A 121,896-nucleotide genomic window follows, 5' to 3' on the forward strand; every position below is an offset into this window, starting at 1 on the left:
TATAAATGGTCATATAACATGTCCCTATCATAAAACTCCCCCTTACACAAATAGAATTAAGATCTACAAAAAAATCAAACATTAAAATACAGAAATACCTTTGTTCCATATTGAAAATCCAATGAAACCAATGCAAACTTGCAATGATAATAAGTCAGGCATCCGTCTAGAGGGCACAGTGGACAGGTCATCATATCACCTACTTCAGACTTCTTCCTGACCCATTTAAAGTAATTATGAGGGTATTAGAGAACTCTTAAAATAAGGCAGACTATGAAGCCTTGTAACCATGTCCATATCAGAAGGAAACTGCCAAAGTTTTCAGTCCCAAATATCTCAAAAAAGGCTTTCAAGTCACTTTAAAATAGTCAACCATCACCTTAGAACATATTCAGCTAAGGGGACCTGAAAACACTGAAGCATTAGCCTACTTTGAATTCAATGGTGATGATCTGCTCTTTGATAAAGTTCTCACCCTAGGTTCTAGTTATAAGGACCCTTCAAAAGGCTGTGAAGTGTTTGCCTTGACTTCTTATTGCTTGTGCAGCACTCTCCAACTTTCTGATCTCTTCACATGTATAGCCTATCAAACAGCAATCCCCTGGCCAGGCCCTGAGCTGACAGACACACTTACATATGAACAAAAGCAGTTCAAAAAGACTTATTGAGGAATTCAGTCAAAAAATTCATATCAAAACAAATTAGTAACAGGTAATAATCATAATAATAGCAATAACAATAATGATAACAGCAAAATGTCTTCTTGCTGTCTCTGGGCACAGATTTGTGTATTTCCTTAGTGTATCCTGTAGAAATATTTAATTGGGATACACACAGGGGACTGTTTTTCTACAACTTCTTGTCTCCTCCCAGTGTAAGTGAATTCAATTTCAAGGCATTTTTGTGGATCATGATTAGAACTCATACAGAATAAATCAAGCACTACAAAGGTATCTTACACTCCAGTCTGAAACATGTGGTTATTTAAGCATATTTTAGTGTGCACAGCATAGGGCAGGCTGTGACCCAAGACAGTCCAAAGCCCAAAGGACAGTCTGTTCTCTCATGCTTGGTCCTTTTCCTCTGATCCTGTGGGACTCTAGGGTCCCCAGAACACTGGCCTCTAAGGTCACATCTGCCAGCATGTACGTCTCATCACTACTGTATCAGAAAAATAAATCATTTAACATCTTTCTTGACTGATTTTCCTTTGCATAGAAAAGGCAGTGGTACTGCTTTCTCTTTCAGAATAATGAAAAAACTCCCACTTTATGCAAAACCAGAAATTAGTTCTGTGGCAAAATGAAAAATATTCTGGAGAAAAGGAATTCTTGTTATATAAGTTTATTGTTAGTGACAATTACAGATTTTTTTTTCTCTGAAGGCAGCCAAAAATTACATGAGCCTAGTGGCAAAGGCCTGAAACAGAAAAGCCAAATATTTTCCTAGCAAGTAACAGTCTTAACAGTGACTTAGGGAAGGGTATTTATGGACCCATTATGATTCTCCATCACTCTATAAACCTAGCAGAGATAAGCATAGACTAACATATTAAATTCTTAGTAGGGATTGAATTGTTAATCTGGACACCAAGATATGACCATACCTTTTTTTCTCTGAGTTTGCTTTCAGCTGTTGGGTTGGGTTTCAGAGAGGAAGTGGATCTTTTTCATGCTCCACTGAGCTGGAGGCAAAGAAATTATAAATGAAGTTAGACCCTCCCAAAGGGTTACTTTCTTTAAAGCTGCAGATTGCTGTGAGGCAGCCTTTCATATGTGCAGTCCTCCCTGCTTCCTATGAATTTAAATATGGCTCTTACAAATAATGTGAGTTTAGGGGTGAGCAGATCTAACTAATCTTGCCCTGATGAAATTATTCACATGACATTAGTCCATTCCTGAGCCATTACACTAGCAAGCACTGTCCAAACACAGGGACTATCTATGTATGACATATTGACCTGAATGACAAATATCTGGGCCTTCTACATTAACGAAATGATGGGTACTATTGTAGTAATTATGTCAAATAAGCCAAAGCTGATTTTGAAGGTCTGCCTACAAAATGAGAGCCCAGAACATAACGATTGATTGAGTCTGCAGCTGTGCTGAAGCTTATTCTGCATTAAACCCCTCATATCGTTTTATATTGGTTTGGCTGGTAGGATATCTCCAATACCATAAACTTCTGTTTCTCCCATAACTCAGAGCACTCTTTTCTGGTAGAAAGGGGGAGGCAAGCAAGAGGGAAGCTCTGTCCTTGGCTGTGGTCTTCATGCTGATGTGCCTTCTGGCCCAGATTTCAGGGGTACACCATGACGACCCCATTTGCCAGCACCTGTCATTTGCAGGTCCCCACATCTACACAGTGAAGAGGTCCACAGAACTTTTTTGTATTTGCTGCCTCCTGGACTAACATGGGCTGGAAGACTTAGAAAGAGCATTTTCTGCCTCAGGAGAGGAAACAACTGCCTTGGCTTCTTGAGTTTCTTCACAAACAGACTGCCTGGGAAGCCAGCGCAGCCCTTGTACAAACTCCACGAGATGAAGCCTGAGAAGATGAAGAGATAATATGTGTGTGTGTGTGTGTGTGGCTTGGCTTTGCGAATGAAGATTTGGGAAGGGCTGTCCCCCCACGTGGGTGTGCCCTTCCAGCCCACGCAGTGGATTTTAGGTGAGGCTCAGCGTGCGCAGAACTGGCCCCACCGTTTAAGTCCTGAGGTTCATCTGCCACGGCCGAGCGAGCTTGGACAGTGACAGTGAAGTCCTCAGGACTAGAACCTACAGCACCCGGCATTTCCCAGGAGGTCTCCCATCCAAGCACTAATCCAGGTCTGACCCTGCTTAGCTTCCGAGAACTGATGGGATCGGATGTTGGGGAGGCATTTAACTGCCCTTTTTAGAGTTAATATACCTCTTGACCAGAATGGCTATATCTCTTTTATGTAGCTTTACCCACCAGATAACACTAACAGATTTTTCTGTCCCATATCTGATCCAGGCTGACTTACCAGAATAGATCTGACTCACACGTACCAGCCTGTGCTCTGGCAGCAGTGAGGGATAAAGACAAAGCTGCCCTCAAAAGCATGTTGGTGGGATTGGAGCAACTCACACAAAAAAACCTGGGGTACCAGAGACAGTCCATGTATTTTATCATCCTAAATGCAGTTGTATTTTAATTTTCTGCCAATTATTTAATCAAGTAACAGCAAGACAGCATATATACTCTATCCACAGAATTCAGTTTACCCATTAGGTGACTGCAACTATACAAACAAAGTCTGTCAATTAGAAATTATCCATTTAATCCCTTTTTTATTATTATTTTGCTTTCCAGATTGCAATACTGAAGGTCATGCTTGTGACATGTCAAGTGACATGAAGGCTGCATTGTTTTCTACATTACCTGTACACAGGAGAATGTGATACACAGAAATGTAATTTAAAATCAGGCAGGAGAAATTCTTGACTGATATTCAACCCTCCTCTTGTGTATGTTCACTGCTTCAATTGCAAGACCAGACACTGTCCCATGTCACCAGGATCCCTGCAGATTTTCTTTACACACTTATTTGGCAGAGACCAGATTCCAACAACAAAAAACAGCAGTATGTCATTTGTCACTCCACAAAGTGCTTTGGGAAAGCAAGAGATGTGACTATATTCCCTAATAATCCAGTAAGACTTCACGATCTGCAACTTTCTTTGTTTCCAACTCACTCCCTTCCATAAATTTCTCAACATCCATTAAGAAGGGCTTTGTGACACTTTATATGACAAGAGATACCACATGAAGAGCCCAACTGCATGTAACTAGTTTACATCTCCAGTTCTTTTTCCTTTTTTTTTTAAACTGGCTTTCCCTCACCTTTTCCCAATGGTAAAAGGAGTCAATATTAACACCACTGATGGTCAATGAACACAGAATGATCTGAGATGGTAATCTCATTCACACACACACAATCTTTCTCTTTTTGTATAGCAAAATCATTTTCAGCCTCCAGCCCACCTTTCCACAAACATCCCCAAATTACTCAAGTCCCTCAAAACCCAAGAGAGGTTTTAGAACATTTCCTAATGAGCTGAACTGTATTACTTGTTTTTGACAAGGTAAAAAACACCAATGAGATATCATCTGTTGCATATCACTTCTCCCCACATCCCACTAAACCATTTTTTCACATAGTTTGAGAAGTCTGTCCCAAGTAATAAATATCACAAAGCTTGCACAGAAGCATTAAATTGATTTTCCAGTGAAAATGATGGCTCTGTGACAACTTAGCTCAAGGTCTGCTGTGGTGTGTTTGCGCAGCAGTTTGGGTAGCAGAGATGTGACCTATTTTAATATCAGATAAAAAAAACAGGTAGCAAGATACAAAATGTTTCTTGGTTTCTACAAGTTTTCTAGTCTGGTAACATGCTATTACTACAAGAAACTCCTTTTCTTTCCGTTGGTTCCACATATCATATATATGATTATAGTACCAGTAATATTGATCGTAACACGGTTAGGAAGCAAAAAGAAGGTTGACATGATAAACATGAAAGAGAATTTGTCAAATGTCTCTTTGCTCCAAACTTGTTCACATCCTACTGTTCTCTCTGATTTCTTTATTACCTTCCCATGCTACATCCAAATTGATATTAAATTGAAGTTCCTTCAAGATAAAAAGCAAAACCTTTTGCTTTATTCCTGTGCTAATTACTTAGTACTATTGCTTTCCTATTCAAGGCAGCTCCAAGAAAAGGTCTTTCTTCACATTGCCTTGCCAACAGTCCCCTATCAGAAAAAGTCCTATCTGCACACTTTGATCAGCACTGAATGCCTCAGAAAAGGTAAAATTTCCATAATTGTGTATTAATTCACCTCTGGGAAGTTTGTTCCTAGTGACAGGATGCTAGTGGTCAGCTTAAGCATTCATGTACAGTGCTAATGGAATTAAAGACTATCTGCAGTGTTCAGGATGCAGCAGGCAATACAGTAAAGAAGGAAACAATGAGATGCTTGAAAAGCATCTTAGATCACAGACACATTTTCTTGTTTTTAAGCACTCATTCTGTTCATTTCAATAATTCATGCCAAGGTGATCAGGGTTCTCAGAATTTCTATGGCCAGGGACAAGAAGAGTTGTAATGTGTAAAATCTTAGCATCATGGTCCAAATACATATATTTTAGGCACCTATGACCCCTTAAAAGACCATGATTTTCCATTACTGAAGACAAAGTTGTGTTCTGGAAAGTGATTTTCATATTGCCAGCATGTACTTACCCAGATCTTCTGCCTGGGAAAATGCTCAGCCAGACCAGAACCAACCACTCCTTGGTCAAGAGGATGCCAGTGTGTTCAGGCGAAACAGAAGACAGCGAGACAAGTTATCTTCTAATGGTTCCTTCTTAAACCAGCAATATTTGATGAGATGGGGCCATAGTTGAGAGGATTGTATCTTTCAGCACATGGTGGAGGCTTGTCAGTAAGCCCTTAAAATGAGGTTAGCCTGGTGTCCTCTCCAAATACAAATCAAAGCTGCCATGTGCTGTCATCACGTGGGCTGACAGCTGAACTGGGTTGGAGAAATGGTCCACCTAATACAGCAGGCTGTCACCAACAACAGCCATATTTACCCAAAAACTTCCACAGCCTCTAATAGTTTGTGTCCTGAACTCGAGTTCATTTTCAGTCCCAATAACATCTTGCAGCATCAGTTCAACAGCAACACTTCCCTGACCTTCCTCACCTTTGCTTAAGGTGACTATGTGTAACTAAGCTAAGGCTTTCAAGAGAAGTTTGAAAGGCTCAAATTACACCCAAACTATAAAATCAGTAATATGTACTTATGCATCTTAATGGGACTTACAATGGCAAATTCAGTGCACTTTAGGCCTCTATTAATACCCAGATTTTCAGGCAGTTGAATAAAACACACTTTCCTGGAGTGATATAACAGCAAGAGAGGACTGAGCAAGGATAAATCCTCCTCACCTGACTTGATGAATATGTAAAAATAGCAATAATTGTTTCATCAGTTCCTTCTGAGTTTATCTGCTGCAGAAAAGGTTAAGCATAGCGACCAGGTGGAACCTTCTGTGATATGTGTACTTTACTAGTACATGTCCTTGAACTAACTCTGCATTTCCTATGTGCCTGCCTGATAAGTGACTGAAAGAACTTGGCATCTGGGACTGAAAAGTCAGGAGAGGGAGGGAGGATGGGAGGGAGTACATTTCAGTACAGATAAGGAGTTCCAATTATCCTGCTCATGAACAGGAATGGCTCACCTTGCAGAGGACGTATTTGCACACATTTTACTCTTCAAAATGGATCCTGAAGTACCAGGTTGGACACAAGTCCCATTTCAAAATCGCCTTGAGTTTTTCCCACTAATGGTGCCATCTGCTTCAGCCTGTGGGCTTTCTCTGTTAGGTGACACATTTGGGGATAAAAAGGCATACTGAGCTATCTCACAGCAGCTTATCCATAGCCCAAGACAGGCAGGTGGGTAAACCTGAGGAATTCCTGTCTGTGAACTGTCACTGATGGTACCAGCCACAGGCTGACTCTTACAGGCTAGTGGATGAGCCCCAGTGTGCCCTGCCCTGATGGCAATCACCATACCATGGCCATTTCCTAACATATACTGGTTTGTAGTCTGCACACACTACCTTATGTGGATTCATTACTTCCAGGAGAGCAGCAAGTCTTGGACTGATCTGGGCTTAGGCTTTTGCCTAACCAAGCGTAGAGACAAAAGTACTCTAGCATAGTGAAGGATTAATTAAGTTCTCAGCTGCCAAATTGAAGACTTAAAAAAGGAAACCGAGGTACATTGAAAAGCAAGTGCTTGGCACTGACTTCTCTGTCCTGTGGTCCCACTTTGACCACTGCTGCAAAGTGAACTCAGCATTCTCCAGCATGTGACAGGCCTTCAGGTTCAACCTAGCAGTCAAAGACCGAGTGAGCTGAGACTCACTCCAAGGGGCTCCCTCCAAGTCAGCTCTTCATCCTCTTGCTCAAGACAAACTGCTTCTCTTCCACTTTTGACTTCTCCTGGACCTTTCTTTCTTCAGGAAAAAAGCTCCAACTACATAAAACTATGGTTGCCTGCAGCTCCTCCAGTCCTCTTTTCCCTGTGTGTGTATTGCAAATGGAAGTGCAGCAAGGGAAACTTCCTGTGGTCTCTGGACTTACTTTGCTGCTTTTTTCCAGAAATATAAAATGCCTTTTTGTCAGGCACATATTTTAGAGGTTACTACAACACTTCACAGTTGTAAATTATTTCCTTTGCACGTGCATAATGTTAGCAAGCAGCGTGGTTTTCTTCATCATATCCCTGTAGCTGTCCACAGCTACTGGCCTCACCCAGATTCACTCCCACATTTATCTAAGGGCTTGGTTTCATAACCCTCCATCAGAAATTAAAATGGAGCTTGAGCAGAGCAGATCATTTGTGAACTTCAAGACTTCTGATTTTTTGTCAGCTTACTTCTGCTAGGTGGACATAGAGACCACTAACTCATTTCCTGTCTATCACTAAGTGTCTTAGTAGGAAAACAACATTCCCTAACAAGTTCTATAGAATGTGTTCTCAGCTCATCTGAATGCAGCTGGGGCTGAAGTTTGATGCTTTTTATAAACCGAGCACAGTCGTCAGGTCTGTGATCCTGCAGCATCAGTAACTCCTGAGCTTCTCTCTGGTTTTCTTTCTCTTTTCTCCTCCCGTGTCTCCACACTGTTTCTTCCTTTCCTTCCAATTTCTCAAACCATAAAAGACCTCCTGTTTTCAGTATTTCTGTGGACTTTGTTTTTCTTTATGAGGGATTTGCCCTCCCTCTCTCAATTCTCTTGGCTACTCTCCATCTTCCTCATGTGAACCAAGAAATTCCTGGCAGCTGCACTTCCCATCTTGTGTTTTGCCATCATTGTCATTCTGTTTGTCTGCATGCATGTGAGTGTGAGAGAAATCCAGCCAGCCTAGTGACATGGTTTGAATCCTACACTAATTGGATGTGGAGTCAAACACTCCATCTCTCCTTACAACAGCTGCTTCCCTGAAGACCTACGGCCATAGCTCAGTGACAAAGACCAAGTTCACAGCCCCAGGAGCACCTGGAAGAGCCCAGAGCTCTTGCTCTGACACACACATTTACCACCAGATTTGTTGAAACCATACAGCTGCACTTCTCCCTGCACGATTCTTCTGTTGATCTGCGCTGGCTTTTTACTTTTATAGCAGACAGCTGTGCTCCATGAAGAGACTGGGCAGGATTTAACCAGAAATGTTAAAAAAACTGTCCATTTTTTCCCCTTATTCATTCTCCAGACTCTCAACACAACCTTTTCTCCCATATGCACTGGCTGGTTTTCCTGCCTCTCTGTCTCTTGCCCTAAGACCTGCACCAGCAGCTGTACAACTAGTGCTGTTGCTGTGCCAGGGTCAGATGCTCTTCCACATTGACCAGAAATTATAACTGACAGTGATGTTGGACAAGCAAGAATCACTGTTGATGTAAATCAAATACTTTGAAGAATAATAAATACTGAATCCTGCAAACTCTATCCATAATCCATTACCTCTGAAACGTTTCTTTCTCTTTATGACTCAGCATCTGGTAGTCAGCTGAATCCAAACTTCTATACTATCCCATTAAAGCCATCTCCAGAATGATTTCTTCATGTCTTTCCCAGAATTGTACAAAACCACAAGAGCAGTTGAGTGAAAAATGCAATAATTCACAGCTATCATAGCAACAGTGATAAAATATGTGCTTCCTGCATATTTGTTTTGATTAAGAAAATTATTCACACAGCATCAGATGTTTGGAAAGAAATCCATCTTGTGGTTTGTTAATCAGAAGAACAATACACTCTAGACTATTGAGAGAGGTAACTTTTGAGGCTGAAAGGCACTGCCAGTTGTTTTCTATTGAAAGATGGTAAGACTCTACACACAATTTTTTTGCCTGAAATTTGATGCTGCCTATCAGTTAACACTTCCATCCTGAAAGCACTTAAGCATATAGTTAATTTTAAGCATATAAGAGGCACAAAATTCAAGATGAGTACTTGTGACCTTCAAATTGCATCCATTTTTAATACTTTTAATATTTGCAATTGCTGTGTTGGAAGACAGCTCAGAACAACCTTAACAGCAGAAGTGGGTTTGGTGCCTCTCCTCTCCCTACCACCTCCATGTCCTGTATCCCACTGTTTCCTATGGGACATTCCTTCCTCCCTTAGGCTCCTGCCATCCACTTTGTAGCCCTTTCCAAGATCCTGCCTTCCCATGTTGCAGTCTCCTCACAGAACTGAGTCCTTGGGCTTGCTCCTGGTATTGTTTCCTTAGTTCTAGACAATGGATGCGTGTAAAGCCCAAGTGAAAATGCCCATGTTAGCTGTTTATGTTTTACTCACGTAAGACTACTTGTCTTCTATCTTCTAACATTACACTGATACTTTGTCATTAGCACTGCATGTGACATTCCCAAGCATTACTGTGTCTCACTTGAGGAATGGCTGCATTTCATGCCTTTGCATAGCTTATCAATTTTGGTCTTACTCTGGGACTCCAGGTAAAGCTGTTACATAATGGTTTGATCTTGTAAATAATCAGTTTTAAGTTATTCTTTGCCTGCACACAGGTAAAAAAAAAAGTCTCACACCTTGTCGATGTGGTTAGCTGTGGTGAAAAATCACAAGTTAGTTGATGATTTTAGCAGAACAATCAGCAAAAAGTATCAAAAGGTGGCTGTGTCTCTGCCCTACCATGTGGCATCAACAGCTTGATGCAGATGCATTTTTTAGGTATGTTCTTTGTTTTGCAAAACCAGATAGTTCAGGATAGGATGCAATCCTAGAGACATGGTGAGCAGATCAAATCAAATCTGTCTTGTTCATCAGTTCTTCCAGCTTCTGGGAGATCCACTGGAACACAGTATCACCAGAAGGACACGTGTTTTATAAATAAGCGATGGCAGGCAAAAAGCAATTGAATTAGATCCCCAAAGCTTTACCAAGACAGATGATCCTTGAAAGCACAGCTAGGATATTAAATATAGTGAAAATATAATTCTTAATTTCTAGGCATCTGTGAGAATAATTACCATTCTTTTGGGAGTATTGTAGTGACTGTAGCTGGTAGATGTCTAAATGAGACAATATTTCCTTTTGATATTGCATCATTAAGATAACTGATTCCTATACCCAGACAAATGTTTCGTATAACTCTTTCCTCCCTTTTCTTAATATGTGCAATTGTGGAAAAGCAGCACTGTAGGGATTTAGTGGCTGTATCTCTTTATGAGTCTGAACTGTGACATGGAGGACTCAGTGAGTTTATTGATTTTAATTTCTTATATTTGGGATTTATCTTCTCAGCTTTTACTTAACAGCTGAGAATACTCACAGTATTGATATAGAAGACTGGCTACCCAAGGGCAAATTTCAGATCCTTGTTTCTCCACTGTTGTATTTATTTCTTTGCTTCTGGATGGATAGCAGCTGCTAGGCTTTGATCCAGGCTTTGATCAGGAGTGGCTAACGGGTACACTCTGTGAGAGAACATTCCTCTCTCTGAGCCTCCATAACCAGAGCTGAAAGGTGGGGGACCTTAAGTGGATTTCCATGATTATCAGATGGAAAGATCAGGTATTCTCTTTGAAGATCCTTTGTTACTGAAATCTCAATTATGACCTCTGATTTGGTCTGAAAACCCTAAACTACAAGGCACACAGTAGTGTCTTCTAGGGGGTAAAGAGATCTGAAAGATAGGGGTTGATAGCTGTGTGTGCCAAGATATTTATTTTTCCCAGGAAGACAGCCAGAGTGGTCCTGAAAGAATAAGTAGAGAAAACCTCTTTTCAGGCTGTTACATAAGAACCACTGTCCTGGTTTGCATCAGTGAGGAAAACAGAGAGAGGTTTGGGTTTAAATCAGACTCAGCACTTCCTGGGCTGTTTCAGCATATGAAGGAGCGTTGAGTCAGATTAATTTCCTTACTGGTGCATTTAAGGACTAAGCTAATAAGGAGCTTTATGACTGAGAATTCATGTGGCAACATAGGGAAAGTGAAGAGATGTGAATCAATAGATGGAGAGTGTCTGTCATCCTCAGAAGATGTGTTTTCTCCTGTGGATGCATCGCTGAACTTCGGTGCTAGGAGGAGCAATATCTGTCAATGATTTGTGGTTCACCTTTCTCACTTACCTGTTCTTTTCCCTATGGCACTGGTTTTATCTTCTTGTACTTCCTTAACATCTAAGAGGCAAGTATTTGTACCCTATTTAGTCTCTACATTCCAGCATGCAGAGCCACAGGCTGGATGTTGCTGCAACCTTAGGTATTGCTGCCACAGAGAATTTATGGCCATAGGTTGTTAGGGGTAATGAACTCCAATGAACTCACTTGACTGTCTTGGTTCAGTAACACATGGATTAATGTAAGTCTTTCTTTAAAAGGTATTCTACTTAGGCATTTTCTTGCCTCCTTTGGTGCCCCCACCCTCCCTTCCCTTACCTTTTTTCTTCCAGTACTGCCAAGCCTGGGTGGCCATTACTGCTTTCTCCATCTTCTGAGATAGAGTCAACACCAACCAGCCACAGAACAGGGCTATGTCCACAGCCATTTCCAGTTCTCCCCCATGTAAATGCCCAACATGCCTTCATGCCCATTATGGATGCTCATTCATGTACTCAGTTCTTTCTGCTGTGAGATTCCCTTGCCCTCGTGCTGTGTTTTCCTTGGCGCAATACGTGAGACACAAAGGAATTCTTGCGTCGAAATCTCTCCAGCTCTGGGAAACATTTCCCCATACACATGCCCTAGCAAGAGATCTACTGCATCCCTAATTGCACTCAGCACTTGGAATGTGGTGACGTCTCCACATTTCATGACCAAACATAGTCTTTGCCATTGCTCGAGAGTAGAACAGGCTCTAACCTATGATCCTTTATCACTGCTTTCGTTGTGCCGTCCATTTCAACCTATTTGGAGGAAGGTTGTGCTGTCTGCTACTCTTGATGCCACGCTGCCTGGCAAAGGAGATTTGCTGTATTTCTGGTATTTTTGTTCTCTTTTCAGCTTTTCAGGCAGCAGTGAGTCAGCTTTCTGCTTCATGGTTCTCTCCTTCATAACTCTTCTGGTCTCGTGCAAGACTTTCCTAAAATCAATGAATGCTTATTGCAAACTGATCCATAAGAGACTTAGTGCTTCAGCTTTGATTTCTTCTAGGGACCATTTAAGTAAGGAAAGCCACCGTTTTATCTGATGAGAGGATAATGTGCAGGGGTACAGTTCTACCATGTCACATTGAAGCTGAGACCAGAGTCTCAGTAAGCCTTTGTCAGAGGTACCAGAATAAACCCTTTGTACAGTAGCATCAGACTAATCCTGGTATTAGTGAGTCCTGAAAACAACCACAGCATGTTTTAATCAAACAAAGCACAAACAGTTCTCACTTAGACTGGGAGAGGAATTGATAAGGGTCATTTCATCCCTTCATGTCTATATGCAGACTATGACAGATGGAGGAACCATGGGGAATACTAATAAAATGGGATAGGAAGGAAACTCTTCACTGCAGGGAACACCTGACCCCTCAGTTATCCTTCATCCTAGGTACCTCTCAAGTGTTTGTTGTCATAAGCACTCACAGCTCATCCCACAACCCGGTCATGCACTGACTCCTGTCCAGCTCAGTGCTTCTCACACACCCAGGCCTTTCCTTGGGTAAAGATACTTCTGTTGTCCCCTCCTCTAAAAGTGAGATTCGCATTTCCAGTATCAGACTGGACACATCCAGTGCCAAGGGCTCTACTACAACTGTGTGCCCACCGCAAATAGCCCTACTAGTTAAAAACAGATGCAAAGTATCCTTTTCGCAGGGCAATTATTAGAATCAACATTATAAAACAAGAGCCTTCACATTTTTCCTTTATTCCCTACTCTGTGGATTTCTTCAGGATAGTTTTTTGGTTTCTTCTAGAAAGTGTAGCTCAGCTTGATTTTTTGATGAACATATTAATTGCACCTACTAGATAAAGATTTGTTTCTGTTGATCTTCTAGAGCAGGTAAATGAGCCCTTTAGTAGCTCCATGGCAGCTTGCCTGAACTTCTTACTGCGCTGACTAAATTAGTTATGGTTACTTTGATAGCAGTCCACTACGTCATGCAATATAGATGTAATTCAAGGCAACAGAGTATCACCAGCCTTTATGACTGCACTTGAATCACATCATAGGTGAGTTCATGAGTTGCACCCCAAAACAAGCAGTTTTCTCCAGGCATCTCTGCAGGGAGATGGAGGTTTAATATGGAAATAGAGACAAATTATTGTGAGACAGTTTTCAGAGAAGCTTCAGACAGAAGACAGAGAAAAATTTGGTAGCAGAGAAGATAAACAGCTGAGGGCTGAACAACATAAAAGCAACTAGTGTCAGGAAAATTTCCACAGCCCAGAAGTCAGGAGTCAGCATCAAGCCCCAGCCTCTTTTTCCATGCTCTCAAGACACTTAAAGGAAAATCTGTAGGAGCTGTACATGGACAGAGATGTTTCCCTGCTTGGGTTCTGCTTGAGCACATCAAGCCCTGATCCCTCCATGGGGACTAAGCTCTGCAACAAGGCTGGGTTAGCCTAGAGGCTGGAGTAGAGGATATGACCTACAGGGAAGGCTTTTCCTTGCATCACTAGACCAGACTAGCACTCATGCGGAAGGCATAATCAAAGCACAGTGCACTGACAAATAGCTGCTTGAAGAAAAATATTAGCTAACCAGCTCTGGAAGATACAAATCTAAATAAAAACAAACGACCCACTGGTGCCCAGCCTGACAGGCTATCAGATACCCAAAAAATAATTTCTTAATTGAACGACTGTTTTGCCCTTGCCAACATTTACTATGCTGTTCATTTCTTCCAGTTTGCAAGCTCCTTGCACCCCTGAAGCCCAGTTCCACATAGTTCTGGGGAGAAAATGTTTGGTCCTGGCTCCATCTTCGAGGACAAAAAACATGTTTCCAGGCAGAGGGGGGCAAAAGGTGTGTGTTTCTTTTTGCAGGTTACTTACCTGCACCAAAAGAAAATGATGCAGGAGATTATCTAAACTACTTCTTTTCTGCCGTACTACTTTTTCTGCCAGATTAGTGAGCTTTATCAGCACAGATAGAGTCCTACAGTTGCCAGAGCACAGATAAATGGCAGGATCTTAAATGGTGGACTGGAGAGGAAAGAAGCTTAATGACCAGTAGTCAGCAAGGAGACAATCTTACCCATCTGATGGTGCTCTTAGTTTGTAAAACTGATGAGACATGGATTGAACTTCAAGCACTCCTTGATCTGTACTTAGGTCTGCAGGAAACAGAATTTATAATACAGCTAGATTAAAGTATCACCTATAAGCCATGATGTACACAATACCATTTTTACACAGGAGTATAATATAACCTCTACGTATATTGGGTGGGTGGTGGGTGTGAAAAGTGGCAATCAAAAGTTATGTACAGGAGTTCCTGGTCCTGCAGGACCAATGACACTTGTTGTGGATTGTGTATAAATTCTCACAGAAGTCTGTTTAACTCCCAATGGATTGGCTCTGGTTGAAGTATAAGCCATTGTCATTTTCTGCTCCTTTGGTTATGGCCAAGTCTGCTCGACACAGAGCTCCTTCAGCCTTCACAGAGGATACATGGCCTCTCTGGGATCCACTTAGCAAAGCTGTGTTAAGCCTGATCTCCTGCCTGCCAGGAAGACTGGCTGTGGCAGAGTGCCCTGCAAACACTGTCCTGTACTCACTGTACCTATTGTCAGTAGGAGAGAGCTGCCTCAAAGATGCACATAGGAGAACCAACTGGCTCTTCAAAACCTGCTTGACACACTCACACTGCCAAGCAGTTCACTGGCAGCACCAGGCTGGTGTGGGGTAGACACCATGGTCACACAGCTGGTTGTATCTTGAAGCCCAGCCAAAAACTTCCTTGGTGCCCTGGACATTCAGGAATGAGTCACAGCCTTGACCATGGCTTTCCTGTATTCCAGAGAGACCCAGGATGCATATTTGTCACTTGCTGACCATATGCTTAGATTTTCTCTTTTTCCTTCCTTTTTTTTCTTTTACGAGATAGTGAAGCTTATGGTGCACCTCTGCCTGATTAGCTAACAGCCTCCTGGTGCCTGTGGGAATTACTGTATCCAATGTTTTTAGAGAAGGGATTTGTTCTGCTTTTACTTGCCACTCTCCATATTGATCAATTGCTGTTTTCAGGAACTTATTTCTACTGTATTTCAAATATTACCTTACTTTAAATCCACTCTGTCTCCTGGAGACATGTTAGCAAGAGAAGTATGGGTTGTGTTGCATTTTCTTTGACTATTATTTTATATTAAAAGAAGATTAATTAGAATGACTTTGCTTAATATGTCATGGTGCAGTGAGAGGACTTTGAGTTCCCTCAATTTAAGGTACTTAAGGCTATTCCTCCTGTAGTGTCCTGTGTTTGCATCATTTCTATTTTTTTCTTAAGTAATTTTTCCTTCTGGTGAAGTCTGCTGGGTAAGAGACCTGGAGCCTGCAGGCTCACATCTGCAGACCAGCTCTCCCTCACAAGTACTCTGAGAGTGTCCTCCAGGAAGGGTGACTGCCAAAGGGAGCAGCCCCTAGGAATAAGGGGAGGTGCTTCCTTCACATCCAGGACGGGCTCCCAACCCTGCCAAGCTTGGGCAAAGACACATGGGCAATTCAGCAGAGAGAGAAATTCAGAACGAGACCTCTGCCAGGTTACAAATTCTAAAAAAAAAAAAACAAGTAATAATCTGGTCTCAAATACAAGAGAATGAAGAATACTTGTGTATAATCTTGTCTGATACAGAAATTATATATACTGCATGATAAATAGGATATTTCAATGGGGTTTCCATTTCTGCAAACAAAACCTCAAAACAAGGACAGTTTTCTGGTACTTTCCTATGAGGCATATTCTTCCCTCACAACATCCTAAGACTTAATCAAAAAGGATGGTGACTTTAGTTCCAACCTTCTGCTTCTCAATACAGTCTCATACTAAAATTCATAAGTTTCTGTTCATCTTTTAAAACAAAAAAATATTAAAAATTTGAAAGTTACCTAAGCCCAACCATCATTGCTTGGCTGCTTGCCACTTTAGACAGAAAGCTGTTCAGAGGGGAAGACTTGAACATTGCAGTCACACTAACAGGAGATATTTGTCCACGGTGTAGACTTCCCTGAAGACAACAGCAATACATCATTGGTAAATTTAATCTATTGCATCACTAGTTTGACATTCGTAGCAGCCACTGGCAGAGAGTTCCCAGGGACTCGGCACTGACCCAGCTCGTCTCCTGTCTACATCAGTGGTAGCATGCCAATCAAGGATGAAGTGGGAAGGAAAGCTTTGGAAAATACCATCACATAAACAAAAAACAATGGAAAATTCCTAGTTTAGTTTAATTTCAGAAGTTGTCCAGTCTAGTGTCTAGTATCTGCAAGTTTTGAATGCAATGATGAAGCTAAAAAAAAAAAAAAGCAAAATGAAAACCAAAAAATATTCCTAGCTGATGGTAAGAAAAAAACAAACATATATATATGAAAATTCACAGAGATATATAGTAGCTTTCAAGTCAGTTACTGCCAATAAAGTGAGTGCTGTTGACCGCAGAGTATCCAGGATATGTTATTTGTTTATATTAATGAGGAAAAAAAAATTAAATCCAACAAATTGGGAGCATAGTGCAGAGAGAAGCTTCCTGGGTCATAAAGTCCAGACTATGAGTATCCCAGGCACCACATAATTGACTTCTTTTCATCTGAGTTATCTCTGGTCTTCTAGATTGATGTGGAAAATACGTAAAACAGGAGAAGCAATACCAGCAATAAGAAAGTAAAAAATTACTGTATCACAAACAAAGCCACATCAGTGCTGAGAGCAGCCACAAACATACCAATGTGTAAGGCTCAGACAGGTAAGGCAAAGACCAAAGTGTAGTGAAAGGTCTGATAATTTTTGAAGAAATGTGTGGTGATCTTAATACACCTGTATCACATCAGTGTCAGAAGGGCTCCTGGACAGAGGCATTGATGCAGAGAGTGTGCACTGGGGGGCTGTTTGGTGCCCCACTCTTGCTTTGCTCTGGTTTTTCTTTCCTCATGCTTGATGGTATGTGAATACTCACCATAGAATGATCTTGGGTTCAGCCCATGGTGACAAAACACTCAGCTTAATGTAACCAGAGATTGACAATTGACACAGATGGGAACACAGCTGTGTCCTGCAGGGTTAAACCATGCCTCCGGCAGAAGAGATTCAGAGATGCTGATTCACTGCTTTTACCAAGTGGTTTAACATCCACTGTAGCTGGCATCAGCATCCGTCCTCTCTTCCTTGTCTTGCAGCGTCCACTAAGCTGCAGGGTTGCATTTCTATTCAGTCTTTTTGCCTCCATCACCTTTAATTATTCTGTGAAAGCTGAAATTTGGGAGCTAAGTTCTCCTTGGGTAGAGGTGGAAATCAAAGTCTTTATCTTTTATCAAATCAAAGGCCAATGTCTTTTACAGGAAGAAGAGGGAAAAGCAATAGCAAAATACATGAGGCAGAGGGAATTGATTGCAACCAGCCATATGTAATTACATTGTGGAGGACATTTAATATTTCATCTTGATCTTTGCTGTATCAGGAGAGCAAAGAAAATCAACATATGAGGAAAAAAGAGGCTGTAACATCTCTTGATTTGAATTGTAAATTCCCACAAGCAAAACCATGAGGTACTTTCAGACAATCTGTGCTGCTGTTGCCTGAATGTATGTGACCCAAATTGCAAGGAGAACCAGAAAGCCCCTCCACCTGCTTGGAGACAATAGAGGCCCTGAGCCATCACGGCAAGTCCCCAGCACAGCAGGTATTTAATCCAATTTTAGTAATGAATTTCTCTCCTCCCTTCACTCCTGGGCAGCTACAGACATACTGGCAAAGTGGTCTCTGGTTAACAACGAGGAAAGAGCTTTGCATCCCAGTCTTAAATAACTCCATCCTCAAAGCCAGACCTTTTAAACAGTGCAACATGGGCTTCAGACATGACTGGTGTAAGCAATGTGCACATACATGGGAAGACACAACTATTGCTCAAGAAAGTTTACAGTTTTGAAAGGAAAAGATGGGAAGGTAAACAGAGACTCTGGACCAAGGCCAAACAGAAAAACCAGAGGTCAAGTAGAAGCAAGGATCCCTGCTACACTAGGGGCATATACATACTGAAGGCTTGCAAATCCTCCAAGAAAACACACCCAGTCAGTCCATCCACTCAGCCTCCACTGCCTCCTGCTTCTGATGTCTAGTTCTAAAACGATGGGCCATACATTTTCTGTGATGGGAGAATGTCGGAGGGAGCATCACTACACATCAAAATATATAACCTTAACTTTGTAACTCCAACTGGACCAACTTGTCTTTAGCAGTTTGGCCACGTACTACAGAATTGCAGCTCCCTGGGGTGGATCAGAGCTGGCTTGAGCCCCAGCTTACATCACAGAAGGAATAACTGCCCCAAGAGCTCCATGTGCTCATCCTTCCTGCAGCATAAAGCTGCCAAACACCTCTCTGCCTTGATCACTTCCACACTCTGCCAACTGCAATCCAGCTGTATATATTAATTATTGTAAAAGAGGGGGAGATTTACTCATTGCTCCACATGATTAACCAGCTAGTCAGGCATAACACCACCCATGCTATTGTAATTGCAGTCAAATAATAATGCTATATGCACTGCAATTAAAGCCATCATCAAACACTGGAGGAGCCTGATAATATAAGCAATGTCATCTGTTCATAGGCTCTACAACCCAAAATTATTACAATCTGGAATAAATTCTTAAAGACAGCTCATGAGATCACGGTCTCGGTACAGAGAAAAACTGGGAATAGGTCCATGATGAACCAATGCCACTATGTGCATTTTTTCCCACTCCTCATTTCACACAGGAGCAATTTCTCCTCCAACTTTTTAAACTAGCAAACTTCTGAGAAGGGATTGGAGTCTTGGATGCTGAAGCTGGGCTGCAGCAAGGAGCAATTTTCACTATCTATATATTAATATAAGTAGTCAAAGTATGCATTTTACGGGGGAATGCCAGTGAGGGTGCCCTCAAGTAAGGTATTGCATAAACACAGTGACCAATGATGCAGTTCCCAAGGCCATACACACACACAGAGTAGGCAAGGGTATTGTCTACCCCACTGCCTCAACATCTCTCAGATTCCAAAGTTGCTTTAAAACATCTTGTGCACTTGCATAGTTGAACTCATCCTAAGTTTGGGCCAAACATCTGACTTGTCTCTCACCACTCAAAACAGGCTAGACAAAGAACACTTGGTTATTAAACAGCCTCATAGCATTAAATCTCACATCTTAGCACTGAAATCAAAAAACTTGATGATGCAGCCAGAGTCCAGAAAAAAGGATATAGCGAAGCAGCACCAGAACTTGGTTATTACAGCAGGTGTAAAAAAGTGGGTTTTTGTGTTGTTACTTTTTTTCCAGTGCGTATTTTGCCCAAGGCTGGTGGTATTCACTTGTCGAGCAGCTCTTTCTGTTGGTCTGCGGGAAGCTGATCTGTCTTCTCAGTGGGGCAGTTCCAGTTCAGAAGGGATAATTTAAGACAAAGGCTATCAGCCTGTTGTCCAGCTTACAAACAGTGGCAGAGCCTGCTCGAGGGCTGACTTCCAGTGGGACTGGCACAGGGATCTTTTCTCAGCTAAGTAATGAGCTGTATTGATTTTCCTCTAAAAGAAAATTGGACTTTTACAAACAACACGACAAGCTGCTTGAGTCAGGATGTTGCTGAAGTGATCTTGTGACCACCACAGGCTCTTCTGCTTATCATGAAAGAAAGAAAAAAAAACCTCAGCAGGTTTCCTCTGTAAGGGCAGGTTATGCAGTCAAAACCAAATTTCCTTTCTAATACATTGGGCAGTCACCAGACCAACACGCCCTACACAGACAATTGTCATTCACCCCTTTGAAATGCCTCTGCATGAACAACTCTTGCACTTTCTCTTGTGTGTCAAGGCCCAAAGCATGAAATAGGAGTCCAAAACTCTCTCCATGCAGTCTTGAGTCTCTCTTCCTGGTCTCACAAAAATGCTCCACTGCTGGCTGGACACCTCTGCAGCAAGGAGCACTGAGCCACTCCACTTGGGCCACCTGGTAGATCATTGCTGTTCATCTGGGCAAAATAACTCCAAGGGATGAACCCCTAACAACATCTCTCTGCTCTTCCCTGAGCTATTGTGTTTTTTGGACCTTCCAAGGAAGTCTCATCACATGACAGAGCCCATGGGATTTTGTCCTCTTCACTTAGACCAGGCTATTCCTGTCTGGCCAGCATAGGTTTAGTTCTCATCTCCTAAAGCTTAAAATTATAAGCTATAATATCCATTTCAATTCCCAATCTTTATGTAGGAAAGAAGTCATCAGCACCAAGGCTTTAGGTGGCTGGGAACTGCCTCCATTTCCTTCAGCACACAGGGAAATCCCACCTCCACTGTTGCAGTCACTGGCAGGATTCAAGCTGCTCTCCATCCAGCATGGAAATCATTGTGCTCATGCAAGGTGCTGAGTGAAGTCTTGTCCATCACTGAGCCCCCCACTATCACAGCACGTGGGGTCTTGCATCTGAGCTGCACAACTGCAAGCAATGAGAGCATCATTCCGTGGAGCATGGGGGGTTGTGTAGGTCCATCTCTCTCTCGCTCTCACTCTGTCCTTCCATGCACTTTCCTCTACGTGCAGTCATCCTCACTAAGGGGCAGGGGCTCCCTAGTGCAGTTTTCTCAAGATGCAGGGCCTTGCCTTTACAGAGCTTAGCCCTGAAACTCATGTCCTGAAATGAGAACGGGCCTGTGGGAATCAAACTGGAAAACTCCAGGCCAGTTCCTAATGCTAAGCAAGGAGATAAAACAGATACCACTTTCTCCTCAGCTTCTTGCAATGAGGGAACAAGCTGAAGGACAGCAGCTCAGGGAGGAGCTGCTCCTTGGGTCCACAGCACAGAGCTCACATGCAGGACCTGGCTGTGTGCACCAGCTCATTCAGGCTCATCTGGACACCTCCATCCCCTTGCTCTGCTCCCCACTTGCTGGGACAGAGCATCCATCTGTCTCGCAGGGTGTGCCACTCCCTGTGCACCCATCCAGCACCCTGGGCACCCTGACTGGCAAGGATGGGTCAAGAGCAAAAGACAAATTCCCATCCTCTACAAAAAAGGGATCATTGCAGAGCATCTGAAAGAAGAAACCCAATTATGAATGTGACAGCTGGTCTAACAAGGACAGGGTGCCCCAGGAACCAAACTCCAGCAGGGTTTGCATTGTGCCTCAGCCCTCCCAGGGCCACCACATCTTCACAGCAACATCAGTGCCACCTCCAATTCCCAGCTACATGCTCACAGTCCCCCAGAGGCACCGCCAGCACCAAGGCAGGCAGGAAGGCAGTGAGGGTATTCCCCTGACATCACACTCCCAAGGCTTTGCTGTGCACTGCAGCCTCATGCACATGCTGCTTCCAATGGCCCCAGACGGCAGCAAGACACCCACAAAAACAGCTCTCCCACAAAACAGAAGGCAGCTTCAGCCTTGCTCTCAGCTGTCATAAGGCAATACCCAAGAGCTTGACTGTTATATGCCATGGCATCCAATTATTCTTTACAGTTTGATTCATATCTTTGTCTTAAATTATATGGACTCTGAAATTATGCACTTACAGGCATATGATCTCTCTGATTTTAGACACAGACACCTGTAGAAAACTACTGGGAAAAAAATCCTTATCAAAGTTTGCAAAATTAGAAAACTAAAGAAAAAATCAATAGCAGTAAGCTCAGCAGGGACAAGAAGTCTTAATTTTCTGGTGGTAAATGGCAATTACAAGAAAATGGAGAATATATTAAATGTAAATTCAAAGTCATAAGAAACCCATAATTAAAAGAAGTAGCTGACACACTTACCTGTGCCAGAAAGGAATGCAATTAAAATCACAGAATAGGTTTTTCTAATATTTTTCCTATCAGTTTTTTTGTGTGTTTTATTTAGTGCATTGTAAAATCTGGAGAACTCTTACAATCTCTCCAGTAAAACAATGTCTTATTATTTAGTTTTAACACATGATGGGAAGATAGTTTTACAAAACTCCAGCTTATAAAGCAAAACAACATTTGCCTTTGTAACGGGATAAATAGAGATCATAGCAGTAAGTAAACTACAAGTAGCTATAGCTGACCAAACTTTAAACAAAATGGCTTTGGTGATGTGTGTAAGGAAGCGAGGCACCATGTTGTTGTGATGAGCTCCCACCTGCCTGCCTGCCTCAGCTCCTGCATGGCGCGTTTTCCCCAGGAAGCATCAGCAATTTCCTGTGCCCCACCCCATGGGCAGTAAGGGCTGCACAGCACGTGGAGAGAAGGGGTGAAAGGCTGAGAGGTGATCACCAGCTCAGAGTAAAACATAATAATCCCGTTTTCCAAAAACTCCCCATTTACAATCTTTCTTCCCTTTAATACAGACTGTGTTGTTTTAATGATGAATGAGCTTCTTTTGACCTGGCTTGGGGAAATTACAGATCTTCAAAGCTCAGGGTAGCAGTGTCTTTTCCAGGGAAGTAAAAAAGATAGAAAGAAAAAAAGTGACAAAGTTTGCTCTCTGCCTTAATATAAGATGCTGATTTCAACTGACCATGTTCACACAACACCTGCCCGCCTTCCTAAAAGTGTAATAATATTAGCAAAATATCTTCTCTCCCCTTGCTATCATCCCTTTAATAATTCTGCCGAATTAGGCTGAATGCACTGATTATTTTCCATGTGCATTAATCATAGCTAAATCACGCTAGAGAAGAAAAATGTACAGCCTGCTGTTCCCTCTCAGCATCCTCCTCTCACCCTGCTCTCAGAACAGTCTCAGCCTGGAGGGCATCCTGCCAGTGTGATTAACAGTGTGAAATGGGGAAGGGAAGGAGATGGGAAGATGAAGGAAAAAGACCTTTCCTTAAAACTTAGACATGGCTTTTGGCTTATAAGAGCAGCAAAACCTTGAGGGCATGATGTACTTGCAGCCATGAGCTTCCTTAGCTCATGAAATCCAGACATACACTATCAACTGCTGTCATCATCTACAGTTTCATTCCAGTCCCTGTCCAGAGCCCCTCTCCAAACTTACGTATCCTAATCTTAGATACATCAGAAATGCCCACCAAGCTTTTCTCTTTTTCTGTTGTGGCTGTGCTTTTTAAAATATTCAGTAAAGATTTATTAAATTAGGAAAAGCTGCAAATGGTCAGCCTATTGCAGTAGAGTTGAATGGAGCCCACCAGGACAAAAGGTAGGAGGAAAGCATGTTATTCTCTCCTTGACCAGATTTCTCCCAGTATTGGAGCTCTACAGAGCAAGCATTTTCCTACAGCTGGCCAGGAGGTTCCCTTCACCACCAGCCAAGAGAAAGTGAGTGCTCAGGGTGGCTCAACTCACCTTAATTTGGGCCTCTAAAACAGGCCGAGTCTAGCAAGTTCTGGATTAGCTGGTCACTGCACTGAGTTGGTTCCCAGATCACCTTTTGGCAAGCCTTGGAAGACTGTCACCTGCTTGACCTGAATTCTGGAGGCAAAGTGGAACTACATTATGTCTAATTAGAGCTGTGAATGTCACATTTCAGGCTTGATTTGGCCATCACCTCTCTCTGCAGGGAGGCAGCTTCTGCTACTAAGGAAGGAGAGAAGCACAAGCTCTGATCCTCAGCCTGTGAACTCCTCCAAAGAGGATCCCTGCTCCTGGCTCTCCTCCACAGCAGCTGCTGCTGTGTCAGAAGAATAGGTTCTGCCTGGAAGATTTTTCCATTTTGCTTTTCTTTTGCCAAAATCCTTGAAGGCACTGTCACTTTAAAAAAAAATAAACCAACAACAAACACCTACATTCAAAAGAAAGCAGATCTGAAATGAAGATGACCTGGCAGAAGGAATGGCTGGCAAGGCCAGGAAGTGAGAGTTAGTGCTGGGCTCTTTGCAGATGCATTCTGGTCATGCCACACGTTAATAAGCTGTGACAGGCATAAAGATGGGCAAATGTTTGCCTACAAAGCTGTCTGCTTCATACATAGATACAGTCACTGAGAAGCTCAGAAGAAGGTTTCTAGTCCCTGTCTTTGCAGAGCAAGGCTAGAAGGTGGGAACCCAGAATATGGGAAACTCAGAGCTCAAACAGGCTTTTGATGCAGGTGAGAGTGCAGAAAGACACTCAGTTTTCATGTACCATGGCAAAATGGTTAAGGTGTCAGCACATGTCAGAGAACTTAGTGCACAATGCCTGAGTTCTTCCCAGGAAAGTGCAGAAGTCTCTTCCAGCTGCAGTGACTGAGAGAGATAAAAACAAGGCCTTGCAGAAGGGTTTTTGCTGAATTACATTCCTCTTCCTCCAAATGGAAGAGGAATATCCAAATGTTCTAAGCCTTTGCATGTGAGGTTCACATTCTATATTAGCTGTTTAATGCCATAAGAGTTGCATCCAAAACATGCTGAAAACTTTGCCCAGTGAGGTGAATCAGGTCAGCAGCAGACATGCAACATGGCCTCAAATTTCAGACTTGCAATAGTTTTATTCTCTGGGAACAGAGACATGCAGCAATATGCTGTGACAGCAGGTGGCTTGAGAAGTATTTACTGAAAGATGGATTTTCCTGCCCATCATGCCCAGAGCAATGCAGTTGGGCAAAAAAAAAGTGAATGCAAAACTTACACACAGTGACAGAACCAAAACATGTCACAAGAAAAACACCTTCTGGTGTTGTTTTGCTTTTGTGGGGGGCAGTCCAGTGGGGTTCTGAAAAGCTCCCAGCACTCCCATCAGTCATTCCATCAGTTTAAAACTGCCCAAAGAAATATTGCAGCTTTCTCCCTGTGATAGTGATCAGGCATAGTTTTGCCTGAAGGAGCCAATGTAGCAATGAGGGCTTCTTCTGAAGCCACCTAGCTTGCAGGACATGAAATGTTCCAACTTGCAGGGTCTATTTAGGTCCCATGAAGGTTAATATATTCCTGTACAAGTCATCTTGGAGACAAGCCTACTAGGCAAGGGCAAAGAGGGTGCTCTGAGCTTGCAAGGAGAAGAGCTTGTTCACCACCCTCAGCTCAAGGGACTTAGTAGACTTGACTGCCTGGCCCTCCCTGTGCCACTTTACAGCTCACTGGGTCTTAGGCATCATACCAAAGCATTTATGTAATGAGCTAACAAAGGTGAGAGCAGCTGAGGTCACTACAAACACCCTGGGGATGTGCAGCTGACACCTACTGACATTCTCCATTAGATCACCTATTGCTGACACCTGATGTGATCTTGACCTCTCAGTCCCATCATGACATCATCTACATTTTCATACAGACAGGGGCAGATGAACTAAATCCCATCAAGGAGATCAAAGAGAAAATGTTTCTTCCAGAGACATACACTGTTTCATATTTAGGAAAGGCTCCACTGCTACCCAATATAAATGCTCCTCAGGCTGATGGCCTCAGTGCCTTTTTCTCATTAAGTTCTTCACAGACACTGATAATAAAGGAAACAGGCAGCCTTCCCCTAGCACACATTGCAAAGAGGAGGCAAATCCATTGGGCAGGGCTGGAGAAGCGTGTGCTCTGTGGGGTGCTTGTCCCTGTACTGCTGCCCGAGGTGGAGTGCTCTGATCAGTACATTTCAAAAAAAATGCACTAACATTCACCAGCTCCAAAGGAAAAAAATCCTCTTATAAGCTTTTAACAGGAGGGCCAGAGGACTGCTGGGTCACTGCTTGGAAAGGGCAAAGTTGGAGCAGAGCTTAATATTAGATTAGTGAGAAGTCTGTGAAAACACTCCAAAACTGCTTGTATGGTCTCTGAGTTAGTACTGAAGGGAACCCTGAAGGTTTTCAATCATTTGCAGGGCTTTGGCACCGGCATCAATGTTTGCAACCTGAACTCACTTTGAACACAGTGTTCCCAGCTGTTGGCTGATGAAAAAAAATGGCTTGAGAGGCTGAGGCAAAGACATGTGCAAAAAGAAGAGAAACCTATTTTGCTGCTTCTGCAAGATTCTTGGGAACAGTGCACTGAAGATAGCAAAAAAAGGGCCTGAAATAGTTGAACAGAAAGACCATTCCCTCTTTTTCCCCATCCTTTGATATTGCTTCTGTTTCTGCTTAAAAAAGAAAACAAACCCCACCAGAAGTTAACAGGGTGCAACTCCTTTTCTTGAGTATGTGAATACCATTGCTTATGGGAAAACCATGGCTATCCACATGCCATTCTCCTGATCTTGAAACTCTTACATACCCTCAAAAAAATTTCCAGAACTATGACTGAGGATGGATGCCCACACAGCAAAGTGTGAACCTGCAATACAGCAGCCTGTGGGCAAATGCAACTCGTCTGCATCCACATTTCCTTCCAAAGCTGGGGGCTTTGGATTCTGCACAGACTGTTTTCTGCCACATCTCAGAGCCTGCAAGCACATCCCCTGCCTCCAATGAGAGGTCCCTATCCCTCCTCCTCTGAAATGACAGATTGCATTAGACCGTTCAGAATCGCATTTGGTTCTCATTTTCGAACAGACATCCAAGATATTATATTTAGAAGAAGCTATACTGGTATTTGCAAAAAATAGCCTTCTTTGCTTTTATCCCAAATGGGGTCTTTTCCAAGTTTCTTTTCCTACTTTAGTCATATCTCTAAAGCTGTTTGCATTAAACAATCCGATTCTAGAAACACATTAATCAGACTCTCTTGGGCTTCTGTTGCATGTGCCTTTCTCTGTGTCGCAAGGCAAAAATACAATCAGCTCAGCCAATACCTAATTCTCTTCCCCAGTTGAGGAAGCCCCAATCTGAGGGCAATATATCGGTGACAGCAGGTCCATTCATAATTTGCATGGTGCCACTGATGTCCGTGGATCAAGAGGGCAGCTTCCAAGACCTGCTCACACTGCAGAGAGTCTGCCCTTACCAGTCCCTCGAAGTTAAAAATGCAGATGAAGTGCCTGGTGCAATCCATCAAACAGAGAGGAGAGCTGCCAGCAAGGGCTGACTTTGCCAGGTGCTGACCTGCTTGTGTTTCTGTGGGGGCCCTCAGAAATCTGCTCTGGAAATGATTTTCTCTGCTTGGGTATGTTTACATGCCTCTGAGAAAGGCAAGAGAAAAGGCATCCCCTCATGGGTGTGGGGGCTCTGCTGCCAATGAAACTCTAGGCAATTCAGCAGCACAGAGGCGTGACACAAAGACAGGTTTGTTTGGGTATTCTCAGCAGACTCCTAGAAAAAGGAGCTGAGCTTAGTGAGTTGTTACAGCAGTATCGTAAGGAGAGGCAAGGAAAGGCAGATGGACTGGTGCTGAGCTTCAGGCAACCCATAGGAACAGGAGAGCAGAGTAAGGCAGGGAGCCACATGGTTTGGCTCCTTCCCCAGGTGTCTGCAGGGGACTGTGAGCATTGGAGATCCACATAGCCCAAGCAAGGACCATTACCATGGGCCTCTGTGAGTATTGAGTCCAGGCTTCCTTGTCCACCACCAGCAAGGTGCAGACCTGCCTTCTGGACATTCATGGATAGCATGGCCTCATGAGCCCACCCAGACCAGGGATCCCTTCCCCAGCACAGGAGTTATGTTCCTCCTAGCAGGAATCAGAGACAAGGGCAGGGAACCGAAATGGACTCTAAAGACACCAGAGACCAATTGCCACAGCAATGATCAGGCAGCAAATCCTCCATCCCCTACCAGTCCCTGAAAACCACAGCAAGATTAGCAAGGGGGTGGGCAAACATGCAAACACAGCACAAGACCCCCCCAGAGGTCCTCAACAAAGGTCTGCCTTACCCTCTGCCAAAAAGCTGGCCAGGCACTGCCTTACACCAAGCTGAATGATCTGCTTTCTGGTCCTCTTAAGCTTCAACCAGCCCATGTTGCATTATTTAAAACCATCTTTTATTAAAATTTACCACAGCTTTTTTCACTCGACCTCTAACAAGTCACTTAACCATTCTGAATGGATTGCACTGGCTTCATCCCCACACGATGCTGGTGGTAGTGAGAGAGACAAGCCACAACTTTGCTATTGCTTCTGAAATACTCTACATGCCCATAGACCAAAGTGGTCTGTTGGACAATGAGAGCACTGTATTTACCCTCAGTCTTGTCTAAACATACAGGTCATATTGATGGGTAATGACAATACTTTTATTTAGAAAAATCCTGCTAGGATATTGTACATACTTTTAAAACAAGCCTACTGTCTCCAAAACCAAGCAAAACTGGCTAAAAAACCCACCAGTGCCAGAACTAAAAATTAAAGGGAACTAAAGGGAATGTATCCCCAACCCAGCTCCTTCCAGTGTCCGTCATCTCCCATCACTAGCCCCCTGGACATGTGACTGGGGTTGCCCACAGGACCACACTGCCAGGAGAGGAGACTCCAGGTGTCCTAGATGCAGCACAAGCTGCTCTGAAGTCCTGTCTCTCTATGAGGGATGTGGCAGAAAGCCTGTGTGTGGAAGCCAGGACAGTGATCTGTTTCCAGTCAGAGGCAGAGGCGCCAGAAGAGCAAAGGTTATGGCCTTGGGGCTCAGGCAGCACTGGGACTGATCAAACCCTGCCAGCAGGAAGGCAGCAGGGACTGCAGCTCCAAGCAATCTTTGGTTGGACCAAACCAAGGGTCATTTGTTCAATCTCCACTCACTGGCAAGAGGATATTGACAGCAAGAATATTTCTAGTTAAGTATCTACTGCCAGGACCAAGCTGCTGATTTCTGACAGCTACATAGAGAGGCTTGAGCAGGGGAACTGGATGGCAAAGGCAGAGATCAAGGTCTTGATCCTTCCAAAGATGATAAACCCTGTATGAAACAAGTCAAGGCCTGTCAAAGGGAGACTTGCAGGGGACCACAGAGGGGGAAGCAAAGCTCATTTTAATAGCAAAATAACAGACAATAAAGAGCCCAACCATCACAAACTGACCAGCTTGACAAGTGATAGGGCAGGCACCAAGCAGCCCATGACTAATTTGCAAGACTGTACGTGAAGTTCATAGTGAAAATCCAAATATTCTGGTTTATTTGGAGATATTTAAAAGACGTGTAGATGTGGCACTTAGGGATATGGTTTACTGGTGGACTTGGCAGTGCTGAGTTATTGGTTAGACTTGATCTTAAAGGCCTTTCCCAACTTAAATTGTTGTATCACACCAGCAGACTCTCAGCAAACCAGACTCACCTGCCAGCAGGGCTTGAGAAGAGTGGTCCCACTTCAGCTCTCATGGGAGCACCAGCCTGCACAACTGGTGGGGAATTAGGTGCTCTCCTTCAGGTAAGATGCCATTTTTCTACATGTTTTCTTCTTCAAGAGGTGAGATGTAGCTATTTTGTATGAAGCAATGCTGTTTGCTCTCCAGTTTGTGTCTGGCTGCACACTGCCCTGAGAAATGAGAAGCATGGGAGAAAATCCTTCTCCATGAAGCATCTTTCCCCATCGAAGATGAACGTGGCAGGAGAGCAGGGGTGATACTGAGGTCCCAGCAGAAGGTGGCTGAATAAGCCCAGAGGAAGGAGGACCATACGCCCACACGGGCTGAGAAAGACAAGGCTCCAAGAAAAATTTAATTCCTATCCACAGATGATGCTTCCATGTAACTCTGATCTTTGAACACTCTCTGACATTCAGAAGATGTTCTAGCTTTACTGTCCACATAAACATCCACTGGGGCTGCTTTCTGGGGGGAAGAGGGAGCTAAATATTTAATTTCAGTCTATTTCATCAAATATTTAATCTATTTAATATTAATTAAATCTTGGTCTGAATAAACAACAGCTAAAAATTCACCTCTTTCTCCAAACATCTGATAACTTGAACATGTCAGTCTGTGCAGTCCCAAGCGAGATGGCAAGTAGTAAGAGGGGTGGGTCCTATCTTTATTTTGTCAGTTACTGGAATTGCTGTGGTGGATTGTTTGCCTCGCAGTATTTCAGGCTGAATCTCTTTACAGCTTTGCATCATCTGGTTTACATCAACCATTTCCGCACCCTGTTGCACCACATCTCATTTTCTATGGACTTCACTTATAACTCCACAAGTGTGTGCCCTCCTGCCACTCCTAGACATTGTTGCATCCTTAGCAATAGGAATCTATGAAGATAAGGTGATGAAAAATGCTGTTGGGCTTAGGGCAAATAAAACCCAGGCCCCTCATGGATGGATGTGGCTGGTGTCAATTGCTTCCTAGTGCCTTGATCACCCTCCTGAGCCAGCTGCACATCTCACACATCACCCAGAAGAATGGTCAGGAACAGGCATTTCTGGGAACAATGAGCAACAGCTACAACAGAAGCAGATCATTTGCAATGCAAAGGATTTAAACCAATTAACACTGGGCTTTAAAGGCGGTTGCCACCATTGCATCTGTTGCTACAACCATCTTATTTTACTACAGGAAATTCTATTTGGACCAAACCCCACTCATACCAGCCAGAACACATTCTCTAATTGGGCCCCGTAGAGCCAACAGTCATGAAAGATTGCCTTGCATCCAACACTGCTTACCTTGCTCTATTTGGTGTGTGCCCAACTCAGCAGAGCAGCATTTAGCTTTGCTTTTCTTCCCTGCTGCACGATTTCAAAGCCATCTCACCCAAACGCTGACTGGTGTTGATGAAAGTAATTATATTGCTGTTCAAAACGTATCGGATGTATCTTCATTATCCTGAGACAGCAACGCCAAAGGCCCTGCAATGGTAAATCTTTCAAAGTAAGCAAAAGATTTAAACTGGCTGTTTTAACTCTTCTAGCACCACTAAATTTTGAGGCTGGCTTAAAGCCACAAGATGTTTTGAAAATAATAAATGTAGGATTACTCTTGACTAACCACTCTAAAGTTTAAGTCTTTGGGTTGTGCTTAGGTTACAGGTCAAACCCATAACCAAGAGAAACAGGGAGACTTCACTGTCTTTTAATGTTGGCCACTTGGTTGACTGGGGTCATGTCACTGCTATGTATTTTGGGTATTCCCTGGGGAAAAGTGATCACTCTAGTGATGCATTTGGAGTCCCCTGTAGAAGTGTGCCCTGTCTGGGTGACCACACAGCAGAGACAAACTACGTGGAGGGCTGTGTTTGTGCCGTGGAAAGGCTGCACAGAATTAGGCACAGCCATACTTAAATTGACAGGAAACTCAGTATGGCAAACCTTATTCAAGGAGCCATTTCAGGGATCAAAAATCTGCATCATGAAACAAAGAACAAACTCAGCTTTACACATAGAGAATTTGTCACTGGATTACTCAGGGATCATGTCTGCAGGAAATATTGCTGGGAAAGTGTGGGTTCCAGCACGGTATAAATCAGCATCCCAGCAGCCAAGCCATCATATCTGCCACACGTAGGGCCCAATCGTGCAGGGTTTGGTCTGCAAGAGGAATAGTTTGTCTACGTTTTCCTGGTGGTAAAAGTTATACTGGTAATAAAAGTCCAGAATTCAGCACTTCTGTTTTTAAAAAAGTTCAGTCAATTCAGAAAAGCAAAAGGTTGGATGCAGTGTCTTAAATATTTATGTATACATTCATTTTATGTTTTTACTTGAAAAATCTTTCAGTAACACCTTAAGGTTTTAAATCTTCAGATGAAAGTTTTTCACAACTCGACATGCACAGATGAAGACAAAGCAGCCTTCAGCAAGAATTATTTTATCAGAGATGTCCAGTGGTGAGAAGTTGGTTCTTTTTTTTTCCTCCTGTAGAAAGCAATTAAAAAACAAACAAGAAAAAGGCCCGAAACTCATGGTCCAGCAAAACACAACTATTTCAATCAGCAAAGGAGCAATCAATTCCTCCATGTAGCAGCTGATTTAAAACAAATGTTTCTCATGTCTGGGAGTGAACCCTGCAGCAGGTCATACAGCTCTGGAGGACCTCAAGGCTGCTTCTGCGAGTGCAATGTCCTGGGCAGTGCCCAAACCAATACAGGCCAAATGTAGAAGGCATTGCATGCAGGAGTACAGGCATGCTCAGACAGCTCCTTTCACCTCCTGACAAAACCTGTTCACCCCATTACTCTCACACCGACCCAGTTGCTGATTTTGACTCAAACATGTTTTTGAAAGGCATCCAGACCTCCCTCTGCAGAGCATTGCTGACAGGAAACACATGTCAGTGGAATTTCTCCATTAGTACAGAAGGCACTGCTGGCCTCAGGAAATCCCAGAGTGCCTAATGACCCCCGAACCTCTTGGGAAGGGTTCTTGCTCTTCACTATTCCCTAAAATCTGCTACAGACCACTATGAGAGCCACAGAAGAAGAGCAGGACCTTAGATCCAAGCCAGCACAGATGTTCTCTCTTAACTTAGCCAACACAGAGTTGACAATACACTAACGCACTCACCTAGAGCCAGCTTAAGCAGTTCTAAGCCAGTTTAAGCCAGCAAGTTTACACCTCTGCTGATGACACCTACGCTCAAGTGAGGGAGGTGCCTTCCTGCTCCCTTTTACAGTTTGTCCTCATGTTGGATTTGGGTGCTGAGACCCATCTCATCCATTTGCACCTGGATGTAAGATGTTGCCCTCAAACACACTGATGGTCCTTCTTGGGAAATAAGTTCTCTTAGGGGATAACTTAAATGACCAAGTAGGTCCCTCAGGAAGGAAGGATGTTGAATGGCTAGCTCAAGCATCTCCATTCAACACCTCCCACTATCCCCTGTCACACAGCAGCAGGTCTCCTCCTCCTCCTCTGCTTGGATCAAACCTCCCTCCAGGGACCAGCCATGGTCTGACCCAAAGAAGACAGGGGTTTTGGTGCCCCTCACAGCCCTGTTTACCACCCCCTCTGCTCAGGCTTGATGTGTGGAAGTGTGCTGTGGCCTTGTGCAGTGTTACTGCAGCATGACCCCCTGCTGGTACTTCACCTGGACTTTCCAAGGCTCAGACTAAACCCTTTCCTGTTCACGTGGGGGTTGTGATCCAGTCCTGGAGCATTTGTGAGCTGAGTGAGTACTAGTGGCTAATGCGGGGGTGGGCTGACCCTAACCCTGTTCTCTCTTCACTCCATTTCTACACCCTGGGATAAGGCACAGCAATCACAGCTACCAATATTTCACAAGTCATAGAGATGTTCTTATAAACCAGCTGCAAAGAGTGGCTTGTGCTAGAGGTGGTGAGAACTCCAAGAAGAGCTCTAAGTGGAGCTGCTGCCAGGGCACTGGCTGTAATAAAGGAGCAATCTTGACAGACTTTGAACTTTTCCAGTGGTGAAAGAACAGGGAATGTTAAGTTATAAGACAAAGAACTTCAACTGATAAAAGCCACACAGGCAGCATGGCCAGCCACTCAACTCAGAGGGAACCAAACGCTGGGGAAGGGGATGCAGGGTGGGACTGGGAGTACTTACAGAACAGGAAGGCTGACAGACATAGACTGAAATTCACAGAGGCTTCTCCAGGTCTGGAAAACTCATTTTATGCAAAGCAGAATGATTCAGGCCAAGTTCCTCCCTTGCTGGAACATTTTGGAGAGGCTCCTCTATGCAACCAGCTCCTTGTCCCCCAGAGAACAGGGACCAAAACCTCACAGGAACAAATGCATATATTTGTAGGTTCAGCAGGTCAGGGACAAGCCCTAGGCAGGCAGCCACAGGTCTCTGCAAAGGCAACCCTAATGCTGATGCATCTCACCCCCAGGTGATATTTTAAGACATTTGCCCCACCATACCAACTCACCAAGTTCTTCCTGCAGGTCCTTTGTCTCTCTCCTCAGGGCTCCTCACACAAGGGCTGGCATGCAGGGTCACCCAACACAGGAAAGTGGTGGAGAAATGTCTCCCAGCACAAAGCTGCCAGTGGCATCTCTGCCCAGTGTTTGCTATGCCAGACTGGATGGCTTCACCCAGCAGGGGAAGCAAGTGCCCCTCCCCACCCTCACACCATTAACCTTTCAGCCCCAAACTAAAAGGTTATAAAAAACAATCAAAGTTCATTACATCCCTTAATGTGTCATTTGCAAGGGAACGAGCTGGGAGCGATGAGGCAACTTCCACCTGTGGGGGAGAAGATGGGAGGGGAAAGGGGAAGAACTGGGCATCTGGCCCTGTCAAGGGTGATAGGGCTCAGCCCCACAGCGAGACACAGCTGGACATGGCAGAGCCAGGGGGAGCATCCGAGAGAAGCCTGCAACAACATGACCTCTGGCTCAGCAGCAGCAGGACCAGATCCTACCCACCACAGGGAAAGCAACAGTGGTTTCACCCCAGCGCCTCCACCACACAACCCACAGTGCCTGAGGGCCACTGTGACTTGGACACGCCCACCCCCAGCAGCTGTAGAGGGTCCAGGACACCAAAATGACCAACAGGTCAGGGGAAATGAAATAGAAGCCTTAATCAGAAGACAGGAAAGGCAGCAGGAGGTAGGAAGTTTAGACACAAGGACAGACAGGCAGTTCTGCTCTGTCAGATGCAGGGAGCCACTACCCCCACATAAAACAGCCCTGTGAGTATGTTATTTGATTGGGTTGAACCATGAAGGCATGAGGCTGCGGGAGGGACACAGCTCTGGAGGCATTATTTCAGGGTTTTGCACCTCACTCTTACTTTTGATGGAAAATCATGAGCAATCAGGCATTTCAGCTGTGCAAAGCTTCACCAACTGAAAACCCAGCAAAGACTCAGCCTCCCAGCCCCAAAACCACCAATATACTCTACTGTTCATAATCAAGATTTGGCTGCAAGGACTTCAGACAGCCAGAGGGATGGGGCAAATGTAATAAATGGCTGCTGGATCACCTCCTGTTTCAGGCATTGACCCAGTGTCTCCCACAGGGTCTGCTTTGTAAAACACTCTATGGCCACAGGGTCAGCCAAGACCAGCGAGTGGAAGGAGGACACTCTACCCAAATCAAGCTCCTCTGACTTGTAAGGGCCACCATGAGATGAGCAGGATGTTCCTCTGTGGGCCAACATCAGGAGCTCTATTCCCAGCAGTGATGCTGCCTGCCAGCCCTGGCCCCTCTCCCAGATTGCTGAGCACCTCCAACTGCAGCAGCCTCAGTGGCACTGGCAGGGTGGGGCTGTGAGACCAGTAGCTCCAACAAGGGGCTCTAGTCACTCATTTTCTCAAATAAGAAGCACACTAGGGAAAAAGGGTGACTCCAAGCAAACCAACAGTGGGAAAAGTAGGAGCCAAAGCTCCCAAACAGTTCCTTGTGCTGCTGGGCAAAACAAAGCACACACTAAAGCACTCACAGGACGGACACCTTTGGTGTTCCTCACCTTTAGAGCTACCTGGCAGTTGTGGCAAACCTGAAGCTGAGCAGACCTCGCAACCTCATGGAGGCAGGCAGCCTCAGAGAAGCAGTTCCACATTTGACGGGAGAACGATTCCCCATCACTTCCTGCTGGGATGGTCTTGGCAGTTCTGGTGTAAGGGCAAGCCCAACCAGCTGGCTCCTGGGGTCTGGAAACAAAGCCCCACGCAGACAGACACTTCTGCATACATCAAGAAATGTTTCCTTCCAGCCTAATCACTTCTAATCCCATCTGCATCCTAATTATTAAAAACTTTCAGAACTCAAGAGCTGTAAATGCCACATCAGAGCAGGCATTCCCAGCAGTAGTGCCAGGCTGCATTTCCAGGAAGCAAATCACACTCTCAAACCCTGAGCACTTTTCTTTGAGAAACACATGAACGTTCTCACAAAAGAGGGGTGGAAATATTAAGGACTCATTTGTTATTATGCCACTGCACAGTGAACGGAGCCATTGTTCCCCACCTGGGCTAACAATACCTTTCAGAAAACACAAAGTGCTTTTCCCAGTGCGTTCGTTAAAAAATGTCAAGACCAAAGCTGCTGGAGGATCAGTGAGCAGTTTGGAAAATAAAATACACTAAAATAAAATAAAGCAGCTAACAGATTGTCCAGAGGGTTTTCACACTTGGTTTGTAAACACTCTTTTATTTAATAAAAATAATCATCCATTATAGCAACTTCTGCTTGTGGTTTGGTTTTGGTTTTTTATACATTAAAGCACAGTTTATTTGCTTTCCTCACCTCTTGAGGAATCAGTTCTGAAAATGCAAGTGAATGTAAACATTGCTCTCCAGGTCCCAAGATGCATCTGAGGACCCTTGGAGTTAATTACAAAGTCAAAAGAGAGAGCAAAATCAACAAAACACTTTTCAAAAGTAAAAAGGTATTTTAGTCTCTTCCTGTGCACCATACAACTCCAAAGAAGGCAAATTCATCTATACATGAAACTTATACAAACTTTGCTTTCTCCAAACAATTTCTATGACTTGTCAGTAGTTGATAAAGCTGTTTTCATAACATTAAAAGACTTGCAGACTCATTTATTGTTATAAATAAAAAGTTTTTCCTATAAATGTTTTCCAGAAATTTATTCATGGCACAAGGATGATAGATTTGTTCTGTTCATTTTTGTTTTGGTTTTCTTTTTTTTTTGTTGTTTTTTTTTTTAGCAGAAAGAGTTGAAAGCCATTTCAGGAAAGAGTGTAAAAGCAGTGTTAACTCTCTCTCCTGCCCTAATCTTACAATATTTACACTTTAAAAAGGAAAAAAATAAATCAAGCTTAATTAGACAATAAAAAATAATTACACTATAAAATATTGGAGAAAATTTCAGTTAAGTTTCCCACTTCAGAGTTTTGTCCTGTATGAGACTGAAAGAGGGATGCTTTCATGTTTCCTGGGAAAGATGAGACTGGCAGGTTAAAATCTGAACTCTTCTCTCTTAATTCAGAAAGATGGAATGGCCTCTGTGCAGACATCCCCTCCTCTCTGCAGGAAATCCTACAGGAGTTAAACTACCACAAATCAACACCAATGAGATAACGTGATATGCAGAGCCCTGTTATTTGCTTTGAAATGTTATCTATTTACAGTTGAGGTGGAGGAAGCAAGTGACCATCGAACACATTTCGGTGCTGCAGACTGGTATAATATCAAACAAGATTAACTCGTGGGCAGCTTGGCTGAGTCCCAAGCCTCACGTTGCAAGGGAGATAGTCTCTGTTGCCTGGGACATCCCTGCCTGCACAGCAAAGGCACCGCTCCACCAGGGTCTGCTTTAATGAGTAATGAGACGGCAGTTACCATCTCAGCTGTATTATCTCACAGGCAACACAGCAATTAAACAGAAACATGTATGATATAAAAAAAATAACAACAAAAAAAGACAGTCTGGTGAGGTCTGTGAGCCTAAGCTTTATAGCCAAAATAAAAAAAATGACAAGACTCTGGAAATTTTGATAATATTATCAAACTGTCAGGTAAGGAGATGGCTCTGGTTGTTCAGTGGTTTTGAGTGAGGGGTTTTTCAGGGGGTGGGAAGAGAGAGAATTTTAAGGTTCAAAGATAATTAAAGCATTCACAGTTTCAAAGCTGCTTATCTTACAAAAATTAAGACATTCAAATTCAAGAACACAATACTGTATTTTTACAAGGGGATCAAAATTCATTACATATACAACATGGGAAAAAAAGATACAACAAAATAAAAAAGCCAACACCTCTGGTGTGGCATACTCTCTCTTTGTTGTTCATCTCACAGAGCTGCACAGTGTTTGTCTTTAAAGAGTCAAACTGAGCAGTCATGAAAATATCCACTGAGAGATTCTGGCAAGGGAAAAAAAAACTAACAAAATAAACCAAGCAAGTCAAAGGCCATCCTTCCCCAGAAAAGTCAAATGCCATGGCTCAGACCTCCACTTGCCTGCTTCTTCTCACGTCTGCTGCCCAGCACTTCCATAGGCTCATCTCAGGTTTTAAAGGCTTCCTGCTCATGAGCTGAAGGAAACCATCCCATGCAAGCACAGCCTGAGAGAGACATGCTTTACTCTCCTACAAAGTCTTGATTAGTGCTGCCCATAGCAAAGGGTCCTTCAAACAATCCTTTTCCTCTCTATCCTGCAGAGGATCCTTTTGAAGGCCCGCCTGAAGTCATGGTTGAAAATGGTATAGATGACGGGGTTCAAGGAGCTATTGCAGTAACCGAACCAGAAGAAGAACTTGAAGAGGGTGCCAGGCACGAAGCAGCTCTCACAGACTGCCGTCAGGGTGTAGGTGAAGAAGAAGGGGAACCAGCAGATGACAAAGACCCCAATCACCACTGCAAGCACAAAGGTGAAGCGCTTCTCCCGATTCTGCCTGCCCTTCCACCGGGATCCTTTGGTGTTCCTCTCCTCCTCTGTCTTCCTGGGCAAACTGTCCCCAGGCTTAATTTGGCTCAGCTTAGTCTTGGTCTTTCCTCTCGATGGTCTCTCTGACTTCTTACACTGGTTGTTCTCCTGGTGCTCAGAGGAAGAGGTTTCCTCCATGTCTATGCCATTGACCTCTCCCTCCTGCCCACCACTGCCTCCTGCTGCCTTCTCCCCATTGAGCTGCGCCGTGGCTGGCAGCTCCTCCTTGTCAGTCAAGCCATTCTGCTTCTTCTCAGGGCGCTCTGCTCGCTTGTTCGGTGGTACCCTGGTTCGCCTCTTGGCTATCTGGTAAATGCGGATGTAGACCAGGATCATGATAAGGCAGGGGGCAAAGAAGGAGCCAATGCTAGAAGAGATGATGTACCACTTCTCATCGTTGATCTTGCACCCTGCCACCCCCTGGTCAGCTGGCTGCCCGCTCTTCTTTTCGATGGAGATGAGTGGTGGGAAGGAGATGACAGCTGAGATGACCCAGACGATGAAAATGATGCACTTGATGCGGCGTGGGGTACGCTTGAGGTTGTACTCAATGGCTTGTGTGATGGACCAGTAACGGTCGAGGCTGATGGCACACAGGTGCACGATGGAGGAGGTGCAGAACAGCACATCCAAGGCCAAGTAGATCTCACACCACACTTTACCAAAGTACCAGTATCCCATCACCTCATTTGCCAGTGAGAAGGGGATAACCAGTGTGGCCACCAGGATGTCAGCCGAAGCCAAGGAGACCAGGAAGAGGTTCTGGGGGGCTTTGAGTGCCCGGCTGGTGAAGACAGCAATAATGACCAGGACGTTGCCGAAGACAGTGAAGAGCATGAGCAAGCCGGCCAGGCTGATGAGGGTGATGGTGGTGTGCAGAGGGTATGGCATGCCCCAGCCTGGCCCGGCCCCGCTGTCGTTGAAGGTCCCGTTGTTGCCGGGAGGCGGGTAGCCCTCCTCCTCCTCCAGCTGCCGCTGGTACTCCATGGAGGAGAAGAAGTGGCCCCTCTCCGTGAACGGGCGCTCCAGGTTAAACATCAACGCCGGCTGCGCGGATACCCCCGCCCTTCGCCCCGGCTCCACCCGCGCCGCGCCCGGCTCCAAGCCCGACTCCTCCGCCTCCTACTGTGCCACCGGCCGGGGCGGAGGGGCGCTCTGGGGGCCGGGGGGCTGCGGGCGCCCACCTCGCATGCTGAGCGCTGCCGCCGGGACCCTCCGAGCGCGGCGGGGCCGAGCGGATCGAGGCTAGGGCTGCAGCCGGCCGCGGCTGCTCTGCTTCGCTCGTCGCCGAGCAGTTTTATAGCCCCGGATCGGGCCGGGGCTGCCGCGTCAGCCCCACGTGGGGAGCTGCCCCCGGTGCGCGCACACGCACAGACACACACACAGACAGACACATACACGGAGACTCAACACTGCGCACCCCCCGCCCCAGCACGGACACACGCTTCCACCGCCCCTCCCACGGGTCCCCTCGCTCGGCTCTCACGCCCGCCCGCTCCCCGCACGCATCCGCACCCGCTCTCCGATCGGCCCCACCTGCATTCGCACACCCGCTCGCCCCCCGGCACCTCCGCGCACACACACGCAACCCGTGCTCCACGGTCCCCCGTTCCCCGCGGCCCCTCGTGCCCCGCGGTCCCCCGTCCCACGGTCTCGCCACACGCGGCTCCTCGCCCGGGGAGAGGAGCGGCCCCGCGGAGCGGCTCCCACTGTGCGCGGGGATGGGCGTGCGAGGGGCGGGTGGAGGTGACCACCGTGCGGGCGGCTGCGCAGCCACCGCGGGGGAGCCGGGCTGCGAGACGGTGAAAGCTGCCGCCCCGTTCTGCGTGTCGACCGACGGGCTCCGCTCCGGGTGTGCGGCCGTGCTTGCGGGGAGCCCCGACGGCAGCGCTTGCCCCACGGCCCCGCGTGTCAGCCGGGCATGGCTGAGCTGCCGATCTCGCGGGCGGGGGCAACCCTGCCGGGACGGAGGAATCCCGCCGGGATGGAGGGACCCCACGGGCGGAGGGACCCCGCCGGGACAAAGAGAGCCCGCCGGGATGGAGGGACCCCGCCGGCACGAAGGGACCTCGCCGGGACGGAGGGACCCCGAGGGCCGCGCGCGGCGGCCCCGGGCAGCGCGGCGGGGCAGTGGCACCTGGTGGTCGCGGTGCCTCACTGCACCCGCCGGCCCGTGCGGAGCATTCCTCGCCGCAGCATCCCGCCCCGACGGCAGGAACACGCTTCCGACCAGGCAAGGATGGGGTGGCAGAGCAGCGAGGGATGGGGGCAACCTCCCGCTGCAGGATCGCCTCGGACCAGGCTCAAACCCGGCTGCACGGGCACCCAGGGCGGTCCCCACGCCACAGCACAGGCTCAGCACACTTTCTCCTAGCCCACTCCCCGCGTTGTCTTCCCCGTTTCTCTCCCCAGAGGACGCAGGTCTGGGTAGGCAGCTGTCCCGCAGGGTGCCCTACACCTGGAAAGCCTCCCCCGATGCTCCCTGACAGCGCCGGGGCTGGCAGTCATCCACCTGCATGGCTGCAACAGCAGCATGGGAGCTTTGTAACGGCACAGGAGCAATAGTGACACTCCGGGTATCCCGCCCAGCCCCGATGCTGCCAGCTCTCAGCCTTGACAGATCACTCACCCAGACTCCAGCCCTGATCCTCTTGCTCACAGCCTCTAATGATGCTCACTTGGTGCTCCAGATTCAGGCTGCTCTCAATTAATTGCCGTGCTGGAGGCTCAGGCCAATGAATGTATTTTCTCTGCGAGATGGAGGAAGCCCTGTCATCTTTGTCCCTGTGCCACACACTGTGTTATAAGCCAGGCCCAGGAGCAATTATGCTCAGGAGGAGCAGGAATGGGAGAGACAGGGTCTGGGAGCCAGAAAGCACAGCCTCTGAAACTAGCACAGGGCTGGGAAAATGGGGGGGAATCCCACAATCTGAGCAAGGGAGTGCAACACCCACCACACTGGTGTGCCTGGGAAAAGGGCAATGTGCAGAGAGTGACTTAAAACCTATAAACTGAACCCAAGATGACTAATATGCCCACACAAAACAACCCTATATGAGAGTAAGTGCAATGTGTAACCACAGACTTCACTGCAAGGATGAAGGACTCACCTAAGGCTATAGCAAGGCCAGTGGGAGGTCAAGGCGATGCTGGACTTTGTGAACGAGTCTTGTCTTCACCAGGTTGTATGGCACTGGTGTGCTCTGCAGGAGGATGGTGTTCTTCATGGCAGAGGGTCTCCCCCTCCCTCAGATGTGGGATCTGCATCACCCCTGGCAGAAGCTTCCTTGGTCAATGCCTGGGTAGAATGACTTGGGGTTGGGGGGGGGGGGGATGTGTGCAGGCCATGCCCTGCCTGCATGGATAACCCCTTCTGTGACCAGTTTGACCTCACCTGTAACAGTGCACCTGGCACTAAGGCCACCAGGCACTGTCTGAGATGCTTTGCTCCAGACCTGGGCTGGTCCCTTTCTGGAAACACCCTGCCTTCCCCCCATGCCTCTGTTTTCCCCACCACAGGCAGATAACTGATTTAAATGACAAAACATAATCAACTGCCTTGATTTTCTGTCTCTTTTTGTAGCTAGACACCCTCAGTCTGCCTGAAGCTAAACCCAGCCAACACGTTTCTCCTAAGTCACCACACTGCAAAAGCAGAGCTTTGATCAGTTCTCTTTGCTGGGACAAAGAGCACGATGGGAACACATGAGGCCAAAAGCCTGAAGAAAAGGATTTGTTCCAGAAACACTGCTAGAAAGAGAATTCTCTGCAAGTGGGGAACAGCTGGGATGGTGTTGTATTCATCTCAGAGAGAGAGAAAATCTGCCTCATCAAAGGCACTTTCCTTGCACTGCCACCATTGTTGTGCCTGTGACATCTCTGTGATTTTATTGACACCAGAAGTGCTCAGCACTGTCTGCAAAGTGATTCAGTAATGCCAAGTCTCCCCTTGATTTTCTCTGCAGGTTATCTCAAGGCTCTGCCCAATTCTTGAGATGAAATATGGTCAGAAACTGTGAGGGTTGGTAAGGACCCCGAAGATCTCACTCAAAAACCCGTGGCACACCTTGCCCTACAGCACAGTCATCTTTACAAGTGTATACCGTGCTTGATGATAATTTGGAATATTCATAAAGACTCAACTTGCAGAGTCCTGGGATTCGGTAAGAAACATCAATTTTTAGCCCCTCTAAGACTGTAGAAAAAAGCTTCACGGGAGAAAAAAACTAGTTAGTAAGTAACATTTTTATATCAATCCTCTGGCGCTTGCATCCAGATGCTCCATTTTTGAATGTGTGTTGCTGACAGCACTGATATGAGCTTTAAGGACTCAACAGTTCAAACTTAGTCAACAAGTGCCCGACAAGACAGCCCAGAAAACAGCCTGTTCTCTGGCAGCATCACACACCGAAGAGCTGCAGGAGCCTGCCCTTTCTTCGGAAAGCAGCCTGGCTTCTCAGCAGAGCCCCACGAGGAACCAGGCTCGCCAGACAAGGAGGGATAGCCTGGGTGCGCACTAATGAGTGAAGCTGGAGGCTATCGATCCCCTCTGATTGCTCCCGCTCCGTCAGCTCCGTCCCGGGAGGGCAGCAATGCCCTTTCCGAGGCGCGGCGGCGAAGTTCGCATTCAGCACGTGTCCCTCGAGCGCGTCCCCCGCAAACAAACTGACCTTTATGACTGGTTTCAGGTCATTAATTAGGCACGTTGCTTCCGTGTTTATGCAGCTCTTCCGCCCATCAACTCCGGGATCGCTTCCAGCATCGTCTCCGCTGTCGCGGGGGGAGCCGGGACCACCCTCCCCTGCTGCCTCTCGGGGAGAAGGAGCTGCGAAACATTCGTGCAATTTCGGAGCTGCTCACAGCATGAAGAAAATCACATATGGAGAGATAATCTCTGGAAAGAATCGCTATGGTAATAAGGCTGAAAAATGTGTGTTTTGAACAAGCAGCCCCAGGAATTGTTTATTTCCAGAAAAGCAGTGAGCGTCTGGCAGGGAAAAAAGTAAGTAAAATGCTGAAAGGCTGAGGCTTGCTTTTTAGACAGTCTGGTTCAGGCCCAAAGAAGCTGGACAAACCTAAAACCATCTCAAGGCATGGCAGCACAGACTCCTGGGGGGGGCCCACATGAGCGGGGCAACTGCTGGAACAAGGTGCAGAAATCATTGCTCAGCAGAAGCTTTCAAGAGCAGCTCTGTGCCAACTTGACAAAAGCCGTGGAAGAGGGAAGCCTTGGAGCCGTGGGTGCATTAGGAGGTAAACAGCAGTCACAGTTTGCTTTGTGTGAGGAGGTCTGTGACTTGCACTGATCGCAGTATTTGCATATCCATGGCAGGAAGCCCTTGTGGTAGCTGTGTATTTGATCCTGCTACTGGGTGTATTTGAATATATGAAAGCAGGGTGTCTTTCAGGAAGATTTGCTTTACTGACTGTTCAGTTACCCTTGGGAGAAAGGCACTGGAATCCCATGGCTTGTGACACCCTGTGGACTAATGACTGAATAGCCCTTCAGGGCAACTTCAAGCTGGTCAGTTTTCCTGCAGGCTCAGGACAAGCTGGCAGAGCTGCACCCAAGTCATACAAAAAAGTGCTTTTTCCCTTTACTGTGTTAACCCCAGGAGGAAAAACACTATAGGAGCTATCAGGGAAAAGGCACAGATGTTCTGCAGGCAAACCTGGATTTGCTGGATATATAATGGTGCCACTGCAAAGTAATACAGCAAGTACATGAGATGGGTGTTTCAAACGCTGTGATTCCTATTTTCCTTCTATTTTTAAAATTAATTGAAAAACTGACTGTCACAGCCTCCCCTCCAGGTTCTTTGGGACCACAGGCCCTTTTCCTTCTACACACATATTCAGACCCACAGCCCTTCCTTTCCCCATCCCTTGCTGCACTTCAGAGTTTGGGTTTTGCTCTTTTCATAGATCTTATAGCAATGGCTCCTGCAGAGCCATGTTTTTCAGCAGAGTTTGTCTGGAGTCAGCTGCTGGATGTACTTTTTGTAGTTATTTGAATAAACCAGCAGGAAATGGATAGCTGTGGCAGTGGTCTGTGCTAGCACCTAATCCCCTTGCAAGCAGGGATGATGCACCGTATCAGATGTTCAGAGGGAAGAGAAAGGAGACACACTGAATATTACCTACGGTGGCTGTTCTTCACTACCCAATCTGCAAACAGCTGGTTCAAACCAGCTCAAAATGGATCCTATGTGACCACCTGCTCCTCAGGGTTTTCTTTTTGCAAACAACTTGAAAGCTCTGCTTGCCTTTCCTCTGCCTTTCAGGTTGCCTGCCCTGTTCAGATGGATTTCAACCACTAGATTTGATTACACAGCCGTAAACCAACAGCCAAGAGAAACATTTCCACACTGAAGATTATAGATGGCAGAGCCAGGGGTGAGGCTGAGACATGGGGACTGTGCTTTGTGAAAGCCTCTGGTTTATTTATTCAGTATTTTCCCTCTTTTGCTTCTGCCCAGTGTCACAGCGGCCTCTGCAAAATAAAAGGCTCATTTCGGCACTGCTGGAGGAGCAATGCACAAGAAACCTCAGCAGCTGGCTGTCTGATGTTACTGGCCTTGTATCCCTCAGGCACTTCAATGCCACAGGGAGAAGAGAGAGAGAAACGAGACAGAAATGTGCATTTTCTCTCTGTAGCACCCTCAACTTCATAGACATGTGTTCCTCTGTGCCAAGAACACACGACTGTGTTTTTATGCAGTGCTATTTTCTTAATTTAAGTTCCCTGTCTGGGAATCCTCTCTCCTCCTTGCTGCATCCTGTAGTGTGTCCAGAACTAAACACCAGGGGGCCATCCCTCAGTTCTAGGGAGCAGCTGTGTTCCCCTCTCCAGGCTTCCCATCACGCCAGCTCACAAGATAGGGATCCCCCTGAAACTAGCCAGTAATGGTAGAAACATAGTAAAACATAAACTAAGCCACCTATAGATCATTCTTAATATATTACAAGGACCTTCCACATCGTTCACTATCAGTCCCTCACTCAGGGAACAGACTCATTGCCTCTCATGAAACCTTTAACCAGGCTACAATGGGCTTTTCTATACATATAGGACCATATAGCCAAAACACAGTGAAAAAACAGCCAAATCCTTGAGCCCTGGCCAGAGCAAGGGAAGGTGATACTCCACAAACTCTGGCCCTGCTCCCTCCCAGAGGCTGCCCCCACACAGCCTTGCTCCTGTGGGCACTCCCTGATCCACTCTGCACAAAGGCTCCCTCAGCAATGATGCCCCAGCGAGCAATAACCAAGCAAGAAGCACTGCCACACTGCTGGATCCAGGGCTGGCAGGTCACTGCTCCAGCCAGCTGCAGAGGGAATTGCTGTCCAAGCCTGCAACTGGAACAGGTTGTTCAGAGAGGTGGTAGATGCCCCATCCCTGAAAGTGTTCATGGTCGTGTTGGATGGGGCACTGAGCAGCCTGACCTAGTTGAAGATATCCCTGCTTGTTGCAGGGGGAGTGAACAAGACGACCTTTAAAAGTTCCTTCAAACACAAACCAATCTATGGAAAGCAGGTAGTGCTGGAGAGAGTCTCTCCTGTAGAGAGGCTCCCAGGACAGCATTCAGAGAGCAGAAAGGTTGGGCACCAGTAACTTTCCATAAACCTCTGAAACCAATCAAGTTTCTGCAGCTCAACAAGTTCATGAGCAGAGTCAGTCTATGTTTAAGACAAAATTGAGACTCCCTCACTTTAAAGCATTTAATTTCCCAGCTGGGAGATACTGACATTCAATTACTCAGCCGAGGAGTAACTCATTTGTTCAAGTTCCACTCCTCAGGGCCCAAACATGTGTGTCTGCCCTTTCCTTCGCCGTTCTTCACCATCTCCATTGGAGACTGACACAGTAACGCTACCTCTGGGCCACGGGCTGCCGTCAACAGTATTCATTCAATCCCTCTTGAGAAGGTAGAAGTGCCCCAGTTGAGCTCTAACTCTCTGGTCCATCACACATCCCCAGCAAACTCCTCTGGTGCAGCCAGAACAAAGCTTCCAATGAAGCAAACAGCTCTGAAAAGAGAGTGCACAACAGAGAGCAGCCAAGCAGGGATTGCAATTCCCACCTGCCAAGGTGTGGATCTCACAGCAGGTTGAGATCATCATGGAAAAGGGGAAGCAGATCACATACCCCCTTTCAAAAACCAGACCAAAGCAAGCTGCTACAGCAGGAGACAGCTTTCCCTGCATCCTTGCATCAGGCAGGTTTGCCATCTGTGCCTAACCCATACTGCCACGTCTACACTGATGCAGGGTGGCAGCACTAGAGCTAAAAAAAACAGAGTCGGGGTGGCAGCAGCAGTTCTTGAAAGCTGAGATGTATAAAAGGTCCAGGGGACAATTGTCCGAAATTCCCGGGTTCCCTCCCAGAAAGCAGAGCATGTCAGCATCGTTTCTCAGGGAGGGAGGCCGCTGGGGAACACAGCAAGACTTACCATGTTTTCCCTTGTTCCGTATTTCACCATCTAGTGGCAAAGGCAAGTAACACTGAGGAGCCATTCAGGAGCTGCAGCTGCTCTGGAAGGAGATCTCGCTTTGCACCAGCTCCTCCTAGTCAGAGCCACAGCTGCCTCAGCTGGGGACACAGAGGAGGACACAGGGAGCACCCAGAGCCCTGCAAGTCCCCCAGTTCTAAACCATGCCCCTGATAAAGACTCCCCTGCACAGACTGACTCCCATCCCAGATGAACCACTCTGCCCACCCTGTGCCACTGTGTCCCTGATGTCCCCCCAGCCCAGCTGTAACACCCAGGCTCCTGTAACTTTGGCCCCTGGCACCAGTGGCCTCCTCTCCTGCCCCCAACCTCTCCTCAAAGTCACCCCAGCCCCAGCTCCCAAGGGGACAATAAGCATAGATAACTGAGGATCAGCACTGGGCAGAGCAAACCCAGGTCTGGCAATCAGACCCAGCTGAGCTAATGGCACAGGCTGAGCCAAGCCCCCAGGAAGACATCATGGTGAGCAGAGTCCTTCTGAGTTGAGACTTTACCTTCCCCACCTCAGCTGAACTGTTAACCAGGGATGGAGTGGGTAGAGGACAAAGGGTATTGGAAAGGGGCACAAATACCTCCTAGGAAAAACCTTTACTGTGGACTCAGACAGGTGTTCAAGTGCCTGGGATGCTGATGAGAACTTGCCTTCATCTGCTCTCCAGAGCTGCTTTCTCCCTGGGCTGCCCCTTTGCCATCAGGCCATGCCAAAAGGGAAATTTCCACCAAGGCTGGGTCTCCTTTCCATGCCCTGGCCACAGTCCACCCACTTGGACATGGCAGGAGTGTTTGCATGTGGATCTGTTCTGTGGAAAGGAAGGAGAGAGCACTTGTTTCTGCAGGGGGACTTTCCAAAATGAGCTCACAGAGTGGGTGCAGCCTCCCCAGCAGGGCCAGGCCTGCCCCACATTTCAACTCTGTCTGCTGGATGGTCCAACACCGTCCTGACTTGTGTGGTGATAGCCAAGTGAACCAAAGTCCCAGAGAAACATGCATCATCTGGTGAGAACAAGAGGTAGGTTCTTCTCTCCAGTGCCAGGTTTTCCATCCTCATGGGGATTTGCAGATTCTGCATCCATCATTACTGTGCTGATTCCCACGCTGCCTACAACATAATTATCCCTATGCAGATTGCATAGGGACAGTGCAGACTGCAAGGTACAATCATAGGCATATTGCATAGGGATATTGCAGATTGCAAGGTGCAACTGGTTTTCTCCCCGAGAGACTCAAATTAAGTTTAAATACCAGCTTTTGATTTATTTGCTTATTCAGCACTGTCAGTTGCTTTTCAGCAACACAAACTAGCTCTCTCCTCAGGAAACATTTATCCTATCTGGGAATCAAGGGTGGTAATGTGTAATCAGGACAAAGCACTTAGAGGATGTAGGCTGAGAGAAGCACTGTAATACATCTCCACTTGTGTTTTTTTCAACTCAGACTTTCCTTTTCCCTGGAAGCATTCTAGGTACCAAGGGAAATTCCTGCCATACAAAATTTAAGAGCAAAATAATCCATGTGATTCCCTGAAGTGTCACAGAAAACCAAGCACATGTCAACAAGCATTAATCTCTGCTGCTACACACTCTTCCTTTTTTTTCTGAGAAGTTGTTTTCAACCCTGAACTCAGCAACAGCACCAAATTCTTCTGCCACAACTTAGTCTCTTTGCACGCTGATGATGGATACGGCAGGTCAGTGCTCTCTCATCAACATAGGATGCCATCCCCATCTTCACAAGGCTTGATGTCTTTAACACCCTCTGCCACTCCCAGAACAACCAATGGAAGCCATGGCTGGGGAAAAGGAAAGGAGAAATCTCTGCTGCTTCACATACCATCCTGCTCTTCAGCCTGTCAGCGCCAGTGAAATGCAGGGGCAGAAGAATCAAGAGGGAAAGCAATCTGCGAGAAACACTAGAGCTCCCTTACAGACAGGCAGCAATGAACCCACCCTGAACTCTTCTTTCCACTTGTTAAGGCCAAGCCATTTGCTGGGTCACAACCACAAAGTGGAAATTGCCATACAGCATTCAAGCACTAACAGAGGCGTAGTCCCAGTGCAAACAGACACACAGAAAACCAGCATGACTGAAATCTCAAGGCTTAACAGCACCCTTTCATTCCAGCTTGCCTAAAAATATCCCCCAAATCCTCAGAAAGGCAGCTCACTGGTACTGCAACTGGCTTTAATTGACAGCCCCTCAAAGCCATTTTGTTGAGGCCTTCCTCGCTACCCTGCAGGAAGGGTGAAGGGGATCCACCACCCACCCACCCAGCCATCAGGCTCAGGTGCTACACAGGAGGTTCACAGTGTCTCTCAGCACTGGGACACCTCACCAGGCCAGAAAAGTCCTCTGGAGCTGAAGTCACTGAAGATCACCATTGATTCCTCACTACAATCCAACCTCAATTTTCCTTAAGCAGAGCAAGAGACAAGAGTAGTAAAAAGCAATCGTGGCAACTTCAACAAGTATCTTTAAAAAATGTTAATTTTTAAACATTTCTGGGGAATTACATGTCTGTAGGAAATAAGAATGTCATTTTGTCATTAATATTTCACTAACAATTTAATTGTGGGAGCATGTGGGTTTTCCTAAAGCCAAAGCAATGAATATTACCAAGCATTACACATATTACAGAACTCTTTACTGGACTGTTAAGCACTGTGTCATTTCAAAAATTAATACATGCATGCTTATTCCTAAATGGTTTGGAGCACAGATTGGCCACAGAATTGTCACTAATCAAAATTCATTCCTTTCCGAGTCTTGACGTGTATCCCAAGCCAAATCTTTTATCTGGCAAGTACTGAGACATCAATCCCTTCACAGGGACTCTGAGACACGATGCAAAAACCTGGCTGGGCTCTATAAACAAAGTGTCCAAGGAGCCAACGGAGAAGCTGCACAGCAATGCACATCTGTGCCATGTGCAGCTGATCCATCTTTTTTATTTCCCTCTCCCAGCCATCTGTTCCAAAATCCTGTTTTTCTCTTGGTATCTCCATTCTGGAAGAGAACTAGATAAAAGGGGCTTATAACCAGCACGAAGCAAGTTCAGAAGAATCAGCTGCACCAACAGGTACAGCGGTCAGAAGCCACTGGTCCTACACCATCTTTTTGCTCTCCCCGCCCTCTTCTACTTTCTTCAGCTCAGGACAGTGTGGGAGGCACCAGGGGCGAGATACGTGCTGCTGGCAAGAGGGAAATCCGAGGTAGGAGAAATGGCAGGTGAGTGCAAGTGGAGAAGCTGAGATCAGATGTGAGACACAAGGAGTTCACAGGGGCAAAAACAGGCACTGCCAGAGAAGCCCCTCCTTCTCATGGAGGATTCTGCTACTTCCAAATACGGTTCTGTTTTAAAGTGACATCCACCCCTCCCCAGATTTCAAAAAGCTTCTTCAGAAGCAGTGGCCTGACTCCAGGACCATCCATCTGGTGGAGCCACAGACCCTGGAATCTTGGCTGAGCTCTCCTGCCTGGCAGGCTGTGCCTGGAGCTGCAGCCGGGTATGGGCTATAAACAACACCAACCAGAAGACGCTGACCCCAGGGTACCAACTGCTCTCCACTTTGATCAATTTGCTTTTAAGGAATTGCACCCAGTGCCCTTCACCCTTTCCAGACAAACCTCTGATTCCCTGGTGCTGCTGGGATTCTCACCTGGTCCCCCATACCAGAACCATCCAGTGCTGCTGTGTGATGTGGCTTCATGGAAGGCTGGAAATGCCTGGCAGGCCTAAAAAGAAGTTGCTTTACTTGGAGATCATTATAAAGCCTGAAATCAGAGCTGTCTTGCTGACCAGCAGCTCTATACCTAGTTGAATTTCTTGCCTGCTGCTGCTCTGGCAAGGCTAGACATTTTTAACTTCTCACTTTAAGCTTTCCACTCAGTTAACATATTTGTCAAGGGCCAAAAAAAGCTGAAGGGCATCCAAAAACGTGGGTCACATGGCAAGAAGTTTTACTGCACTGTCCTTACCATGGCTGTTTTCAAACAACATTTTAAGATTTTCAAGGGAAAATGTATTTCCATTAAAACTGTCCACATGAAGTTTGGAAATCACTTCAGGCAGCACAGCTGTAATAATGCAGGCCAAAATGCAAACCAGCTACTACTAGGTCAAATGATGCAAGCATCAAACTACAGTAAATTAAGGATTCATTATGAATCTTAACAAAGAAATACTTTACTAATAGAAAGGAAAAAGAGGGTGTTGTGGAAAGAGCTTTGAAAGGGAACACTTGTGTGCAATTTTGCAGATACCATCTTACTCAGAGGCAGTGGGTAGATTGATCTCTAAAGACTCTTAAAAGGTTTTGCAGTGGAAAAAAATAGTTGCAAGGCACACAATCAGATCATTAACTGTGTAGCCCAGGCTGCCAGCTGCTCAAATACTCCAGATGGCTCCTCCTCTAAAACATCATCATTTGATCTTGATAATCAAATTATCTCCCACTCTTACAATCCTAAGTGAGGCAAGGCTTGAACAAAGAGATGATGTATTTTATTTGACTGAGATGGATTGTGAAAACAAAACAAATTAGCTTTCAAGGTACTCAGCTTCTTCTAGTGGTATCAAAGCTAACCACCTCCAGCCCTTTAACACCTCTTTTCCACAATGGCCATCAAAGTTCACAGCACCAGCTATGCTCTGTAAAGCTGCCCAGGGTCTAGATTTTATACAGTATTTGTACACTAAACAACATACAGTGGGTATCTAAATCCACAAGTTCCCAGCAGGGGAAAGCAGGACCTGTCACTGGAGAGCAGTGCTGGGAGACTCAGTATCCTGAAGCACTTAGCCTGGATTAATGACACAAACATGTAATCTGTTTGTCTCGCCAGAGACATGCACGACATAGTCTGCGTATTTTTGAGACCTTTAGTACAGCCTTAAGGAGATAGGGTGGCAGAAAGAAGAAATTTTCTTCCCTTTTCACCCAATTACAGCCAACATGCATGGCTGTTCTGAGGCCAGGGCTCATCTGTGCATGCTCACTTCAACCATCTGAAGAGAAAGTGGTCACGGCCAGCAAGTCCCCCCAAGTCCAGGTGGCTGACACCAATTCCTGGCAGGATGCCACTGGGGCTGGGGAAGATTGCTTTGCTTTTTTTTTTTTAACTATGGGAATTTCTTTTCTTTTCTACAAAGACTGCAAGGAGGGAAATAAAACCCAACCAGTACACTGTCAGTCTCTAACTTTTCTTCCAAAGAAATCATAAAACTAGAAATTTCTCAGTATTTCCATAAAATCTTGGGCTTTGACAGTTTAAAAAGGCCAGCTGAAATATTCGAAAGTCACATCTGCCAAAACAATGCACTCTTACTAGCATGAAAAGAGTATTTTAAATGCTGTCATTATTTAAACCAGCACACTATGGAAAAATTAATATTAATTTTGCTTTTCACATCTAGTTGCAAAAGATTATGAAAGTCAGTTATAGCAAATCAGAGGAAACAATTCATTATTGCAGTGGGTGGCCTGCACCTGAAGTATAAACCCCAATCTGATCCTTGCCTAGTAGAATTATTTCCCACTGGTGGCTAGTGCTAAACTTTATCACTCATTCAACTTTAATTTTTATAACAGAGCTGTACTTTTATTTTAGAAAGTAGAAGTACAAAGAACAAAAGAGCTTGCTAAAGGCCATGAATTAGGAAAAAGAATCAGAGCTGCAACTAGAAAACCACAAAGAAAGGCAGCAAGAATTATCACAGAACAGAAGAGGTTTCATTTGAAGAGAAGCTAAAAAACTAGAATACTGTGACTTGGAGAAAAAATGCTGCCATTTATGAAAAAAACCTTAAAGAGTGGTAAAAAGTGGATGAAAGAAACTGTTCATAAATTTCTCAAAATACAAGAACTAGGAGTCACCAAATGAAATAAGGTGGTGTGGTTTGAAACAAACAAAAGGAAGTACTTTTTCACCCAGCACATAATTATATTGTAGAATTATTAGACACAGGATGTTGCAGAGGCCAGCAATACAAAGAGATTTAGAATTTTAAACAAAAGAAAAAAATGAACAAGTTTCTTCTGTGAATTTGCCTATCTATCAAGGGCTACTAAATGCAGCGATACAGATGCCGTTTCCTTTTTGCAAGCCCTTCAGTGCGGCTGGTGAGGTCTGGAGCAGCACAAGAGAGAAACTGCATGTCCCTGTTCTGTACATCTGCCACCCAGCCCTGTCACACAGGGGATGGCTGGCATGTGGTCCAGCATCCCAGCACAGGACAGCCACTCTTGTAAGGAGACTGGCTTGTTTTCAGATTGTTGGATCACTTAGGGTAACAGGGACCTACTCAAACACAGACCTCAAGGTGGTTTGCTCAGACTCTCTACTGATTTTCATCAGCAGAGATCTGATGAAGGGACGGAAGCACTCACATTTCTGCATGAGTGACTGCTGCACCCCAAGAGAACCAGTTCCAGCTTTCTAAAGCTCTAGTCGTCCTCGTCATCATGGTATCTGAATTGCTGAGGTCCTTCTATTCTAATTGCAAAGTATACTGACTCTCTTTTGTCTGTTTGCAGGACATGATGCAAGCATCACCTTCTTGAAACAGTAATGAGCCTTACAGAGCTGAAAGACATCAGTCTAGATTGGTGTCATGGCAGTTTGGCAATAATGTCTTTTATTAAACTAGAAGATTAAATGCTGGTGTCTGTCTTTTAGGCACCACAATTCTGCACCTCCTTTAACTTTGTTGCTGTTGAAATGCATTTTGCACTAAAAACCAATATTTACTTTTTCCCCTTCAGAAAGAAAGCTGTAGGGTTTTTCATTAGATGCCCTACTACACTAAAACAAAAGGAATGTAAAAGTTTTTACCACTATTTGCTTTATAGGTGTCCAGTCTAAATGACTGTGAGTAAAGCAGGTACTATAATCCAACTTTTGAATTTTCTTGTAATTGGTCTGCATGAAAATCTATATTTTGAGATCTTTTGAAGAGTGATAAGTATATAATGAGAAAGCAGTTCTTGATAATTTGAGGTGCTGCAAAAGTACAACTTACATTCAAGTTCGTGTCAGACTAGAAACATCAGAAAACTTTCAAAAGACTCCGTGGCAGCTTATTTACAAATATACTATTTATAATGAATGCATTGATACAGAATGACTCTTATAAAAAAGCAAGGCAATCTTTTATATAGACATAACAATCGACATTACAATAATTCAGATTAAAAGTACATTTGTGTAGATTGTTTACACTCTTGCTTAGTTTTTAACCACTAAGTTAGTGTGGTCTGGTATTTTTCCACAGCAAAGGTCCTGTGCAGTCCTGGTTAAGACCTAAATCAGAATAAAAACCATCACTTTTTTATATTTGCTAATGTAAAAACAAAACCCATTTGTAGATACTATCACTTGTTTATAATCATTCTTACTGTGCCTTGAAGTTTGTGTTGTGCAAATTACTGCCAACTGCACATTTCTAACTAGAAGCTATTCTGGCATGTCCATTTGATACAACTGAGGTGTGAAACGTGAAAGTTCTTAGTTGCATCCAGGTATGAAAAGTTTCCTGATATGAGTTTGTGCTGATTCAGAAATCTAATTTATTTTGGGGTTTAAAAAAAGGGGAAAAAATAACCTCTCAAAGTTTTCTAATTGCCAAATAAAGGATATTTTCCAAACTCCCAGGATTGAAGATGACACTTGAATTCCAGGTTACACAATAAGTTTAAGCACTAACCAGAGATAACAATCTAAGTAGTACTTGTTTAAATCATGTACATGGGCAGACACGACCTTCAAGAAGTCTAAACATGCATGTTCCTCACCTAAAAAAAAAGACTTAAGAGAGGCACTGAAGCAAATATTCTACAACCCAAGTCTATTTCAAAAAAGGGTGCATGAAGGTCAACATTTCCATTGGCATCTGCCAAGCTGAAAAGTCCTAATTGCACAACTGTGTGACGCAACTTTACAAGCAGCATTTCCACTGCATTTATACTTGACAATTTGGTGATGAACTAAAATACGGGACAGCAAGAGACACAATTTCAATGGGTTTATACTAAAACATTTTTGCAAAGAATTATCAAACATCTTCAAACATCTTCCTATTTAGTAAATTAAAATTGAATACGTGACCAACACAAGTCACAACAGCAATTATTCCTTCTTTAGCAAATCTCTGACCTGCTTTACACCTTACCAGACTTCCATACTACATAGTCTATGGTAATTTAGCTTGTTAAATCAAGGCATAAGTCAGGATAGTGTCCTTATGGGGCATGTGTATGTATGCACATAGGCACAATACATACAAAATTGGTATCTTGTCTATGGACAAGCAATCAAGGTCATGATTTTCATCCAAAGTAAAGATTGTCACATTTTTCAATAACTGTTCTAAATTATATTCCCTGGTATGGAAAGGGGGATAAATATTTAATACAAGTATCTGGAAATCACTTGTTTTCAAAGATGCTGTAAATAATTAATTTCTCCACCTTGTCTATGCTTTCACACATCTGTAGATACACAAATACATTTTTATATGTATGTATACATACCCTTGTCAGACTGAAAGTCTTTCCAATCATACTTTAACTAATTAGAGCAAATAAAATTCTTAAACATGTATAAGCCAGTATGTGTGTCTAACTGAATGTCATCAGGCACTAAATACAATTTAGAAACTACACCAGTTAACAATCCAGCATCCTAGAAAATGCAAAAGTCTGTTATGTCAGGATGTAAGATTGTTTTGAATTACCAAATCAGTTAGATTTATGTGGATCTATGTATAAATTTGGATATAAACCCATGTAGGTATATATATGGATTTATATGCATGTATTCCCAACTGTGCCAGATATTCCATAATTATAATTAATTTATAATTAAAGGATAATTTTAAAGAACTTTTCATGTTCTTCTGAGTTGATTTTTCCAGTACCATAACTTCTCTCACACTGCTTTTATTCAAATTTCTCTTGAGACACTGAAAAAACAAGCATTCACCTCAGGGTGTAGAAAATTAAACTCCTAAAACTGGGCTCAGGATTATCTGGCACTGCAACAACCATACTAGTACAAAGATAGTTTGAAAAAATATCCTGTTTTTAATCTAGTAATGAATTAAAACATAGCTTTATTTATTCCTATAAGTGTGTTGAAAGATAGTTTGTTTTTAAGCGAGTGTAACGAGCACTATTTTGGTGGCCAACTTTCCCACAAGAATTTTTGTGAGCGAGGGACAGCTCCAATCATACAGTCATTACCCATGTACCTTAACAAGGTGAATAATCAATGTATTTACAAACTAAACAAATTCAATTCCGTCAACCCTTCTAAAAATGGGATTGAGGAGCAGACAGGGAATGAGACCAAGACGTTTGAAAACACACGGGGCTGCCACTTTTGTTTTGAGGAACCATATTAATCAAACCAGTTTCCCTTAGTGACCTCAGGGCACAAATACGGACTTAGCAGTATATTCAGAAGTTAGATTACAGTCTTGATACTAAGCATTTCAGCATCTTCATATTTTTAACACCTTAGTGCTGAGAAAGATTAACCCAGGCAGAACTGTAAAGAACTAGCCTTTTATAAACTAAAGTCTAAACTGAAAAGCTACAGTAGATGTAAAAAAAAAAAAAAGGGGGGTAGGGAACAGAGACAGAGTGTGTGAGAAAGAACAGACATTACTTAGTAAAATCCAGTGACATCTACAATAGTTTTACAGCATGTTTAAGCCCTCTAAGGTTTTATATCTCCACCTGCCTTCCATATAAACTTACTCCTTGTTAATGAAAAGACGAACAGCAAAACAAGATGCAAATTGATCAAGGGAATACACCTAAATAAGCATGCCTGAAAGCCAGAAGTAATATTCCCATACTTCTGCCTGTGAAACAGATTTCCCATGGCATCGATTGATTTGATTTTGTGCAAAAGGTACAGTCCTCTTAAGTCACACTATGCCAGCAGGAATTCCTATGAGTATAAACTGAACAATTCTGGGGGAATTGTGGAATGCAACCACCTTGAGTTCCTACCCTCCTGAAAAGGGACAGCTGGCCCTACAAGTGCAGCAATAATGTAAATCCCCCTGAAGCATCTTCTGCCTTTTAAACAGCCGAGAAATTAATTATAAAACTGGATCTCCACTACTTACAGAGCTACCAACATCTCTGCACAAATGAAAAAGGTGCCTCTTTTTTAACAGATTGGTTTAATACTGAAACAGAGAGGATGAAGTTAAAAAAGAATAATCAAGATACTGAACTGAATATTTTGAAGCAAGTGCCCCAGCTGTGGGGAAAAGTGCATTTAGTTCAGCAGCAAAACAGCACAGTGTGAAGATATTGTGCTTGGACACAGAAGTTCCATAATGGAAGGAGGTACAAGGCAAGTCAAGATATAAAACCATAGTACATTGTTAACCAACCTTAAAACTTACATATATTGCAGTGTTTAAAAGTAAGACACATTCATTTATTGTACAAGGTCTATAGGGAATCCTTAAAATTGCCTGTTGTAGTTTATGACTCAACATTGTAATAAAAATGTACATATATTTTATTTCCTTGTCACTTAAGTGTACTGTTAGACCTCATAGACTTGTCACTTCACACAATGAAAACTGCTCTTCACTGAGCAAACTCGACGTTTTTACCGATCTGGAAAGGTTTACTTGTGCTAGAAAAGACCAACCGCAAAAGGCTCAGTTCAGATATGTTATGCCTGCAACTGATAACTCAGGGAAGCAAGACATAAAGGAATTCAAGCTCTTTTTTTTGTTTCTTTTCTTTTCATTTTGACTGCATCCTTTTCACCTGCCAGTTGTTCTGATGAGTACATGTTTTTAGTATACAAACTGGTTGATAAAAATTCATCAGCAGAGGCATACAAATTCTAGATATGATTGATTAAAACAGAGCAAATCAGAATAAAACAAGATCCAGTGATTTACTCTGACTGTAAACAATATAAAAACACCATTTGCTTCAAATCTCAAAATAAGTTAAAAGAAAATCCCAACCTTAGGGCACATGACCCTTTCAGGTTTGGATACAAAAAAAAGGGGGAGGGAGAAAAACAGAAAAGTTCATTATATAAAGGTTATACATTTCTCTTAACTGAAAATAAATCTAAGTAAAACTGGTTTTGTCCCTTAAATTTAAAGTTTGAGTTCATTGGCAATTGCTTTAAATGAACTGGCATTTTCAGATTATTCAGACAACTTCCATCAAGTTCAGCAAAGAAAACTTAGACAAGCATTTTTACAGAATAAAAAAAATCTACATGGCTATGATTCCTCTATTAGCAGAAACACATAATGCAGTCTTAAATTTGCCTTTTTATATTATTTATATATTTATATATATATATAATATAATATAAACTACATATATTATATTATATATACATATACAGACAATTACAACATTAATGCAGTTTGTATTTTGTACAGTGTATTGGACAATTCAATTAGCATCAGACCATGGCACGATATGGTCCCTGCATTTTTAGGAACTGAATGATGAAGGAGGGTCCTCCTGCAACAATCTGAGGTGGAAGGTGGCTGAGCGGGCAGTTCTCAATACTCATTATTGACAGTTTGCTGCAAAGAGCCAGCTCAAAGGGAAGGCTGTGCAGATTGGGGTTGTCATTCAAATACAGTTCTTCCAGATTTTCCAGTGTACCTGGTTAAAATAAAATAATAAATAGTAGTATCTTTTTGATTCATGCAGTTTATAACTTTCAGACAGAAGTTCTGAGTCCACTTGATTCTTTCCTACACAGAATCTTGAGTCAGTCACTCATCCAGACTCCTGTTTTCAAGAACAGCAAGTTCTGGTCACTGGTACCTAAGCAAGAACCAATTTGCTTTAGTTTCCCTATAAAAATATCCATTACTACGTCTCCTTTAGATAGTAACTGAACTGTAAATATAGAGAATAAGAGAGCTGGGAGGGGATTCACCATAACCATTCAGTCAAGAGCTATGCAATTGCAGGCAATATTGAATAGTTATCTAGTCACAAGGATGTAGAATATACTCACACCATATAGTATCTACTAGTTCTTCAAAAATATCTATGTCATACCTTTTATGTAAATGGAAGCCATATATTAAAGACCTGAAGCTTTGACTGTCATGTATCACAGGAAGAAAGCAGTAGAGTTCTCTGCACACCAGTGAATTTATTAAATGGAACAAACAAGTGTGAAAATTGTTTCCTGAATTCAAATTTTACAACTTGCCTCTACTACAGATACTGCAAGACAGACTAGTCAGAAGCTGGAAAACAGCAATTTCTTCATTCTAGACTTCTCCTTTGAAAAACACAGAAATCTTCCTTAAAACATTTCCCAATCATATATACTACAAACACCTCCTATAACATGAGAGATTATTTAGTCTTTCACAGGAGAAAGCAGTAGCCAGGGCTCATGGCATGGAAAACCAACAAAAAGGAAAAGATGCAGAAGAAATAATGAGAAATAGTTGATAGCATGATACATGAAGAGTCGCAACTGAAAGCAGTTAACTGTTCTCCAATCTGTGCAGACAACTACCTTTAATAACCAAACTGTATTCTTACAATAGTATTTAAAATGTACTTACTGATTTTAATTCCATAGTTCATTTTAACAGCATCCCAACTCTTTTCACTAACTTCTGAACTAAATTACAAAGCTACAGGTTTAGATTGTTTCAGGCTTTTCTCACATTCAAGCCCATACAAGATGAGCAGAAGCTATAATGGCTCTTCACCAAAGATGCTGGGAGAGACAGACCAGGCCTTTCTCTTCTGCACATCACTGTTTCTGACCACATATTGCTTTGTGTAGCTTGCCCCATGATTTTTTCCTCCATAATAAGCTTAACTGTAAGATTTGAACTTAAATAGATGCTCAGAATCATGCTCTGGATGTATATCCTGGACACTAATTAGAAAAGAAATGTGGGCTGTCAGTTTCAGATGCTCTGAAACCATCAGAATGTTTCAGGTAGACCAAAAAAAAATCTTATTTCTTCCTCTCTTTCTGTAGATTTCTTCCACTTCCCTTTCTTACCTCATCAAGGTGAAAAGCAATATGATGGCATATATACAAAAGCATGTGCAGAGGGACTTCCAGCAGAACCATTTGCTTCAGCTGTCTACACCCTACCTAAGGCTTTTGTCTGCACCATGGCATTACAGTAGGATCAGCGCATTTCCTTTCTCTTTCCAAGAACAGATTCATGAAGCTGAGTGATGGATAATACACAAGTTGTGGGAGAATTTGAAGAGAAAAGGAATACATTACAAGTTAGTGTGTGTTCAGCAGCTTTCTGCAGCAGAACTGAAAAAAACAGAGCATCCTTTTCTCTACAGTTCAGCAAGATAAAGATCGTACACTCCAGTGCTGTTCCTGTGGCACATGCTTCACATCAGGCTGTGCATATTTAGAAGTTTCCAATGAATTTTGTGGCTTTTACTTATGAGCAGAGTAGATGCCTATCCTAAGTGCTTTGGCTCAGGCATGCTGCACCAAACCAGAAAAAGGGATCTTACCAATTTCCTCAGGAAGGTGTGTGAGAAGATTCTCTCCGAGCCCAAGGTGTGTCAGGTTGGTAAGGTGACCGATACCTCTGGGAAGGGTGGTCAGCTGATTGTTAGTCAGCACCAATTTCTAAGGGAAGAACACATTTATAAAATTTAACTGAAGGACTTGGATTGACAGCAAGTAACAGGTAAGCGGATGGGTTCTACTTTCCTGCATTTGAACAAGAAAAATTTCAACCATTCATCAACATTTCAAACCTCTATTAGGCATCACTAAATATAAAAATAAAATAGTGCATAATAAAATGCATGCCTAAACATAAAAGATTTCATGAGCACGACTGAAACCAGAAGCTATTCCTGGGGTTGTATTGTAGTCATGGTACAAAAGTTAAAAGATCTAAAATTTGCCCAATATTAACTAATTAAGTTGGGGAACAATTAGTGGGGACTAATTGTGAGTGAAGCTGCACAAGATTCTTAACTGTTGGTTCTATGTCCAGTCTGAAATAGTCTCCACTCATCCAACTAGCTGTAATTAAATCAGCACGGTGTAAATAAAGGACGTAAGATGCTTATCACGACCAATTATTGTTTCACCTGCAGATCCTTGAGGTAAGCTATTTCATTTGGCAAGGATTCCAGTTTGTTTTCCTCCAGATCTAACTCTCGGAGTTTCCGCAGATTTCCAATGCCATGGGGAAGTTTCTTAAGGAGATTGTTTGACAAGATAAGAACCTAAAAAAAACCAAAGGAAAACCAAACAGACAGAATTTCAGCAACATAGTAAGTAAATAACAGGTTAAGACAAAATCTTTTTGTATTTTGAAGTAATGAAATCCAAGATTAGCCTACACGTGCATTATGGAAGTAATGAAAATTTAAAAACAAAACAAAACAAACGCCAAGTCAGTGATTTAACACAACTTTTTAAGTCTTCAATGATACAAATATATACATTTAGGGCATACTTCTTTCAAATACTATTATATGTAGAAGTAAATGCAAAGCACAACCAAAACACACCTTATTTCTTTAAATGACCAAGGAAAACCAACTTGTTCCTGGACTTGCCTATCATTTTGTTGTGCTTCCTTATAGCTATCTCATAATCACGTTTTACATTACTTGCTGTGCTTGCCAAATTCTCCTTAAAAAGCATAGTACTTCCTCTTCTCCCTTTGTCCCTCTGGTTAGGAGCAGCAGCAAGTAAACACACAGATGGAAGCACCGGAGTGGAACATCAGCCCGACACAGGTACCCACAGGCTTTCCAGAATGGTCTCCTGTCACACACACACCACTGCTACAGTGCTATCCTCTTGTTTTAATCCCCCTTTCTAAGTTGAATTATAAATACGTCGGGTCCAAGAAATGTATCCTTATTTGCAGTGTAATGAACACATTTATACATTATTCCATATACTAATATACCATTTTTTCTCCTTTGAAGTCTTGCAGTTCTTAAGCTCCAGCACAGCAAGTAGTAAGGTAATTAATTACTGATTAAAGAGTGCTATGATCTAGTTATTTAGGAAGGCACATTGAACAGAAGGATGTGAAAGAGCAGCCAGTGTGGACCCTCGTCCCAGCCACACGCAACCAGTCGAGGTTGTAAATGCCTGTCCCAGCTCTCACTGGCTTCATGCAATGTGGAAACACCAAAGGCAGGAACAGAATAGAAACAAGGTTAAAATCAAAGTGAAAATCAAAATTAAAAAAAGCCAAAGCATGAGCACAAGCAGTATTTCAGTGACCTTCCTTTATGCTCTACGATATACACAGAATGGTAAGAATAGTAATGTTTTAATCATGTACAAGAAACAAAGGCAGGAACAGAAAATATTACCTACGTGCAAAGCAGCTGACTTAGCACTGCTGTGGGAACCTTCCCTTTTGTGTAAACACTGCCCAAATGGCTCTTTGTATTTGATTCTTTAATTACAGAGAAAAACAGTGGTAATGGGGGTCTGCAGACCATGCAGCTCTCCAGCTTCAGCAGCCGACAGACCACCAGCAAATCCAGTTATTAGAGGTTACTAACTTCCAAATCACACCAACCACAGTCTTAACTTAAAAGAGAACTGGGCCATTAAATAGCTGTTATTCTGTCATATAATTTTTGCCCCAAACTACAGGAATAATTAAACATTCAGAGCAGAAGTCACATTGGAAATCCGCCATTTCAAATATGCCATTTGCTATTGTTCTTCAACAGATTTTTCCCAGCAACTCATAGAGGCTACAAAGTCCCCTCAATTGCCCAAACAAGTACCTCTGCCTTTATGTCCCTCTCCAAGGCAATTAATTTGTCTCTGCTGATGGTACCTTGGGAAACAGGACAAGGGGGAACAACAGGTTTAGTTCACAGCTTCACCCTATGAGTTCTGCCCCCTCAAAGGCTGAGAATTCCCACCTGGTTGCCTACAAGGTTCACAGCACTACATTGAAGATGCCCCTTCTGTAGACTATTTCATTATGTTCTTCTGATCCTCACTGTTTCCATGCTGGTCTCCAGGATCTGAATAGAGTTCAGCGCCATTGCATTCACAAAATTAACTTTCTGTTGAGAAAGATTTTCTTTCTATATGGCTAAAAATACATCTATACTTAGTCATTTGTGCACAGACACTGATCTAGGGCCTAACGAACAACATTCACAAAGCTGTTGATGACAGCCATAAACAAATGCAACAGCAGATTAAATAGCATACATACACATTTATTTGGCTTTAATTGACTCAAAAGTAGTATTATTTAAACCTGAAGCAGAGAATGTCTATTTTAAAGGAATTCACTTAGCTGTTAGTTTACACTCTTCTCACCTCAAGAGAAACAAGCCCAGATACATCCTCAGGGATTTTTGTGAGCTGATTAGTCGCTAAGTTCAGTTCTACCATGCTAGTCCAAGTCCCAAAGTCCAAGGGGAGAGAGGTCAGCTGATTGTCCTGTGATTTAACATATCAAACTTTTAGGGTCTGCGCTTGCAAGAAGTTGACAAGGCATCTGACAGATTAAACAAACGACTTACAAAAATACTTCATAACAACATATTCGATAATTAAATCAGAAGAATAAAACATTGATAATTGGCTAATAAAACCCTATACCTTAATGGATCAGAGTAAAAACATCTGAAATTAATCTGAACATCTTACTGCTCAAAATGTTGCTGTAATATTTGATCTAGACCACACACCACAAAATCTTAAAAAAAAAAATCGTCATACAATGTCCTGGTAAACAGGAAAAGTTACAAATGGGTATGTGATAAAAAACAGTCTTAATCCAAATTGATATTCCATTTGTGTCAAACTATATTTTAAAACTGTAGCTGCGCTTAGCTACTGCTCAAACATTTCTTTTTTTTAAATAATTTAAGAACTTGAAATAAGCCCATTCATAGAAAAACATCATACCTTTTTTTTCTATTTCTCTTCACTCTAACTATATATAGCACACTCAAAAAGTTCTTTTGCTGTGATCTGCAACTACTGGCCAAAGACTCCAAACTTAGGTTTTGAAAGAATGCATTTTAAAAAATATTTTACAAAATTTTGTTTATAATCTAAACTGCGAGAGCGTGTGAGGGAGAAATAAGCTAATCTACATGCTTGTGACCCATGTGAATATTCAAGAGCCTTGCAACCAAGTTTCTTATTTTCATTGTTCAGATGTAAGAAATGCAACAAAATCTTAAAATAACAAACTTAAAGACAAATTAATAACATACAATTTCTGACTAATACGAATTGTTTCCGTGTGTGACAGCAGCAGCAGCATCCAGTTCAGTGTGATAAATTCCTTCCTTGCATCATTAAGTCTGCCAGAATTCATGGAGGAGCAAACAGTGCTCCTCATTCATTTTACACAGTAGCATGTTTCTGTGCCTCACCTTCATGTTCAGCTTACTTAATACTTTAGCTCTAGAGAAAATTCCAAAGGGGATTTTATTGATGCGGTTGTGCTCCATATTGAGAGAGTAGATTGTGGAGAACTGGGACGGGCCACCCACAGGATAGGACTGGAAGCAGTTCCTGGCCAATGTTAAACTAGTCAGTTTGACAAGGCTGGATAAAAGACCCTGTAGAAAGAAGAAAACCACCCAGGAACTTAGGACAGATTTATTTGAATACATCTAATTTCTCTCATGGGTCTAATTAGAAAAGTTTTCCCCCCCTCAATTCCATCCCCTCAGTAAGTGTTGCAACACACAAACCAGTGTTAAATTTGATAAAACTTCCATCAGCAACAATCTCTGCTCACCAATCATCAGCCATTACCTTATTTCCTCATTGCACACTGACAGAAACAAAAAAACCAAATGTACCACATTTAAAACCACATGTTTAGGAGGTTTTGTAACACTTCTGTCCTCTGGAGTAATTATTTTAATGACACATTGCTACAGGAGTGCAGGGACAGTATGTCCATCCCCAACAGCAGCCCCAGCTCCGGCCAACTCCACCCACCTACAGCTCACCCAGTTCTGACACGGCTCAGAGTGGGGCCCAAAGAAGTATCAGCCTCATGCACCAGCTTCCAAAAAGGCCTTTCATACTTCCAGTACAAATCTTTGTTAATTTAATAAAAATACACATTGTGATCACAACTGGTAGAAGTTTCTTGTCAGGCCATAATAATTTCAGATAATCAGACACAACATAGAAATTCCATGTTTTATTCCTTTTCCTGAAATATTCCTAAGTATTTAGTGCTCCATCTTTTTTTTTCCCCCTTAAGAAATGAAAAGCAAGACGCCTGGACTTAAACTGGTTGTCCATTGAATCCAGAGTTTCATTTCTCTTCACAATGTAATTAGATTCTGAAATCTCAGCAGTGCACATCTCAGTTTATCTGTTAGTTGCGTGCCAAATATGTTGCTGGAACTGTGGAGATGAATAATGAAATCTAAATTACTGCTGAAGTGTCACCTTTGCTTATTACTACACCAACTTGAATTCTGCCCTATTTGATTAAGTATTACAGAAATTGTAGATTTATGCATGGCATTACATACCATAAATAATGCAACATCTGCAATCAGGAATGAGCAGTTACAAGATAATGATCCCAGGCATGTTCCTAATGTCAGTATTTCTGGATTGCCATTTGAGTGCTATACTCACCATAAAAGCTTTAAGAACAAGGCTTCGCTGTTTCACCAGGACACCTTTGGCTACTTTTGTAAATAGTGTATTGACATTATTGTAAATAAAACAGGATCAAATAGCAACTTGTCTACATGTCATGGCTAAAACTTTAGACACTGGGGGCATCTCAATGACTATCAGTGAAGCACTTTTCCCCCTACAGATAAAATAATGGAATTTCAAATCAGTAGTAATCTAACCTCGTCATTAACTAGTCTAATCTTGGATTATGAAATATTGCTTCTACCTGTACTTTAATTAACAGATATTTTTTGTCCTATGGTTAGGCAGCCCCTGAGCTCTGTTACTAACATACTTTATTGCTTCAAACGGATTTTGGCATTTCAAAAAGCCATTTTTGAAGTCTTCTTGCATACCAAAATATACCAAAAATATGTTAGCTAATACACTCTAATAGCCTAGAGTAATTAAACACATTTGAAGAGAAGCAAGAGAGCTTTGGCAGTACAAAGAGAACAATGCTCTTACATCTATGAGAGCTGTGGCAGCGCTGCCTTCTCCCAGCCCATCCTTTTAAGATAAAATATTTATTAGTCATTGTGTCAGCAGCTTCAGCTATGTTTTGAAATTCAGAAATTTATTTCACAAGTACAGTTCTCTGTCTTCTAGCACAGCATGTTTTATTTCAAACAGATTACAGTATAAACTATGTACTTCTTCAAGGTAGCAGCTTAAGTGTTAACATATTGTTGGCAAATATACCTGAAGAAGGCAGCACAGTCACAAGTGGTTTGTATTATGACTGGATGTATTTTAAAGCGTTATCATCCCTCACATTAGCTTTTTGTAATTATACCAGAGTTGCTTTTATAACAAGGCTGGGTGGGGTGGGCCAGCTTAGCTCTCATCTTAAAAGCAGCCTGGTCACTTTCACTCAGTAGCATTTTCTTAAATTATAGTCTTGTCCAAACATTTAATAAATTCTCTGTTTTCAGTCGATCATTGCTGAGTTCAGAAATTTATCTGAAGGAGTAGTCACTTACTGCACTTCATTACTATAAGTACTCTGTCTAACTTCAAATGCATTTTGGCTTTTTTCTTCTATGTATAGTTCTCTATAAACATCTTTAGACAACCTTTTAATTCATTTTATACTAGTAATTTATACAGTTTAGGAAAGCAGTTTGGACCATCAATAAAACAGAAGAGACTATAAACTTTATGTTGTGTCCTCAAGTCTTCATCTTAAAAGGCTCTAAAGAAATGGAATAAATATACAAAATAAGAAACACACTTTTTTTTTTTGTCTGTCATCAGAGCAATTATTTCCAGGCACTAAAGCCTCATGAAACAGAAACACTGAGAAACACTTACATAGTTGAATGGTGGGAACCTGAACCTGGACTCATTACTTAAGGTTTTCTAAAGAGACAGGACAGCAAATACAATCACATCCTGCTCCCAGTTTTGACTGAAGTTGTATGACATTAGTTCTTCTGTACTAATTAGATATACCCAACATGTACAGAATTGCAATAATTCACATTACACATATGAAGAGTAAAACAAAGGGTACTCCTCAGAGCTAGGATGCAAGACAAAATCCCGCTCCTTTTACAAAACACCGATGCCCCACAGCAGCATTCCCTCTCCAGTCCAGTCCTAATTCTCACCTCTGGTAAAGTAGAAATGTTGTTGTTCTCCAAGTTCAGCTCATCGAGTTCACTGCATTTTGCTAAAGACTTCGGAATTGCTGACAGCCTATTGTACCTCAGGCCAAGACGACTTAAACTGAACAGATTTCCTACAGGTAGAAAACAGGAATTAATATATTGTTAGAATCACACAGAGGCCCAGAACAAGGTGTGACTTCTGATTTTTCTGTTGTCTCATGCTCTACACTTCAAAATTTCATATGGTGAAGTATGGCTATAATCCCAAAACAAGAGATACATCTATTCCAGTGCTTTCCAATGCTGAAGTCAACCACGCAGAAATAGATTGTGCATATTAAATGTTCTTCTGAAGTTGTGCACAATACAGCAACTGAGCAAGGCCTAGATCCTGTTGCAGAAGTCCCTCTATTCTAATCTTTCTACCAACAAAACAGACTATCATTTTCCAGATGTCCCCAAAATGACTTTTTCAAATTAAGGATAGTATCATTCAATACCATGACTCGTATTACCAGACCTTGGGCACGCATCATACAGCTTAGTCCTGGCAAAACAATTTCCTCTGCAGTGGGGGAAATAAAAACCCCAACTTTACCACTCCCCAATAGCCAAAAAGCATTTAAAAAGTGATAGGAGAAACCCCAAAACTTCCAAGTTTTCTGAGGGATACTGAAGGGAACATCTGGAGGAAGACCACAAAAATCTGGACACTATGCATGTAAAGATATTTCTGAATATTGCCAGGCTGATGGGTCCTGGTCAATACGTCTTTCTGTCAGGAAAAGAAAGGCTTGAGAAAAATTTCAACTTGAAAATTTCCTTTCTGAAGTTCCCTTTAGGCCCAGCCTTTACCATCCAAGAGGTACTAAGGACCATAATCAACTGCTTGAGGATGTTGTTGAGCTACAGGGTGGGTGGGCATTTCGCCTCTCCTGCAGGTAGTAAGACCTTGAACTTCACTGAAAAGTCAACTGACAAATAATACAAAGAAACTTTTCTTCTGGCTCATCCCTACAGTCAGAAAAGGTGTCTGTACAGGTGGGCTCTCTGCACCAGTGAAGAAGCTTGGGAACAAGTTCACACAATCAGTTCCTCACAAAACATTTGGTATTTTACATTCATTTTACAACTACCCACGGCACAATACATTTGTTCTGAAAATTGAAGGACCAGACAGACACATTAGAGAAGAAACATAAGATTTAACAAATGGCATCATGAATAACCAAAAATAATTTTAAAACATGAAGGATCTTAATATGTACAGTCTAACTACTCATTAAATAAAGGCTACATGAATGTCTATGCATATCTCCTTATACAAAGGTTATTGGAACACAGCAAAGGAAGAAGTAAATGCAGTGTCTGTCTGCTAGACAGGAAAATTTTCAATAAAGCAAGTGGCAAAATATCTCTTTCCTGAACTTGGTCAAAATGTACTCTAAAAATGTCCCTACATCACCAAATAGCTGGGAATGTAGACAATAAAAACTGGAAATTGGCAATGCTGTATGTTTTGCTGAAGTTACTAAAATTCAAAGTCACAAGAAAAGTGAAAGTAAAATAAAAAATAAAAAAGAACCTAACACCCCCACCCCCCACACACACCCCAGCAGGGGTGGGGGCAACAAAAAACCAAAAACCCACAAAACCCCTTATATAGCACAACAATTAGCTCCACCTTACACATGAAGAAACAGGATAAATTCTCAGCGCATATCTGACATTTAGCTAACAAGCTAACAAATTTTACTTAGCACCATCAGTGACACCAAAAGTCAAAACAGGCAGCCACCCAGCATTGCTTAACTAGTAGTAACTCCCATTGGGATTTTTATTTCCATTTCTTTAGGTGCTTTCTTTCTACACAAATATACAATTAACTTTTGCAGAAACAACAAAATCCTCACTTAATCAAAAAAAAGCATTTAAAATCCAAGGCTATCAATATTGCTCTCCAGTGCACAAATCTTCACCTTTTCATGCTAAATCCTACAATGCATACATACACTAAAGAGAGTAATTAACGCTTATTCTGATCCTACAATCCACTAGTATAAGGGTACACATTTGTACATAAGTTAGCTACTTCATGCCTTATTTGTGAGATCAGGCATTGCTGGCTGAATAGAAAACTGGCCTCACTTCATATGATAAACATCCCATTGCAAGGCACAAAGATCATTAGGATTTTACATTCTAGGGATGAACAAAACACATCTTGACTGTATTTCTCTTAATTGTTATTTAATGTTTCACTAAAAACTGAACAAAAAACTTTGCACAAAATACACTATCAACCTACTGTTGTTTTTCACTACTTAAACCTCAAGCTAGATGCTGATCTGTGTTTTTTCAGGCAAAAAGAGCGAACAGGGAAGTAGACAATATGATGCCAACTGTTGCTTAGCAATACAACATTGCTATGCCAGTTCCCAGATTGTGAGCACAGGTTGTATGTATATGGCTCCCTTCCTACCAGCAATGTGGCATTTCAGAAAAATGAAACAAGGCAGCCATCAGAGAGCATCAAAATGTACCATAATTTTCCCAGAGAGAATGACACACGCTGGCTATCCTCGTGACATTATCAGAAAGGAGGCATAAATAACAGCTCCCAGTAATTTTTTCTTATCATAAGTAGCATTTCTTAAAAGAACTTTATCACTGTTTCTCTACTAGTTATCTTTCTCCTCCATGGGAAAGGCATGCAAAGGCATAACAGAAAACACATCCTGCATGTGCCACATTCCTCATGACTGTTTTACACACCACAGCACTAAATGCAGTTATTCCTGAGAACAAAACCAGGAAGATTTCAGCTGGAGCTTCATCAAGTAGCACCTCTCCCACTGCTCCTGGAAGGACTGCCCTGCACCCAGCTGACGGAGGCAGCATGGGCCACCTTCTCATTTCAAGCCAGAAATTATTTACAGCCAATTTACTGCCATTTAGTCTTCTGTGAACAAGACTCGGGTATCTTTTCACCCTCATAGTTTATACTCACACCTCATGGCCAATGTGATGAGAAACCCTTATCAGCTTTAATCTTCACATTCTGGACAAGACAGATCTTAGTTGTGTCTTCACAAAACAGGATGACCCTTAGAACTCTTCCCTCTGCTCAGTGTGTTTAAGTTTACTTTCTTTTTTTTTTAAAGGAATACTTGGTACAATGATGTTAATATTTGGCTCCACGGTCCACAGGTCAGCGGGTGGTCAGCTGGATAACACAAAGGCCAAGTGACACACTCCAGTTTACAACAGAGACTGTCACAACTTGCTAAATGGCACACTTTGTGCAACAAGTGATCCCATTTACAGCTCCCTGAGCTCAGAGTCACCAAGTTGATACTTGTATTTGGAGCTGCTTTACTGTGCCTGCACTCATCTCCATCATTTCCAGTTCAGCTACTGGTTCCCGAGATGGCACCACATTAGGTACCTGCTGATGGGCTGCAGGTTAAGTCTAAGAAAAAAGGCAAGGAAGGCAACAACTGATCATGACCGACTCAGACTGCCATCAGGATTATTTGCAGATGCACTTTTTTCATTAATGCCATACCTCAGCAGCTCCTTTAAACATCTCCTCACAGGCAGTGACTCAGAAAATGCAGTGCTAGATGTTCATCAACATGACAGTTTGATAAAAAGTGAAAAGTTACTAGCAGGGAAAGCAACAAGTAAAACCCTTTCCCACTTGTTTTCTTAAGAGAACCCATTACAAAAAACCTTGTAAACTCAACTACCTTATTTGTTGGTACTTCTGAAAATAACATAGTAAAGCCTCACTAAGCCTTAAACTCACACCAGGCCTAAGAAAGTCACTGCAAAATTGTTTTAGTTCAAGTTTTGGTGTGAACAGTCACTCTTTAAAATGAGGTTTCACACAGACACCTTGTTTGAGGCCCGTTTTGGTACCAGCAGAACACTAACACCCACCAGCAGGCTCCACTTGGCCCAAGCTATCAGGTCTGAAGCAACCTAAGCACAGAATTCACAGTCCCATCACTGAGTGACTGAATGTGTCTCTCAGGATTAACTGTTTCATTTACACAGAAATTAATTAAAAATATTCAGAAGCATGCAAATCCAGAATCATTAAACTCTGTTACTATAAAAGGGACTCTAAATAGATGGTTTAAATTAAAGTCTTTATTAAAGGAACCTCAAAAATATTAGTCAAAGGAAAGACAGGTGTTTACCCATCCCAAAACAAAGGGAAAGCTGAAAATAAAGCAGGAAACCACTCTTTAAAACCCACAATTTTTAGAAAGACCACCTAAAGTGGTTCATCAAGTAGGAACAATACATCTTTCTTGAATATTTCTAAATCAAGGGAAAAAAAGAACTGGAATATTCAATAATATAAAGAAATACAAAGTCCTAGCAGTGCTTTCTAAAGGGAGTGACAAATGCTCTCTTCTGAGGTTTACCACACCTCTTCCTTTCCCTCCCTTAGTTAATAATCCTTCAAATTCCCAATCCTTAGATGAAGGGTCATTATTATTGTGAAATGTTACTGCAGAATTGCTAAAAGATGGAATAATTTATCCGTTTCATGGAACTTAGTTCACCGAGCTAGTTTGCTATCAGGATCAGTTGCTTTCTTTCAAATAAACTGAAAGTATCAGCTCAATTTAAAATCTGTTCACTAAAGAAAACTTCTGCAGGTAACGTTAAAAACATAAATTGGACTTACAAGAGCTGTGCACATCCAAATTCCTTAAGATCATAATCCAAAGTATAAATGAACCTCATCACACAAAAGAAAATTGCTACAAACAATATGGCACTATAAAGTATTTCTGATGGTCTAAATATAATAAATATTCTTAGATTTTGATTTGACTAGGCACACACTGAGCAGCCAACTAAAGAACATGTTTTACATGATCACACATTACTTCACCGAGTATTGTTCACTTAATGCACTAAGGGATCTTCTTCTAGCAAAGAGAAACTGCTGATTTGCATACAAAAGATACCAGTGTCGTTTTTAACAAATAGAAAGCAAGACAGACAACTAAAATTTAAAAAAGGGTTTTTTAAAAAAATAAACTTGATGTCACTTTAAAAAACAAAAAAAACTTACATGAATCAAGTTTAATAACACCACATGGTATTAATCTTGTAGTGAGAAAAACAAAGATGACAATATGAAAGAAAAAGCCAAAAGAACTTCAAGGAGTATATTGCAAAGGAATATACCCATGGCCCTTAAAAGTATTTCAAATTGTAGAGGAGAAACAAACCAGAGATGGCCAGCTACAGACAGATTAAACACTGCATTCAAATACTTCAGCAGTGCTCCCAGTCTAAAATAGCTGTGAGTCAGGAGATGCCTTCACCACACTGTGTACTGACTCCATACTAGTTTTTCCAGATGTCAGCCATACTCTGTGACAACTGTTCAACTGTTTCGCAGATTTTTAGGTGAAAGGAGCTGTTGACATGTTTAATCTAATCTCTTATCAGAAAGCAAACTGGTTCCCCTGATAGCTGTAGAGTAAAACGAAAGGCTTCAGATAAAGTGTTTTACCCTTCAGTTGCATTCCACAAGCAAAGATGATGCCTGCTCAGTCCAATATGGCAATAGCACAAAGTGACTGCTCCAAGGAGACACCTCAAAAGGGATCTCAGTGATCTTGTGGCAGAGGAAAGGGGAACAAAATCACATGGTCAGCATTCATCTGATTCAGGGGCATCTCTTCCTAAAATAAAGCCTATAGGTTTAACTCGTGTCACCAAACATCATCTGAGAGATCCAATCCTTTCTACAGTCCCCACTTCCCTCATATTTAATATGCTCTGACTAAAGGCTGATGCTTTAGGAAAACAGAGAATGGTGACAGAAAGGTGATGGGGCTGGGAAGGCAACCACTCTTCAGGAAAACTGCAGGAAGAAAAGCCCTCCTGATCATTGCTACCAACTACCAAAGCCAAAGCATGAAATGTAATTATACTCTTCCAAATGCTAAAAGTATAGTGAAACACAAGGCAAAATTTGACTTAATTTTACTAGTTTAGCAGTAAACTGGCTTTTAGTGTATTTTAATTTTTCTTTTCAGCCACCAATACCTCCTGATACATCAGGCCAGTGTAGGAGGCAAATTCAGACTCACAAATTACCAGGGTCAGCAGGGTCCATCATTTCTTGTCCTGCTCAAACCAAAGCACATTATCTTCCCTACACAAATTCTAGGAATTCTCATAAAGATGTTATCTATTAGAAAGCTATTTAACATGAATTTCAAATTACTCTCTACCACCCTTATGAGTTTAAATGCCATCTTGAAGAGAGCAGAGTTCTCTCTATTTCCAGGCTAAATGTATCATGGAGAGACAAGCCTTCCCTCATTATTTCAAGATTAAGGCTAAACTGTGACCACAGCAGGACTCAGTTATTTTCCAGCTCTGATTCAAGACTACTAACATTGCTGACTGCACATGTGAAAGATGCACACAAGACACTTGTAAAACTTGAGCGACAGAGGCTCAAGCACCCGACAGGCACCACACACGACACCTGCACAAGAGTACAGAGCACAAACTCTTTGTGACATTTCTGAAACTGTCTAAGCAATGAAAAGTCAACTTGAAATTCATTTAATGTGTGCATCAAAATGCCTGCTTGTCTCAATGCTGGTGTGTTCCTTTGAATCACTTCTTCCCTTGTGCCTTCTTCTCACATAAAGAAAATAAGATTATAGGTTTTTTCTTTCTGCAGTATACAAATCATTCTGAAAATGCTGAGCTGCAGTTACAATATATGTGTACACATTGGTCTCTGTGTCTATTTACTGTGTGGTGGTACATACATTCACTAAAATAAACTGCCCCTATCCTAATCTTACCAGGAAGAATATCCAACCAGAATACAAAATAAAAAAAATATTTTCATAACTACATATTGAATTGGTAAACTCAGAATTAGTAAGCAAATAGAAGCTAGCTTAACCTTTTAAAAAAATACATATGTATTTAACTAAATTGGCTTTGCATTTGAAGATGTATTAATTAAAACAAAAAGGGGGAGTTATAATAAGCTGAAAATGATACCAGGGGAGTTATAATAAGCTGAAAATGATACCAAAATACAAAAACACTTCACATTGCAATAGAGTCAAAAGCAACAGTTGGACCTTATTTGGGGCTATCAATGAATGTGTTGCATTTTACTTAATTCACTCTGCATGCAGTAACACAAAGCAACTGAAATTTATTTAATTTTTCATTGGTAGTCTTTTTTTCTCTTTTCAAATGACTATTTAAAGCCTTTCTGTGAAATTAAATATTTATGTAAATGTAAATCACATTATAAGAGAGCAGTTTATACCTAACTGGCAATGCAGTAAAAACATTAACCTTTCCCAGTTAGGTGAAAGATGTGTTTAATTTTTTAAGTCTGCCCTACTATATAGAGCAAACATATAAAATGTATGACACACGAATATACATTTATAATTTTAGCTAATTAAGGAATGAGAATTATTGTATGCAGACCAGAGTTCCACTTAGTATCTTCCCTTCATTTGAAAAAAAAATGCTGCCCAACACCAGATACAAAGAGAAGAACCTCGGGAAAGGGGAAAGGACACCCTGAAACTTCCTCAAGAGCTGAGGGAAGATTCAGCAGTGTGTGGCTCAGTGACTTCCCAAATTTAGAAGCATCTGTTATACTTTTTTTCTGCATAATTGCCACATCACCTCATGAAATTTTATCATCTGCAGAAACCTGTGCAAACATCGAGACCCAGATGTTCCCTGCCCACTGCTTTTCACAAGTCTGAGGTCAACAACACACAGCTTTGCCTCATCCCTGCTGTTCCCGTCTTGGAGGACGCAGCAAAGACCCACTTTCCACTTAACTCTCTTCTGCCACTTGCTCATTTCCAGTCAATTTTGCTACTTCACATTTACTAAGTCTAGAATTGATGCTAACAAGAACCAGAAGCTTCTTCCCCTTTGTGAGACCACCATGAGAACTAGATAAGGTTTATAATAACTTGAAAATTAGAGTGTAAAAGTGGGAGCTACTGCCATTAATCACATAAAGAAAAGGCTGAGCTTACTGCAATTGCCCAATACTAGCAGAATCTAATTTGTTTCACTAACAGCATAGTCCAAGAGCAAAACCTTCCTTAAAGCACCGAACACTCATCAGATGCCCCAAGATGAGCCTATGGAAAAAGGCTTGATGCTTCAAAACATGGAATGCTTACAGACCAAAGCACGAGGCCATGCACTTAAATGTTAAGAACATGGATATTGCCACGAAAGCTGGAGCAGGAGCCTGTGCCCTCTGCTCCATCAGAACAGCGAGCAATTAGTAACATCAAACCCATCAGTCGAGTATGAACGTTGTCCCTGAGCACTGAGGGAGCTGCAGGTGCTGAGACATTTCAGAACGATACTCCCTTTTTTGCTAAGCCTGCCAAATTCAAAATAGCATTTTAAAATAGTTGCACATTTCTACAGAAACATCTTTACTTCTAGGGACTTAGAGCTCTCAGCCACAGTTTGTATAATCGGAGCTGCACCAATTACATGCATCTGGTTCTGGTCAACAATGCTTTGTGTTTTATCAAACCTATGTTTAAAAAGCACTACAGTGCTCCCAGATGTACACTGGGGACAAACAGCTTAGAAAACTCGTTTGGAGCACAATTTCAACCAGCAAAAACAGTAAACCTACTCCATATATTTGCTTTCATGAGGGTTGTGAATTCGGCTTCTGAGGTTGATGTGCCACAGCAAAGGGCAGGAGTGTAGAGCAGAGCTGTAAATATTCCTCTCATTTTCCTAACCATCTCCTAGGAACCGTGCTACGTCAGACACTGGAAAGTGTGTCCAGTGACGGAATTTTTTGTGCTTTTAAAGTATACTTTTGGAACATTTACAACTGACTATTCTCTTTCTTATTAAAATGTTTGTTGCCTTAAATGTCCAGGAATATGGAACATTTGACTGTAATCAAACTGTGCATGTAAACACACAAAACTAGAAAATTACAAAGCAGATGAAGAATCTTTGTTTTTTTGAAGCTGTAATTTTTTCTCAAGTAAGTGTTTCTGTGCTTTTAAGTAAGAAATTGTGAACACATTTGTACAGAATGCTAAAATGAAAAGTTCAAAGAGGTAACACTCACAATGCAGTATTTGCAGAACAAAATTATCTAAACTAGCTTGTAATCCTAAGAAACACTTTACTCCACCCAAAGCTTGTTTTCTGTCTCAAAAGTCCAACTAATAATTTTAATATAAATGGTATGTTCTTCACTTTCTTTTACATATCTTTTGGATATATTACTGTGCCAGCTAAGTATACAGAGATAAGACATTGTGTAAATAAAAGTAGATAATAATTCCACCACCCCCCAAAACGGAACCCCCCACACACACAATACAGGGGGGTGCAATCTGCAATTAAACACTCAGCGGCTAAGATCCCCCTATGATTTTTATTCTAGACTGGAGACTCTTGGAATGTGCTAAGCCGTTCCACAAAGCTCATTTTTCTTACAGGAAGTGATCTAATATAAAAAGTACTTTACAATTTTCAATCAAAAGAAATACAGATATGAATGTATTAAGCCAATATCTATAAAGCAAGACATTAGGTCACTTCCTGACAACTAATATCTGAAATCGACATTTGTTACTGCACGAAATTGTGTTTCTACAGCAGCAGTTGAATCAAGAACTTGGTATTTTTGCAGAGGGGGTATATTGGCTCTGCCACTTCTGTAATCATTGCTGATGCTTAATCCCTGCCCTGCCACTCCCCTGCGTGTCACCCTCCAATGTCCCTTCCTCACAGCTCCAGCACATCTCAGTACACTCTGCTAGTTAGAAAACAAGTCATGGGGTTTTTTAATTTAACAGATTCAGAAATCTTTCTGTGATAAAACCAAAACTTGGTCAGAGAGTCCAACAGTGAGTTTAAGAGGTTTTTTGAGGCAAAGGAGGGAAGGAGTCCTTTCTGAGAGGGGGGAAGGAATAGAAAAGGGAGGGAGCTGTTTGTTTTTCAAAGCAGTGTGGCAAAAACATCCTACTCAAGAAAAAAAGAGGCCTCCATCAAAAGGGTATCAGTGTGGGAGGAGGGGACAGACCTGGCAATAATGGAAAGTCTGGTCCATAACAGGAGCCTCATAGGCTCACAGGACATTAAATATTGATAAAGAGAAAATGTGCTTGGTCTTTTTTGTCCCTGTGCAACCCTTCTACAGTCTGACTGAACTGGAGAAAAACATTAACAGCACTTATATAGTGAGCATCCTGAAACCTGGAAGCATGTAAATGTAGCAAGAAAAGCCAGTTGTGCCAAAGACCAGGTAGATATCCACGAGCAGGGAAGAGACAGAAACTGGAGTGAGAGGAGAGGCTGGAAAGGCTGCCCCACGCTGTGCACGCAGCGGCCACGCGTCACTGACTCGCTGGGGTTTTCTCAGTACTCAAAAGTTTCTCGCTGAACAATCCTAACCACAAAGCAAGCTGTCATCTAAAAATCATGCTGCAACTTGCTTTAATATGCTGAACCAAAACTGTGATGACTAAGAAATAAAGCCAATGTTGCTGAACTGGCTACGGCTGCCTTTTCTGCAACATGCATAAATGTAGACTGATCCTTATCATTTAAGATGGAACTTAAAGTTTTTCCTTTCAGTATTACATTCTGTTTGCGAACTGTATGTGGCACAAACACTGATTTCTGGTTTTAAGTTTTTATTTAAATACTTAACCTTTTTTTAAAGTACTTTTTAGAAGAGGTATTTTCAAGTGGAGCAAAAACTGAACCAGTGTGAAGTTAAGGACACGACACCTCACTACTGTCTCTTACCCTTATTCAGCTGTCTGTGGTGGTTTGCTGAGCTCTAAATCACTGATATTCAGCTCAGATAAGCATCTTAAGAGACAGCTACGTACATTTAAAAATAAGTAACTTCAAAACACTACAAAGACAATGCAAGGGGAAAACAAAACAGAGGAAACAGGCAGAAATCCAGTCCAACCAGGTATGAACCTGACTCAGTACAAACCACCTAAGCTTACAAAAACTTTCTGAAGAAATACATGAGCGCAAACTACCTTGATTGCATAGTGAGCAATTTCATATCTATCACAAATGACTTAACTGCCTAATAACTTTGTGCCTCTCCTAGCACAGACCTTCCCCTGTAAGCACAGTCTTGCAGGATATTACAAGTGAGATTTTTTTTTTGGTCCTCTGAGAAGCTCAGTGACTTCCACTCATTAAACAACTTAGTAAATCCTGCTACTATTCTGCACAAGAATCAACAACAGTAGTCTATAAGCCCTGACAGCTGAAATCTCACTCAGAGAATTTCTCCCATAATTAGCAGTTTATCCAGAGAACTCGCTTCTTAAATATGACACATACACTACACATAAGTCTTATGTAAAACAACTTTCAATTAGATTTACAAAATAGCTACAAAAATAAAGGCTATGCTTATGAGTTAGTTAGGGTAAGCTTATGAGTAGGTTAAATGTAAATTTCAGATGGAATGGGATCTCCGGAGTTTAAAAATACCACCAATCCTGGAAGGAAGTTTAGCTCCAGTGGATACATCATTAACGCAAAACTCTGATCAGGTCAAACTTTCTCAAACAAAAAGTCACAGTAATTCCACACAATTTCCTGCTAGAAGAAAAGCTGGAGTGTTGTTAAGTGGTTCCTCACTCTTCTGCTTTCACTTTACTAAGCATTCCAGTACATTAATGAGATGTTCAACATTAAATATTGTTTAACTGATAACGTCCATTTCTTCTCAGTACATTCTGGTGACAAAGGGAGCTTAAAATCATGATGGCCTTATTTTTTGTCTTTAAATCACAGCAGCCATCTTTTTCTGCTGTCTGTTTAAAATGGATTTAATAAAATAGGAAAAGTCACATTTTGTTGCTTCACTCTATATGAGATTCTGAAACTGACTGGGACAATGTTTAGCTTAGTGTGTTATTCCCAATGTAAGCTGTAGACCCTCTGTACAGCATTAGAACATGCTAACTTTGTGAACTTGGAAGGCTTTTCAGATGTTCTACCAAGGAACATAAGATATACATAATTAATTTTAAGCATTTATGATTTTAGTTCTATTTTTTTACCCAAAGATGCTAGCTAAAACTGTCAAAATACTGCGCTTCAACTACAAGTCTTTCAGCCTTTCACTTCTTTACATGCTCAGTTTAGTTACAGAATGAACAAAATGAGCAGTAGACATTTACTTATAACCACAGAACACCTTAAGATTTAGAAGTGATAGATTTTTCTCCTTGTAGTTCTCATTCTTAGATGATTTAAGGTAACATTTAAGGTAACATGCACACCCTGCTTTTACTTTTAAGTGTGAAGCTGCCTTGAGCTGAACTCCAGTCATTCCACAGTCACCAACAAAATACTCATTCTTAAATTTATTCCTCTTACTGAACGTTTTGAAATAGTGACTTATTTTGTCCTCTCCAGACCCTACACATACCTATGGTTTCTGGCAGGTCCAAGAGCTCATTGTGCTGCAAGTCAAGGTTGGTGATCTGTGTGCAGCTTCCAATCTCTTCAGGAAGATGTTCAAGCTGATTGTGCGCTACATCCAGCGTTATGAGGTTACACAACTCACCTGAAAGCACACAAGAAAACCAAAACATCAAGGTCTTTAATCTACAGGTCTAGATAATGACCTCCCCATATAGATTAATAGAATCAGACAGATTTGGGGATAAAATGAGAAAAAGCTATTGCTACTATAAAGTTATACATATAAAATAAGGTATTACAGGATTGTAATTTCATCAGTCAGATCTAAAACATGATCAATAATTTTGAAAAAACTCAGATAAAGTTTTTATAGATTGTCTGAAGAAATCTGATTTATTGATTTTCTTCTGACAGTCCCAGCTATGGAATACAAGTACAAAACCTATACCTCACACTTGTTTCAGGCTGACCAGAAGTTTAAAGCATCATGGAGTAAATGAATTGTATTAAATTTTGAGAAATTAAGATCTATTTTTATAACAATAATTACTATTAGACACAAAATCAACAATTAAGGGACATCAAAATTATTTGGCTGACAACCTAAATAATCCAAAGTCCTGAGTGCTGTTTTCAATCATTTTTAGTAATCACAAAAAAGGTAACATATGATAAGCAATGTGTATGCAAGCAGACCTATACTAAATAAGAGTTTGAAATAAAAGGCTTATCTGTTAAGTCTTAAAGAAGTTTGAATTTGCTTAGTTTTGAGTTACTTTACACTGAACTGATTCATTCCTGACATTTACACATTCACTGAAAAGCTCAGCTAAGCACAACTCTACATACAGGAGTTTCACCTGTTGTAATGACAAACGTGTTCTCAGCAAAAGCTTTTGGGTTAAAAAAGGAAAACAAAAGCAAACTGTGTGCATGAATACAGGTGTATATTTTCACAATTTTTGCATTTGATGGAGAGGAAACTAATGCACATGACTTGAACAGCTTTCAAGTCTAACCAGTAAAGATGAGGTCACTGCATTTGTGTACAAGAGCATGACTCAGTGAGTAACAAATGTGGAAAAGTAGCAAATTCCTTTTGAGGAGCAAATGTCTATTTTTAAGCTTCAGTGTTGTACCTTTGACACAATCCTTTAAGGATTTTCCCACAGGCCTGCAGAACTGGCTTGGGCAAGTTCTGACCTGTAGTCAGATGTCTGCTCATTAGACCAGGGGATAATCACAAATGGTGATTTAATAAACTATAAAATATTTATGAATTCAGACTCTGCATTAAGTTGCAGGCATCATGTAGCCACAATACTTACTACGTATCACAGAACAATTGTGAAAGGCCAGGGGAAAAGTCAAGCTCAACAACTTCATTATTCTGTTTTTCTTAGATTGTTAACATATAACTGATCTTATTTCCTGTATCTAAACCCAAATTGGGATGTTCTAGAAACCAGGTGGGTGGAAATGCAAAGGTGGTGGTTTAGCAGCTCCTCCATCACTGTGTCCCCTCCCTCACAGCAGCATTCGAGTGTATTCCAGGCAACCAAGTGTGCTGCATCCAGCACTGCACAACACACAGGTCAATGCCACTCATATGCAGAAGAAAGACAATGTAAGAAAAAACTGAGCAAGAGTTAATGGTCTGTGGCAGGGGCATCTTTTTAATATTCATGAAAACAAAAGGGCCAAGTGTAGAAGGCAATAGGAGGAGGAAGAAAAGCTTGAGGAAGACTTAAACATCCCTCCCTTTAAACAAACACAAAAAGAGCCCCACAAAATTTTACTAAGATAACTCAAGAACCTTCATACACTTCAGGGCAGTAGTTTTCACTTCATGATTGCTGTTTTCATTTGTTTTCACTTCAGACTGTAACCAATGATGTCAGATTTGAAATATGGCATAAATTTCATTTTATCGCACCAATTTCTCATTTACTTGACTCTTCCCACTCTACATCTGCTGAAGCTGAAGAAATACTTGGGTTTCTGCAGCAACATGTGCTGCACTTCATTTCTACACCTGCTGAAAACTTTGACAACGGCAAGCTACATGTTTGAAACAAACATCTCATCAGCTAATTCTGGGGAGGGAAAACAGGAAAAGGGGCACCTGTGAATCTTTAGACAACTGAGGGCACCCTAATACTTTGGTTTAACTTGGATAGCCACACTTAATAGTTCCATTACAGGTGCAGGCATTATTTTAAAAAGCAACACTTGTAAACATTTAATAAAAATTTTGAATTTTAAAACAGATTGAGGACTGCCTAACAAATTTTAGATGTTACAGCAGAAATCAGGCAAAAGTCAAAGCCCTGTCATGAAATACAGTGACTTAAGGAAAGCAAATTCATGAGATACTGTAAGAATCAGCTTTTAGTTCATACTGCCCAGTAAGAAATCTTGCTCTTGAATATAAGAATACTTATGGTTTGACAGCATTTCACCAAATTGTTGGTGTTTCTTCCCTCTAAGAGTAGAAATGCTGTTGGCACTGAAATTCTTGCCATACTTTGACCAGAATTTCTGAGACACAACACAGAGAATGTGCAAGTCAACAAAAAGGACTCGAGGCACATTTCTCCTGTTGCTGTCCATGACATATGGGAAAAAAAATCTTAAAGCCAATACGCTTAACAAGGTGAAAAATGTTTAGGTCATGTGGTAGAGACTCATCTTCACATGGAAGAGCATAGAGAGGATCAGCTGTGGGTGTGAGAACCCAAATACAGGCTGTCCAGGTATGGAAGACCCATGAGGGTGAGTAAATGAAAAAGCTCTTCAGAGCACCTGACTGAGGGCTGTCACCGCATGGGGCTTGAACACCCATTGTGAGATACAAGGACGTGCAATTTGGGATGGTAAGAGTTGCTACGGAATCTTTGGTGAAGGGGAAAGGGAGGAACCAATGTAGTTCAGGAAGGGAAAGTGTGGGAAAACATACGAATAAGAAAATAAAAGGGTTCAGTCCCTTACAAGCCAATGCTGGTCAGTCAGCACCATCTGCCCTGTCTTCTCCTTAAACTCTTTTCCTGTGTGAGGAGCTCCTTGTTCCACACGCACCGAGGTCTGAGCACCAGGAATGCTGCAGGTAACGTGACCAGCACTGCTGGTGCTGGAGAACATCCCCGTACGCGGGATGAGAACCCCTCTGGGCAAAGAGAGGGCACTGCCAGAGCAGCAGCCACAGAGCAGGGGCAGCTCCTTCCCCACTGAGTGGCAGCAGGGACGTGCCCCTGAATGGACACGCTGTGCCCAGCACTGCTGCTCAACAGCAGCTCTGTCCAAAGTTACACCAGGGTAAACACATGGCAGAAACAATCTATACAACAAATAATGATCTGCAAGAACAAAGAGGCCAAACTGAAGGCCATCTGCATAATGCTCTTCCTAGGAGCCGATGTTCCAGTGTGTGAAAGTGTCCTTATTGTCGGAACAACAGCAATTGTACTGAAGGAAAGGCCTATCAAAAAAATAAGTGAACATAAGTTTTACCAAGATACAACAGAAATGTGGCATTTTTGCTTTGCCAGGGTAAGAAGCACATGCCAAAATCAAAATGAAAGTTTTCCTAAAAGAAAGATTTGTTCAGGCACAAAAAGGAAAGTGGCTAATGAGTGAGGAGCTCATGATCTTATTCATATTAGAAGTATCAACATTTTTTGGTGTACTTCACAAACTTTGCTGAAACACATTTGTATCTTGATTTAACAGAAATATGTCCACTAGAAATGTGCTGCAGATCAAAGTCAGCCTTAACCAGAAAGCATTTTCCTAAAGAAAACCCCATTCCTGTTTACCATGTGAACAAGACGTAACTCCAGCATCCCTTCACTACAGGACTGTTCCAACACCCAAAATCACTGCAGGAAGGTAAGCACTACTTTAGGGAAATACTAACCACAGGTAAAATGAACTAACATGTTCCTTGTCTGCTTTTTGTCCAAAACAGACAAAACTTAAGCTCAAAGTACTGAATAAAGGATTCCCTATGGACTACTTGCAACTGCATTGCAGGGACAAATACCCTCACAAGAATTAAAAAATAAAGTAGAAAAGTGCTGTAGTTTGAGGTTAGTTGGGGCAGGGGGGGAGTTTCTTTGCCTTTATTTTTTAGCACTATATTGCACTGTGATTGCAAAGGCAAAGAAGCAATTAAAGCTCAAAGTCTGCCAAGAAAGTAAACAGGAGTTGCATGTACTGGCTGGCTTGACAGTAAAAGATTTTAAAGTAGAAGCAATGCCCTATGAAATACATAAAACAGTTTCTCTATACATAACTTTCACAGAACAGTCAGTTACACCCTCTCATGTAGTTGTTAAAAATTTATATTATAAATGCTCTACAAGATTTAAAAAAATCACACAATTCACATGCATTTCTCAGAGAAAACAGTTTGTGACTACTCCAACCACCTTCTAGTTAAAAAAACTTATTAAAAATACAGCTAAGTATTCATCTCAAGAATCCTTAGGAGGGCTGAGCAATCACCTCACTGTTGTTCTCATACGCAGAAAGAATAAATGTTATAGTATGACAAAGCTAAATGTACTTGCTGAAAAAAACAGCACTATGAAATGACTAATATTTTCTTAATAACGAGGCAGAATTATAGTCTCATTTCATGGCCAACTTTGAAAGCCTATTATGAAAAGAGGACCAGGTTATGTGCCCTGATTTACATAACTCTGAAAATTCCTTTTGGCCAATTAAAACACAAAATACAGCTTCTTTAAAAAGCATTAAAGTACACATAAATTAACAGTCATGCATGGAGACAGTATATAGGTCAATAGCAAAAAGCCTTCAGCGTCTTCTGATTCACTCAGTGGGCTCCACTCTTGGATGGCAAACACAATTTGCAATGTAGCCTGTTTTTCACTGGATTAGTGCTGGGCCTGCCCATACTTAAGCAGATTGAAAATTATGAAATCCTTCACAACATGATAAATCCTGGGCCAGATGACACAGCGAGAGGATCAAGACTTATGGAAAGTACAAGGAAGAGGAGAATGCAAATATTAGTGGGACTTCGGGAGGGTGTGTCAGGACAGTGGTTGGAAGCCAAGTTGTAAAGATCAATTATCCAAACTCAATGCTGGGAACAAATTACACCATAACTTGGTATGTTCTCTGCTGGCAAAGAAAAAAAAAAGGAGAAAGAATTTTCAGTCTATAAAAATCTTTGGGATGAGTCTCCTGACTAAAAAAAAATTAAAACCATTTTACAGTTGCAGAATCTTTTCCCTCTCTATGAGATCTGAGTACATCAGTGTGACAGCCTGAGCTCTTTGCTGTGTATTACCAACTGTCCAAAAGAATAGTTAAGAAGTTAAGATCTACTTTGAATTATTACTGCACAACTATAACTTACACAGAAGAGTTACTGAGTAGGAATAATGCAATTTTAATATGGTCACAAGTGACTTATGTACCAAAGTTAAAATACTCTTATAAGTAAGAAGTAAGCACAGTAATATTATTTACAAGTTGCAGGATGCACAACACGATCTAGTTGTGGGAACCACTCCAAAGCAGAAGTCAAGCTCAACTGAAAAGAAAGACTCAAAATCTGGTCTAAAAAAAGCTTCAACAACACACCACAGCAAAACACTTTTCATTTATTGTTTATAACTGAAAGTAACAAATATAAATAAAATTAAAAACATGTTCACACAACATCTCAAACACATGAAATGTAGAAGAAACAGTCTTAGCAAGGGTTCAAGGAAGGATTTGAGATGGACAGTAGAACCTCATTTGAAAGCCAAGACAAAAGTGAAGTCTTGCACTCATCAGGGAATAACCCTGTAAAGAGGTACAGCCTCACACCAGCCAGGGAGAAACAGCTGGCAAGGAAGGGCAAGGGGGTTCTAGTGATGCTGAATCTGGGATCCGGTCCATTCTGAGTGTGGAACAAGCTCTCAAATAAAAAAGGCTAACCACCTACCAGGCTACATTAGCAAGGGCAGCCTGAGGGAAGCGATTATTTCCCTCTGTTCAGCACTTAACGAAAGTATTCAAACAGTTAAAATAATTGCAGCATTGATTAAAAAAAAGCAGGACTTCTAACAAGCTGTCAGTATTTACTGGAATTACACTTGGGGCATCATCCCAGTAAGCTCTGCAAGAAGATCAAAAAGGCAGGACTACTTAATCATTATCCTAAAGCCAGTCTGAAGAAAATGTAATCAGGAGGAATTTGACTAGCCAAGAAGACAAAACTGCATCCCCACAAGAGCTTTCACAGGAACCAGAACCCAGAGACCAAAGCTGAAGCTGGCCAAAATTGAGTTGTACACCTTTCCTGCAGCTCAAGAAAACCACAAGAACTAAATCGAATAAGCAAACTGGATCTTCTCTGACTTCTAGGGAGCAACACACATGTATCAGTGCCTGTATTTATTCCACTTTGGTTCACAACTCCGTGCTTTTATCACATTAGAATACAAATACATAAACACATTCCCAACCACTGTTTGCAGACATTAGAGACCAACTAAGCCTAGAAACACAGCTCGTTTTCCTTCAAATTGCTGAAACAGAAAAAGGAGGTCTTAGATTCAAATAATGTAAATGAACATGTCTCTATGTTGTCAGGTCTGTTTAAAAAAGGGGAAATGAAATTTAGAGCATCACTGAATAGCTTTGCAACTGTTGGCAGTTATTTTGAAAAGGAGGCACCATATTCAGCATGAAGTGAGTAGACATGAACTAATGTGGTTGTGCACATCTGGTTCACTGCCTATGCTACTGAAAACCAAACAGGTGCAAGTGTCACGAAAAAGAGTTTTGAAGCAGTGAAGGAACCACAAATGATCTAAATATTGGGTAGATGGGGGAAGAGGAGAACAGAAGAGAGTCTCAAAGACATTCCAAGGCTGGTGTAGGCAGATTCCCTGAATTACATTCTAAAAATATTTCCCTTGCAGAACAGCCCTGACCAGATTCTCCCTAGAATAAGAGTTGCATTCACAGACAGAAAATACAATATTTGGAGTCTCAAGAAACTTGCAGAAACTATGCAAATATAATACCAACCATGTTGACAACATTATTTCTATTTGACAATATTATTTCTATTTGAGCTGTGTGTGCTAAGACAAGAAAAATATTCAAAACTGGTATAAGATGCAACTTTGCAAGGAAAATATTATCCACTTGATTGTGCAAAATAATGCCTTCAGCGCAACATGGAGGGATGCAATAAAACTCCAAATACAAGAAACGCAGAAGGCTTGCTTAAGTAACAGCCTGCAAACTGAAACATTTGCTTGGCCTCATCCCAAGACAGTTCCTCTGGTTTTCATCCCTCTCATGCTGACTGTCTGACTCACCAAAGCATTCACATTCTTCCATTCTAATCTTCAACTTTTTGATTTCAGTGGAATGGACAATTTACCAGATAAGGCGATCACGCTGGTGTCCACCTTGTGAACTCATTTCCACAATTATCCTTCCAGACTGTCTTTTGGCAAAGCTTTCACATGGAAACTCTTCTGTTGAGGTTTTATTTCATGGATGCCACCACAAATGGAACAGCCAAGTGAACAGGTATGTTCTGCTTTGCACTTGGTAGATAGATAGATAGATAGATAGATAGATAGATAGATAGATAGATAGATAGATAGATTTTGATAGGTGGATTTTGATACACTTTTTTTTCAACATCTGCATAGCAGTGACCTTTTAGTCAGGAACAACATTCAAAGCAAACTTGTGGATATTGCTAAGGATGGAAGGCAATTATAAGAGTTTAAAGGGAAAAAATGGTCAAGCCTGTAAAAGAGCAGTGTATTGAGAATTACTAAAGAGACAAGGTGCACCAGACTCAGGAAATCCCTGATGCAAAACAGCTGGATAAGGGCAAGGAGTCAGGTTAAGTCTCGTACATATATACACACACGTGTATATACAAACACATATACATATATATAAACCTACCCTGTTTCAATGCACACATTTGCTTAGGGCTACAGTCAGAAGCACAATAAGTGGGCATGATGCACTCTGAAACAATTTATCACCACTATCAGGTAGGATGGAATTTTAGGAAAGACTAGGTTCACTAAGAACAAACCACAGTAGATTCATCAAGAACTTCCATCAATGGATTCTCACCCTTGTACAAAAAAGCATAATAAAAAAATGGTTTCAGGACGGTAGGGCTGAGCTGATGCTACCAGGACTCCAAAACGTTACACAGGGTTTTGGGGTACAAGACATGGAAAGTAGGGGGAAAGGAAGTAAAAGAGATTCTGAAAACATAATCTGTTGCATTTTCAACAGCCATCTGAGGACAGTAACCTCCCCTTCCTCAAACCACTTGCAGTGCAATTCACACAGTTTTGTACATGAGCAATCCTACCTGTGAGGCTTCTCAGTGAGCTGAGCTGATTCAACAGCTCCATTGTGGGCAAAGTGGCTGTCCTGCTCTACCTGTTGTAGTTCATGCTCTCCCACTCCTCCTCCTACACCAGTTCTAGTCTTATTTGAAACTATATTGATTTCAACTAACTAAAGTAATAGACAACAAAAGCAGAAAAAACATCAACATTTTTCTATTAGTTTAGTGAGCTGTCAGCCCACCATTGGGTGGCTCAGGGGTGAGCAGCTGGGAAGCTGCAGGAAAGGGAGTGGGTACCTCCCCTCTCAGCATCATGAAGCTGTTACACATCAGCACAGGCATTTCAGGAAGATTCCCCCTACTTTACCTACTGCTGAACAGAGCTTTTGGCTAAATATCAAAAAACAACAAAACAAAACCCACAAACAAAACACCAAATGCGCGCGCGCACACGAACACACACACACACAAAACCAACCAACCAACCCTGGCCAAAATACCCCCAGCAAACATTGGAATATGTCTTCAGTTAAATGGATTTTAAGTATTTTTAGATCTTAAATCTATTTATGTTTGAAAATACAACAAGGTACATCAAGTACCTCAGCTTACTACAAAATCTACTGAAATAATTTCAATCACATTAAAAATGTAGAAGCAATGTGGACATTGCTGGGAAAGTGTTAAGACAAGTCAATTAAATGATTAGCAGAAATTATTTGATAGGTATCTACCTATAATAAAGCTCTCCTATAATAAAGCAGCTGGGTGCAAGGGAATGAGAGGTACTGAACCCTGGGAGGGAGCAAGACCAGGAACACACACATCTGGTTACTGACTACAGATAACAGTTCCTCTTTCTTACTGATTGTTTTAAATGCAAAGCAACTTTTCCTCGAGTATAGTCACCTAATTTCAGTTTGTGTTCTTTAACTATAAAGAGTTCAAAGACAGTTTAAAGCCCAAAACAGAACCAAACTTCACCTTCTTTCCCAGCAGCTCAGAGCTGGTAGGTTCACTTCTGGGTTCTCCTCAAGACCATACACACCCTAACAGGTCAGTTGTTGTAAAGCAGTTTCCAGGACCACCTGAAATCTGATCAACTGCAGCAAACAACATTGTGTTAAATGTTTTACCGTCATTCAGGCATTAAAGGAATGTTTTACAATTAGTTTCAGGTTTCTCCTAAAAGGAATCTATTTCTAGCAAGCAGTAGATGTTCTAGATAAGCATCTCTACAAACTTTCTTTGAATGCACTTGCCAGTAGCACAGTTTCTATACATCATCTATCAAACAAGGAACAATAACACAGGATTGGACACTGTGAATTCAAAATTGAAGATATCAGACTCTGACAACATCACAGCCAGCTAAACAGAATTTACAAAAAACATTAACATAAGGTGTAAAAGTAAAAAGCATGAAAACAGATACAAATAAAAAGTTATTTGAAAAAATATCAGTAAAAATAAACTTAGTTTGGCACAAAGAGTTAACTGTTTTCTGCAAAAATATGGTAGATTTACTTTATTCAGTCTAGTCAACCCAGGCTCCAGGAGGATGTCTGATGTAGTAGCATGCAGAAAATTCAGGTGACTAGTAGATGTCATCAAGATACCTGAGGAATTGACTACAACTTGTTATGGGCTTAACAGGACTGAAAGAAAATATCAGCATGGAGGGATGTTCTCTCTCCACGATTCTCAAGGATCCACCTCAACACGGATCTTGCACAGTGCCTTAAGCAATTACTTAGTCAGAAAGCAAGGGTTTTCTAGCAAGCTAGAGGCATTGGAATAAAGGGGTCAATAAAAATCATGGAAAGTGCGGGAAGTTTAGCAGTGTAAAAAAAAGGCACAGAAATATCACCATAAGAAATAGGGAAATTCATCTGGAACAGTAAATTCAAGCTAATCATGCATACTCAGCGTTCAAAACATAAGACAACAGAGAACACAGACAGACAGTGAACAGAAGGAAAGGAGATTTCATGTAAGACTAAAGCTTGTGGTCCCAGTAGTGGCTGTTGGCACATACAGTGAGAGAGCCAATGTAAGGAACAGAGGGAAACTGCTGCACCTCAGAACAACAAAACATCACTGGCACAATCAAAGACACACTGACTGTTGGAAGAAAGGTCTCAAGTATCAGAGCACTTGTGACTCCAGAGTCGACTTTTAATTTATTTCAGTGACAGTAGAAGGAAAATAGTTTATTTTACAAGGCTGAAGACTAAAGATTCCTAGAAAAGTAATTAAAAGGATGATTGCTTACAAATCAGGTGAGCCCTTATTTTAAAGCAGGAAGGCCCTGAAGTTGAAAAGCCTCTTATTCTTATATAAAATTCAAATTTTGTGTTCAGTAATAGTGAAAGCCATCACAAGTCTGTCATACCAGGGTAAGATTTTAATTCCAACCCTCTCTGCAGGAACAATAGCAACATCCCATCTTTCAGGCTGAAATACGGGATTTTAATTTTCTTTTTGTCCAGGTCAACCTTTTGTAGCTCATCTACTTCCTAAAGACAAAGAAAATCCTGGATTTTTTGCATAGTTGTGCACCAGATCAGCAACATGAACACATTATAGTTAACTGCTGCAAGACACTTTCTCACTGGACAAGTCAGTGGGTTACATAAGCTTTGAATTTTTAAAAAATATGAACAAACACACTAGCATACCATTGTCAGCCTTAGGCCTTAGAACAATGGGGTATTTTTAAAAAGAATTTGAAATGCTCCACATGATATTGCTTTATAAAAGATAATGGCTTTATTTTACTTCCCGCTCTGCTGAACAAAAATTTCTGTGTTATTTACAAGCTGATAATATGAGTGCTTGCTTGTATATAGTATTTAGAAACTGTATTATAAAACATGCAGGGGATTAAGAGCATTGAGACTTAAAAGGCAAGAGTTTTTTTTAAAGTGCACATGTAAAATGTAGAGAAATGACAAGGGTTTAAAGAAACAGAGAAATTCCACTGGAGAGTAAGAAATACAGTCCTCAGCAGTTTCATTTTTCAGCTGTGTTTTCAACTCACATATTTCATCAAACAAAGAAACATGAAAGCAAGCAAGCAGAAATCAATTACAAAAGTGACACTATTTTATCTGAGTTTACTATTTGAGCAAAAAGATTTTCAAATGCCTGTTCTGTGTGTCTTGGCAGTTGAAATTGTCTGCGTTACTTAAACTTCAGTTAATTTTATTTTTCAGCTGATTCAATTTCAGGCAACCCAGAGAAATTTACTTTCAATGAGAAAAGATGCTGTTGAACATCGTGGTTTCCCTTCAAAATTCCTCACGAGGGTGACAGTCCTCTTGCATTTGTGCTTCTAAAATGCCTTCTGCAATGAGGTGCTGACCCGTAACAAGGAACATGAGCATTATCACAATACAAATAAAGGCAGGACTAACTGCTGGATACAAAGACAGAAGTAAAACAGTTAATGTTCTCAAGCTAGGGTTTGATAGAGAACTGAGAACACTGCCTGTATTCATGTCAGGACACTAAAAAAGTACAAATTAAAAGAAGCAAGTTACATACTCGTGATACATGTACCTACTAATTTTCTCCATGCAATGGTTACACGTGATCTCTTTCAAGACTACTGAGAACAAACACACACAGACATTACATACTTTAATGTAAGCGTAACAATATTCAACAAACAAAACAGTTCAGAAACAAAGAGGTTCCAGCAGCAACAGCAACGTTTGCAGTGTCAAACACACCTACAAAATGCTTCTAAAGCACAACACCAAATCCTAGAACACAACATTTCACAAAGGTTTTTATTTCACACACTAGTATTAATTTAAATTCCTCCAGCACTATCCCCAGCTGAACCTCAGAAGCTGGCTCTTTGCTAGATTGCATCTAAGAACTGAGCCACAAACAGACACAGGTACAGTGTTATACAATTGCTCAAGCAGTTAAACCAGCCACAACTTCTTCAACGTATGTAGAAACACACAGTATGTTGGGATGTTTTTGTAAACATCAGCACATGGTTTCCAGTATGATTTGTTGATCAGTAAAAGATTCAACACAGCTGTTGAACTAAAGCTGAAGTGTCAAAATAGGTGAAAATTACAATTCCTTTGCTCTCCCATAGGAAATTCACACGATTGCTGGGATGCTCATACCAACTCAAAAATCACGTGGATCAGAAAACATACCACATGGACCATTTAGTTTTTGTCTAGCAAAAAGGTGTTTCTGTGGCTCTAGTACAATCCACCCCCAGTAGCTGCTACAGGGAGCCAAAGCCTCAGACCCACAGCTGAGTCTCCCTGCACTTCTCACTCCTGTTGTCAAGTACAAAGCTGTCTGTGCCAAACACTGCTGGGAAAGTGATGAGCATTCTCAGACAAGCCCAGCAGTTCCTACCATCAAAACCATGTTAGCTGAGGTACCCTTCATATCAAGGTGCAAGAGAAGGAGGCAAATGCTGCTGGTTTGAGAAAGATCTGTTAGGGATACGAACAGCAGCATTTCCCATCCCTTGCAAAATTAGTGAGCACAGGGGCTAACTTCAGCAACAACACACTCACACACTGGCTTGGACAACAGGAAAAGTCCTACATCAGCTTGTAGAAACAGGGCATGGGAATTATTGCTCACAGTGTTTTACAAGGTTTTTTTCCACACTTGAAAAAAGTCAAAGTAGTTTCTTAACTACATGAAGTTTATTTTCCCCCTCCTCTTAAAAGAACTAAGCTATGTTTGTATTTAAAAAACTTGTAATACAAAGAAAGAAAACCTGCTGATGACAAAATCTCACTTTTATGGGGCACATACATTGTTCAAACATTTCTTGTGAACAGTGTCATAAAAGGAACAACTTCGAAGTTCTTGATATACAGCACATTTTTTGCAATAAACCATTTAAACTAATAAGCCACTTTTGTTCTATTTTGCCATCTTTCAAACTTTTTTAACAATGTTTGGAAAAACAAACGCCATTCATTAAAAAGTCATAAGAATCATCAGCCATGCATACAATACTTCATCACTTTAGAGTCCATGTATTGATATATTCATGACTTATAAAAGGTAGAGACTTCGCAAATCATTAACCTACATTATTAACTGTTACAGCACCCAACAGCTTTCTCATGGTAATGACATGTAGCTACTTATTCCACCTTGTATTACTGTGGACACACCCAATGTGTGTATATGCCCATGCCCAATGTGTTTATAGCTTGAAACTGTTTATAAATTATTTATAAAAAAACCTTAAAATGAAAAATGCACCTGCATTTCTTTTTTTTTTTAACCATCTGGCCTCTCAAGACACAGTATGTGAGAGCACAAAGCAGACAACAAGATACATCTGATTTTAAGATGACAGATGAAGAAAAAGAGCTTTTGCTGTTTTAAAAAACATATATATCCAAGGCATTGACTACTCTTTGTTAAACTAACAGTGGAATTGTACAATCAAGAACGTAATTTTATGAAGTTTTAGATGAAGGGCAGTTGGAGAAGTGACACTTGACTGAACTGCAAAGTGAACACAAGGCCAGATTTAAACTTTCAATCAGTATAATTGCTTACCAATCTCAGCAGGTAGTTGCTTGATTTTGTTCTCTCGTATGCTAAGCATGGTGAGTTTTGACAAGTTTTTGATATCCTTTTCCACAGTAGTTATACGATTAAAGCGTAGGTAAAGGGTGGCGAGCGAGCCCAGCCTGTACACCACGGCTGGGATCTCGCGCAGCTTGTTATGCCGCAGGTCAAGCATGCGCAGCTTCTTCAAGTTATCAAGAGAGTCAGGCAAACTGGTGAGTGAGTTTTCACTCAGGGCCAGTGTCACCAGGTTCACGAGACAGCCCACCTCTGCTGGCAGGCACTGCAGTTTGTTACTGTATAAATAAAGTTCTGTTAACTGCGTTAGCTCTTTGATAGCTGATGGAAGCATGTGTATAGACCTCTTGGACAAGTCCAAGCGCATGGAATTCTCTTCCCGGCATTTATTTAGCTCTTTGATCACCTCAGCATTGCTGGATTTTTTGCGAGTACCTGTGGCTGGATTAGGTCTTTTTATCGTATTGTCCACCGAAAAAGCTACCCCAGGCTGCGTGCTACTGGAGTCCTTCTTTCCATCTTTGGCATCTTTCCCTTTGGTCTTGGGCTCCTTTTCTTTGCTCTCTTTCCCGAATCCTCCAGAGGCTTTAGCCTCCTTCTCCCTTTCCTTTGATGATGGGACTTTTGGATCCTTCTCTTTACAGTCCTTTTCTTTTCCTAGATTACTGCTCATGGTGACTCAATATTTAGCAAGCACCACATGAAACCTGTTTCTGAAGTCCACAAGAACAATTCACTGCTGAGGCAACAAGGATCCTTAAAATATGCAAGCGTTGAACCAAGGGAGGAGCTTCAGAGGTGTGATACCCATTTGCTACATATTGGTTCTGAAGGCACTCTTTCCTAATCCTGGTTTCAGGAGATTCAGCTGCAGAGATCAGATCAAATGCTCCGTATTAGTACTTCTGGAACACAGAATGAAGAGAAGCCAAAGTTAGTGTAAATACAAAACTTAATTTCAAGTTAAATGGTGAGTGTTTCTACATTAAGTCTTTGCTCACCAACTCAGGTTAATGATTTGTCCTTCTGTTCAACAAACGTCAATGAAAAACCCAGAGCTAAACAAAAAATACTATACATATTGCTCAGAAGACTCACTGTGGTAGAACACATACAAACTAGTATATACGAAGAAAGAAAAAGTACAATTCTTAAATGTAATACTGACTTCAGTACCACAAGGAATCATCTCACATCTTACCTGGTTCTTAGCACAACACTCTGGTCATAAACATGAATATTCTCTCTCCCCTCCATGCCCAATCAGTCAATAAAGATCTGCTATAATTTTAAGTGCCCACCTCTTCAAACAAACCTATACAAGCTTATTCTTTCAGCACAAAAAAGTTCCCATTCTGTCTACAGTGAAATCTAATACACTACAGTAACACAAATACTTTGCCTTGAGATCTTTTTGTGACCAGCTCTGAACCACAGGTCTCTGCTTTTAATGTAGAGCAGAACATTGTCACCAGTTTTCCGTCCTCTGAAGACCCAAACACAAGGACTTTTAAAATAAACTTACAAAAAGCCAACTGCAAGCCCAGGAAAAAAATGTATTATGCTTCAAGATAAGCAAAACTATGAAGGAGTTTCTTTTGAGAGTTTCTCTTGAGAGTAGGATACCTTAGTCAGTATTATCAGTCTTTCTCCCTTGATGACTATAGTGCAGCCTAATAACGGAACAAAGTCTGAAACCTATAAAGCCCTATTTACATTTTTACAAAATCATCATGCATCGTGGGAAGTAGCTTTGCTTCATGTTTCAATTCAAAACACACAACAGGCCCCAGAACTTCATGATTCCGAATACTCCAGGGAAGTTTTTGAATGTATCTTAATGGAAGAAAATAAACAATCAATGGCAACAATGACTTCATGTCTCCACGTCAGTCCACCTTTTAGCCTTGTTATGCAGCATTCACTGATGAAGAAAGTTTATTTTTGTCTCAGAAGAGTACCTTGTTTCCTCAGACACCTGAGCTATGTTTAAATACCCTTAAAACCTCCACAGGAGCTGTGTTGCTGTCCTGGCATTCCAGCTTTAGCACAAGTTCACAAGGCTTGTAATCAATATCAATTAAATGATATTTTGCATACTTAAACCATCAGCAAGTACTATAAACCCAAGTATGTTTTAGAAAAGCTCAAGTAACTATTTTGAATTGCAGTCATGCTGTATCTGTTTACCTTCATCTATAAACATGCATAAGGACAACATAAAGGTGAATGCTTTGCTCCATATATGTATTCACTCACATTTTTAAGGAAAGGTCAAGAAAATCTATATAAGGATGGCAAGGAGGACAAGCCACTTCACCTCAGCTGCAAATCAAGCTGTTGAGCAACAAAGCTCGAAAGAGAACCTGCTCAGGAGGCGCCTTCCAGTCCCGACCATTACTGCTGCAGTATTACAAAGTGTGCACTACAAACCCCACAATATTAAAAAAAGAAAAAAAGAAAACATTGCCTCCAGTTATTGTGCTCTAGACCACTCTGCTGTACTGGACCATGGCCAAATGTTACCAGCAGCAAGTAAAAATAGTTTTTAACTTGGAAATTTTCTGCACTGTTGAGTTTCCTAAAGCAGCACAAGCTGGTTCTTTACTGTATCCTTAAGATTTCCACACAGCTTTTACACCATCCATTAACTTGACCTATCCTCAAAATTACTAACCTCACTACATTATATTTTAAAACTTGTTCTCAGCACTGTATAATCTACATGCTTGTAAAACTCCAGTAAATAGGAGATGTAATGACTCCAAATGCAAAAACACAGCTGACTAAAGGGTGGGAGCCTAAAATGCCTGACAACATGTTTTCAGTATGAAAGGTAACACAAAGAATGGAGAACTACCACAGTTTCTAAATTCTGATAACACACAGAAAACTCAGCCATGCAGCAGTGCCAGACAAGCTACTGCTCCACATCAGGCCTCGACAGCGTGAAATACTCAAAGGGCTCCTGCTCTCATGAGCTTTCGGTTTAATCAAATTTGGACACACCAAGAGATTTGTTTCATTTTTTATGTGCACAGCAGCTGAAGGAGGTTTTGAAAGAGCCTCAGAAAGGAAAGACTGCTGGAGATTAGTACTGCTGAAAACAGCTCAGTAGTGCAAGTGCTCCAAATAATCTGCAAGCATTTCACTGCCTTTGTTAGCAATACCTTTAATTGTACCTAAAAAAAAGGGGGGAGGGGGCACTCCCAGTTACAACATGTTAAATTAATATTTCATTTTCTGGTAAGGAACAAAAATCTTTGGCTATACAAAAGAATAAGAATTGAAAAGTCACTAAAAAGCAGTATTTGAAACATAAAGAAAATTCAGAGCAAGACAAAGAGTTATGATCAGAGACTTCAATATCACCTCAGACTTAACAGGAGGCATTCAACTTGCTGGCAAGCCACAGGCACACATGGTTTTCTAACACACAGAAAGCAGAGCCAAGCTTACAGTGCAGCAGGCTTTCAAAATATACTCCCTGTTCAGGGGACAAAAGGCTAATGGATAGATGTACCACAACTGTGGCATCTTTATCTCTTTACTGAGCATTTTAATTTCTGCCTGAGACTACAACATGTATTTTAAGTAGTTTGAGAAGATTTAAAATCATAGAATCCATTAAGGCTGGGAAAGACCTCAAAGATCATTGAATCCAAGCATTAACCCAGGACCACAGTGTTCACCACAACCCCAAGAGCCACACGCCTTTCAGATACTTCCAGGGGTGGTGATTCCACCATCTGCACAACCTGTTCCAACAGCTGATCACGCATTCTCCTTCACTGGTACAACTTGAGGCTGTTTCCTCTCATCCTGCCACTTGTTATCTGGGACAAGAGACTGACCCCCACCTTGCTACACCCTTCTTTCAGGCAGATGTAGAGTGATAAGTTCTCCACTGAACCTCCTTTTCTCCAGGCTAAACACCCTCAGCTCCCTCAGGCCCTTCCTTGTAAGACCTGACTTAGCCTCCTTCTTTCCAAATGAAGTCATTCTCTAATACCTAGAAGGACTACAACCAGCACTTAAAAGGAAAAAGAAAAAGCTTATGATGAAACCTTTACCAGATGAAACACAACAGCAGGGGAATTACATGAAAGAAAATGCCTCAGCTGGAACAGCCTCCCCTCTCAGCCCCAGACAGCCCTAAGACTCTGATCTCTCCCTTTTTCAGCTCGCTCACCAGGGCTGGGATTCCCAACAGCAGAAGGTCCCACCATGCAGCAGGTTATCAGCCAGGTTTCACACAGTTTCTCTGAAAGCAGTAAATTCCTCTGCCACAAGGCAACATTTGTGTCATGGTGATTCCTTAACTCTGGCATCCCTGCAACCCTCCTTCCCGAAATTGTTCTATTTCAAGGGGGAAAAAGTCCCACAAAGTACAAGGCAGGGGCAGAACTGTAACTCATGACACAACCCTTTCTCTCCCTACAAGCCCCTCAGTCACCAACTTCCACAAGTGAAAGATGTCCAAGCAAGAAGTCTCCCTGCTGAATGACACTAACTTACCCCCAAAATTGGCCAAATCTGTGAAACTGTTCTAGACTGTCCTGTAAGCACAGCGTTGTGTTCTTGTATCATAACAGAGCCAGCAGAGGACCTAACAACTATTAGAAAATTCTCTTATTTCTAGTACTTTATAACTTTAATATTTGCCATTGCAACCTGTCTATAGAACTATTTTTAACATAGCTGTGTGAGATATAAATGAGAATATACATTTAATGATGCATGATGCTCTCAGGTAGCAGGCCTAAAAATCGTGCCCTTTCAGACATTAATGACCGAGTTTTGAGATAAAACTCAGAACTCCTCCAAACACAATGCTCAGAACTCAATCCGACCAGCATGAATACAAATGAAATGCACAACTTCACAAGCTGCTCTACAGAACTTCTCTTCCTATTGCAGATCATTCAAGCTGATGGGGTTACTCACATATATCAAGTCAAGCATGTATGTAAACTTTTGGTGGGCATGAGTAGGATTACATATACTATAGAAGAAGCTAAATTGGTTACAAAAGGTTATTCATATTTTTCAAGTCCTTTTGGTTAAAGGACAAGAGTCACCATCAATTCTAAACAAGCATTCATTCTATCTTAAAAGGAGAGCTTCTTCTAGACATATTTTTAGCAAAAGGAAATTCAGTGAAATTAGCCAGTTCTGCCAACTACTTCCATTTTCCAATGCTGTTCAAACTGACTTCCTGTCAATATTAACTGACATAAAAACATTTAACTATTATGTCCTGGAGAACTTGGAAAATTTAATAAGACTTGCTTGGCAAGGCATATGAAGGAAAATAAAACTTCTGGAGAAGTTAAGGAAAATAATCTCTTCCTTGTTCTGAATATATATTTTTTTAAGTAAAATATTTGTAAATAGCTATAAATAACCAACATCAGAGTTTTGACTCACTGGTCATGTCTGGTGAACATAAACCAGATTGTAACTTACGAAACTTCAGAAACAACTTCAGTCTAAACTTCAGTCTAACCTTCCTTACTGCCTGGAAAAGAGTAGAACAATGATATTCTATATTTTAATGATTTTTTTAATACGTACAAGTACTTGAAAAGAGATTTCAGTTACTCTGAGCAATACAACCTACAAGGTTTCTGCTTTATTAAAAGTGTGGTAATGTAGGAACAATCATGTCTGGGATTTCTAGAAATAATTCTAAACTAATCACAGCAATTTGGTAATATGAATGCTGATGTTTCCTAATCACTAACTAATACAATATGAGGCTTGAGATGAAGGATTTCACTCAGTTGCTATTCAAAGAATGCTGTAAAAGACTTAACAGTTTCCTACCCACTACTGCAGAACAATTTTACTGCCTCAGTCCAAACAAAATAATCAACTGTTAGTATTACTTCACAGTTTGGTAAAGACTTTCCCCCAACTACATATTTTGTATGAACAAACTCTGAAGCAGCTTGCATGCAGCTCTCTAATGAAATATGGTGCCAGGGCCACGCTGGTGCCAGGGTGCCCAATCCCAGGTGCAGGGGGAGCCAGTCAGCAAGAATGGCAGAGCTCACGTCGCTGACAGCACCCAGCTCCCTCTCCAAGCCTCCCTGCTCCTGCCCCGGGGCGGAGGGAACCCCCCGAAAGGGCCCATCCCTGCATGAGTTACTCTCAGCAGTTCCTCAGTTCTCAGAGAATGTGTTAAAGTGTCCTGTGGCTTGAATGTACATGGAAGTTTCCGGTGAGTTCACAGAGATGGCTTGAAGAAGAAATTATTAATTGAAATAAAATATCCTCCCACAGCTGAAATATTTCCCTCTCAAGTGATGAGGTTCATCAACAGCAGTCTTTCCTGCCAAAGGAAAATCATCATGGCACATCATCTTAAGCATGGTCACTTCACAGCTCCACCTAAACTCTTACTGGTTCCCCTTTGGTGTTCCAGTAGGCAAACCAGGCACTTTAAATCATCAACACTTCTAATATTCTGAGTGTGTATAAGGCAACATTTTCATTAAAGCCTAATACATTACACTCAGATGAAACAGAATTTTACTTCTGCAATGTAGCAGGAAACCTACAGGCTTGCATTTGAAAGGAAAATTCTTTACTACATGTATAATTTTGTATCATGGAATAGGAATGATTTTTGTCTTCATTCTCTGTACTAAACCCAAAGAGCACACACCACAGCTAGGACTTTTCAACCCAAATAACAGAAGAGGATCATTCCAAATATTAAACATGTTCAAGAAATAAGGAATCAGCTCATACTTGACCCTCCAGAATAAGCAGACAATGATCCCACAACATAATAAAAAGAAAATGTTTTGAGATTGCAATTCTGATCTAGGAAATTCTGATTAGTCAGCCCTAAGTGGCTTTGAACAACAAGGCAGAGTCCAAACACTATCTAGTAATTGCAACAACACCTGCTCACAAACAAACAACAAACAGAAATCTACTTTAGAAGTATTTACCCTTTCCTTAAAATAGCATGGGATATATCAAAAACATTTCATATTCCATGACAACACAAATATGAACACATCAATAAGCAATGGATAAAATTTCAAGCTTAGCCCAAGCAGCCACAACGACTTTGCATTCTCAATAACACACAAGCATGAGGGGGAAAAAAGAAAACTATGGTCACTACTTTCATTTGGAAACCCAAAGAGCTTAAGCCAAGGAGTCACTTGCAAACGAAGCACATTCTCTCCTACAATTTGCTAGCTTCAGACATCTAACCCAGTGTTTTCATCTGCATAAGTGATTTCAGCTTCTGCCACTGCAGCCACCACAGACCAGCTGGGACCAAACTGCTCAATCAGTCACCAGGTGGTTACACAGCTCCACTGAACACAAAACCTCATCCAGAAGTATGGAGACAGCATGGGAACCACCACAGATCAAAAATAGCTCTTCCTCTATCTCAGCAGCAGTAGTGCTCCTGAAACATGCCAGCTAGACACCTTCTTTCCTTTGGGAAGAACCTCCATTATTTCAGAGTACAGGACAGTGTAAAACTGTAAGGATCCTTCATGGCAGCTGCAATGATTGGCTTGTTCCATAGAGAAGGCTGACCATTAAATTCCTCTCAGTCCTGCAGGTGAGTGGCCAGCAGACAGCAGCTCACAGACTGCCAGTGTAGCCTGACTTCAGTATACCTGGATGTGGCCCCACTTTCTGCCCTAATCCCCTCACACAGAGAGCAGCTTGTTCCCTCCCTGCAGCACAGCCCGAGCCTGTGGAGCTGGGTAAGTGAGGAGCCTGGACCCTGACAGCTCACTAAGCCCTTTAGGATATCTTCATCTGCCAAAGGACTGCAGCCAAGACCATTCCCTGACTGCTTGCTGCTTCCATGGCTGCAGAATAGCTGAGCATAACCCAGTCTCGCATTCGAGCAAAACCTGGAGGTCGAAGGAAGAACTGAACAAACGTCAATCCGAAGGGGGAAACAACCAGACTGTTCCTAAAGGCTTTCAAAAGCTTTACTTGTGGTGTCTTAAATCCACAGACACATCGGTAACTGTAGGCACCTAATTACAAACCTATGTGCAAATAAACCTGAAGTTACTATAAATCAGAGAGAGATGTTTGGTGATTGATCATTTTGTGCTTGCAGGACCAGGCACATCTGCCAGGACATCCCACACGCCACTCCTCACACAGCTGTGCCTTTCCACGGCACACAGGAGGGCACATGGACGTTACTGCCACTTTCAAAGCTTTGGAATCCACCTTTTCACTCCCTGCTCGCCAGGTCTCCTGCTTTCTGGAAGTTTTTTGCTGCCGTAAATGCCAGGTCACGTACCAAAGTCCAGAGCTACCAGGACAAAAAGGCTCCACGCTCACAGACTGAAAGTCACCTACGACTTAAGCTCCCAGGAGGTCGAAATAATCTTTTGTGCCCTGCCTTTGAACTCACCTAGCAAGTACAAAAATATACAGACTGTGATTCATTTTGTGCACTCCAACAATATTTTTATGAACCATTTTGTCTTTTTCTCCTTTACAGGAAAACAACCCAGTAGTTTTTGGCCAAGGTATAAAGTACCATTTCATGTTTTTGTAGAAATAGACGCCAAGAGCAAGTACAAAGAATTCTGCTAACTCCATGTGGCAGCTTATTTTGATATGTAAAAAGGTAGTTTCTGCATGTGTGGCCCCCCAGCATGTACCTTTTGAGCTGCATGTCTCTGTTTCCATGGTAACTCGCAGTATCAGCAGGCTGTGTAATCCTGCATAATACATGAAATTTGAAAATTGTAACTTGCTAGATGAAACAAATTTCACGGGTTCAGTGCAGGTTCTAATATGCCTCAAAAAAGTTATTTTAAATGGACATACTCACCTAGAAAAACACAGTCCTCATTTTTGTGACTATACAAATTCTGTATCTATAGTGCCATAAAACCTTCCATGAGAGTAAGTGCTCCCAACCCACTCAATACCCTCCTTTGAATAAAGATCACTCTGCTGGAGCAAAACCTTACTTTCCACAATAATACAACTTCACTATTACCACTACACAGTATCCACATGCAACCATTCAGATCCCTCAACAGTTCCTATAAAAAGGAAACAGCCTGTCACACACAGCTTTGGTACAAATTTGACAGAAAATAGCACTGGTCCTGCCAAAGGTGATGACACAAACTTCAAACCAGCATCAAATATTTTTCTTTCAATCAGAATTTCCTTTGGGCAACAAAAACAATTTATCAAAACAAAACCTACCAAACAGGAGACAAAACAAAAATGATAGGAGAGAAATGAAACAGACAAAGCAACAACAGAGCAATATATCTACTAATTATCTGTATTATCAACAAATTAAGTTCTGTTGATCCTACAGAAATTGAGACAAACCACACACTAACTCCCATCTTGGCTTAATAAAACAAAGCTCCATTCTACCTAGCATAGTATCCCATCCTGGCTCCTACCAGCAACATAGAATTATCCAGCAAAAAACCAAAACCTTACTTATTGCAGCATTTCTCTTTGTTTCTTTGTCTCTGAATTTGATGCAGTAAGTTTGCTCATCTCCTTTAACATGCTTTTATGTAATAATTACGACCATTTCACAAAGTTCAGTGCGGGATGACTCCCAGTCCCTTGAATTTTCTGACCATAATTAGTGACTGTAAGTCACAAGATCCTTTTGCAGAGGAATACTATGCTAGGGAAAAAACCTATCTAAAAATCAACTTAAAATGTGCTTTTAATGCAATTCTGAACATGAAAAGGAGCAATGACTCTTTACCTTCTATGTTCTAGCAAACAAAGCCACAGTAACTACACTGTGGCAGCTCAGCAGTGAGCAATATCTGGCCCCTGTTCAGGTTTTTTTTTTTCTTGCTAAAATTATTTGCAGTTCTTGATATTCAGCTGAGATGAGAAATGCCTGGATATATTTGTTTTATTGAACATCTAGTTTAAATGTAACTAATGTATAGAAAAAGAAATATGCAGTAGCATTTACTTTCCAACTAACATTGTGAGTTTGGAAGATATACAAGTGTCTAGCAAAGTCAAAAAAATATATTTACCCACAAGTTTCCAATTATACACCTCCTCACTTTTAAAATTCATGAACAGGTTTTACATCTGACCTGTTCTCAGAAAAGAACAGATCAGAACAGATCAGCATTCCACCCAGACAGAAGATAACCACTATAGTTGGCACCAAATTTGCTGCAACCTAAGTGTACATTTCTGCTTCATTACAACTAATTAAAATAAAATATATTTGAAAATTGTGCAATTATCTACTAGTTGTTTTCTTTAGGAAGACACATTTTTTCAAAAGGTTGCATTATGTATTTAAGTATTACAGGAAACCAAAACAACTTTATAACATTCTAAATGAAAAATCAGAAGTATCTACACATCTTCCCCCATTACTGCTTCACCAATGAGTTTCACCAGTGAGTTGTTTTGGTTTTTTTTATAAGCTGACCCTTTCAGATAAATGCATCTTATCTCCTGAAAGTGAACTGATTCAGGCCAAGTTAGAATATAGATAGAACACCAGTACAAAGAAACTGCTGTGTTTCAGATAACTAGATACAAGTTAAAACACTTTAATCACTTTAATCTCTTTTTCCCAGCCATCATTTGCCTAAACATTATATGACAGACCACTTCTGCCCTCCAAGTACTCTTATTCAGAGGCAAGAAGTACAAACTGCCAAAGAGAAATGGTGTTTTTCCTGTACTGTGTGTGTCCACTCCAGCCGGAGTTTGATTTTTAACCCCTACATTTCTAAAGTTAATTTCATTCTGCCCACCCAGATTCAACCTGCAGTTTCAACCGGACTGTGTATTACTCCCTCCCTGTCCTTGCCCTCTTGTGCTTCATTACTGCACATGGTTAAACAGGTTCCACGTTCCAATGGGCAGACCACTGTCCTGCACTGCTGCTTGAAACAATGCTCAACCACAGCTGGAGAAGCCAAAGCAACTTAGAAATACCTTGGGGAACTTTGTAAATTAACGGCACGATAGAAATGTGGGCTCATTATCCACTCTGAGGAGGTGATGAGGAACAGAATTGCTCCCAAGCCTCATTCAAAGCTTTCAACTGTTTTTCCCCATTGCATGTAACAGAATTAAACAAAATTACATAAAGCAGTGTAATACTTAAACAAATAGATGCATTCTATAGCATTTGCAGGTAACACTGTATACACTGTATACAGCCAGTGCTCTGTGGCAAAGGCTTCTTCAATCATGTTGATTTTTATTAGACTTCACTCTTCAAAGCCAGTATTTACCAGCATCTGCCTGTCAGCCTTGGGACTTTTTGGGGTTGGAGAGAAGGGCCTTGAGGGGACATAAGAATAGAGGGAAAAGGTGAGATGATTTATTTGGTTCAGCTGTTTGTAAGACTGACAGCTGATAAAAGCACATTGCTTTGTTCATTTGTGTTGAAGGTAATCTTAACACCAATATCATCAATACAGCATTTTGAGTTTAAATTAGGGACTTTGGATCTATTAAAATGTCTCTGCCACATTGCATTTCACTGCAGATTCACTCCTGGTCACTTTGAAACTCTAACAAGAAAACTGCAAGGAGTTCCTCTGGCAACAATGTGGTGAGTATTTCATAAACCCTGAGCCTGCTTCACCTCCTTGACTCCTACACACCAACTTCTGATAGAAGGCATTCCCACAGCAAGGCAAACACAGAGTGGCCAAACAGGCCTTTCCTTTCAGCCCAGACACTCTCCTTCTGCCCTCCCCATCTTCCACTGGATCACAGCTGACAGGCAGAGGAGAAAAGCTCCTGCCTGGAGCACAGGCAAGCTGAGAAACAGGCAGGAGCTTGAACAAGGATGGGAGGGGAGGCACGGATGGTGGGCAAGAAGCAGCTGATAAGGAACTCTACATAAGAGAGCATCACACATATATAAAAATACTGAGAAAGTAATCAGTCAACAAGCACCACTGCTGCTCCTACACATTGCATGGAGAAGAGGTGTCAGAGATGGCAACTCATATGCAGTGACTGGAGAAGTATTAAACACGTTCTGACAAGCACAGTCACCTGAAGCACTGGAAGCCACCTCATTAACACCTGTCTAATTTTAATTGCTTTATATTACTGTGCTGGTTTAAAGGTAAACTGGTGGGAGAAATGAGAGATCATAAGTCAGAGCTGAAATTTACTAAAAAGATTACAATAAATACAGTGATACAGAGAGAACTTGGTTTTAACCCCCAGATGTATAACCCAGCACCCTGGGGCACGAACAGAATGGTGTTCATTGACCCCTGTGCTGAGCCCCACGTGGTTCCTCTGAGTACAAAGTAAAAGGAAAGGAAAACCTGTTGGTGAGGATAATGGTTGCAGTCTTGTTGAAAGTGGCAGTCTCAGTTTTACTGAGGTTCTCATCCACCTCTGGATCCGACGAGTTGTACCCAGACTGACCAAACCCCAAGATTATACATGCCCAGGTTCAGGTGGGAATGTCCAGTACCTCCCCCAGGACGAGGAGTTCCATAAGGAGTGATTTAAGTCTGTGAGTCATGGGATATTTTTTAACTCATTGATGGTCTGGGTCGTTATAGCTGCCTATTGTGCCAGTCCCAAATAGCCCATCAGCAGACATGACCCCTCAGGCTGGGTATGAAGGTGCTGCTGCCTCCCTGGAGGGGAGTTATCCCAGCTGAGTCACTGGTGTGACGACAGAAACACTCCCCTCTCTCCCAGGGTTCTTTAACACCCAGCTTGTAGCCTGAATGCCCTCAGGTGTGCCCTGGGCAGCTGCTGCAAATGATCCATTAGTAACAGTTCATCAGACATTACACAGAGGGTGTAGAATACGCAGTTTTGGTTATACCCACACAGTGATAGACTGGTCCTGGCTGCTGTAACCAGGACAATTGCAAACTTAATTTTCATCACTTTTTAGGAGTATTTTTATCTAATTTTTTACATGTTTTTCCCCCCATGTAACACTGGATGCATTAGCATTACAAAAGAAAAACCCCAAGCATGGCAGCATTTGAATTTATTGCAAGTTCTTCCACATTCTTACAGATTCCTAAGATGATCCCAGAGATTTCTTTCCCAGGATAGAAGATAAAACTGAAAAAAACAATGAAGAGAAAGCAAATTCTGTTCACCTTCCTAGGAAGAACCATGAACTGTCCAGATCTAGCATGAATACTCCTCATGCTCACCTTGGCTATTCAGGAGCCTGATGCAAAGAACACTTCAAGCCTGACATCCAAAAGACTCCAAACAGCATTAAATACTATTCTGCTTATAACTACAAGCCTGATTAAAACATTATTTTACATATACTAACAATTCTGGAAAATGCATGATAAATTGGGTCTCTTCACAGGAACAAGATGTTTTCCTTCAAAAGAAAAAAAAAGAAAAAAGAAAACCACTATGATCCCTTCCAAGCAGATTCTTTAAAATCTGTTCAGATGAAGCATCCCTTTTTTTTCTAAAAAAACCAAAAGGTCTCCTATGACATTTTTGCTAGAAACAGTGAAAACATGATTTCTGCTTATCAAAAATCAACTCCATGATACACTCTTTAGCACACTTGAAAGGCTTGTGTACTGTAAAAGTAGAAAGTAGCAGCAATGTCAATCTGAAAACAGTCACAGAAAAAATTTACACACACGATCCGAATTAAACAACACTGTAGAAATATGATGCTAAAATAAGCCTTTTATCTCACCACTTTCAAAAAAAAAAAGAATGGAAATCTGAAAAAAAATGATTAAAAATCAGGCTAGCTTAGAACTGCATGAAAGTTCATATCACTATCCAAAGAAAATTAAAACCAAAATTGAACTGTATGCCTATTTATACTGAATTACTGTTTTTCACCTTATTGCCCTTTGTTTTAGGAAAAAACCCACGTTATTTATAAATGCCTAAGTAATTTGGAAAGGAATCATCTGATCTGTTTGCGAACATGTAAAAATGCAACTTCTACACTAGCTCAGGCACAAGACAGTGTCTCACCAGACCTGCTGGACTCCGATACTTGTGCCTTGCAAAATCTGTTTGCATGAAATAAATGGAGCAGAGGATTGCACTAGTCTGTGCAAGCTGAGAACAGGTGATTCACTGCATTCAGACTGCCCACATCTGCTTCTCTGAGCTGCACAGAGGCGGGGACTGGTCCCAGCTGCTTGCAGTGACCTTGGACCACACCCGACCTCCACCACAGAGCTTGCCAAAGTGATGGAGCCTCGATTTTTGCACTGATGCACAAGGACAGGAGGGGGGTATTGCAACCACCTCAGTGGCATTCACACAGGTAGTACAGGTTGAAGCAATCCAGATTAATGGAGAGAGAGCCCTTTTCAAACCAAGCACTCAGAAAAAGTACACAGCCTCACAAACTGACTACAAGGACTGAACAAATTTTAGTATGACAATATGCTCCAGAACAATATGTTCAGAATGAAGGTACTATATTTATATATGAACAGTATGAGGATACAAGAAAATATCTGAGGATGCGAGAAAAGAGTTCCTGAACAGAAGGAAAAAGAAAAAATTGAAACACTGTAGAGGTATCTGAACCTCTAAAACCAAATCAGTTTAACAGGGAAGTTCATTAACTAATCTTAACAAATACTTGCCATTTATTTGTTCCTTTTTTTACTCAACCATTCTCAAAATAGAGGGAAGGGAAGAAAAAGCACAGAAATGACACTTCTCAGGAAAACATAAAGAATCATAAAAAGAGAACAAACACAAGTACAGGTAAAAGAGAGATGACAACCAGACAGGAGTACTGGGTACAGGCTGCAAGAACTCCAAGTATAACAGTGTACAGGAATAACAACCAAAGAGCAAGAGCAGGCAGGCAGACAGACAGACAGAAGAGAACCAGCTAAGAAAGATACATGGAGCAGCACCTGAACTGGTGTGACCCCTTCAACAGAGTACGGCCAATGCCACCTTCTCAGCAAGGCACAACATGCCAGTGCTGTATTCCTCCACCCTGTCCCAAGCCTTACTCCATTCCTCCCTTTGCTGCAAGGCAAGAAACAGACCAATTACATCAAGTCTTTTATTCCTAATCAGGGCTAAAGGAGAAGCATGTGGCTGATGAAACCTTCTCCTCCAGCCTCCAGCTCCCATGATTCTTGGACATAAGGTTGTGTAAATGGGAGCAGCTTCTCTCTCCCACAATTCCAACTTCCTTCCCTTCTTACATTCTCTGACAATAATTCCTCAAACAGAAGATGGAGAAGAAGTTGCAGTCTGAAGAGCTGAGTATCACTTGTTCGTATTGCGCAAATTCCTACGAAACCAAAAGCTTCTGTAATTCTTACACAGACGGAGAGTAACATAACTAGTCTGACTATTGTCAGCATTGGCTTAGTATAGAAGTAACTTAAGTGCTACAGACATGCACTTTTTTTTAATGAATATACACATAAAATCACTTCATATTAAATCAGCATCCTATGGGGATCAAATTCAGATATGATGCAAAAAGGGAAATTTCAATTTTAAATGATTCTTCCTTGCTAAGTCTAAATTTGATCTGTGGTTGTGAGGACTACCAGCTGGAAACATAAGTGAGAGAAAGAGGTTTTAACCACAGCCCTTCTTGTTTGACACACTGTGTGCTGTTCTCTAACTCCTAAATTCCTCATGTCAGATCTGTGCAGATGATACTATTTCACTGCTCACTTCTCTCACAACCCAACTCTAGCTAATTTTACAGAGCAAATAACATTACCACTAAATCCAGGCCAGATGATCCCTGCCAACAGTCAGGCTCATCACTGTGGGCTGCAGTCAGCATGATCATCCAGAGCACCACCTCTTTCCTACTTCAAGCATTTATCAATAAATCATTATTTTGATTTGTTCTCCCCAGAAGAATGTGATATCTTCAAGGAATGCTTTTACAAGTCCACTTCCTCTATCATATTTACAAACACACCATAACTGGAGGAATCTGCTAGAAAATTATCTATCCCCTCCATCCTTTGGCCATGCCATTAGTATGTCTAGATGAGGCTACAAAGTGCTATCCAAGAAAAAGTTCAGTGCCCAAACTAGTCCTTGCCCAAATAACCCTTCCCCCTGTTCTTCAGAAAAAGGGATGCAAATCACTTCCCTGCAAGAAGTTTTGGCCTGTGCACTAAGCCATGCTGCCCTGCATGCTCAAACGTAACAGCCCTGCTTGCATATATAATATACAAAGCTGTTAACAGAGATACAAAAGATTGAACATCAAATAAAAAATAAGAGATAACACAGCAAATCTAAATCAAGCTGAAAAAATACCGTATGTTCCAGTTACAATTTTTTTCTCATCTGTATTATCATCAGGAACTCTCAATTTGTTTTTTATTATTTCTACATATTATTTCAAATATCAGAAGACTTGCATAAAAGCCACATTACTTTTTCAAGAATCCTTACCTGTCATCAGAAGTACTAAAACAGAGCTGGGAGTGATCCACAAGTGACTTTGGTGAACACCACAAACAGTGCAAATTCTCAGCCCCTCCTTTAGATATAGATATATAGAGATGTAGATACATAGATAGATACACATAAAATGGTATAATTACAATGGTGTCAGCATATCAGAACACATACTGAAAGTGACCCTTAAAGGAAAACAAAAAAGCTTGACTTAAAAGAACCAACTGCTTTGCACTGGCTAATTAGTCTGCTCTGTGATCCCATATTTAAGCAAGCTGGGATATTTTATTTACATTAGACTGCTAGCACTAGGCAATGCTAAAAGCTGCATGTTAATAATAATAATAATCAAAACCAAGCAGTAGTCTCAGATGTAAAGTGCCAATGATCACAACAGAAGAAGAGAACAGACCATACAACCAGTCTGGTAAGAGAACTGACAGTGCTTGCTAGATGGTAGTTAAGAGTTTTGGCAGCAAGGAAAATGAGACTCCAAACGAATCCTGAATGTTGGGGTTCTGGAATTATCATCTCTACAATGGATCAATGAAAACCTTGCTTTGGAGTAGCTATCTAAAAAGTGGCCAAAAGCTGGGCAAAAAGTAACATTTCCGGAACAATTAATTCTATTCTATTAATCAAGCTTCGCCCATTCACTTTTGGTAACTGAAGAGCAGCACATTTGTACTGGATGAACATCTGCACACACCTGCAGTACATGTGAAAGACCCATCAAAGGAGAACCCCACAAAAGAAGACTTGCTAACCAGCTCCTTAGTCTCTCATGTAGTTCATAAATGAGGGTATACCACAATGAATTTACATAAAAATCATAACTAAGATATCCAAGGCTGTTGCCCATCTCAGCCTCCACTGCTTGAGAAAGTTGCTTAGAGAGGAAAAAAAACTTACACTTGAAAGGAATTTAAAGGGTCTGAGCAGTCATTTTACATTTTAGACTTAAACAGACAACTTGAAACTCCATGAGCTTTTATAGCCATACACAACTCAAGCAGAACTCTCTGTAGCAAATCCTCCTTTTCTCTTCACATGACATACAAGTTACTGCCTTATCACCGAAAAAGTGCATGAGGAAGTTCAAATCATTTTAAATTTCTATTTAGAAACAGCATTTAGAAAGTAGCACTCATGTACAAACCTTACATGCTCTCTCCCCCTACTTGCATTTGAAAACTTTAAACCTCTAGACAGATTTGCTAACAGAGTAATTCAATGGTGGAAGCAGAGCAGTTACTTGGAAAAAGTTCAGACATGCACACACACCTGAGTGTGTGAATTAAGATGAACAGAGGCAGGAACCCTCATGTTACCTAGGAAAAGGGAACACACATATGTGTAGCAATGAGTAGTTTTCAGGCTCTGTACGCCCTTTTGCCTTGCATTAACTTGTTTCTCTGTCACAAAATAAGATATTTACAGTCAAAATTACACAAATTTATTCTGGACCATTTCTTTTTGTTGGAACTGAATGGAATGTATTTTCACTGTTAATTATGTGGCTTCAAAGATGAAGAGAGACCAAAAATTACACTGTAAAAGTACAAAACAATGAGAAAATCAGCAGAAGCAGCTCTAAAGCATAGATTACCATGCTATACAACTGATCAGTTTATATTAAATATTTTTGAAAGACAGCCAACAAGCTGGCCCAAGGAACCAACACTGTGCAAACTGTGAAACTCTCCCTGCTAACATAATGCAGGTTTAAGTGGAAAAGAAAAAAAAAACCAAACCGGTTTCAGTAGACACTGAAAATCACAGGAGTGAAAGCTGTGACACACACAGATTTCTCATTCCAAGACTTTACAGGTTGACATTAATACATAAGCATTTGCCTATAGAGACTGAGGTTGTATGTCCATACTTTATATACACCATTAGCTTAGAAACTAAGATGACAGCAGATTTCTTTTAGTATTACTAAGACAGAGGATCGTTAAAGAAACAAGAGGTCACATACAGACTACAACCACCTCAGGATCCTTTCAGGCCACATGACTGCTTGTTACAGCACTGCATGTTCAAAGATCTACCACACTACTATCCATCAGTAAAGGTTTCACATCCATTTGCCTTGTCCCACCTTGCACTTGTCTGGAAGGAGTGGGGAGTTTGGGGTTGGGATCCACCTCCATTCCTTAACCATGCTGAGCTTGGCATGGGTCACCCATCCAGGCAGGCTCCCCAAGGCATGTGATGGAACCGGGTTTCAGGTCCCACCAGCTCCCAGCACGGAATGTAGAGCAATCCCATTGCCATTGCTGCTGATAAAAATCTTTCCTGTAATTTCTGTGCCTTGGTTCACCTACTCTAATGAAAAAGGAATATTGCATATCATGGAACAAGGCCAGAAAGTTAATTCATAGAATCATAGAATTGATTGGGTTGGAAAAGACGTCCAAGATCATCAAGTCCAACCTTTGGTCCAACTCCAGTCCCTTTACCAGATCATGGCACTCAGTGCCACATCCAGTCTCAGTTTAAAAACCTCCAGGGATGGTGAATCCACCACCTCTCTGGGCAGGCCATTCCAACACCTGATTACTCTCTCTAAAGAATTTTCTTCTGATTCAAAACTATAAAAGGCTACAAGGGCTTTCTAATACTGCAACAGCAACTTCAGAAATAACTACGATTTTCTCAGGTTTTTGAAGCAGAATACTTCACCAGAAGCAAAGGTTTATCTTGAGATACAAGTAGCTGCTCCAGAAGAGAAAAACTAGTTCTTTATTCTCCTCTCTTTTATTTTTAGACAACCTGATTTTGAGAAAAACATTTGGGTTTTCGTTACCACAGGAGGGCAGGAGCATGTAATGCTACTGTGGATTTCTTCTCAGAGAGAGCAGAACAAACAGTGGGAGCTGGAACGCAAAAAGAGCCAAGTCAGAGACCCGGAGCGTGATGAAAATTCAGTCATACCAGCAGAGTTAACTGCTTGTTAATGAAGGCGTATGCATCCCATCTGCTGACTACAGAAGAGCTGGAATGGTTTCAAAAACAGTCCAAGACAGGCATACCATCAAATTTATGATGCAAATGTGTGATGCACACTCAAAAGTTTACCCCTGATTTTGGCAGGGCTGAGTACAGACCCAGACACACAGGGGCACTGGGGCTGCAGGGCATGAACCACGTCCTTGTCACACGTTAACTGTCACTGCCCGTGGAGAATAGAAATCCTTCCAGTGGAATTTGTTTATTCATTAATTCTGATTTCAGGAGAAAGTTCTGGCTTGCACCCAACAGCTAATTGGTTCAATAAACAGCATCTCAGTTCAGAAGAAGAAAACATGATACTACTGTGAGAGCATGTAACTGAAACCTCGATATCTGTTTGGTTATGACTTAGGGCTGGACTGAAAAGAGACTGTTTTAAAAGACAAGACAGGATACAGTTCAAATGCAAGAAATAACTACCGACATTTATTTGAAATCTTGTTTCTGGGAATAAAGAAGAGAAAATACTAAAATGTAAAAACGTGCCTAGTGATGACCTAAAACACAGAAAATGAATTTATGGATGATGCCATGGGAAAAAAAAAATCCAGGTTGTTGTATTTATTGTGTGAATTACAACTCAGGGGTACAATATTTAAACTTTTGTTCCCTCCTAACCTCCTAACTAGGCCTGCCACACACAATATGCTATAAAGAAAGCTGCCAGTTTCTTTGAGTATTCCAAAAAGCAAATACACAGCCCATCATGAAAAACAAATATGATAACCTGAAATCTGTCATCATCCACTGTCTAGGAGTTTAAAAGAGCTAAAGGGACTTAGCAAAACAAAATCATTGCACAAAGTCAAGTTCTCAGGTATCTTAATTCATGCTAGTATTTACTAACATAAATTTCCCTTTTCATGAAAAGTAATAATCTAGAATTTTTAATTTAATAGAGCTCTGTAACTGCCAGTATTATAAAATTCTCTTTAATAAGAGATATTTCAGGTTCTCCAAGTACTGTACAATAGCCATCAGACTTCAAGAACTATTAGAATAGTAATTGTCACAGATTTAGTATAGTAACAAGAACGTTTGAGCTGAGCCTTCATTTAACCCATCCAATCCTTCAACAAGAAAATTGTGCAAATCACTCCAAATTATGCATATTTTATAGGATTTTTCTTGGCTTTAGACCCTTTGACTGTACAATCATTTCTTTACAAGAAACATTTTTAAAAGTCTTATACTCTAAGGGTTATGTCAGAAGCAACAGCAAAATGGGTTTTCATGATAAGTCCTTCATATTCTGCTATGATCAGCATTTTGCAGGACTGCATAGATGGATTCTCTGGTAGCCCTTCACTTCCTTGTTTAGGAGGTCACTATTCTGCACTTTCTTTTTATAAAGATCTATTTTTGACTGCTGTGGACTTTTGTTTACATATTAAGCCACCTGATGCCTCCAGCAGCCATATAGTTTGCTAGTGAAGTCATTTTCTCTCTGCTACACAGAGTGACTCCGTGTAACCACAGCTCTAAACAGGAGCTGGTATTTACAGCAATCTGCAAAAGGCTCCTGTCTGTGCAGTTATCCCTCAGAATTAAAAGAAATGCACAGTTCTGCTTTTCTGCAATTGAGGGGGAAGGGAAATATAAAAGAGCACAAAACTCTAACATCACAATTTCAGAAATACAAGTGTTCATCTAATGAAGAGATTAACAATTACGCAATTATTTCCTTGCCTTGGACTGCTGAAGGTTGATGGGGGGTTGTTGAGAGAATCACTGAGAGAGATTATAGGATTTTTTTAATGAGGATGGAATACGCTGCAGTATTTTGATAGATTAGTTCTAACATGAAGGAAAAATAAAAGTGCAGCTGAGAACCTGAACCAGTCTATGGCACGATGCACTTCACTCAGCACCTGCAGTTGCTCTGTATGCAGAGCTTTAGCCAATAATCTACAAATTTACTACAACCTTCACCACTGTGCTATTCAGGCTTTAAGTCACAATGACACATTGAATTGATTTCTTTTGTTTAAAAAAAAATCTATGCAACAATTAAAACAGTAAAAAAAAGGATTTTTTCGTTTTAAGTATTTTGACACGGTGTGAGTATTTCATCCCATGACAACTCTCAATAACCATGATTAATGCTGTGTATTAAAAAACAGCTTATAATTTTCAGCATCAAAAAATATAACAGTGAGAAATCTTATTATACTGAAACTGGACAGTTCACCTGCTATAGTCACACAGACTATCACTACTGCCAGTCACAGAACAGAAGCCTCGCAATCAACAGAGAGCAAAGTCCCGTGCCAAGATTTAGACGACTGGGACACAGGCGAGAGAAAGGAAAAGAGAGAAGTCTGACTCCCCAAAATCATTGCTGCACCTCAGCTACAAACAAATATCAGGCCTCGTCATTTTGGCTGCCAGTCAGGTATTTCTTCATAAAAGCAAGAAATACACTTATTTTTCTTCCCAGTCTGCACAACATGCCAGACCAATGGATCACTCTGACCATTCGAACAGTCACAAAAAAATTCTCCAATTTCTGATTAAATATTAAGTCCTATTAGGATGGAGACACTGAAAACATAGATCTAAAAACAACAGCAAATCCTAAAGTGGTTTTGCCATATTTTTTTGAGATACTAAACCAACATTACCTGTAATATCTAATGGATAACTAAAATCCATATATATCTATACATGAAGTATAGATACACTACATCTTAGGGTTCTCAGGTCAGTGGTTCAAGATTTTTGTTATTCTTCCATATAACATTATTTAACCTTGCATTTTCATGCCCATCACTATAAATAATTATTCTAAACTTCTAGTAGACCTAAGTTTTTGACAGGATAAGTGTTAAAAATACTGCATTATAGTAATACATATGTTGTTTGCAGCACTATGCAGAATACTTCATATGTATGTGAATCATCAATCACCATACAGAAGTCCTAAGTAAATTTAGGATTCTTGCAATACTATCACTTACTGTTTCAGAAAACTGTTTTCATAACTTAAATTCTAACAACATGGTAATTCAGCTTATCCTTAACCTGAGTAACTATTACGGCTTTAATACATACGAACAAGTGCAAGAGTGACAACTCTACTAACATCAGATATATTAAAAAGAAAGACTAACATTTGATTTAAACAGCTTTCTTGCTGCAGTTCTCACACATTAAACCACATAAGGCAGAGCAAACCCTACCCTTAGGATTAGAACTGATTAGCCAGAAAATAGAAATAATAATTTCATGTACTACCATGCCCAAAATTTGACACATTACATTAATAACAAGATTATAGCCACAAGAAATTAATCCACATCTTTAAAAGTTGGCATCTGTGATGATACTAAAAAGTCTCTTTGTATCTACTAATCACTAAATGTGATACTAATCACTGCTCTGTTTAACACTGTAAAGCAAACTTTGACAGACAGGTCATGGCAATCTGCCACCCATTCCCAAAAAGAGTGTCTGCTTTCAGTCACACCATCGTATTGACACTTTCAAAGGAAATTTGGGATGCTTCTGGTACAGTTAGTCATAAGTCGTCATAACGAACGTTTTCAGCACCAAAACAATGGTGGCACAATATCTCACATTCCTTATGCACAAAATACTCTCACAGACATCCATAGGATTTCTGGAATTAATGCAAAACCAAGTCTCAAGCAAACGTGTTTTGCAAACCCAAATATAGTGAGTTTAGAAATAGTTGGTGAAAAACTACTCAAGCTCGAATTTCTTTTTGCCTCCAAGTGCATGTATCAACCTGTGGGCTGAAAGGAGTGGGAGACTAGAACATGGCTAAGTTAAAATTGCACCTCATCACAAACAGGCTTCACTATTTAATAAAGATGCACTTCAGAACCCCTCTCTGAAGCAATACCAACCACGAACAAGATCTGTGCTACAGAAAGAACCTATTTTAAAGCCCAGCAGTCAAAGCCGTGAGTGAATTGAGATGTGCTGCAATATTTATGCAGCCATTATAATGCAAATGGCTAAGGTATTAGAAGGGCTATTTGCATTGGTGCTCGGCCCCTTCAGTCTGCGTACAATGCCGACAGAAAGAACAATTAGGATCCACGCATAACAAAAAGCCTCCGACCACAGGGTAGGCAGGTCCACTGAACCGGATACAATACCTACGGGATCAACAGGGCTCCATGGAAATACTGCCTGCTGGATCACACCAAACATCTTGTTCATACCTAGAATATGAAGCGTTCTTGGACACAAAAGCACGTAGAGGATTAGCACAGCAAAGGTAAGAGCGAGCTACAACCAATTTAATGCGAGCACCAGTCACACGTTTCACGGGACGAGCAACAGGGCTGGAGCACAGCTCCTCTCTGCAAAACCCCACCACCAACAACTGACCAGCTGCAAACTTCCAACTAGGCTAAAAAGTAGTAACTGAAAACCAGGGACATACTTTCCTGTGGCAAAAAAACCCCTGCTTTTCAGCGTTTGTCGTAACAGAAAGGGTGGCAGGCATGCAAACTACGATCTAATGTACATGCACTCTGAGAACAGACTATGCTTCCACAGAGAATGTAAAAAGCAAATAAATAAGTTCAAGTATTTGCTTTTTTGGTTTTTTTTTAACATGCAAACACCTCAATGGTAAAACAATACTAAAAGAACCAAGTATATAGGCATGCCAGATTGTTTTCAAAAGTTCTTTGACCGTTCATTCTAGTATTTATCTACACCAATTCACAGCCTGTGAATACATCCTCATGCTAGTCAGCATGTCAACAATTATATGATGGGCTCTGTTCTCCCATATATTTCTCTTGTAAAGCAATACACATTAAGTACTCCTGAAGCTGCAACAATCTTAAAACAGTCTAAAATTACTACGTGGTATAAAATCACTTTTTAAAAAGTGATTATAAACTGTACATAATTTCCGTACAAAACATACATTACCTAGAGGTTAAGGATGGAAAAATTCTCAGTAATTAAAATTCTCTTTTCATCCAGAGACCTGGATATGCTGAAAATGCCTTTACTGAACCACATTTGATGTCGGAGAATTCCCAGATTTACCAGTACGTGATGTGTATTTCACAACACAGTCAAGGCCATGCAATGCAGCAAAAAACCAAGCAAATTAAGGGCAATGGCTCATACTGCAAACATTACCTGCTTGTTATAACAACCTGTTACATTTTATCCCAGTCCATTCTGTAACACAGAAAGGTTACTGTATCAAACAGACTAGACTATGTCAGCCAGTACAATTTTCACATAAACAGGGGTTCTTTTATCTGGACAATCGGTTATAACTGGCTGTTTAATCTTCAGTGCCACGTCCTCTCCAGCCCTCTCTCGCACACACAAACCCAACAGAAAATGAGAAACAGAAATATCTTCTCTGAGATGCAGTGGCAGGCAGTAAAAATAAATACAAGGTATTACGGCGACAGAGCAGAAAGCAAGCCTCGCTTCAAGTAAAACAGCATCCACAAAGCTGTTGCACAGAAAGATGAAATCAAAAGCAATGAGTCTTGAAGCATTTTGGGTGGGAAATGCCACTAGCCAAGCTAGGCCAGAGGGTACAGTGGGCTGGACATGGGTATGCGTTCCTGGCTGTGGGCTGGGAGCTACCCTGCACCCAGGAAAAGCACAGAGTCACCCAAAATTCAGTGCTGAGGAGGACATCGGGGTGAGCCATCCCAGGGGCTGTGGTGGGCCATGGAAAGGGACAAGTATCGCCTTCCCCTTCTGCACACACACAAGTTTTCGTCTTTTTTCAGCCGAGGAGAACCTGCTGCTAGAGAGAAACGGCTTCTTATCACCCACCCAAATATTCCATGATGGTATTTTGAAAACCCTGTGATCTCTTAATGCAGTTTTATTATCCTTATTATCACACTAAACCTTCCCAAAAGAGAGCTTTGTTATTTACTGGGCTTCCTCAGCGTTGTCAAGAAGGGATCACAAAACGTGACCCTTCTGATTCAAAGTATTCAGAATATACTTAAACAGCCCTAATTCAATCAGCACACATGAGCACGTACATCCACCCATTCCATGGGTGCCGTGCACGGGTCGGCACCGCCGGCTCGCGGGACTACCACGCACACTCCGCTTCAGCAGAAACATTCTTTTCTAGAAAGCCACAGCCAAGTAACAATCAATCCAAAGCTTTCCTAAAAGGCACACGCACAGCAGTGATCTTCCGAGCAATTAATTTCTGTACATAGGCTAACAGTGCAGGAAGACAGCTGGAGAAAATATCCCTCGTCTGAAGGAATCCCTTCAATCGCGCAAAATTCCTGGAGGAGAATACACCCGTCAGTGAGATTCAAGTGTCAACATAACAAAGGAACGCCCCTCCCAGCACCTCCTGCCTTACAGATCTGTCACGCTGGAAAGGCAAAACTAGAACGGGAACAGCAGCTATTCGCAACCAGCGCTGCTCATCGACCCTACCCTTGCCATCACCCCTACGAAAAAATGCTGGGGATTGTTTAACATTTCTAGAAAGAGCAGATAGAGGGACGTGGAAGAAGACAGCATCCTCTCTGAGGATCCCTCGGTATTCCTTAAAGGAAGGCTGTGGACACAAAGGAGAGCTTTGTCTGGAATCATCTTTCTGTATTACAAGATTACATATAAAATTAGTTTTGCCTGATGTACATGTTTTGCCTTGCCACACGTACAGAAATGCTGACAGCTGACAAACAGCCTAAAATTAAAGGAATCTGGGCTTCAAATTAGTACAATAATCTCCTATTTTACTCATCCAGAGCAAAGAATAATTACACAGAAAACCAAAATAGTCAAATCCAAATCATTCAATGGGAATTAAGAGGATAAGAGTGTTACTAAAATTAAAATATATGCACAGCAGTGTAATAACAAATTCATAAGATACAGTAAATCTTTCCCAAAACCAGGCTAGGATTATATCAAGATCAGCATACAACATATGCCCGAAATATGGCTGTAAATAAGTGTGATTTAATTTGACCACCACCTACTTCAAGCCCTTGATTTTATAAATAGAAGTATACCATAATGACTAGTGATTAAAAAAAAAGAAACCACACACAGTTTAGAAGGTAGAAAAAATACATAAAGCCAAACGTGCAAACAAGAAACAGTAAAAAATTAAGACCCTGAAGATAATTACTAAAACCACCTTAATTTCTATTTTGATAGTCCAAACAAATCCAGACCAAGTACTGCAGCAATGACAATACACACAATTACAACTCCTTGATCATGCATATTCTGCCTCAAAAGTGTCTGCACATGTGCAGAACTGAAAGCTTCCATAGCCCCATCTCAAATACACAACTTAAAAATTACCAGTACTATTTCAGTACTTCATAATTGTTTTCTCACACGTTGTGACTTTTTATTCCATGTCCATACCTGCTCCTAAATAAGATGGACAAGTCGAGAAGCAACCCAGTTTCACCAAACTTCAGTCCTGCTGAATTTCTGTATAGCTCACACCCAGTCGCAATTCTATTCAACGCACACAGCTGTTCACCTTACTAAGGTCACTACAGCTTTTGAGGCATTCCCCAGAGAAAGGTACGTACAACTCGGTGAAAACGCCTTCTACAGCCACAAATCCACGCGGAAAGCTGTCACACCGCTTTTCTCTGTCACACCTCCCTGTTTTAAATACCGGGAAAATCACCTGGCTAGACAGGAAGGCGACGACTTTTGAGACGAGATTCTGTCTCCGGCTCCATCAGAACCGCCACAACAAATACATCGGCTGGAACAGGAAAAGAGCCTCACGCCTGTGCGAGGGTGGGGGACACAGGCAGAGCGCTGTAATCATTACCCGAACGCCGGTAATCATTACCCTGAGCGCCACTGCCACTACACACACCGCAAGTCTTTCCAATTTCTCTCCGCCAGCTCCCGGTACCGAAGCGGGAGAGGAGGCGGAGAGGTGAGGCTGTGAAACGGAGCTTCCTCCTTTCTTTTCTCTGTTGTTGTTGTTGTTGTTGTGGCGGTCGCTGCCATCGCCCGGCAGCGCCGAGCAGCGGGGCAGCCCCTGCCCGAGCCCCGCGGGACCATCGGCCGCCCCCGGCCCGCCCCACCTGCCCCTGCCCCGGCCCCGCCGCGCCGGGCGGGGCTGCCCCGCCGGGGACAGGGACGGGGTCGGGGACAGGGACGGGGTCGGGGACAGGGACGGGGTCGGGGACAGGGACGGGGTCGGGGACAGGGACGGGGTCGGGGACAGGGACGGACACCCCGCCGGTGCCCCACCACCCCCACCTGCGCCCCGGCCCTCCCCGCCTTTGTGCTCGCGGCCTCCCCTGCCCGCTGTCAGCCGCCGCCCCGCCGAGCCCCGGCCCGTACCGCGGCTCCGCCATCCTCCCGCGGCGCGCTCGGCACCCGCCGCCGCCCGGCCCTACCCTGCCGGCCACCGTCTGTGCGCACCGAGCCGTCACGGGACCGCCCGCCCACGGACCTCCCGCGGCTCTCGGGGCGGGACCGCGGAGCGCCGACACCGAGCGCTTCCAGGTTACGGCGGAAGCGGCGCGTTACCCTTGGCGACGGCGGGAGCGGGGCCGTGCGGGAGCGGAGCTGTGCGGGGCAGGAGTGGGGCCGGAGTGGGGCCGTGCGGGCTCCGCACCGGCGGTGATTACGGGACCAGTGCTGTGTGTGGCTGCACCGCCGCGCTCCCGGGCCCGCTCCAGCTCCCCGGGCACGGCTCCCAGGGCAGGTCTCCCCAAGCACGGCTCCCCCGGGCACGGCTCCCCCGGATAGGGCTCTTCCAGGCAGGGCTCCCCGCTGTCCCTGCGCTGGGCTCGGGCTCCGCAAGCCCCGCGGCCGGGACAGGGACCCCGGGCGGCCGCACATCCCGGTGGAACCTGCCGTGGTGCCCCCGCTGTGGAGGTTCCCCCGCGTGGGGAGGGCAGCCCGCAGTTCCCCGTGACTGACTGCAACTCTAATTAAAGTGTTACAGCTAACA

The 121,896-nt window shown here is 41.9% G+C and overlaps 2 protein-coding genes across 3 annotated transcripts; both read right to left on the minus strand.

Annotated features, from left to right (window-relative positions):
• Positions 1-37,473: 37,473 nt before the first annotated feature.
• ADRA2A (adrenoceptor alpha 2A) lies at positions 37,474-39,676 on the minus strand. The gene has a single exon (XM_071563416.1). The coding sequence runs from the start codon at positions 39,274-39,276 to the stop codon at positions 37,942-37,944; it is 1,335 nt and encodes a 444-aa protein (XP_071419517.1). The 5' UTR covers positions 39,277-39,676; the 3' UTR covers positions 37,474-37,941.
• Positions 39,677-49,375: 9,699 nt separating this feature from the next.
• Positions 49,376-121,399, minus strand: SHOC2 (SHOC2 leucine rich repeat scaffold protein). 2 transcript variants are annotated; one of them, XM_071564482.1, is made up of 9 exons: positions 121,281-121,399; positions 93,486-94,420; positions 79,560-79,697; positions 67,055-67,185; positions 64,163-64,351; positions 63,093-63,215; positions 60,869-61,006; positions 60,278-60,395; positions 49,376-58,417 (listed from the first exon to the last, which is right to left on the minus strand). In XM_071564482.1, the coding sequence occupies exons 2-9, from the start codon at positions 94,186-94,188 to the stop codon at positions 58,209-58,211; spliced, it is 1,749 nt and encodes a 582-aa protein (XP_071420583.1). In that variant the 5' UTR covers positions 94,189-94,420; positions 121,281-121,399; the 3' UTR covers positions 49,376-58,208. The 2 variants fall into 2 exon arrangements, with proteins under 2 accessions (XP_071420583.1, XP_071420584.1); XM_071564483.1 differs by lacking the exon at positions 121,281-121,399 and adding an exon at positions 120,607-120,707.
• Positions 121,400-121,896: the final 497 nt, after the last annotated feature.

Source organism: Pithys albifrons, chromosome 9 (genome assembly GCF_047495875.1).
Source record: "Pithys albifrons albifrons isolate INPA30051 chromosome 9, PitAlb_v1, whole genome shotgun sequence".
Classification (NCBI taxonomy): domain Eukaryota; kingdom Metazoa; phylum Chordata; class Aves; order Passeriformes; family Thamnophilidae; genus Pithys; species Pithys albifrons.

Coding starts and splice junctions, on each gene's coding strand:
- ADRA2A (XM_071563416.1), bottom strand. CDS start 39,276: ATGTTTAACCTGGAGCGCCCGTTCACGGAGAGGGGCCACTTCTTCTCC.
- SHOC2 (XM_071564482.1), bottom strand. CDS start 94,188: ATGAGCAGTAATCTAGGAAAAGAAAAGGACTGTAAAGAGAAGGATCCA. Junction 79,698..93,485: donor GCAACTACCTGCTGAGATTG/GTAAGCAATTAT, acceptor GTGTGCTTTCAG/GTGAGTTGTGTAACCTCATA. Junction 60,396..60,868: donor CTTACCTCAAGGATCTGCAG/GTGAAACAATAA, acceptor TTCTTCCCTTAG/AAATTGGTGCTGACTAACAA.